Source organism: Apostichopus japonicus, chromosome 3 (genome assembly GCF_037975245.1).
Source record: "Apostichopus japonicus isolate 1M-3 chromosome 3, ASM3797524v1, whole genome shotgun sequence".
NCBI classification, from domain to species: domain Eukaryota; kingdom Metazoa; phylum Echinodermata; class Holothuroidea; order Aspidochirotida; family Stichopodidae; genus Apostichopus; species Apostichopus japonicus.
The window spans coordinates 3,422,799-3,536,820 of record NC_092563.1 but is presented as its reverse complement, the minus strand read 5'-3'; the positions used below and the strand labels follow the sequence as shown (position 1 = coordinate 3,536,820).

Sequence of the window (114,022 nt, the reverse complement as noted above, 5' to 3'; positions counted from 1 at the left end):
GTGGAGAATTTGATTTGCCGACGGATCTGGAAGTGGTGACTGAAATGGGGGAGGGGTCTAAGGGGAGGGGGTTTCCCCCTCCCCTTTGGAAATTTTTTAGTTTTGAAACGTCCTTAGATGCAATCTGGTGCATATTTTAAGTCAAATTTGATTTTGCGACGGATCTGGAAGTGGTGACTGAAATGGGGGAGGGGTCTAAGGGGAGGGGGTGTCCCCCTCCCCTTTGGAAAATTTTTAGTTTTGAAACATCCTCAGATGGAATCTGGTGCATATTTTAAGTCAAATTTGATTTGCCGACGGATCTGGAAGTGGTGACTGAAATGGGGGAGGGGTCTAAGGGGAGGGGGTTTCCCCCTCCCCTTTGGCAATTTTTTAGTTTTGAAACGTCCTTAGATGCAATCTGGTGCATATTTTAAGTCAAATTTGTTTTGCCGACGGATCTGGAAGTGGTGACTGAAATGGGGGAGGGGTCTAAGGGTAGGGGGTCTACCCCTCCCCTGTGGAAAATTTTTAGTTTTGAAACGTCCTTAGATGGAATCTGGTGCATATTTTAAGTCAAATTTGGCACGGTAGAAGCTCCCGTTCTCCTTTTCTCTATTCAGCTTTCCTTCTTTCTTCCCCTTCCGCTCTCTTCACCTTTTCTCCTTTTGCCGACAGACCCAAAATTTGCCGACAGAGACCAAATTATTGGGGGGGTGTGACACCCCCCACACCCCCCCGCTTGCTACGCCCCTGACCGAAGCCATTAGAGCAACTCTTTAGGATGACATCAGTTCCACTACTTCTACGGTCTCCAATAGTGCATTAAAAATCACCGAGCGCAGTGGGGGTATATTCATTACGCTTTTAGGCAAATATGTTAGCAATTTTATAAAACCCAAATGGATTAACACTAAGACACGTATCCTGAAGAACTCATGATCGTAAAGTAACATCTTTAAGATATTTTAGAGGTGAATATCTTTGATGGATATTGGAACATAATGTGCACCTGAGGTTTACAATTTCGTCAACTCCTCGTCAAAGCCATCTTTACCAATTACAAATTTTCAACCCCTAGTATTGTTTCTTGAGAGAACACACGCACGGAATTTTAACTTAAACGTAGTTCAGCTACTTTGATTAATGAGTCTCTGACAATTTCTCAAACAGTGAAAGTAACACCATTATGTATACAACACTGACTAAGTTTAAGGTTTTGTCTAAGCATGGAGCTATAAACAGCTCCATGGTCTAAGTTACTGTTTTTTTTTTATCTGGAGGCGATGGATGCCTCCTACCTGTCTTACAATGGGAGAATCCTTTGCGCCGGATCAATATTTTTTTCATATCCCAACATTCAATGCGGCTGTGAAGAGTTTAATAATTCAGTTGCTAGACTACCAAGCTCAAATGTTTTCGTTAAAATCTTTGATATGAATGGGATATTTCGTTGAATTGGAGCCAAAATAGACTTTGAATGGTAATGGTGTCTTTTGAACATTAATTTTATACAGTAATACTATAATATCCACGTATTTTGAGGTTGTATGAACGAACATTATTTTGCCACTTTCGCCCAAACATGGCGTCTGAATATAAGGCTAAGCTGTAGTAGACTTGTATGTGGCGTCACGACCAGCAGCGACTGCAATGCATTCAGTGTAGTACTGTATAGACAAAACAGTGTTATCGTATAATCATAAAAGGGGACTTCACCGCGGGATATTGAAACTTGTCTGGGACAATGATGACAACCTTAACTTGAGATGGTTGAATAACTGTACCAAATAATCTTATTTACTAAACGAAAAGTTATCAGTAGTAACTTTCAGCAGCTAACAGCCATAAGGCTAAGTAAAGGTTAACAAAGGCCAAAACTAGTTAGGGCCTAGGCCTAAGTTAGGCCAGCTTTGGTGCTTAAGTATCTTAAGTTAAGGCTTAAGCCTGATAACCGTAGGCGAAGGCACGTTTCCAACCAGTGATTACATCTGTACTTGTTTGGCCGCTTAGAAAATGAGGACGGTAAACGCCCCCATGGTACTCAACTCTAATCAGGTCAAAGTTACTGTTTGGCCTATGAATGTAAGTTAGGCTGTAGTCAGTATTAATAACAACGTTAAGACACTCAGGACCTTCGGTCGGCATTAAGTTCTACTACTTATTAGTTTCATGCAAACATGACATTTCGTCCAGCTGATATACTATTTCTGAACAATCCTCTTCATTAATTATTTAACTCTCAACAATAACAATTAGACCTACCAGGTAATATAGATATTTTTAAACTAATAATAAACCAAGAAATAATTGCAAAAACACAAACGGAGACAACTGAAACATTTCAATAATAGTTAATACACACGGAGGTAGTATTCATCATAATACAGTACCAACCATGATTGAAATATGTGTGAGAAAACAACTTGAAACCCAAACCTATGCCAACCTTTACCAATGTTAAACTTGATGACAGCCTTTTATCAAATGGTATAGTCCAAAATAAAACAGACCGGTTACGATTGGGACTTTCCGTGCAAAGGGTTGTGTTTGATTTTGTAATGGAGATTTGTATTTGTCATGTCGGTGGCAGCCAATTTTTGGGTTTAAAGTCAACTTTATGAACATGTTTTTTTTCATAAAAAGGTTCCTCACATGTTGCTCTTCACACAAAGATAATGTCTCTCCAAACCCAGTGGGGTTCAAAATGGTTTGGTTCCTTCTTTCTGGATGATGTGGAAAATTGAGTTTGCCACTAACGAGCCCAACAAAATGGAGGCAGAGTTATTTGTGTACTTCAGCCAGATTAGTCAAAGCACACTGAATAAATAGATGTTTGATGTAGTACTTGTAGTTAATGAAACTACAAAATAAAGCACATGCAGAAGTAGTCAATAACCATGGTTGTCTGGGGTCTGTTAATATCCTTAGTAACTTGAAGAGGCTCTCTTGCTGTACATGTAACATAGAGCCAAGCTACAAAGTATTTGAGAACTCAGAAATATATATATATATATATATGGAATATTTGTAAGTTGTAATGCACCTAGGAGAATCATCACAACCTTATTGTAAAGTGCACTTGGAACTCACAATTACAAAGTGCCTATTGGCTGTATGTGGCAGTTGCAGTCATTCATAATATCTCCTCTCCCCCTTTCTTTCTTTCTTTCAGAAATGAATGAAGCTGAATTATCTGCCAGCGATGATCCAAAGGAAAACAAGGAGGCATCACCGGAAACGGGAGATGCTGAAAATATTACAGATGAACAAGAAATACAATTTAGGTGTAAACTGTGCCACTACACAGGCAAGGATAAAGAAGAGATTGCCAGCCATTTCCTGAGTAAGCACATAGCAGTGGAAGTTAGGTCCATCGGCAGAGACGATTCCAACAGAGGCGCCGACGGCGGTTTCGTGGAGGTTACAGGTTCGAAGAAGCCCAACGCTAGGAAACGAGGGCGTCCTCGCAGGGAAGTGAAGTTAAAAGAGGAGGAAGAGGATGTCGATGATGAAGATGATGAATCTGGCAAAGCTTTTGTCCATAAACCAAGCCAGATCAGTATTTCAAGTCGTGGGCGTAGACGGAAGATCCCTTTCAAATTTGCCGTCGATGCCGATGACGATGGTTCCCATCCATATCTCAGCTCATTGAGGAGCAGCAGGCGAGGTAAAGGCCCCAGAAAGGGGAGGATGAACAAAAACTGGAGACTTCTGGGAGAAGATGAAACATTTTACAAGAGACATTCTTTGACGGTTACCCCAGCAGAGTTTGAATATCAACTGCTGAAGCTTGTGGAGGAATGGGAACAGACATGGTTTCAGCAAAAGTCCACTGAGGATGTGAGATGTAAGCACCCTGGCTGTAAGTGTCAGCTGGACGAAGAGGAGATGTCTCTGCACCTGCGATGTCACCAACCCTTCCTGGAGGGCTTCCAGTGCCCCTTGTGTGAATTTGTCTGTGTCCATTGGCGCAACATGAGACACCATTTCTATAAGGAACACCAGCAGAAAGGGAAAACGCTGAGCTGTAATTTACCTCTTTGTGACGCCGTTTTTGAAAGATTTGGCGAGCTAAAACGGCATGTCTCAACAACCCATCTTAAAGCAAGACTCGTGGAACAGCTGACAAAGCCATCAGCCGAAAGCGAAGAAACTTCTGTTTCCGAAGAGGCTGGAACCGTTAAGATTGAGCCAAATGTCGAACCAAATGTCGAAGTATCAGAAGACAAAGAACCAGAAGAGTCTTCAAATGGAACTCACAACCTAACAGAGAACACAGAACCTCCAAATGAAGATAGTGCATTGGAAACGGATGAGAAGGATGACGAAGCCACCGAAAAGGTTTCTGACTACGTAGAGATTGAAATGGACGGCGAATACCCAGAGGTCAAATGTGAGATTGAATCGACAAAAAAAAGAATCACCAAGAAGAGAAAATCTGCCACTGACAACGATGTCGCTTACGACATTTCTGGAGAGAAGAAGAAACGCCACTACGTCAAAAGTGGGGAGTTCTCTGGTAACATGGCAGATAGACAGAGGGCTCTGGTGGCATACGCTTGTGACCTCTGTGGAGCCAAATATAATGACTTAGATGACCTGGAGAAACACAGAGGCTCTCACGAGGAAATAGATGACGAAGACGGGTCCACTGTTATGAAGTGTACAGAATGTGATGGCAAGTTCATCACATCCGAACTGTTGGAAGAACACGTTAAGCAAAAGCACAAACGCCTCCTGAAGCTACACCGGTGTCACCTCTGTCAGTTTTCGTCCGAGAGGCGGTTTGACCTGAAGAAGCATCTCGTCATCCACACGGGCATCAAGAACTACATGTGTGACCAGTGTGGTAAATGTATGTCTACACCTTATAACCTCAAAATCCATTACTTGAGACTCCACGCAACTGAAGAAGAAAAGAACATTACCTGTTCAGAAGACGATTGTGATTTCAAATGCGCAGATAAAGCAGTCTTAAAGGTAAGGTTGTGTCTTTGATTTTTAAGAGTAATTCCTCTTTACTTTATGGTTCTACTTCTTATTTAGTATCTGTATTCCCCTTTCCAAGAACATTGTTTTTTTGTTTTTCTTCGAGTAGGGTCAGAGGTCATATTAGGTTAACAACACACCACAGTCTGAAAACTATGTGAACACACTACTGTATGGTAGGAAGATTCTCTTTACAAGTGCAAGAACCCATATGTTGAAAATGGAGATCAACAGAAGTTCTGGTTTCAAACTAAGATGGAATTCTAAAGTGTCTCTGCAAAGATCATCTTTCAATAATTTTCTGAACAAACGCTAGGTTAAATGGAGAATTTGTCATCTCTTGAACAAACTAGCAATTGCTAAGCTGTTGGCCCTCCATTTTTTTTATTTGTTCAAGGTAAGTTCATGTCATTCCCATACGAGTCATGCCATTGAAGTCAGTTTAGATATTGAATAATATTAGAATAAAAATAAAATAAAACTTTTAGCAAACTGCTAACAGTTTGCTAAACCCATTGCTGCTATTGATTATGTTAAATATGAAACCTGTGAAACTTATTTGCATACTTGTTGTTTGAATAATATTAGGACAGAAGTATTTCATTCAATAACATCACTGATATCTATCTTCTGATCCTAAAAAGAATTTTAAGAGAATCTTAAAGAAACTTACACAATATTTGAAACCCGTTATCGCTCTTTTTTTCTCTCTCTCTCTCCCACGCTCTCTTTATCTCTCTTTTACCTACAGGATCACCTTCGACAGAAGCATAACCTGATGATTGACAATAGAGATTCGGAGAAAGTTGAAAAGATCAAGCTGTTCTCCTGCAAACATTGCGACTACACCGGCAAAAAAGAATCCAGTCTCAGATACCACATGAGGATCCATCTCGAGAACAGACAACACAAGTGTAAACTCTGTCCCTACGCTAGCAAGACCAAGAATAATCTAATCCTCCATATGAGGACGCACGATGGCATGCAACCAGTCAAATGCTCCCAGTGTGATTTCAGAGGTAAGAAAAGGTGCTTAGGTGTGTGCATGCTTAAGGTTCAGCCTAGGTAGATATCAGCTGCAGTAATCAATGTGTTTATTCCGACCTAAATCTTTTACACTTATCTTTTGACTCAGTCAAAAATGTTTGGTTCCCAAAAAGATGATGTGATGTTAATAGATATATAGTTGCCTTTCCCAGCTGAACTAATATTCCTAGAAATGTGTCAGAAATTTTACAGCAGTGTTTTTCTGAATAAAATAAGTTTCTCAGTAATAGCTGCCTTGATGTTGAGCATTACTTGGCTTCTGTTTCCATCTCATAGGGAAGGGTCTCTCTGACAAAGTAAAGTTACACCTTGTTCAGCAACATTACCTAAGAGTTGGGAGTTGCATCACATTTTGCTGTATATAATCCACAGTTTTCACTTCTTAGTTTAAGTTTAGACTTGATCATATTGTAACAAAGAAGTGTGCCCAAAGAAGAGTGACTGTTGGTTACACAGCTGTGAGTGAAGGTTATAATGCAATTACCATTAGGTTATTGTAATGGGGTGAATGTAAGCTTTGGGGATGGTTGCCGACAGGAAGTTTTGATGCATTAACCTAAATCGTTTAAGACAACAGAATACATATAAAGATTTGGGAAGAGACAGATACTGATAGTGTGTTTGTAATTAAAGTCTGAAACAATTTGAAGGTATTTACAGTGTAACTAGCTTTTCTTCACTAAATTTGCCTTCTTCAGGTGCAACCAACAAGATCATATCTGAACACATCTTGAGCAAGCATGCTGGTATTCGGCCATACCGTTGCCTAGTTTGTAAATGGAGTACATCATATAGTGGCAACATGTGGAAACACATACACGATCATCGTAGTGAACTTGGAGATGCAATGCCGGCTGAGCCAGTAGAAGTAGTCACAGGGGAAGGTGTCGCCATACCTGTTCCTCTTAGACCCCCTAGTGGCAGGAAAAGGACAAAACTCTATCCTCCGCGACAGTATTCGAGAAGTCCCGCCGCTGATAATCTGAAGGCAATCAGCAAAGAATTCCAAGCGGCCCATACGGCCAGGGTGGATGCTCTTTCACAGTTGCTCCAAGTGAATGCCTCTGGTGCTAACCCGGAGGAGACGGTCACGATTGTTGAGGTACCGATCCCCATGGGTGAAGGTGAGAGCAGTGTGATCATGGGTGGTAGTGAGAGTGCCACCACTTCTGCCCTGAACAGTCTAGCTGCTGCAGTAGCAACAGCGAGAGAGGTAGCGCTACTCTCTCAGCAAGCCCAAGCTGTTATAAGTGGCCAACAGGGCACAGATAGCAGTAACCCTTACCCGGTCTCCCAGCTGTTCCAACAAATTGCAGGCCAAGCTTCTGGGTCACAGCAAACTCAGATTATTACCTCCGCTTTGGCCTCTTCCTCCAAAGGAAACGAAGTCATCATAGCTGTGACCTCTCCAGACAGCTTGCAGCAGGCTGTCCTGCAGTCCGGAATAACGTCAAGCTCCCAGCCCGGTAGCGTCGGTGTCACCGATCAGACGAAAGTGACTTACACGATCGCTCGACCTCAAGGAGGAGGCGAGGAGGAGGTTCAGTTCACGGTGCAACCCGACATCCACTTTGAAAACCAATCAGCTGTAGCAGATATCCCAGACCCAGAAGAAACCCATGTGGAGAGTGACCACGTGTACGTGAGTATCAACGAGTCGGACCTGCACGTCGCAGAGGACGACCGACAAGGACACACCCTTCAGATTGTTGAGAGCAGCGCTGTGAAAGATCACTTATCATGTGAACAGAATACCGAGGTTGAAGAACATAATATGTCGCAATTAGTGACTATGATTCCAGAAGGAGAGCTTGTGATGAGTATGGTTCCTACAGCCTCTCAGAGCAACCCGACCTACGTGTCTGACAGTCAGCAGCCGGTCGAGGCACATATCGTCGTCTCAGACCCAGAAAATCCTGGTCAGTACATCCAGCAGGAGATCCACTACGTACAAACAAATGAGAACGGTGAGGCCATCCTGGAGCAGAACGGTACCACTCAGGTGGTGCACATCGTCCAACAGGAGAATGGGGAACTGGCGTACCAGGACAGCGACGGCCAGGTCTACACCGCTGAGAACACCCAGGTGATGTTTCAACCCACAGAACAGTCAGAACAAGACTTCATCCCCAACGAAATACCAGAGGCCATCACCATCTCTGATACGGACGGTAGGTTAAGAATCCCGGATTCAGAGCAACTAGTTAGTTCCGAGGGACACCTAGCAGGAGTTACGGAAGGTGTCGACCAGCAAGAGGTGCAGATCGCCGTTGCGGCAGAGTTTATCGATCAAGACCATCAAGTGATAGGTGACATCGGCGAGGATCAACTGGGTGAGAGCAAAAATGAACAATCTCATGTAAACATAGAGGCCATGCCGGAAGACTTGACTACTACCCCCCGTACAGGGGAAAGTGACAGCAGTAAAGTGTTAAGCACAGCTTCTTTAGAAGAACGTCAAGACGATGAAGATCTAAAGACTTCTTCGATAGAGGAACCTGTAGAGAACGAAGACCTACCTCCCGATGAGGGATCCGATGTTCAGGCCCAGTCAGAGAAGTAGTAGTCGTATTGCGAGAAATTTTGCAGATTTCATTTTAAATTGTCATAAATTAATATTTTATTTTCAGAAATACCAGAGGATTTATTATTGTAAGGAAAAATTTCAAAATTGTTATATCAAATTGCAAAAGCAGCTAAAACATGGAAAATTGGATTTCCCCCCATTCTTTCAGCCAATAGGCATCAATAATCAATTAATCATTTTCCTTACTTTTTGCTTAGTGCACTATTGTCAAAGCCAGAAAACATGAGACTGTTTGTCAAGGGAAATTTCACTGAAAAATTATGAGAATTATTTTGTGCTCTTTCAGGTAAAATGGATATTGTTTAACATTTAGAATTATGACTTTTAAGTGGAGTCTGTCCTGGCAGTTTGGAAACTGAAAAAAAAAACTTTTATAGCGCACAAATCACAGGCAAAATTAAGGGACAAAAAGGTATCAGTTTTATATTACTGGCAAATTGCCCCTTGGGCAACTGTGAAAGCCAAGCCAGTGAAGCCACCCAATCCATTGAAAATGGGGTAAATAAATATTAAGATTTTATGAGAGATCTGTTTGTCTGGAAGACACATTCTTGGATGACTTTCAAGGCACGTAAAAATGGTAGAAAAGTTTAAACTGGAAACCTCAAATATATTGTAACACAAGGTTGACTGAAATTCTAACTTACTCAAAGAATGGGGATGTCAGTTTTAGCCTGTAACATTTTCATCATATTTGAAATATGTAATACCATTGATTCTGATGGCAGTACTTTCCCGAGGCCGACAAGATTTAGGTTTTACAAATGAACTTTAGCCCTGGAGCCCTCTAGATGAGTTTACATGTTGCTGTGCATGTGTGCAATACCTTGAGCAGTGTTAATAACTCCTTATATGGCATAGAAACACATTTTGCAAAGACGAGGGGATGGATTCTAAGCAATTGTCTACTGTTGGTTGTTTAACCAAACACAAGTGGAGCAGATATTGTAATACAATGCAGTTTGTTTTGGATGTGGCAAGGTGAAGGTATGAGAAGTGATATTTGAATTTTGAATAAAACGAGGAAAAAATGTGTTGTAATAACAGGAAAATTGTCTGTCATCTTTATCATATGAAGTTATTTGACCAGAAATCAAGTGATATGTCTATACCATTACCAGCCAAGGCCACATTTTGCTGTAGAAGATTTGAAAAACCAAAACAGAACACGGATGGTATTGTAAATGTTTGCATTTATTCAAAACTAGTATCCTTTCTTTCTTTACATCAGCTGGGGGGTGGGGTGGGGGGATTCATCAATTTTCAATACACTTTGTGACTTTCAGAGGAGCTGATGATGCAACTTCATGATGTTATGCCGACTTATCATTCTAATATTGCGTGCATAAGTAATAAGTTCAATTAGTCACCCATGTATCCAGATGTCACAATTCAGTGGAAAACCCTGACAAAATTAATGATCTATCCAAGTTAAAAGTGACCCAAAACTTTCCAGTTCTGGTCGTTAGGAACCTGTGTTCTCTTCAATTTGTAGCACATCCATCAACTTGACAAATTCTGTGAGCCAATAAGCCCAATCAAATAACACAATAAAAGTAACAACATGTGGATTTACAAAACCTGCTAATAGTTATGTAAATACTTTCAAGTTAAATACTTTCAGGTTAAAACTGAAGGCACTTTTTCTTTATCTTGATTGCATCTAAAACTGTCAGTATGAGCACATCTTCCAATGATACTGAAAACCTAAAATATATATTAACCATAGAAAATAAAGAAAAAAAAGTGCCATGAGCTCATATTTTGAGAAAACTTACATTCATGATATGTTTATTCAACAGTAATTTCTTACCACAAAACATATCCCAATGCTAGGATTTTACTTTTAAGTTCTTCAAAAATTATACTTCAAGGGCAAGGATATCCCCCATCCAGATTTCAGGTTGACATAAGATGAATATTTCATGACAAGACTAGCCTTCTTGGCAATTGGAACCTAACATAGGCTACAAATGTTTTATAGCCACAGGTCATCAATTAGCCATGCACATACAGTTGTGACTACATGCCAATCTGGCGGAAGAATTAATACCCAATGGTATGTCCTGCATATCCCAGATCATTAATGTGATATGTCTTTCTTCCCTGGATGGCAGCATTTAAGACTAATAAAAAGGAAAAGAGGAAAGACACCTCTGTTTACTTAAAACAGCAACAAATGTGCACACAATTTGAGAACTAAATTGAATCCAATGAGGTATATCTGGAATCACTCAAAATGCCCACATTTTTTTCTCTAAAATTCTTGACAGTTTCTCCAACAAATAACGTTCTCACTTTTAATATGACATTATGGCAAAAGTTAAGACTTCTAGTTTTCCTTAAAAGTTTTAGAACCGGTGAGGTATCTAAATTCATTCTGGTCTTATCATTCAAGATAGGTTATTAAAGTAAACCATATAATTCACAACAGTTTACATTCGTAATTATCTTCAATAACACACTTCTGTAGTAGTCGGGATGATACCACTAAACCTCTCTGTAAGTTATGCTGATGCACCATGAATCTTGGTGGGCAAATATTGTCCATTGTTGCCACAAGATCCCTCACTAGCTGATAGACACACCTCTTACTGTAATTCCTGTGTAAACAAAGTTTATTCACGCTACTTCCAAGGATGGCTTTTCTGGAGATGCCTTGCCTGCATCTTTTTGTTCGTTCCATCCTTCAAGTCCTTTCGGTAGAGAAGTGTCTTCTTCTACTCCGCCGGTTCCCTCCACAAATTCCTCGTAAGTTGACTTTTCCGCAAACGGTCTTTTCCCGAGGAGCTCGACCATGTCCTCTTTGTTTAGAACTTCCCTTTCGAGTAACCTCAAGGCAACCTACCAGAACCGAAGAAAACATTAAAAATGCGTAAAGTAAATCAACCATTCGATCCGATCGATAATTACAAAATCCACTGAGATGAGGAAAACAACATGGGCACTACTATTCTTGCAACAGCAACAAGGTAACCGAAATAATTTAAACGACTTTATATTTGCATCAAACGTAAGTTCACATTGTCCAATAAGAAAGGAAAGAGAAACAATGTAGATGTATGACGAAAACATTACGAATACAAGTTTTATAAACTATATCAGAGCTGACAACGCTGCTTCCTTCAAGTTCTCAAATGGATTATTAAGTGTGCAAGAAAAATGAAAATCTTTCATGACTGATGGAAGTTGACAGGTTGTTAATATACTTTCCATTTATGTTTCTCCTGGCTCCTTTCATGGCAAATCAGTTTAAAAACTTTTATTTTCCTGAATAGGAATTTGCGCTCTTGCCTACCAGAATTACGTGAATTGGCCTATGTGTCGCTCTACTCTTTAACATGCAGCTCAGATTTGGGACCCTTAAAAGGTCTCAGACCAAGATAAAATAGAAAAATTTCAAGGGAAGGCAGCACGTTTTGTAACTCGTGATTTCCGTAGGCAATCCAACGTCACTGAGATCTTAAAGACTTTGAAATGGGAACCCCTCATAGAAAGAAGGAAAAGGGCCAGACTCCATGTTTTTTTTATCAAATTATTAATGGCCTAGTTGCAGTCCCAAACGAGACTAATCCCTTCTTGAAACCAGGGAGACGTGGCCACAATACTCAAATTCCATGTAATCATCGTGCTTTTCAGTATAGTTTCTATCCTAGGACTATAAAAGACTGGAATACACAATCCTTGGCTGTTAAAGAGAGCCCTAGTCTTGAGGTGTTTAAAACTAGATTGCCCACGTATTGTTACTAGCACTGCTGCGCTGCATACCAACATCCTCGTTATGATACCTGTGAGAGATTTTTAACGAGTATTTAACAGAAACAAAAATTTTGTCCTTGATAACCCCAAAGCCATCGATCACAACTGACCTTTTCTACGTTTTCTTTATTTTGCTTCAAAAGCTGGAAGGTTCTGTCGAATGCTTCGCTGATCATGTTTCTTGCTTCTTCATCGATTAACCGTGCGGTCTCTTCGCTGTAAGGTTTCTCTAGGACCATGTCTCCTTGTTGAGGCATGTCGAATGATACATTACCTACTTTATCACTCATTCCATATTGCACAATCTGAAAGACGCGTTAGAAAAATTGGATCATTTTCAACCGAAAGATTTTTAAATTCATATATTGGGGCCAAAGTACAGAAAAGCATCCACACGCCATGAAAGGCAACTAGCTGTTTAATGTTAAAGGTCAATAAGGCATTCATCTTGGACTTTTTCTTGCATTCCAGTGACAATTACATATCAGTAACTTGCTACTAATGAAAGAGAGATTACCATGTTAGAACTTTTACTCAGTAAACCCTAATTTACCTTTCAGTGAAATTATCATTTTGTTCACCCTACCAATTATGCATGCAAACCACACCTTTTTATATTTCCTTATTTAAATGCAACCAATCAAATCACCTCTATCAAATGTTAAATGGTTGACGATAACAAACTTCTTTTTGAGGCATATTGTGCAATTAGCAAACTGTATAATCCAGTATTGTGACAATTAATTATTTCACCATAAAGATTGCACAGTGACTCGACTCGAGATTTCGACCCAACTTCAGACTGAAGTGACTTGTGACAACTCTGGTATAATTCAGAACAACGGAAATTGCCTCCAAAAATATGAATCCCTTAAAAAATTAAGGAAATTTCATTTTGAAGAATGACATTCATACCTGAGCATAGGCCATCTGTGTAACCTTCTTAAGGTCATCCTGGGCTCCTGTTGTTACCCTTCCAAAGAATATCTGTTCGGAAGCTCTGCCTCCTAGGGTCATACACATTCGGTCTAACAGCTGTTCTTTGGTGTAGAGGAACTGCTCTCTCGGCAAGTACTGCGCATAGCCAAGACCTTTACCCCTGGGGATGATAGATACCTGAGAAAGAATACAAATCGCTTTGTGAAAAATAAGGCAACAAAAGAAATATTGAAAAAGTGCTGCTATCTCTGGTGATCAATCAAGCTGTTGCCTCACCATGGACACGAAACGAATATGCAATGTGAACAATTTGAAAATGGAACAACATGAAAGCTCACAGGAATAACCGAAAAGCTAATAATTCAGACGTGAGAAATACTCTAATGAAGATTTTAAGAGACCTCTAAAATATTGTTAGAAAACTGATATATATTGTTAAGTATAATTTCAATCCTCCAACTAATCAACATAATGGCCATGTTCACTAAAATATCAATCAACTGTTAAGGCCCAAAAAGAGTGCTCACAAAGTGGTTGTTAGTTTATAGGAATGATCAAAATTTATACAAGACTTAATACTCATCTAGTTATAATTTCTTCCTTTCACTATATACAATATGCTACTATAAAACGACTATAAAACATCCTTTTGCTCACCTTAAGAAGGGGATCTGCAAATTCCAGAAACCAGCCAGCCACAGCATGTCCTGCTTCGTGGTAGGCCACGGTTTTCTTCTCTTCTGGTTGCAACACCTGAGTTTTCTTTTCAAGGCCTGTTAAAACAGAGCAAGCGAAATTTGCCACTGATCTTATACTGTCATGTAAGTGAGAAAACAAAAAGGGCAAAATCATAAGAATTCCACTCCTTTTGTCAGGTTAGTTGTAAGAAGTACATGCTCTTCACTTTATATGATGCATTACAATAACATTATGATGAAGTATTACAAAATGTAGAAAAGTGACATCTTATTTCTCCAGGGGGACAGAGTTAAAAGACAAGGAGAAAACAGAGCCGTGGGGAAGTGAGACAGGGTGGGGGGGGGGAATTTTTTACATCACTCTTCTAACAAATTCATTCACCCCCATGATCATTATGAAGGCAAGAGCTTATTGCAAAGGCCTCTTAATGCTGTCATATAAAAATTTGTTCCTAATTTTGGTTCTCAAAGGAAAATTTTTATTTTCTCTCCACCTCTCTCTCTCTCTCTAAATAAATGGTTGGTATAATACGTAACGTCTTTGATTATTACATGATCGAACAAACTACTGACCTGCTACTACCCTCTCAATGGCCTGCTCAAAGTGGGTCTGTTCGATGGAGTTGAGTCCGTACCTGGCAGCGATTAAGGCAGCCTCGTTGCACACGTTGGCCACATCGGCACCGGTAAAGCCTGGAGATAAGGCCGCTAGTTTCCTGGCCATGGCATCCTTATCCAAGGACGTCTTCAGACCGGCAAGATGGACTTTAAATATAGATGCTCTGATGGAATGAGAGTTTTAGAAATGAGACAAAACTGTGCTTACGTCGACCGGGACGTAAGTACTAATTTTTTTCCCAGAGAAGAAGAAAAGGAGCATTTTCAAGAATTCTCTACATGCCAGACTTAATTTTACCGAGGAATTACATACTATACCGAAGGTAGATGACACCCTCGTGAGCGTGAGGACCATTCTTTAAACAAGAGCATCAATGATGCAGTATCTCAATACTGGAAGTTTTAATTTTGATTCCTAATTTCAAATCTTTGCTCTGTCTCTACAATTATCAATATCAATCATGGTACAACAAATATATAACTTGCATTTTTGCTACTTTGCCACGAATAGTCTCTGCAGGTTACACTTTATCCTGCTAGTCTTGCCTTTAGCGCTTATTGCCTGTTAGTCGAAAGAACGACGTTGCAAGGTTTAGTAATGTCATAGAATATTTAAGAACTTGTTTTTCATGTGGTATCCTTCATCTTAGGTCAGTCTCTGTTGGACTTTTTGGTCATATAGTTTGATGTCAATGACAACAGCCAAATTAGAAGAGGCGAAGAACTCGACCATATTCTTGATGCCTGCCTTGAGAGCTAGGCCTATTGACCTACTGTATGTTAATGTAGACTGTAGTGGTGACTACCATCAAAACTGTGTCCACATCTAGATATCAAAACAACCCACGTTTTTCCATCTCAATTTTTCGGACATGCAGATTTCATGGATTTATGACTTGGAAAAAATAATGTAAAAGAAGATTACAAGTTTTTATATGCAAGTGATGGGTGGCCTCCTCTTCCCCTAATAGCCACCTCAGTTCCTCTCCATTTTGTTATTTTATTTTAATTCTTTGTACATTTGATGTCAAACATTACAGGTTCAAAAGAAAGCAAAACATACTTCTTATAACCTTATACATCTTAGACCTATATCCTTATAAATAAAACATAACCTTATACAATTTTTATTGTCTTATCAAAGTTGTGATGCTATGGCCGGCTCCTCTTTTATACGTACCCATCAAACAAACTTACCCTGGTCCTTCCTAGGAAAAGCTGTCTGAACACCAGTACAATGCTAATGTGGCTATCACTGAAAGCCTAATAGGCCTAGTGGCCTATATATATATATATATATATATATATATATTAGGTAAGTGATTGGAAGTAAAACAGCCAATGTTTGGTTTTTGCAGAGCTTTCGAGCAAAACTAGCTCTTCTTCAGTGCATGATCACCGAAAGTGACAAGGAGTAGCAGGAATTGAAACTGTTTTATAGAGGAGATGTCGGCAAGGTTGTAAGGGCAAAGCGACTTACTGATTTCTGCTGAATTGAGCAGAAGTTTTAGAAATTCGGATTATTTTAATCCGCGTCGGATTATTTTAATCCGATTCCGTCGTAATTGTAAAGGAATTGTTTTGGTTTATCTGGGACGGCAAATCGTTTCTGATGTTTAAACCGAATGGTGCCGTGGTCTTTAGGTTTAGTTCCCTGAAATTTTCTTTCGCTTTCCTAGATTTATCTGTCCAAGAATCGTTCTGGTCAATGGCAATAACACGCAAATTCTCAATTGAATGATTTTGGAGATTGAAGTGATTTGCAACAGGTTGGTAGATCTTTTTTGTTTTGATCGCCGATCTATGTTGTGTCATTCTCATTCTAAGAGTGTTTTTTGACTCTCCAATGTATTGTAAGTTACAAATATTGCAGTAGATGAGGTAAATGACATTTTTGGATAGGCAGTTAATTTTGTGCCGAATTTGGAACGTGCGTTTGGTTTGGTTGCTCTGAAAGGCCCCGGTCGAATCGACAAGTAAGCACGTTTTGCAATTTTGTGTACAGGGCGATGATCCTGTAGTTTCTGTTTTGCTTTCCCCTAATGGGGTGTGATCCCGAAAGGATGCCCGAACTAAGATATCCCGTAGGTTGCTGGGTCTTTTAAAAGCGATGACAGGTAATTCTGGGAATACTGATTTCAGGCGTTCGGTGCCTTGAAGTAGGTGAAAATTCTTCTGAATGATATTAGCCAGTGGTGGGAGACCAGGGTGGAATTCAGTAACCAATGGTACCCTTTTGGAACTGGTTTGACGAGTTTTGTACGTCAATGTTTCGGTACGGGGTTTGCTTTTAGCCTTTTTGATGGCATTTTCAATAGTACCCCGAAAATACTGTCTGTTTAGGAGGTGTTGTGACAGTTCTTTAGTGCGTGAATCAAAATCGACTTCAGATGAGCAAATGCGTCGAATGCGCAACGCTTGACTGTACGGAATATTTCTAGTACAGTGACGTGGATGGCAACTGCTTGGTAAGAGGTAGTTGTGCTTGTTCGTGGGTTTATTGAACAAAACCAAACATTGGCTGTTTTACTTCCAATCACTTACCTAATTTAATTATTGTATCTCACTCGAGATCCAGCCTTTCTCTAAATGCAGCATAGTTGTTTAACAGTTTTTCCGTTATTCCTATATATATATATATATATATATATATATATTTTTTTTTTTTTAATTGCACTAGGCCTACAGTAAATAGCCTTCAGAAATACAAGAATGTGTATACGTAATTATACAAAATACATGAAGGGCAATCAAACAAACTTATCATGGCCCTTGCTCTGAAAAGCTACCTGAACACCATTATAGTGTTCAACCGATTATGCATAACAGAAAATACCGATTACTGATTATTTTTTCATAATCGTACCGATTCCGATTATTTGAAAATGAGAAAATATCCCGTTTATACGAAATCGGCAATAAAGTTTGACAGAAACAATTATTGTTGTGATTTTCCCCAGTTTCCTTTTGCTTCGTTGTTATACAAGGCTCTAAGGTACCATTTTGTATGTACCAAATTACCTCTGGAGTTTCTCGGAAAGATTTTTTTTTTTTTAAATTTCCAAAATACGGAGATATGACATCCTACCTAGTCAGCACTGTGCTAAGCGAATGGCCTAACCACCTCGACGTAAATGTCACCTGTTAATGGCTTGAAATGGGCTACGAATAGTTACTCAAAATATCCATCTCAAAAAGTATCTCAGACAAACCATCCATCTGCAATCTTTACCAAAGTGTAAATTTTAATGACATATTGCCTTCATTCCGACAATATTTTGTACTTATTTTCAGTATTATACCGTTTATGAACAAATAGAAATGTTACGAACTTGAAGTTAAACATACCTATTCGTTACCTATATAACTCCATTCAGGTTCAATTAGAATGTGTAAGCTTAGGCCAATCAAACTGAAAAACAAATTGTACCATCGTAACTTGTTTAAAATTACTCTAAAATGTAATACCAGATTGATGTAAAGAAATAATAACAACTAGAAACTACTCCAATATAAAATATAACATTCCCTCTATAAGACATATCACTTACATTACCTTCCAAACAAATGCCGATTTCCAGCAAATTGAAAGTTGTAAACTAAGCTACGCATTTTTTTTTTTTTTTTTTTGCAAACCGATGGTTAGGCTACATTTCCCATTGACTTAGTGTGGTTGTTAGGCTAACATGTGGTCGAAGATTGCAGTTTCCGTGGATATTTTTAGTTTTTATTTGCGACACAACTAGAGCGAATAAACAGATGTCAAGTTTAGATTTCCATGCAGTTGATTTAGTGTGAAGTAAGGCTACTATGTGGTCGGAGATTTGTGAGGATTTTAGGTTATTTTCGCTGGTACTGCAGGCCGTAATTTACCACGGGAAGTTCCCGGTGATTGTGCGCGACCCTCTTGCACTGCTTCAAATTTTGATGCGGGGTGAGAAAACTGCAAGATTCGCGATGCAACTGCAATTCCTAGCTAAAGCAAACGCATGTCACAATTAATTTTACACAGACACCTGATATAAAGAGGGCGATTTTTTTATATTTCATTTTTCTTTTTCGCACTCGTAATTGTGCTTTAGGAGGGCTTTTTAGCACTTGCGAGGGCGAATCGCCCATTGCCTCCGCTTATTTCCTACCCTGTCCAGCACATTCCTGAATTCGCGAAATTGCTATTGCTGCTATGCTTACTGTGCCAAGAAATATGCAGCCAATAACCACGAAGGAAGCAAAATCGGCGACCCTGGCAGCCTAATTTGATGAAAGTATACACTGTGAAAGACGTATAGGGGGTGCCTTTTTTTAATATTTCGTAGTAAAAGAACAAACCTAATTCATCAGTTGATATTTTCAACTTCCATATGTTTTTGAATAATGATATTTTCACCTTCCATATGTTTTTGAATAATCGGTATGACATAACTGGTATTCCACGTAATTTTTACCGATACCGATTATGTACCGATTATGCAATATTCGTACCGATTCCGATTCCGATTAGGTTAATCGGTTGAACACTACACCAGTACTATCCTTAAATGGATGTTACGTAGAATTCAGCAGTACAGAATGTAATTAGCATGCAATACACTAACACCTCGCGTACCTAACTACAGAACAGAAAATTGTTCGCGAGGGTAGCCATTTTCGTATATCTAACATGTAGCTGTTATGAGTCATAGCCAATCTGCTACAAAACAGACTTGGGGGCGGGGCTTAATCATCAAAAACGGACCTTTTTACTAAAAGTAGGGGCGGCAGCTGAGTGTTGTTTTAAGAAAGAAAAATCATTTAAACATCAAATAAAGCAAATAAAAGCCATTAAATGTCATATATATGTAGTAAAATTCTTATTAATACCTACCTGTAAACAACAAATGGAAGTTTAAAATTTTAATAAAATATATAATACATAGGACCCTATCTTAGACGATACCACTGTTGAAAGACAGTTCTATTCTATTCTCTTTCATAAAACATAAGTTTTGGAGCGTGTGCAAAACAGCTGTGTCAAAGTGTGTTTTCAGTCCAAATTGGCCCGATTTGGACATAAATCGGTGAAAAAGTCACAGAATGAGATACAATTCTGGAATAAAAAATAGTAACTTTTGTTGGTCTATATGATATATTCTTGCTCTGGAAATTCCAGAGAAAAAGAACTTTGTTTGAAGACGCTGAAAAATTTTTAAGAGAAGAGAAAGTCCCACTTACTGTTACAATATCTCTATACATGTAATGTATTGAGATAAAAAGTGAGACTTCAATTCGGCTTTCAGCATTTTAAGTGACTCCCAGCATAACAGTGACCTTCAGCTGACCTTCCCGTACTAAATGTTTTCTGTCTTTTTTTTAAAGGCAAAAATAGCCTAACACAGAATAGATTGACTTGAAGGTTGCCACACTTAAAAACTCACAGGCTTATAGTGAGTCCTATCTTGTACTCAAACTCTACCACAGTTGCCTGTACTGGTACTCGTGGATTTGTACTCGTACTTGGGAAGTTTTGAGTAGTTGAATAGGAATAAGTGTCAAGATATCAAATTTATACTGCTTCTTAGAAGCAATGTACTCCTACTCATACCGTGATGGAATTCTAGTTAGGCACCGTGTAAAGGTAGGATGCCGAGGGGGCTGCAGCATTACTGCAGCCAGGGCTCTGCAATTTCACAAAATAGGTAATGTAGTTTCACTCAGTAGGCAGTGTTAGTCTGCTAAGATAATCCCTATTGTCTGATATCGATTTCATCCTAGCTCAGCAGGAATTTGCAGCTACTGCGGCTTTTCTCTTTGATATGGTGTCTTACACTTGTTATCATACCCATACCAATTCTATAAGTCTGCTTTCAACAAGGTGTATATAGGTATTTAGCCAGGAGCTACAACACTCTCATACTAGATGTATTCTAGATGTCTAGCTACTGAATCTCTCTGTTTTACTGTATAAGACTTCATACCTTCCTTTGATGCCAGGGGCTCCTAAGCAACACTCTCATACTAGATGTATTCTATATGTCTAGTTACTGTTTATCTCCCTTTCACTGTTTAAGACTACATACCTTCCCTTGATTTCTGGGGCTCCTAAGTAACACTCTCATACTAGATGTATTCAAGATGTCTAGTTACTGAATATCTCTCTTTCACTGTTTAAGACTACGTACCTCCCCTTGATGTCTGGGGCTCCTAAGTATATTTGTCTGTCGAACCTCCCAGGCCTCATCAGAGCAGGATCCAATATATCCGGTCTGTTAGTACCAGCTAAGACAATGACATTAGTAGTTGTATTAAACCCTGAAAGATAAAAGGAAAAAAATAAACAGAACAAAGAGTGAACAGGAGCAGAGAGATCGGAGGGTCAAACGGTTTTCTGCAAAGCTAAGAGAATCAGTTTTTTCTCCAGTTATGTTAGGTAGATTACAAAATGGTCAACAAAGTCAACATTTTTTTTACAACTGATAAACTGCTATATATTTGAGGATATATTCTGGACATGTCCTCATTACCTGGGACTACCGCTGAAGAAAGAGAACTTCAAGATTGACTACTTTGGGAATTTATTACCAATTTCTAGCACAGCATAAATTTTGAGACAAATACCTGGTATTTTTTTATCCATTTTTATCGCATCAATCTTTTTCATAGATATTAAATTTAAATAGTACTACGAAAATAAAAGAAGAGATCAAGACTCAAGGATAATCCTTACCATCCATTTCTACAAGAAGTTGATTCAATGTATTCTCTTGTTCACTTTGTCCTCCAAAGTTGCTTCTCCCTCTCTTCCTGCCGACAGCATCGATTTCATCCATAAACAGAATACAAGGGGCATTTTTCCTGGCCATCGCAAACATATCTCGTACCTGAGACAAGGAGAGTTGAAAGAAAATGTGAGAGTGATGACAAGCCTTGTGGTAAAAGAAGGAATATCTGTGCCAACATTTACCTGTCCAAATCTCAAATCACTTGTATTTATCCTATTTTGAAAAAATTGATAATGCATGGAATAAAAATGTAAACCTTATTTTTTTATATAGTTATAACTAATTATTATAATATCAAAAATTATATTATTATTATTTTAATATTATATGGTTAAACCAAATGTCTCTACGAGACTGTAATAACAAGCCTTAAAGTTAGTAACGAGGCAAAAGTTGTTACAGTTATGCTACCATCGCTTTGAATTGCTCAGAGAATAAGTACAAATGAGGGAAAAGGATTAAAGAAGACTCTTAAGCTCACCCTTGACGGTCCGACACCGACGAACATCTCCAAAAACTCTGAGCCGTTAACTGTAATGAAGGGGACGTTTGCTTCACCTGCTGTGGCCTTAGCGAGAAGTGTTTTACCCGTCCCTGGTGGACCAGAAAGAATGGCACCCTAAAACAGAGAACAACAATGGGAAAAATATATTAGTGAAACACCAAAAACCAGTTACGCCATTACTTGCCAATGATTATTGCAATAATATTAAAACAATAATTTAAACTGAATGTAAATGTTTTGTTGCATGTCATCATCCCATTAACTATCCACTGTGAGCATGAAAATATTCTTGTGGGCTGCAGTGAAATTTCTTCCCAATCCTTGGGCTGCAACATGTAAGGATGTACCTACTCTGGTGTAAAAAATTATGCTACATGGTAATTAATACGATCAGTAGGTCTTACATGTGCATTGTCCATTTGTTACCATGGTGACAAATATTATGTCATATGGGAAATCATAAAATTAGCAAGTTCTACATGTGCATTGTCTATCTGTTACCACAAACAAGCTAAACATACTTAATCATCCCAATCATGTAACATAAGTGGTTGCAGAATGTTTGTCCACAGGTAGCACTTCTCCTTCCTACTCATATAAGCCACCAATCTAAAGAAATGAACTGTAAGAGACAAAGACTTACGATTAGAATTGACAAAAATTACAGATCCATCAGCCTTACCTTTGGTATCCTTGCTCCTAAATTGTGGTATTGTTGTGGATTCTTCAGGAAATTGACAAATTCCATAATTTCAATTTTAGCCTCTTCGCAACCAGCAACGTCTCTAAAATAATGAAATGGTAATACCTTACAATATTATAGGCTATATTTTAGTGCTCTAGGATGGCACAGCAAGTAGTTTAAGTTGTTGGACGGATTCCCTGGGTATCACTTCCATAGGTCAATACAGTTTAGGGAGGAGAAGAAACCGTTCAAACCAGAAATGTTCATTCAAATGTTCAAAACCAACGATGAGACATCCACAAACTCAGACAAGACCAGCTCCAATATGAGGAATGGATTTCGAACATGATTGTGTAATCGTCACTGAACCAGACAAAAGTCTAATATAATAATAATGATGATAATGATAGAAAATTATCCTTGATTTGTGAGACTTTATTATTATTATTATTATTATTTTTGTTGTTGTATATGACAGCAACAGAAAGGACGCATGATTACTTGAATCTGATTCCAACGTCCTCCTTGATGATCTTGGCCGTGCTCTCGCCGAACCCAAAGATACCGCCCCTCCTCCCCCCTCTGCCTCCAGCTGCTGCGTTGGTACGGAAGAGGTAGAGGAAGAACCCGATCATCAGTGCAGTCGGAATCAAACTCATCAGAAACGACCTGGAAAGGGAAAGTGAAGGAGTTGAGAAATAGAGGCGAAAAGAAACGGGCGGTAAACCTGGACCGGCTGGTACCGTGTTACCAATTCAGTCTTACGTGCAGAGTTGTATACCAGAACTGGCTATCATCATGTCAACATTTCTATAATATATCAGGTAGAGTTGAGACAAGATAAAAAGTCTCTGTATTCTATTGTTGACTACAGTCATTTCCAGTGAGTGTAAACGACTTTTGAGTCAAGTCAACGACTTTCAAGAGTCACTATGTGTTTAACCTCTATCGGGAAAAACAATTGGGGACCAACTTATTTAAGTCACCACAGTGGTTTAGGATATTAGGGACTTAGATTCATGATTCCTTATCATACTCAATAAAGAGCGTTAGCTTAACGCCTACCTAGTATGGTACAACAAGAAGGCAACAGTCTTGAGGAGACAGGTTGGCTTGTTCTTGAAAAGTGTCAGTCATTTTGCCCTTTTTATTCCCACCGAAACACACAAACAATCCATTAATTTAAATAACATGCAACAACACAGACAAACATACCCATCACTTTCTGAGCCGTAAACCAACGGGAGAAAGTTTGGCGGTTCAATGCCAAGGTCAAGCTGAGCATTCTCCATATTTCTTTCAAAAGTGTCCACGCTTCCAATGTTGAACCAGACATACCTCTGAAAAGTTTAACAGTAGAAAAATAATCTGATCTCGTTGAAAACACATTTTCTTTCTTTTTTTTTAGGTCAAAATATTCATTCATCTCAAATCATTGAGGTTTTTTTGCAAGAAAAAGGAAAAGAAAAATGGAGCAGAAGAAGGATATACATTAATTTAAGGCAAGGATCATTTCAAAATCCCCGTAACCCAAACATATCGCTACCAATGTTAAACCAGACATACCTCTTAAAAGTTTAACAGTGGAAAATACATCTGATCTCGTTGTAAACACATTTTCTTTATTTTTTTTGGTCAAATATTCATTCATCTCAAATCATTGAGCTTTTTTTGCAAGAAAAAGAGAAACAAAACAAAAGAAGGATAAACATTAATTTAAGGCAAAGGTTCATTTCAAAATCCACATAACCCAAACATATCTCTAAATCTTTCTGCAACATTTAACACCAACTTCAATTGCAACTGTGTCAACCAGGTTCTAAACAATAATTCTTTACCAATTGATGTTCACATTAAAAATACTTATCTCAACATGCAAGAATATCAGAAACATAACTGCATGACACAGTTCCTAGTTATACTGCATATTTTACACAGAAAAACATTCGATACAATAGTAGTGAGATTATACTAAAATACTAAGTGACAAAAAATAACTTGAAATTGATCAATTACTTACATTTTCTCTTTATGACCAGTTAAGTATCCCAGTTTTCATTACAAACCTAGTGATATGTGGCAGGAATCATTTTTAAGGGTTTCCTTGGAGTATCACATATATACAATCCTAATCATTTTTACATGAGAAAGTAAAAAGCCATTTTGTGAAGGGACAGCCTTTATGATGGCATTGGTTGGCCGACAAGAGAATTTGTTGTACCTTCCATAAAAATACAATAATCATGCTGTTGTATTACCAACTTTTTTTTCGGAGGCAATATTAAATGATCGTCCTGGAGGTCGTCCATGGTACAGTGGGTAATCTTGTTTGAAAATACAGCACTTTGAAAATAGATGTGATATTTAAAGAACTCACCCCTTTCATGTGACCTGGTTTGAGCCAGACACGCACATACTTCTTGTTAACCACTTCTAACTTCTCAACCTGAAGTAGTCATTTTCCACAGCAAAGTAAGAACAAGAAACAAAAGAAATTTAATCTATATGAAATGAGTTGCTTCACTGACTTGGAAATGATAAACACAAAATTTGGAAATATAAACCCTGTACCATTCTAACACAAAGCAAAAACTGGTTGCCATTCCAGATGATTTGGCTCCCTCGTTATTGACCAGATTTATGAAAAATTGTGTCATATTTACCAAGGATTAAAGACATGCCTCAAGTCTTTAATAAATTAAATACAGCATTTATCAGTCTGCCTTTGAACGAAAGTTATATCTAACGACAACTCAAAGATGCAATAATTTACATATCTTTGCTTTGACAAAATCTAGGAAGATATATGAACTCCATCAATTGCAAACATAACATAGTTGTTTCATGACAGTATGTATTGCCTTTGTAACATTTGACTCAAAAGACCAATATAACACTAGCAGACTAACCATTTGAAGACCAATGGCAAAAATTTATAAAATTTGAAATGCCAGCTGAGATTCAGGTACTGAACTTTGCAAGTATCCAGCCCACAGATTTTGTTATATTTATTATAGTTAAACGGGAGACTACTGCCTCGGAAAATAAGAAGGAAAAAATAAATAAAAATAAAATAAAGATAAAGACAAACCTGTCCAGCTGCCAGATAATCCGTTGAAAACTCTTTCCAAGTAATCTCTGGAGCTGATCCACCCATCATCACCCATGAGAAGGCTGCCAAGCCACCAATGGTAATTGCGGCGCTTAACAGCAACTGGTTTCTATTGTTCTCATCAATTGGGGGTCGACCCCCTGTTCCACCCTTCCCTGCCGGTTGAAAGAGACTCCTCCACATATCCTCTGCTGACTTCTGACTGTTTTCAGGTTCCTGTCTACCTCTAGATCCAGGTTTAGTAGATTCTACAAAGACCAAATTTCAAAAATTTGATCGACCAGATTATGAAAGTTTCGTCATTTTTACCGAATAGTCATACTGTATTTACAAGAAAAAACCTGTTAATGTTGACAATAAGAAATACAAGAGAATACTTTAGTGTTCAAATTGTGTGCAGCTAGTTTTAAGGCTCTGCATGTCTCTTTTAAAACACTATGGCTCCTGTGTACAAAAACTACTATACATCTTCAAACTTTGGTAATTGAAATTTGACCAATTTGCATAGTCATTTTACAGTATGATACCGGATAATTTGATTCCCTGAATGGTGGGAAATTTTTTCTACTATAGTTGCTAAAATCTACTCAAAAACTGAGAAACCATGTTACGAAGAAGTTTTCTGAAGTTGACTTGCTTCTTATTCCCCCTCCCCCCACCCCCCACATAGGGTCTCACTGCTGCAACTTTATATATACTTGGCAGAAATCCTACAAGGTTGATGCCTTACCAGGTGGTTTTGGTGCTGGTTCTCCCTGTCCTTTGGGCTTAGAGGCACCTTTGGAACCACCAGGAAAGAACTTTTCAAAGCCTTTAGGTGGCTTGCTATAGACCTTTTGCCATGAATTAATGAAACCCTGCCATGACGAGAGAAACGTCTTTCTCTGTCCAGTATCCTTCAGAAAGTATGTGGTTGTCTGGAGAAAAGAAAAGAGCGTAAAGAACAAACAAATAATTAAATCAGTGATTGGAAAATGTATATTCATGGAAATAGGGTAGAAAATCTGTGAAGTTTGAAGAGTCATTTGTAAAAGGCCTCTACTGATTATGTTTCAAACATCAATGCACATCGTAACATACTAGTAATACTATTACTGTAGAAGGGAATAATTTTTGCAGTATCCCATTGCAAAAAGCAAAGCATGGAAGCAGAGAATTTACAAGAGACAAAGCTCAGAGCCTGCAAAATTCTATGCACAATTTTAAAGCTGCATTATCCAATGAGGGGTAGCCTAGGCCCTGGATGTACTTTATGGACAAGGCCCTTTGGCCCGAAAATTAGAGAAAACTGGATAGGCTAGGTCTAAGCCAATTTATTTTAAATTAAACAGTGAATAAGTGCTGCGGATGCAGTTACACTAAACATTTAAATTAATCTACCTAAGCTTGGCGGGTAACGCAAAAAGAAGACCAACCTGTTTGGAATAAGTTCTGCATGGGCACCGTGTTTGTGCTCTCATAATTTTCGCAATGTTAGCGTTCAGGCCGGTAATCCTAAACGCCATGTTTTAGTGGCTTATTCTACTCCCCGGTGGCGTTAAATATACAATTGGAGTAGCCTATAATTTAGGTTTGTATTTTCTGTTGAAGCGATCATCTGAATTTCATGGAGGGATGAATCCGACTTCTTGTGCTTGTTGTCTGTTTCTTTTCTTAGTTACACCTGATTCCGCAGTGCTTCAGAAGCCAGATGATATAACAGTTTGTACAAATGATGTAATTCGCGAAAAAGTTGGGGTTGAAGATAGCGTGCACTCGTTGTGTTTGAAGATAGTTTTCGAAAAGCTCACGTAGCATACCGTTATCCTTCGCAGTTCACTAAACTGAGGCCTGTCGTCATTTTTATGAACATAGAACGGTAACTTAGTTTCATAAGCCATAACTAAGTGCACCATGATATACTTTTCATGTGAATTTCAATGATCATGGTTGCCTTTATCTGTGAGCCATGAATAAAATCGGGGATTGCCCAGTCACCTTTCTTCAAAGAGGAAAGGGGACTGCATTATTATTGGCAAAGTAAATATCTTCGTGATAATACTCAATATTAATGATAATTGATTTACCTACAGAGGTTTAGTATTTTGCTTTTGAAGCAGGCTCTCACATCATTGAGTCCACTTGAGAAATTTCAACTCGCTACCATCTAAATAGTAAAACTTCAACCTCAACGGTGTGTTTAGAGGGTAGTGTGGAGAGGGTGGGGGAGACATGAGGAAAATGTGCTAAGATGCATTTGAATCCCTTCATTATTCAAACAAAGGCAAAAGCCAGTTCAATCCACTCCCTTCAAACTATCAAAGATTGGCCCATGTTATACCAATTCTCTTATTCAATTTGTTTATGTGTGTGTTGGGGGGGGGGGGGGAGGTGGGGTAGGTGGAAGTGGGATGGTAAGATTTATTTACCATCGTTGGTTGTTTACTTTCTTTTTCTTGTTTGGGAGTGGTCTACTTGTCAAGCCCACAAGGGTTCCTTACAGTTCACTTACTGTCATTGCTCATTCTAGTTCTCACTAAATATGTTTGTTATTGTATAATGTTAAAAAAAAATGAACTGAACCAAACAGAAACTTCACTCATCACTTCTACTTTGGTACAAACATCTGATGGCAATAACAAAAACATAAACAAGAAAGAAGAAACACATTTAAAAATTTTACGATATTATTGTTCCTTAAGTTTAATTTTGGTTAAAAGCTTAAGAGGTACTGCTCAAATAGAGCTTATGAAGAATACCATTTGGTATTATTATTTACTCATCAGAAGAAATCACATCACAAAGAAAAAAAAAACCCCAACCAAAAAAATAATGCCCAGATTAATTAACCCAGGAAGAGTTTAAAACTTACAAGTTAGAACTACACATCTATTGCAGTCATAAGAAACTTAACTAAAATGATTGGTTTTCACCAAAATAATAATTTCATAATTTTAAAATAATAATTTCATAATAATTTGAAGTAGACAAAAATCAGAACTAGACGTGTTTGCCGGAGAACTGAATAACGTTGAAAATAATAAAGTCAGCCTAGACTTTGCATTTACTTCTTCAGGTTTAAGGATTTGTAATTGTAAGTTTAATTGTAACCTCTTGGCATGACAAAATATGTTATGTCTCTTAGGAATGATCAGCAATGCATAATAATATTTGGAGTGGTACTAAATGTTGGATGCAAATAAAGAAAAGTAAAATGAAAAGCAAAAAGAGTAAAGGAGAGAAAAACAACAGATTTAATCCTCCTCCTGGTGGGGTGTTATACACCCCAGCCTCGTTTTAACAGACTCTCAAATTAATTCAACAGTCACTTATTTCACTTAAAATAAACCTACTTGTTGATAAAAAATAAAAAATAATTATTTATATTTGTATGTATTGCCAATTTAGTAAAGGATACATGTAAAAACTTTGTAAATGACAAAATGTGTCTTCTTGACTTTGGTTTTTGGCAATTGTGAAACTTTTCAGAATTATACAAAATATTCATTTTCATCTAAACACTGTAAAGCTATCTCTGAAACTTGGGCAAAATATGATTCACAAAACAAATAACAAAACCTTAAAAAATTTAGTAATAAAAAAGCACTACGCCTATCTCACCGTATAAAAATCTTATCCAGTGGCCAGCATTCCAGCCCTTTTGTGTGGGTTAAATTCAGCCAACCTCAATTAATAAAGCTAGCTTGGTTATAATTCTTTAACATTTTTTTTTTAACAAGCTTGATTTTATTCAGCATAGCTCAAACTTTTGCTGAGTTGTTTGTCCATGAAAAAAAAAAATCCAAGTTCGTACACTCCGTTCGAAGAAACCAATTTTTTTGTCTACAATTGCACGCAGTTTGGCACTAATAACAAATTTATAATTTACCAATATTTTAAAACAAATCATATCCTTCAATTTTAAGTAATTTAGAAATTAGTCAAAAGTACAAAACAGTTAAAAAATTCCCTGATCCATTGAAAGTTGATCTTTGAATAATATCATTCAATTTTACGGCATGAAACTTCCACCTGCATGCTTGGTAGCGTTCTTCCGGGCAGTTTTTTCCAGCTGAACAATTTCCTAATTCTATTAACTGTTCCCTCATATCACGCTTCAAAGCACTACTGAGAGAACCTGTCGGTAAAAGTGCTTTGATGTATGACATTACTGTACAGTACGTAAAAATATTGTCCCCACAATGAATATCTTACCCACAAATGTACAAATGATTAAATTGCTGTACACTGTTATATCAAACTATAGGTAGACCAGTTGTAACCTTACACACACAGCAGCATATCAGAACAACTACAGAATAATTTGAACATTTATGTTCTACCCCCCCAAACCCCCCCCCCTCTTAGTAATGCAAAAAGATCAAAGAGAGAATGCCCATAACAACACACATTTTATGATTTTCTGTCAACTTGGAATAACTGAGCACTATGATATTTGAAGAAGAGAAGAAAAGGTTGAAGGTATAATTGCTCATCAATGGTACAAAATAGTTCAACCCCATTCACAAAACAGTTAAAAAATTCCCTGATCCATTGAAAGTTGATCTTTGAATAATATCATTCAATTTTACGGCATGAAACTTCCACCTGCATGCTTGGTAGCGTTCTTCCGGGCAGTTTTTTTCCAGCTGAACAATTTCCTAATTCTATTAACTGTTCCCTCATATCACGCTTCAAAGCACTACTGAGAGAACCTGTCGGTAAAAGTGCTTTGATGTATGACATTATTGTACAGTACGTAAAAATATTGTCCCCACAATGAATATCTTACCCACAAATGTACAAATGATTAAATTGCTGTACACTGTTATATCAAACTATAGGTAGCCCAGTTGTACCCTTACACACACAGCAGCATATCAGAACAACTACAGAATAATTTGAACATTTATGTTCTACCCCCCCAAACCCCCCCCCCCTCTTAGTAATGCAAAAAGATCAAAGAGAGAATGCCCATAACAACACACATTTTATGATTTTCTGTCAACTAGGAATAACTGAGCACTATGATATTTGAAGACGAGAAGAAAAGGTTGAAGGTTGAATTGCTCATCAATGGTACAAAATAGTTCAACCCCTTTCACAACCCTCACTGCTGGAGTGGATCCTTTAGTGGGGGTGGGGAGGGGGCAGGGACAATTGGGTCATATCGAGATGATCTGCAATCCTCCAAATCTCCTTAATTTCTGGGAATGAACAACTTCTCCAGACCAACCAATGGAAACTCCAACATCAGAGAAAAGATGGCTGCACAGCCGTACGAGAGGAGAGCCCCTCCAGAGTAGATAAAAACCTGAAAGAAGGAAGCACATAGTTGGTTGTAGGATTAGAAAAATAGTACATTACAAAGTAAATATGGAAAACCTCAGATACTCATTTGTGCCTAACTCTATCCATATATTGAATTCACAAGTGAGAAGATAAGTTTCTTATTTGTAAGACTTGCAGTATATATGTTTGTATTACTGTATGTGTATCACAGTCTATTGATACTTATACTATCGCTTTTCTTTTCTTTTTTGGTTTACGACCTGTGTAAGGCGAATTTCGGATTGTGGACAATAAATAAATAAATTCAAATTCAAAATTCAAATTCAAACCTTTTTGCTTTTCTTTCTTAGAACACTTCAGAAATATTATTACTTTCACTTTTTAGGGAAAAATGATACAAAGATTATTAAAACAGTTTGTTTTCTTTTTTTCTCCCCTTGAATTTTGCAATTGAAGTTGATCATATGAAAGTGCTGAACTGAATGACACAGTTTTCTAGCCTAGTTTCTATTTAGGTTTCTTGTTAGCAGCCTGCAGTACAAACACACCTTGCAATGAAACTGTCTGCTGCTCAGTGTGGTTCTTCTTTTCAGAAATGTAAAGTATCACTATGTTCATTTTAAGGTCGAGTTGAATCATTATTAGTGATTTTCTTGATTTTGAGTTTGTTTATTTGATTTTCCACACATAATAAATATATAAATGTGGAGGGAAGTTCTTTAAAAAACCAATACAGGCTTAACAAAGTAAAGGGCTTCCAAAGAAAAAAAGTATATACATAAATGAAAATAAAATTAATGTCTTTATAAGGAATAATTTATAAGATACAATATAAACGATGTATCAATACTGAGAAATTACTTCTTAAATTTCTTTAGCGTATTTCTCAATGTTACTTTAGATGGTTTAGATTTTAAAGTAGCTGTAAGAAAATTCCATGTCCTTATAGCACGATTCTCTAAACTTAACATACCAAATGTTGTATTGCATAAGTTGTGGTGTGCTTGACCGGCACATCTAGTGCGGTGACTATGTATGGCACTGTTACTAGTGAAGAAGTCATGGAAGTAAGCCATTCCAAGCCTTGTAAGAGTATGTGGCTACATTCAGCCTAATAATATCGCTAAATTTTAATAAGTTGAGCAATTTGAAATGTGAGCTGGTGTGTTCACGATATTCAGAATGGGTTATATGACGAATGACTTTCTTTTGTAGGATTTCAAGAGGGTGAAGTCATGGACTTGTCATGGACATGAGTCAAGTCATGGACTTGAGTCAAGTCAAGTCTATATTTCTATAGAGATAAATGGACAGATCTATCAGACACTTCCTTTTTTCAAACTTTGGTGGTGACTCCAGTAATGACTTCTTGCAATGCTGCATGTTTATTGATGAACGAGTTACTAATGTAAGCGAAACTACTTTTGAACTTAACTTCCAAAACTTCAAACTTGTGTCATTGCAGATGACTGGCCGATTGGATCTCTATATTTAGTTTCGACGAGTGAGATGAAAGAAAAATTGCACTCACCATCTCTGTCATAGACGCGAACGTTGGTGTGGCTATTTGCATAGTGAATATCGTTAATACTATTGGATGTAACAGATAGGCAGTGTAGGTGAGTCTACCGAAAGGAGCCCATGCAGGGTGGCCGAGGAAAGAATTCACCCAACCTAGAGCAAACAAGAAGGAACATCATGAAACAGACAAACGATAACAATTAGTTGAAAATACTTTCAAGTGACTAATTTTCATCAGTAAATTAAATTAGTCATTTAGTTGGGTGACAACCGTTATGAAAGGGTTCTTGTGGCTTGTTGCCATAGTGAAACAAAATGGAGTCTGCTGGGGATGCGATTCATCTCCTAGCAAAAATTAGACTAAATTGAACCGGAGGGCCAACTGGCCTTTATTATTATAGTGATTCCCTGCCAAATTTTATATGGAATAGTACATGTGCTGAACCAAATGGTAACTATTAATGAGTTAGAAGCAAGGTGTTATTTGGACCTGCATATTAAACACATATATTTTACTTTAGGAGTTTGTGTATTTACAAGGTTGCAATCAGGTTTTGTTAACCTCAAAATGACTTTTTGATTCACAACAATTTTAATAGGGGTCTTGTCCTCACTGAATGGGATCTACATACCAGGTATGAAGTGCAAGCAAGTTATACTCTTTGAGTGTATCTTACAGAATTTGACCTCTGTTGACCTCTTGTAGTCATAAATGAAGCTCTTCAGACCAACTGTGAAGTTCATCCACGCTTTATACTTCTAAAGTTATCATTTTTGCAAGCTTTTCATATTTTGACCTGTTGACCTCTGTTGACCTCTGACCTTCGATAATTTCAACACAGTTCTGGTACTCCCCATGACATAGAATCTTTCACATTTGGCAAGTAATCACATAAACTTTGAAAGATCTATGTTCCCACTCTCCCTCCGAGCTCCCTTGAGAGAGGAGAGAGAAAAAATAAGGGGGATGGACACTCATAGCAACAAATTAAGAATTCATGAAATAACTTACCCCCATAACCATAATGACAGGCAAATACAACCCAAGCTAGAAAGATACCCCAGGCACAACGGACCAGTCCTTGGTAGAAACCGTTCCCTACCGCAGACCAGGGATGTCCATTAATGTTGGGATAAATTGAATAAATGCACGCGTAGCCTAGACCACAGGCACAGACCCAAGATATCAGAGCAACAATCTAAATGTACCGAACAAGGAAGAGAGAACAGGAGAGAGAAGAAAAATCCAAGTGTCATCATCTCATTGAATCAGTTGGATTATCAAGCTTTATTTTAATATCAAGTTACACAAAAACACCATTGTTATGTGAAACATTCTTCGAATAATTCTTTGAAATAGAAGGAATAATACGTGTAAAGGTCGGAAGTCAAACTGCATTGATAAGTTCGTAGACAAAATTTCCTGTACTTCGCTCATGCTTTAAAGTTTATTGTATTAATTCCAGAAAATGGGTAAAATAGTTCTCGAAAGTGCCTCATGATACACAATTGATCTTCCCTTATTTTCGCTGTATTGATTGTAGCTGTTTATTCATTAGGCTTCTTAGATTAATATTGAATTTAAAAAGTGGTTAGAATTTTACTTTTTTACACGGCAAACTACATTGTCGATCAGTGTGGCTACATATATGTATAACACTGTAGGAGACATGCAAATATACAGTTTCCACCATACTATCACTGGTAAGAAAAGATCTTACTGATTCACAGTGTAACAGAGAATCCAAAACTAGACCACACGAAAATCGGTGCCATGCAGTGGCTTTCCTAGAATATTTGGCGGGGCGTATCCTTCTGTTGTCACCACAGGTGATGCTGTCCTGGGGGGGGAGGGGTCTAAGGGGAAACTTTTTTGTATGTAAGGTGGCTTAGATGTCAAATGGTGCTATATTTGGCAAAGCTTTGAACTGATTATATGATTAGGAATTGTCATTCTTTGGTAAATGTTTCTTAATATTTCCTATTGTTTCTTCATTTTTAGTAGACAATTCAGATTGGCATAAACCACCAGAATGACTTACAAAAATAGGAACAATTTTTCCATCTTCCACTATAACAGGCTGCAACAAAGTACACCACTGGTGCCCTGCTTTATGTAGCAAAGAAACAGATTTTGCCCCCCTTAATAAATGGTCCGACTTGTCCTATCTTTCTGTACATTTTTAGGGAACAAATATTTGTCCTTAAGAGTATATTACTGCATATCTCACCCAGTGAATCTTGACTGATTTCTTGGGGTACTTGTAGAATACATAACCAACGATCATTCCAACCAGGTAGGGGGCGATACGGCAGTAAGGCTTGTAGTAGATGACTTCTATAAAGTTGGCATGGTCATCTGTAGGTCTGCAAATGAAATAAATGTTTTCAATAGAAACATTAAATATGAAACTCAAAATCGAAATTGATCATCCAATATGAAAATGACGTTCCCCTTTTCTTCCCTATCTCTAACAAAGATATCACACTATCAAGAAAAGGTTGGCCTATATTTCAACTCACAGAGAAATTAGGAAGCAGTTAAATTAAATGTGATGTATTGTGAGGCACAGTCTGACAAAGCCAAGATATGCATTCATGTTGTCACCACAAAATGGCAAAACCACTGTCATTTGGAGAGACAATTTCGTTGAATGTAAACGAGAATGAGTTTTGATTAATGAGAAGAGAAGAAAACAATCAAAAAGGTCTTGGCAGGTGTTACTATGACAATGGTGTATTCTCAAAATACAGGCTTTTGCAGGTATTTACATATCCATATTTCAATCGTTCTAATTGAGAGACTGGTCCCTTGCGACGAATTAAGACTTGTTTTTCTAAAATAAAAATGGAGGAATTTTTGCCTTCGGATTGGAATGGGGAAGCATTCTTACTGATCAGTGTCACTATGCAAAAATGAATGTCACTTATGTATGTGTTCATACGCAAATGGGTAAGTCAGTTACACAAGTGTCCTTATGAGAGTGAAGAACTCACTACAGAGATGTCACTATGACAACAGAGATGTTACTTATGGCAATGTTGCTATGACAGTTGAAAAGTCACTCAAGCAGGACAGTTGCGGGACGTTAACAATGAGGAAGCCAATTACGCAGGTGTCGCTAAGGCAATGAGGAATTCACTTACGGTGTAAACAAAGCGCTGGATCCGGGAGGAAAGTTGTGGATACCACCCAGAATACCCGTGATGAGAATACTTATCGCACAAAGCACTGTGATGAGGGACAGTCCAATCCATGGGATGCTGGTATAAAATAAAATCAATGAATCAATTAAAAACAGATAAAAAAGATTAAACTGATTAATTTTAGAAAGAAAATTTCATGGACAAGGCATACATGTTAAAGTTACAAAGTTCACTTAAAATTAGATACACAGGCTGCTTAATCCATTTTATCAACTGTATTTGATAAGGTATCACTGGATAAGGTCATGTACTTTGCCCTGTATGGACAACTATTCAAGTTTCATAATGAATAACAGCAATCTCTTAAAAATGGAGGGGGCAAAAAATCCTAGGAATAGTAATTTATAAAATTATTGACATTAAAGTATTGTTAACAATTAAAGTAACATATGTCTTTGCTTGAATAGTGGGACACTGCATTTACAGTTTCAACAAACACACGGACTGAATGACTTTATATCTAACCTTACTAAAGTACTTATATCGCAAAGAAGCTACATTAATGGTAGTGTTAGATTTGTTGCAACTATGTTAGCTCACATTACACAGCTTTCCCATCAAGCTAATGGGGTGGGGTGGGGGGGGGTTAATATGCATCCATCAATCATAGTTCTGTGTTGAAATAGATTAAATCATTCTTTCGAAAATGATCACACGTATAGTGATGTGAATTACATGTGCCCTCTTTTTAGTGATAATGTCAAATGTCACAAAGAGCTCAACAAAATTGGTACAATTTGGTTTGCTAGCAGTACAATACATTTACAATATACAATCCAAATTTGTCGGGACATACTGTAACCCTAGTAACCAGGGAAATTTGAAGGTTGGTCACAGAAGTTAAACATTACACAGTTTGTCATGAGACAGTTACAAAAGATGTAGACTCACGTATACCTGTTTTTTACTTTTTCTACAACAGAAAGCAAAAGAACTTACAAGTGCAGAGGAACCACATGTTCCTCAGAAGTTAAACATTACACAGTTTGTCATGAGACAGTTACAAAAGATGTAGACTCACGTATACCTGTTTTTTACTTTTTCTACAACAGAAAGCAAAAGAACTTACAAGTACAGAGGAACCACATGTTCCTCAGAAGTTTAACATTACACAGTTTTTCATGAGACAGTTACAAACGATGAAGACTCAAGCACTGTTAACCTACTGTTTGTTACTTTTTCTACAACACAAAGTGAAAGAACTTACAAGTACAGAGGAACCAAGATGATAGGACTGATGATAAAAAACTGCATGTCATTGGCCAGATACCAGACCCAACCTATACACTGGTGAAGGTAGAACGCAAATTGGTGCAGTTAAGTATAAAGTGATTATGAAACAACGTGCACCATTTTCAGATACCAGACCTACCTTATCGTCTAGAAGAGAACAATATCTGATAATGAGCTCACCTTGATGATAGAAAAATAATATGGAATTTGCATATATACTACTGTCGAATTTTAGACCAAACCTATATAAAATATTGGGAGAGAGTAGATGGAGTTTCAGTGTACCCAGACGATACAATGTGCATATCAATAATCAGATACCAAACCAAACCGATACATTTAATGGGGAAATAGTTAGTCTTTGGGTTCCTCTGATGATGATAAAAAAAAATACACATCATTAGCCATATACAAAACCTAACCTATATGATTGAAGGTAAAAAGATTGTGTCAGGATATTGGTGATGAAAATATAAATCATTTCCCACATTTCAAACCTAACCTTATGTCACTTCATGAAAATAAATTTAAAAAAAATCCACACACACAATCTATTATTGCTTGCTCAGTTCACCCTACTTTTATTATTACCCACGCATGTTAGTGTTCTGTCATTATACAACAATCACCAGGTGATTATCACACCTACTAATATGCACAGTCATGGGCAACATACAGAATGTTCAAACTTACCATTCAATCAACCAATCAATCAATCAATCAATAACAATTATAGACCACCAACATACACATGTTCTATGACATCATAGACTAACAACATAAATGAATCCTAATGCACTGAAATACAAATAAAACCCAGTTACTGCTGTTGTGCCTTCTGAATGCTTAACAAAACTGACAGGAAATTCTTGAATGTTTCATATTATCTGTTCTTATTTTATTTGATTTATTTTGTTCAAATCTCTTCCCTGTCGCTTTCTGTGATTGCTGGTTATTTAAAGGGGATGTGGGGTCCCTGATATGCAAGGTACTACTGCATCTGACAAGTGCCCTCTAGAAAAGAAACAGTTCTACAGAGACTGCCACCAACTAAAGGGCTGAACAGCTCAGTTGGTAGAGAAAAAATGACTTATAATCCTGACATCACTATGGCTTCAAGTCCTGTTCTAAAACTTTGGAGCTATTTTCAAAAACCTTGATATAGTCATGCCCCCCCCAGTCTGTTCCAAATAAGGTGTCGGTTTATTTGGTGCAAATTGACAAACAACATAACGACAGCTTGGAATCCCACAATAACAAGAACGATAATAGGTTCTCACCATCTCTGCACTCTGGGGATAAAAGTTGTTAATGTACAGCAGATTTGCCCACCAGTACTTTGGACAGTTTGGCCGGGCGGCAAAAACTTGGGCGTAGGGTCCGTCGCCAAAGTAAGGAACGATGTAGACATAGAAGAGCATAGTCACAGCTAATGCTGGAGTGAGTCTAAAGGAGAAAATGAACATTTGTTAACCGTTTCTTCAGCTCTTGTCTATAGATCTGAAAGCTGTATTCTCCACTGAAACTGGATCAAGGCATCTTGATCCACAAATAACTGACTACACCCAACACTGTAATTTAAATACGAGGTACTACATGTGGTTGCAAACATTGAGTTTCTAGTGCTTATGACAAAGTGATGAAACATGTTCTGGAATTTGTCTCTTACTACTGCTATCACAAAGTGAGAGGGTCTGTTATCTTGTAGGGTTTACCTCATCTTATCCCTCCCCCTTTGCAGAATATCTTTAGACTTTTAAGGTAGGGGTACATGGCATTTCCCGCCAAGCTTGTGTGGCTAATATGCATCTATCAATCACATCTGTGTGTTCAAAAAGGATAATATCATGCTTCCGAAATGGTCACGTATAATGATGCATACAACATAAAGCACTTTTTTTTATTTCGTAAAGACACTGATATTTTGGAACATGAGAAAGACATTACAAAACCTGGACAATTGAGTTTGCGGGCGGGAGATTAATTTTTTCGTTGTAATAAACGGGACAATTCTATTTGATGAGGACGTATGGTAGCCCTATACTAACATGTGAGTTTAATTCTTGATGCAGTTCATCCATAGGTAGGCTCTTCAAATTTTTTTCGTTCCAGTGTTGCCTCCCCAGTGACTGATAGCTGGTTACATACCAAATTTTACAAACTCCATTCCAACTGAACTCCCAGAGGATACTAACATGAACTTAATGCACAATGCCTAACACTTTCCAGTGCTATTAAACTGGTGGGTAGGCCTTGGCAATTTTTACTCTTTCAACATGCTGCAAGAAAAAAAAAGTCACGGTTGTTAAAACTCTGATAAACACAGGCATTGCATACTCACCTCCAGTATCGATGGAAATAGAACCAATGCCACGGGATTCGTCCTTGTTTTTTCTTCATTTGCTTTAGCGTCAGGTAAGTCACTAGTAGGCCACTACAGCCAAAGCGACAAAATAAATAAATAAAAAAAAAATAAATAAATAAAGACGGTCAAACTACAGATAGCTTTGCTGAGCCCAAGTTAGCTAGGGCTCGAGACCTTGATGAAAGTTTCATCTCTTTGCCATTCATTAGCATACATTGTGAGTGTTAACCATTGTAGCAGCTAGTAGAGTTAGTTTTCACTGAATAAGTTTTACAAAGATGTCAGGTAAATGTCTGTACAACTGCAGATACTGTCTGCTGAACAATGAAAGAACAGGTAACAAAATATCTATCTAAATATGTAAATATATATATACATATATACATATATATATATATATATATATATATATATATATATATATATATATATATATATATATATATATATATATATATGTATATGTATATATATATATATATATATATATATATATATATATATATATATATATGTATATATATATATATACAAAATCATTCAATTGAAAATTTGCGTGTTATTGCCATTGACCAAAATTGCCACTGAACTAAACCTAAAGACCACGGCATATATATATATATATGTTTCAGCAATGAAAAGCAGTGTTAGTAGCAATAATTACCTTAAGAAAAAGAAGGAATCCACCGAGAAGAATGCATTTGATACTGCCAGGAATCCGTATCTTGAGAGCCAGGATATAGCTGTCAAGGGATTCACTATTATGCAAAATAAAGACATCAAATATGGTCAACTCTTTTCTAACAGGGTTTATCATATAAAGGGATGTTCTTGTGGCGTGAAGTTTGTTGTTTAACAAAATTACGGCATGGAAATGCTTTGCATCTTTTGGTATAAGAACCAACTCCTGATAGTATTTTGTTTCAAATTTGAGGGATACCTTATGAATTAATCTCCCCAATTACAGCATACATTACATAAATGTAATCACGGCAAATGGAACTGAAAAAATGTCTTTGTTCTTAATTCTTTTGCAACGTACAAATAATATTCTTCAAAAACTGAAATGAAATGAAGAGAGCAATGACAACTGAGCAAACCGTTCCAATGTGTCACATTTCAAGGACCAATCAACTACAATATCAACAATGAAACGTTTGATAAGCTATCTGCCATGATGAAATCACAGACCATGTACTAGCTATTATCCACTTTCTGTGGGAAAGGACAAATTTCTCTAGGGAAAATAGTCAAACTTCAAGTAAACCACATCTAGAGTTAGTGAAGCTATTATTGAGTTGGGACTTTCATCTAACAGTAACATAGTTTCTTCTCTTCCTTTGAAGCATCATAAGGAATGAAATAACTTTCTTAAATCCATAATTTGCAAAAACTGAATAAACCAATCCATTAGAGTCCATAGAGGAATTGAGTCCGACGATCACCATTCTGAGTTAATTCCAAGGATTGGTTTAAGATTATGAATTCCAATGCAATGCATCCTCCAATTCCACAACAATTGCCACTTGCTAAAAAAAAATGTAAGTACTTAAAATATCTACTGGCTTATTATCAACGCCCTACTGTACTTGCATTCTCCTTGACTTATAGCACGCGCCAGTTACTGTATATTGATTTTAATGTGTATGTTCTCACTGTCCACTGGCAGGACAATGCAACTGCCCAATTTTCGCTCGACTGGCAAACAGAGAAATCCATGTACATTCAGCCAGTATAAAATAGCCTGAATTTCAAGGCCTGGCCATATCAATCAAGCTGTCAAAACTGATTTCAAATAATCAGGATACTACATTTAATAGTATGTTAATCGAAACTTGATGTCTATGTTGAACGTTAATGCAACCAAAAAAAAAAACGAAGGGCTGGACAAGGAAGATTGTTGGAATCAAATGGAATTGTTAATTTACTCCCTATCAGAGGTGATCTCCGAGTGAAGAAAACTATAGAGACATTTGAATTTGACAATAACAAGTAAATCATTTAAAATGGAAAGTATCCTGATCAGAAAATCTCTGCGTTCGATACTACTGCTGAAAGTGGTCATCAAAAATTTGGTACTGTTTTAATAGTTCAATGAATCTCCTTCATTTATGACTTACTCAATGAAGTCGGCAGGATGAAAACAAAGACATGACCCAGAATGACCCAGAGCATACTGATAACCCGGACGCCATGGATACACGGTATGCTGTCATTGGTCACAGTCCCTGACAACAGCTTTGGTAGATTATGAGGCAGTGCAAAGCTGAAGATAATTTTGTGGAAAGTCGTCAAACCCGTCCCTGGAGAGAAGGCAAAATGGACGAAGCAGTAAGATAAGAAGGAGAGGGGTTAATGTTGCATGTAGTACAAATTTTAATATAGTGAAGTGAAGCAGAGAGCTTTGAGAAGAAACTAATTAAGTTGTATAGATAAACAGGGAGGGGCAGGGGCGGCGATTTGTTTCAAATATTGGGGGGACATGTCCCCCCAATGTCCCCCATGATCGCCGCCCATGGGGAGGGGTGATAGAAAGGGTATGTTTAAATATTGATGACATGACAGTTACCTTTGATCAGCTCAGGAACAATATTTTTATTAATGTGTCAATAATTTGCATACATATTTTTCACACTGAACTAAGAGGGGGGTGTGGGGGGGAGGACCTTTTGCTAACAATCAATATTGCTACCATAGTACAATAAAATGAAGTTTGAACACTGTAAAGTGGTACTTTTAAAGAAAAGTCGCCAAGGAAAGAACCTGGGCACGATAAAGCAAACAACCGAATGACTTATCTGCTCTCAACCCCAGTCCCCTTGCATCAAGACTGTGTGATCATCGTCAGGTGTGTATCAAGTTTCCCCGATAGAAGGGGAACATAATGCTACACATGATCTTCGCCAAAAGGCTGAGAAGCGATCACTGCAAAGTGGGTTTCTTTAGGTGTTTACTGAAATTTCCATATAGCATTTCAATTGAGGTCTCTTTTTTGACTAAGATTAATTTTGTTTGAATCCCAACTTAATCAAATCTTTGCAATTCCAGAAACAAAACAAAACAAATAGAAATAAGCATCATTAATACATTGATGGTATTTCTCTTCACAATTTCTCTGACTTACTTTCTTTAAACTTTCTTTACATAAGAATCCCAGAAGTTCAATTTCAGTTTATTATCTCAAGCTAATGTAAGGAATGGGATGCTTCAAAATAATTAGATTCAAATTTATGCATATCCCATTTGCATAACGCCCAGAAAAGTGTTTGTTTGTTTTATGTTTTCAATGCCAAATTACAATTAGTCATAAATCAAGTCAAAAAGCAGAATTCAAAAATATGATTTATATTTCAAATATTTTCTTTCATGAATAATTATTCTAAGGTTTTCACGTCATGCACAAATCATAGAACTTAGTGACTTACCTAAGTCTCTCCTTGATGGTAATTGTCCCAATTCTTGACCAAAAACAGAGACAGAGGAATGTACTATAAATCAGTTGGATGGTGTTTATTTCTAAACTGACTTCAACTTAAATTGATTTTTAGTAAGTATTTCTATGAAAGTACAAAAAAATTTAACAAATTCCTTTGGCAGACCTTTTCGATCCCTATAATGTCCCCATAACTTGTGCCTAAATAAGACTTCAAATGAAAATGTCCCTGTAAACAAACGTTTACAGTTTCAGTTCATTAACTGTTAGGTACTAAAAACATTTGTATACAGGTGAAAGGTATTGGAAGCTCACAAACATATACGTATATATACTTAATGAAATTACAAGGATTAAATAGAAACCAATGCTACTTTTTGTATTAGGAAACTGTTCATTCATTCATCAATTCGTTCAATCACTGAAGCAACCCACGTGACAGAAAGCTACGCACGTTTGTATATATTTTGTAATACTAATTAGAATGATCTATATTGAAGTTCCCACCTTGTGATGGACCGGATGTGATACTTCCTACGGCATCTGGCAACACTTGCTCGGGTGAATTAGTTTCATTTTGGTGCAATATACCCTGTTCATCAAGTGGGGCATACTGTACACTCTTACAGGCTTGAGAGTGATACCAGGCATGGTAAAGAGATGATAAAACCACTAAGAGAAACAGCAAACTAAAAAAGGTCCTGAAAATAAAACCAGATCAAATTTAAAGGGTGACAAAATGCCAAATTTCAGTCTTGATATGTTTAAGTCGAAAAAAGAAGAGGAACAATTTGAGTGGTTAGAATGTTTCATTTATAGCTATTTTTTAAGACAGCCAGCTTTAGAAAAAACTGAATCTCTGGAATGCTCTCAAGCTTACGGCTAAATTGATGATGATGATGATGATGTAAATTTTGATATTACAAACAAAATGTGTTCTTTTTATCATATAATCAATAGAACATCCTTGAAAAATTTGTAATTCATTTTAAGAATCTTATGTTATTTGAGGCCATAAAGGCCTGACATTTCCTGTCTGTGTGTTAGACTAAGTAGTCCAGCCACTTTCAGTGATGACTCTCATATATTTTGAAGGGTTATTTCTCATAACTAAACAGTTGTATAAATTACAACCTGGAATGATACCACTGTATGTAATGGTCTACGACATCTCAAAATAGTTCAAACTTGGCCATCTCCTTTCACTTTTGATAATGCTCTACTACATGTCATTAGGCTGCTACGATTGCCAAGTAACAGCAAATAAATGCTCTGAAATGTTAGTCCTCTCCTGTCCAGAGCCCCTCTTGCCCTTAAGAGAAAAGTTGACCAATTTGCCAGTGATCCTGAATTGAATTCTATAAATGTTTGGTAGGATATGTCACCTATCTGTTATGGACCTCTGCAGAAACAACAATTCTAAGAGGGAGGCCAATTATCTCCTTCGGACACCGGCTAATAATCAAAACTGAACCGGTTAACCATTGCCATGTTGAGGGGGGGGGGGTGTCTCTGGTGGCGAATTGATAAGTAATCATTTAACAGCTGGGGATACTATGGATTTTTTTCTCTAATTACTTCAGATTTCCCCCATCCTTTTGACCCCCCCTGCCCGCCCCACCCCCCAACCTGCAGACAAACCATGCCTACTATGTTTATATGCTATACAATAAATCAGTTTACACAGCAATATTATGTACTACTCACACTGTCAATGCAAACTTCCAATCGAAAGGGCGATGGGGGTACTTGGTACACGATGGAAGACTCACTGGTTCTACAGACACAATTTTTGTGTGAAAATCTGGAAGATTGGGGAAAATCAAACCAAATCGACCAGAACAGCATTGTTAAATATATATGAATATAAGTTTTAAGGTGATGATAAGAATTTCAAAAGATGAAGTCATTCATTTTATAATATTTTATATTTCTTTATTAAACTAAATCCTAATGAAACTAAGAATTATGTTACTAATTTGGTAACAAGTCAATTCGAAGACTGGTACAGTAGGGGTCCATGACCGTGTTAACAATTAAGCCTGAAAGCCACTACAGCGAACTCATTTATCCAGTATCGTATCCTAAAAGGCTATGCAGAGTGGTCAAATTGCTATGCGAGTCCAAAGACATATAGCAGTTTTCTTTTTTACACAGGACACCGTAGTATCTTATTAGACACGAAATTCAGGGATTTCGAAACTGCTACACAAAATTTGTGCACTGATTTTATATTCCCTGTACTCCACTTCCCTTTGTAGTATTGCTAAAAACCTTGATGTATTATTGACCACCAACCTCTCTTTCCATCAACAGGTTAATAACACCACCATTGCCACCTGTTTCAGGAAAGTGAATATATTTCAAAAGGTAAGTACTTTCTTTTCCTCTTGATCTTGTGAAACCTCTCATAATATCACTTGTTATCAACAGAATTGGTATGTTTAACTCTCTGTACGATGGTATTAATGCTAGACTCATTACCAATATGGTGGCATACTCCAATTAAGAGTCTATATCAATCTGCCCGAGTCTTCTTCTTCTTCAGGAAAAGTGCCAAAAATGCAGTGCAGGAGACCCTCATTTTTCGATATGTTATCAATCAGGATCTGGTTTGTTGTGGCTTGTTATGTTGAAGAACATGACTAGAGTACATGTGGTGCAAAAATTGGGTCAATTGAGGCAATTTTAGACCCCCTTCAGGCCTCCCAGTAGCAGCGTTCGAAAAAATGGTTACTACTTAGTAAAGATGTTTTGTTTAACAAGTGACAAACAAAATCTGCATGGTCATGATAGGGAAAGTATATGAAAGGCCAACTCGTCAGCTGTCCGGTGATGCGTATCTTTTAGCTAGTGAGAACTTCTAATCTAAACATAGAGACCACATTACATTTGTGATCTAGTGTGTAAGTCAATGGGACAAAAAATGCATGGTCATGATAGGGAAAGTTCATTAAAGGCCAACTCGTCAACTGTCCGGTGATGCGTATCATTTAGCTAGTGAGAACTTCTAATCTAGACATAGAGACCACATTACATTTGTGATCTAGTGTGTAAGTCAATGGGACAAAAAATGCATGGTCATGATGGGGAAAGTTCATGAAAGGCCAACTCTTCAGCTGTCCGGTGATGCGTATCATTTAGCTAGTGAGAACTTCTACCTAGACATAGAGACCACATTACATTTGTGATCTAGTGTGTAAGTCAATGGGACGTTCAATGGGCGTATGCTACGATATACAGTCTAGTGCTGTCAGAGTCATGAATGGCTGTGGAACAAGGCATGATGTCTCTACTGGTTTGAAAGAGTTACAGCGGCTCCCTGAGGCCAGGCTGCATAAGATGTAATCATTTTGTGTTGTACAGTTCACATTTTGGGCACCACAGTTTTGTGTTTGCACCGCAGTTTTTGACAGAAGGCTCTGCAATCACACCATGATGCTGTAGGGTATTTTGCAGCTTTTCTGGACTACTAAACAAGGAACTTAATACAAAAACCCTGTATTTTATACAGATATTTTTGTCATTTGAATTGTTTATCTAGGGATGAAATTTTCCAGATGTAGGAAAATGAAAGAATTCTCCTGCTTAGCTATAAACAAGATATTTTGCCTTCTGTCCCCCAAATCCCCCCCCCCCCCTCAGGAAAAAAAAACAGCTATCAGAATTAAACTGTGAATAAGCTTACCGATAAATTTTTCAAATCCCAAAAGGATATCATACTCATTGCATTCTACTGGTGCACATATACCAAAGGCTGAGTTTGCCTATATGGAACAAAACAAAGTGACAGATCATGAGTATTGCATGAGAAACATATATTGTAAAATTAATAATGCTTTTAAATTGATATTCCAAATGTGTGTAAGTATGGCTGATGTAAAGGATTTTTCAATTCTGCTAGTACTGTAGGCTAGTAGATTGTAATAACAGCTGGGTTCAGTTCAAGTAACGTTCGCTGTCCCAACGGCGTAACAAGTTACAGTAAAAGAACTAATTTTTCTTCTACTACTACATATATGTTACTTGAGATTTTATGTAAACTAAGTGTTTAATGGGCCTCGCGGATGGCAAATGACCCTCTGGGATATTTATGTTTGTATATGTCCACATGTTTAGGTTATAACCAGACTGGCAAGGGTATTGTAAGCTTTGGAGCCTATCGGGTTAAATTACACTTAGGCTGTATGTGTTAGTGACTGTAGAGGTGTTCGCTAATAGCGTCCTCGGATAGTCCTCACTGAAGCATTTGTTTTAAATGGCCGCGCCCATGTGTCGCTAAACATTATTGTTGCACGTGTGCAATCATAAGGCGTTGTAGGCGTTGGTACTGTGTTGGTACATGTAGGCGTTGGTACTGACTTGTATCCCACTGGATCTTAGCGGATTGTTTCAGTAATGTATAGGATGAGTTGAAATGAACCAAACATTTATTCAATTTGAGCTGCCATTTAATTTAGGGGAAAATCCCAATATGTTTGGTAATACAGTTGGAAGCAAAGATAAGGGTTATATGAAAGTGAGACCCTCCCCCCCCCCCAGTGGTGTTCTATTTGATACCTATGTCAAGGGGTAAACTGCACATGTGTTGTTTGTATTTTCCAGTTATCATTTTGTCTGAGGAGCACCTAGATATGTCTAAGATTAATTGTTACTGTTCTGCGGCCAGGTTAAGTTTAGCTCACTCAGCCAACTTAAAAGAACATTCTCATGTTAAAATATCCTACTCGATCCATTGGCAAGGTACTTCATGTAAAGATGCTTAAGTAACTAGTGTTAAAGGAGTCTTCCAATTTCTTTCTAATAAATTTAAGGATTGTTACCTATGATGAATGGTGAGGCTATACTGTTTCTTATTTCTTAAGAAACTATTCAAGTGGTTTTCTTGTTTTCTTCACATTTAGAACTGGCTAGAGGGGAGCGTTAATACACTGCTTGCCAAGTAAACCAATCCTTGACTCAGTCATTTGTGTCACTCTATCTCCCCCCCTCCTATGGGCATCACCACACCGACAACCTGGCCACTCCTGGGTTTACATTTAGATCACAAGTTTCAATGCCTTTACCACTTGACCAAAATGCTCTAGCATGAATGAATAGATATAACAAATGAATAACAAGACCAAGATACTCACTGCGGTTGTCTTTATGGTAATGTTAAGAAACACCAAACAGTAATGAAAATCCTCCAAGCTGCCACATTCATCAAATTGACCAAGCATGTTGATGTTACCAACTAGAAATCCTGCTCCTGGTTTCCCAATAGCATCTACAGCTACAACAAAGTATTCAATAATGCATAATCAAGGAGAGAAATGTCTGTACAGATAAGTGGTTTACTTAAAAATGAAAATGATACTATTGCTTGAATTTTGACTGTGCATACCTTTATAGTGATCACTGAACCAGTTGTATAGCAGTTTGCATGATGAAGATATGAAAAATGAATTTACCAAAATTATACATATATTTGTGAATGAATCTGATAACAACAGAGTGAGTTATGTTATCATGGCAATTGAACTTTTTTGAAACTTCAAAAAAAAAAAATTGTTTTCTTTTCATTTAAATCACTTATCTTAGATGAGTAAAATAATATACATACAGTACACAGAATAAAAAGTTGTATATCTTGATGAAATTGTAAACACAGATAAGCAAATTCATCACATTTCATCAAGAAAGATCATAATAATATTTAGTACAGTATAGGTTTTTTAAGAACATCTGTTACAATGAGAGCATATATACCACCTTCTGTAGTTAACTTCCTTGAGTAATAAGATGGTTTATCTAGAAATAGGATAATTAAATCAACCACACCTAAATTAGTTATAGGAAAAATTTATTGAGAAGAGGTTTTCAACTAACAGTGTGGAATACATTTCTCTCTCTTTCCAAAAAGTGTTCACTGCCAGCTGCCATTAACATCTTCTGCAGCCATGCAATTGTACGGACATGAAATAATTTAGTTGCTTTGAGTGTCATCATGAAAAACCTCCAGAAATCTGATAATGCTTGGTAAACACTGTTTATTACATAGATAAAAAGGAGACAAGGATATGTCTTCTATAATCAAGCCAAATATCAGACTTCTTTTGCAAATAATGTGGCATTTATATTGAAGTACTATGAGATCTCTTCAAGTTTGTGGGGTGTCCTATGAGCACTAGGTTTACTCATTACGATCTCAGAGCTAGGTCTCAAAATGACCTAGCTTTGACTTCCAACACGATTTTAGGCTTGCTGTATTCAATATTTGGGACTTTAATTCACATATCAAGTATGACATCTTCAAAAGTTAATCTTGGGCTATCTTGTGTGCAAGCCAGGTATTATGTAACCAATTTATGCTTGCTGAGGCCCTCACCCATACATACATAACTTAACATGTGCTGGCCAATGACGCAATCATGACAACACAATTATATACACCATAGTATCGCCCTTCTTTATGATAAGAATATACTAGATACCGTATGTCTTTTTGAATAATTTTTTACCAAAAGATTTCATGAAACATAGTTTCTTTCAATATTCATGAAAACAATGTCTTACCCATAACTGTATCACTGTTATTGAACATGTTCTCTATTCCCCTTACACATGCTGCTGACATTTCATACTCTTGATCACCAAAAGATGGTAATGGCTGGACACTAAGCATCCCTTTTACAATGTCTGGAGTAAATGAGTCAGCCAATAGGAAGAAAGACGACACAACTTGAAAGGTGAGTAGAAGTTGATACAAAGCCATGATTCCAAGAATATCTGAAAGTGTAACAGAGAAGAAAGATATTTAGGTGTTGGTCGAGAGGTTGTTCAATGAAAATTGCATTAAAAAGATTGGTTACAAATTACAATTGACATTACAAACGTCAACTGCAGTGTCAAGCAGTGCAGCTGTATTAACTATGTACGCTAACATACAGCATAAGCAAATTAACGTATTCTACTTACTAATATATTACTAGCACACCACCATGCTACTCGGTTTTCCATAAGTATATATACCCTAACGTTAGGCACACACTTTTTTGCGTTTGGTTTACATCGATCTATTCTAATGATCTAAGTTTATCTCAGTCTAACTTACTCTATCTATGCTTTACAATATTTGAATGATCCGCATTGGTAAGAGCGCACGTTATTCTTAAAAGGGTATCAAATAATATAAATATACCAACCTTCGAAGCCAATTTGGTTAAAGAATCTGGGGAACCTAAAGTACAGTAGCAGAATTTGCCCACGCAAGGGAAGTCACCAGTGGATCAATCATATCTTGGATAAAAATGTACACACATACTGTACAGTCTTGGTTAAAATAGACGTTACTGCTGTATATACCGTGGCCCAGAAGTGACATTAGAACTTAACTAACTACGTAGAAGTTTCCGTCTTTTTACGTTAAATTTGGAGATGAAAAGGCAGGCTCAAATGATCATGAAAATATACGCCGACCTTTTGAGGTACAAAATGAATCTTTCGGACCGGATACCCTTTTATTGATGTATATATATAAACCAAGTTCTTGTCTGTCCAGAGTTAAACAAAATGCAGCTGGGAGATTTCAGCGACTGCTTCTCTTTGATTCAAATAGTTGTCAAGTTAAATTTATGACTAACATCCTTCTAGACCGCCGTACATATTCCATTGTGTGCTATTACGCAATACGTCATGTGCCGATTTCACCCGTGGTTGCTTCCAACGAACTGATATCCACGTTCTTGACGATGACACGAAACCACAGAGTGTTGCATTTTTGTGTACGAAACATCAGTAACGCATGCTTGCAATTGTTTGATAAAGCAGAAACTACATTACATGCGTTTATGTGGTGTGTCGGGGGCGACGGAAGTCACGTTCACAACAAAAAAAGTTCTGTGGTTAACACACACAGCAGTCATCAGCAATTATAATAAAGCGGCATATCGAGGCAAGTTGATGAACAATTAAATCTATTTCAAACTTCAAAGGGTGCGTAACACTTAAGTATATCTCTTCGTTTTTCATTGGGATCAGCTCATCAAGTTACTTGCAACGTTAGTAACTAATACTAATAATACCACAAACTAAGCCCAGACTATAGTATTAGTAGTACTAGTACTAGAGTCACTTTTGTGAGCTCTGATTTTCAAGGATCTTACTTAGGTTAATTATGTTTGACCAGTGAGCTGTTATTAGAATAATAGCAGTTCCGTGGTTAGGCCTAGTTTGTAACAGTCGGAACCAAAGGCGTCATTTATGTTTGGCTTATCAGCTACACTATGATCGCTAAGATTTGTTCCTAATTTCATGAACCAAACTATGTTGCGAAGCAATGCTAGATGGTTATCTGATTGGTTCAATCATTATTCCGCAAGATATATACTGTTATAAGGTACCTCAAATTCTTTATGTATGCCTATGGCTTATAAGTCCTGTGTAGTTTATTTAGTTAAATTAAATCAGGCAAACTCAGGCCATAGGAACGAAATGTTTAGCCTACGTTAGTACCTACCATCTGAATTCCCCATAGCTTCTGCCAAAAATTGCATTGTTAATGAAGAATATATTATTTACACGAAGAAGATTTTCCATGACCCAATTGTCAAATCATCAAATGAGGAATATGCCTTTAAGTGTACCATTCTGTTTTATCTGCTCTAGAAAAAGCCTGCTCATTAGCCACCATATTTACCCTTCCTTTTTTTGGGGGGGGGGGTGGGAGGGAGGGGTGTGGGACATACCAGTCAAGACATGGAATACACCCAATATCACCTCAACCATAGGGTAATAGATTAGAGGACAGATAAATGGACAGAAGAGTTGTTGGAAAGTAATACACCATGAAATGCTGGTTGGAGTTTGAACAGGGGAAAAAACAACGTTATTTCATTTTCTAGTATATTTTGGGCAATTCTGATAACCATTAAATGTTTATCTTCCATCGTTCCTGTATAGATCGTCTAAGTTGTGCAACATGTCATCTTTTGGTCCAATGTTTGGTCTCTTGGTGATGTCCCTCTGCTTCTCATTTTCCTCCTCAATGACACATGAAATGATGCGAGGGATGTTGTACAGTGAGACAGAGATTCATCTGCCCATAGATAAGTCTGAACAAATTTCAGCAGAGTGTAACAGTACGCTCCAAAATCTGACGGATAAGACAGCAATCTTGAAAGATGGTAAGCACTGACAATGAATAAACAGCAACAATGAAAAATTGGTAAAAGATTTTTGTTATGAATATGGAATGAGTTGACTAAACATGTAGTTCAGCTAGTATTCCACTTTGTGGGATGAATTAATTTACAAGTGTTTATGTACATTTTCAGTCTCTATTTAACGATCTGTCTAAAGTGAAAGAAAGCTCATTTTAAACCATTGAAATGATTCACAAAAAACTCCATGTAAATCTGCACTTAAATTAGTTTAACGGTTTAAGCCTCTTGCGAATGAGATTCGCCGACCCCACTTTGAGGTGATACACAAAACCATCCTGGAAATAGTCATTTGGGTTGGCGTGACTGTATGCACTTGTAATGCCAAGTTTTAATCATATATGCTTACTTTTCACCTCTGAAGGTGCTTATCCTGTGTATTTCCGCAAATAATCATATCAATGTCTTTTCAAACTAACAGCTCTTGATGCTGCTGGGAAACCAGGGGCCGGATTATCGGCGGGAAATATTAACATGCTTGGTCACTTCGATGAGTGCGATAACATCGATGACTTCAAATACTGTATGATAATACTTAATGTCAACCACTCTAATGTAGGAGGGTTGCAGGTAAGTAGAGTTCTTTTCATTATATACTTTATTTCTAACCTTTAGATCTATTGTGAGTGCGCTGCAGTATTTCTTTGCTATATTTTCACAAGTTTTGGCCTTTCAGCTGATGAAAGTATCCAGTAAACTGGATCTAGTAAACGTTGAAGCCACTGGGTCTAGTATTACATGCTGAAGCATTGCCACAAACATTTATGACAGATTCTACATTTTATTGAAACATGCTGGCTATAAGTTAAAGAAAACAAATCCATCATTCACTAGGTTTATAAAGTACCTTTTAAAAGTGGAAATAAAATATGATTTATAAAGAAAAAGAAAGAATTGGAAACAATTACTGATGATACTCAAAATACCAACCAGTCACTTTTCTTAATTTTTCGTGAATTTTTAGGGAACATAATCAACGGCAGTCAATGTTTCTTCTGATAGAGTGATCACTGATTTTACCATACTCTGTGAATAGCTGTAAAATGTGTGAATTTGCCAATTAATTTCTTACTGACCTTGCTCTGCTTTGTATAGTTGCCTGTGACGTATGGTCTCTGTGTGCCAGAGGAATGCTCAGAGGGGGACGTTGTCAGTGGAATAGAGATATTCTTTGGTTTGTTCATTATTTAGTATATTTTTAAAATATTTTAATTTGTCAGGTTGCATCACAAAATGCTATGCGAAATGGGCAAATTTGCTATACAAGTGTAAAAAATGTAAAAGCAGATTTTGTTCACAGGTAACATAGTCTTTTGTATTGGAATATCCAGAGCCTTCGAAAGTGCTATAAAATGTTTGAGCATTAAATTATTCCCTGAATATCGTTTTCAGTTAACCTTTGGCCTCAGTTGTTATTAAAAGCACTCTTCTGCTGTCATTTTGACAAATTTTCCTTGGATCTTGGTCTAAGCATATATGGAATGTTACTTTTCATAAACAGTACTTTGAAGGAAAAAAATTTAAGTGGGAAAAGTATAAAACAGCAAAGAAGTATAAAATTAAGTATTTTTAAGAAAGTATCGAACATGTAACATGTTGAAAAAATAGAAACATTGCATCAGAATTCATCATATGGTGAAAACCAAATGAAATGACTTTGCTTATTGACTTCAAAGGTGAGAACACGGAAACCTGTTGTGCTGATCTGCAAAATAAAAGTATTTTCTCTAATTTCTCTTCTTTTTTTTTTCAGAGGGTTTAGAAAACATGTTCCACATCCCATTAGCTAATATACAGAGTGTTATCTGCACGAGCCACCCTCACCATCGCTTTGACTGGAAGTTTAAATTAACATTGTAAGTTTTCCTTCAAATGCTGTATTCTCTGTAGTTCCCCTCTCCCCCTTCCCCTTCCCCCTTCCCAGTTAATCCCCCTCCCCCTTCCCAGTTAATCCCCCTCCCCCTTCCCAGTTACTCCCCCTTCCCAGTTAATCCCCCTCCCCCTTCCCAGTTAATCCCCCTTCCTTCAATTCTGCTCACTCTGATACTCATACCCTGCATGTTTACTGTACCTTTTGTTTAATACAAAGAGGCAAGAAAAATCAAAAGTTTTTTAAGTAAAACACTGAGAAAAAGAAAATTAGGAGTAAGTAAACCTTTTAACATCTCAAATACATCTTTCTAGCTGTTTCTCTTTTCATAGGGTGGGAGGATGGGTGGGGGGAGGCAGCAATGGCGTGCAGTGTGTAACAGACTAACAGGAACACCAAAATTGTCATAACTTTGAAATTATTACATGAGTAGAGTGACCTACAGTATGCATGATTTCAAATCAGTAAGGAGAAGAATTTTCTGTTTCATGCTTATCTATTTGACATTCTCCCATATTCATAATGATTATTGATAATATCTTTTGTTAAATTTTGTAGCTTCCTGTGTCTTAGACAAGCTATTAATTTGATCATTTATGAATATGCATTAGATTGTTCCCATGACTTCAAGATATACTGGAAACCTCATTAAACCAGGCACATTGATAGTAATAGCCTATTGATTTTTATCTGGTTTTATTTTCAGAACCTTTTTTAGTTTGCTGTTTCTCTTAGTGGTTTTATCATCTCTTTACCATGCCTGGTATCACTCTCCAGCCTGTAAGAGTGTACAGTATGCTCCACTTGATGAACAAGGTATATTACACCAACATGAAAATAATTCACCGGAGCAAGTGTTGCCAGATGCCTCAGCAAGCATCACAGCTGAAGTTCTGCCCGGTACAGATATCAGAACAGGTAAGTATTGTACTTCCTATAGAATTCACATAAGTTTAAGTTTGATGTGTAACATTTCACTGCATATTTGATGCATACAATGTACATTCAGAGGCCGTCATAAGTTTTTAACATTTTTCAAAAGATCTGTGAAAGAGGATTGGAATTGAATCCTTGACCTCAAGATAATAAGTTTTGCCTTCTACAACACTGAGTTATCCAATCCTTAGTTCAATGCGATCATTATGAAGTAATCATTTCTTTGCTGAGGTGTTTCAGTCAGAAGGAATCACGACCCAGTTTCACTCATCTGGAAAGCTGTAGGGAAGGGATTTTGAGATAAATTCAGTCTTTTCATCCATAGGTTTCAGTAAATCATGAACGTAAAAAATGGCTGGAAGATAATTTAGGAATTTTCAAAGGGCAAAGAAATTATTGCCTAGACTAGACAAAAAATTAACAGGAATCAGTTTTTTTGTTATGTACAGTCTACTTTCCCATCTCATTAGCATGTACAGCCCTCTTCTTTCCCATTAATAATTTTAATCAGTTTTCATTGGTTACCACAGATTTGATCCAACTTTGGGAAGGGGGAGGGAATCTTGTAGTTAACTCCACCCTCCATGGATGTGCAGGTTTTTTGGCCAGCTCACTGCAACAAGAAAAAAGACTAGAAATTACCATTTGACCAAGACTAATTTAATTTGAATTTAATGATAAAATGTGTGTTGAAATTGTTTTCCAGATGAAGAAGAATCAAATACAGTACGATTCCAGAGAAGGAAGGAAGGTAAAATCGCTTTTTCATTTCAAATTTTCCTTTTTTGACTTTGTCATAGTCACTTTTTGTGCAGCTTCTCGAGTTGATTTTCATACAATTCTTTTATAAACTTCTTCACGAATATCCCGTAACCATTGTAGTTCATTTGTGCAAATTATGGAGTGTCATCTCAAGTAATGAAATTGAAAATTATGAAGTTGTTGAAATTTCTCTTTGAATTTGATTAATATTTAATGAGGAAAATAAAAGAAAAAAGGTTCTGGCTGACAAAATGTTAAAAAATCAAACAATATTTACTTACTAAATATCCTTTATTTGGTGCAAAAGAAAGGCTTGGAGAGTGTCTTTATGTGATAAACCGCAATCTTATTTGATTAATGCGGCTACAATTTATCTTCCTCCATCTAGGGCCGTACCTGAAGATTTTCAACCAAATTGTGTTCAGTTTTGCTCTGCCTCAAAATCTGCCCAAGCTGCTGTCAGTGAAAGTCTCCAAAGAGAGCATATCGTGTCTCCATGGTATCCGGGTCATCAGTATGCTCTGGGTCATTCTAGGTCACGTTTTCTCCATTTGTTCCACCACAGCAATAAGTAAGTGACATAAGACAAGCCATGTATCCATGGTATCCGGGTCATCAGTATGCTCTGGGTCATTCTAGGTCACATTTTCTCCATTTGTTCCACCACAGCAATAAGTAAGTGACATAAGACAAGTCATGTCTCCACGGTATCCGGGTCATCAGTATGCTCTGGGTCATTCTAGGTCACGTTTTCTCCATTAGTTCCACCACAGCAATAAGTAAGTGACATAAGACAAGTCATGTCTCCACGGTATCCGGGTCATCAGTATGCTCTGGGTCATTCTAGGTCACGTTTTCTCCATTGGTGCCACCGCAGCAATAAGTAAGTGATATAAGACAAGCCATGTATCCATGGTATCCGGGTCATCAGTATGCTTTGGGCCATTCTAGGTCACGTTTTCTCCATTGGTGCCACCGCAGCAATAAGTAAGTGATATAAGACAAGCCATATATCTATGATATCCGGGTCATTATAGTGTATTCTGGGTTATTCTATGCTTACAATTAATGATAGTGTGCTAGCCATATGACACACAAACAGCCATGTTGCTTAGATCTTCAGTTTTCTCTGTGTCATTCTACAAAGTGCATTCTGTTGGTGCTACCATAGCTATAGGAATTAGCATTAATAATAGCCAATGGCAGAAGAAGATAGGCCTTTGTCTGCATGTTATTTGAGTCTTTAGTATGCTGTCGGTCTTTGAAGGAATCACCGCGGTTACCGTTTAGTTAGTGAAGTAGTCAAGGATGGACGAACAGCTGTGTTTCCATGGAATTTGGGTCCTCAGTATGCTTTGGATAATTCCACTCTCTTGGTGGTAGTACTATAGTTACAAGCTAGTCAGTATTTAAACCAACCAATGACGGAAGAATATCCATGTCGCCATGGTAGCTGGCGGCTGTTCTAAGCCTTGCATACTTTGTTTATTCATACTGACATAATCGTTACAGTAACTAACCAATGAGAAAATAACATTTTGACCAATATATTCTTACCATCAGTATAATGTGAGCCACACTGGGATCATGTATAAATTTACCCATAATGCCACACATCATGGTAATTATGTAGTACCTATTAGTCTTGTTCATTTGTAAGTAAACTAAAATCACAAAGTACATGTCATGGCTCCTAGACTTTCATAAACTCATTAACCCAAACCGTATGATAGTGGTCGTAAAATAGAATTTCTTGTGTGATTTTCATCATTTGCATTTATGTACATTCCTCCTACAGTGAACCCATTGACTGGTTTAGTGTGGCTGTCGAGGTACGGCTTCCTTACAGTATCCAATGCATTCTTCTCTGTGGATTCTTTCTTTGTCATGAGGTAATCCTTAATTCATATTTTTTATTTCCCTTAGGCAATTCCATTCAGCAGATTATAAAGTGGTTAACTTGTGTTGTGATGAAAGTTTACGATAAACTAATCACAGAAATCTTTTCCACGTGATGTTATGGAACAATAGCTATTGTGTGCACTCATCATTGAGTCGTTCAGTGTGTGGGCGTCAGTCAGTCCTAAGGGCTATCACATGTTTTGAAACACAATTGATGCATGTTCAATAATTTTTGGACAAACAAAATTTGATAAACATTCACATTGCAATAACTTGCCTGATTATTCAGTGTCACAAGATCCAGATTATAAATCTCCGTTTCTCTGCTTCCACTTCGATTGGTTGGGTTAAGATACCCACTTCTTGTTCATATGTTTATTCTACAGTGGCCTGTTGGTGACATACATCACATTAAAACAACTCAAGAAAAGGCAAGGGAAAATACCATGGCATTGGTTTTATTTCCATCGATATTGGAGGTTAGTTATACACTTAAATTATTGCAACACCTATCCCTGGGTGGTTACCATTAGGCTTTAGCCATGTTGTTGTTATTTGTTTGTTTTGATTTGTAAACACCCGTGCCTTTTGCTCTCGTATCTTGCTCATACCTTTTTCTGTTATGAGTTGTTATTACACACACATGTCCAAACTGGTATTTCAAAATGATGGTAAGTGAAATAAACAACAATCTTGCCTTTACCCTGTGAAGTAGTTAACATAAACTTGTCTGAGTCATCAAAATATAGAAACTTGTATTTAACCAGGGGAAAAAAAAGGATAATGTGGACGATACATTCCTCTGAGTGTTTAGAGGAGATTTAATTGGTAAGGAAAAAGGTATTGTAATCACTAGTGTGGAAGCAGGGACACTGAGAGGGGGGGTTAAATGGGGAGTGCAGGGGGGGGGTGATGGGGGCAGGACTCATCAGAAATCATAAAATAAAAAAATCTAACATACATGAAAAAATGGGATTTGTTTTTGGTTGTTATTGTAATAGATTATCTCCTGCCCTGGCTGCAACAATGCTATTCTACATTTACATCACTCCTTACTTTGGCCATGGACCCTACGCTGAGGCTTTATCGGTCAGATCTAGTTGTCCGAAGTACTGGTGGACTAATCTGCTCTATATCAACAACTTTTACCCCATAAGTGGCAATACTATGGTGAGAAATGTTTTTGTTTCTTTGTATTGCAATGAGGTGAAGAAGAAAGAAATATACATATAAGTATCTCTTTTGAGATCCGGCTTTAAGAATCACAAATGATTTCGAGTTGGTTAGCATCATGTTTGATCTCTAGAGTAAGGCAAATATGTCACCAAAACAGAACTAGAATTGTTTGATACAGGTGACAAACGCCTACAGTGGAATTACCACCTTCCTCACCGGTTTCAAACCCTCTGGAAATACAATCAGCGTCCATAGCCTAGTGGTTAGGGTGTCCGCATATAAAGCGTGAGGCCCAGGTTCGAACCCCGGTGGAGGCTGGAAGTTTTTTCACTTGATATTTCAACTCATTACGATATAAATTTATATACATATATATAGATTATAATATATATATATATATATATATATTCTCAGCAATGAATGTTTCACTGTCTGTTCATTCTCTTGAACTACTCCGTCTATCGTTTATTTCCACTCCTAGTGTATACCTTGGGTCTGGTATCTGGCTAATGATATGCAGTTCTTCATCATCAGTCCACTTATTCTCATACCTTTGTACTAGTGAGTTCATCTTTTACATTTTTAATTTTTGACTGCCAAACTTAAGATATCACATTATAGGTCAAGCTTAATCTTTCCCTGTTTCCACTCCAGTAAATAAATGTATAAACCTTTTCATTTGTGTAACATTTTGCCCATTCAGTATGATAACATTTTTGCTTTATGATACAGAATAAATTATTTACTTATTCTTATTTCCTCTGACCTCATTGATGTTTTCAGTGTTATGAATGGAATGTTCACACTTTCTATAAATTCATGTGGATATCCTATACCCTAGATTTCAATCCTAAATTCCAGTTTATATTTCTTGACAGCATTCCATGGGTTGGCCTGTGCCTCATAGGAACACTCTGTCTTGCAAGTATATCTATCACAGGAGTCCTTGTCGGCATTTATGACTTTCCAGCCGCTAGTATGAACTTCCAGTGAGTCTTCTCCTAGATTTATAAATGTAAATTAAAAAAGAAATATGAAATATAAAATAAATTTTAAAAAATGATAAAAAGTTGAAAAGGACATTCCTAGACCTTATGAATAATAATAATATAACAAGAATCAACAGTTATGTTTACGACGCTTAAGCGACCACAAACGTGGGAGAAACCCACAGGGGCTTATGGATTACAACTGACACGTCGGGTGGCTTCCAATTCAACATTTTAACTCAAATTTGGAATCTTTACAATTTAAAAAGTCATTTCAGATGGGAAAACCATAGATTGCTCTCGAATTAAAAACCCACTTTACTATAACCCGGCTGGTTATCGAACCCCGAACCTCCCGAATGCTAAGCCTCATTGCTTTAAATGCCGCCGCCTTTATCCACTCGGCCACAGCACCATGAATAATCTGATTAAGAGGATACGTAAGTTAAGGAGGAAGATGCAACCAGTAGTAGGTATCAAAATATTTCAGAATGTTCTGTGAACTCTAACAGTTTTCCTCTGAAGTGTGAAGGGGAGTCGGGTTAGGAGCAGGGGCACCTGGGAATTAAAGAGTGAGCCAATGGAGGAGAAAGTAGTGATCTATTGACAAATCTTAATGATCCTGTTTAGTTAGACTTGGAATTTTTCAGAGAGTAAGGTTTAAATGAAAAGCAGAAACTTTTGGAAGCCCTACCAGTTTTTCTTCATAGCCTATTTAGTAGCCTGACCACCACAGGGCAAGAGCTCCAAATCTCTGGGGCAAAATGTCTTGACTTCTTGACAATGGACCTTTCTTAAATTTGTCCACAGGACCGATCCCCAAAGTCACGCAAGTTTCTCTGATGTCATCTACAACAAGCCTTATTGCCGAATCACTCCGTATTTAGCTGGAATGGTCCTTGGTTACATCTTGTACAAGTACCCCAAGAAATCTATTAAGATTCATTGGGTGAGGACTAGATCAATTATACAAGAATATGTCATTTCAATCGTTACTACAAAACTTTGAGGTAAAGGTTTTCAATTGAAAACTACTGTAATAGTTTATGAGATAATGTTCAAAATTTTCCCCTATCTGCTGATTTAAGGATTTTGTGATGTGTTTTATTTCTGTCTGTTGCTATACCATCTGTAATGTGTTTTATTTCTGTCTGTTGCTATAACATCTGTAATGTATTTTATTTCTGTCTGTTGCTCTAACATCTGTTATGTATTTTATTTCTGTCTGTTGCTCTTACATCTGTAATGTGTTTTATTTCAGTCTGTTGCTATAACATCTGTAATGTATTTTATTTCAGTATGTTTCTATAACATCTGTTATGTGTTTTATTTCAGTTGTTGCTATGACATCTGCAATGTATTTTATTTCAGTATGTTTCTAAAACATCTGTTATGTGTTTTATTTCAGTTGTTGCTATGACATCTGTAATGTGTTTTATTTCAGCTGTTGCTATAACATCTGTAATGTGTTTTATTTCTGTCTGTTGCTCTAACATCTGTAATGTATTTTATTTCAGTATGTTTCTATAACATTTGTGATGTGTTTTATATCAGTCTGTTGCTATAAAATCTGTAATGTATTTTATTTCTGTCTGTTGCTCTAACATCTGTTATGTATTTTATTTCTGTCTGTTGCTCTTACATCTGTAATGTGTTTTATTTCAGTCTGTTGCTATAACATCTGTGATGTGTTTATACTTCAGTATGTTTCTATAACATTTGTGATGTGTTTTATATCAGTCTGTTGCTATAAAATCTGTAATGTGTTTTATTTCTGTCTGTTGCTCTTACATCTGTTGTGTGTTTTATTTCAGTCTGTTGCTATAACATCTGTAATGTGTTTATACCTCAGTATGTTGCTATAACATCTGTAATGTGTTTTATTTCAGTCTGTTGCTCTAACATCTGTCATGTGTTTTATTTCTGTCTGTTGCTCTTACATCTGTAATGTGTTTTATTTCAGTCTGTTGCTATAACATCTGTTATGTGTTTTATTTCTGTCTGTTGCTCTAACATTTTCAATTTGTTTAATTTCAGACTGTTGCTCTAACAGCTTGGATAGTTGCCTGTGGAATTGGTTATGCATGCATCTATGCCGTCTACCCTAACTACAATGGCCATCCCTGGTCTCGAGCTGGAAACATCTTGTATGAAGCTTTCTGTCGGTTTGCATGGGGTGTCTCTCTCACATGGGTCATTTTTGCTTGTCACTATGGCTACGGAGGTGGGTAGTATTTCTAGCCATCACATGTAAACCTTTGATTTGCTATTTTCAATAGCTTTCTTGTGACCTCAATAAAATTCACTATCAAATTAATTCTTAGTTTGTGATCAGAATTCACCCAAAGTTTGGCAGTTGATGAAGTTACATCTTATCAATTACATGACTGGCTGTTTCCTCTCTCCAAAAAACGTCTTTGGTTACCATAGCAACTTCAAAATGAAAGGGTTTATTCTTTTCCATGCCAGATTAGTGAGAATTTAAAATCAAGCTGGACAGCTGAGAATTTGTTTTACAAGTTTTTCATATTAAAGGCATTGAAGACTCGCCCCAAACCCCGCGCTCTGAAAAGCTAACTTTCCGTTGCTTGCAAGTGACGTTTTCTGCTTGTCGCTACAAAATGCAGACAGTAATGAAACGTGATACCTTGTAATCTTTAGCTGGACCTGAGATGTCCATAGCTGTATCGTTTGTTCACTGTGTTGTGGGTATTGACCCCAGCTGTATGTACTGACTGTACACTAGTGTCTAATTACTGAAGGTAGCAAGCTGTGTGAGTATTTTCTGGGATCGATGGTGGTGTCTAAAACTTATGTTACACCTCATTCGAAACTAGGTCAGATTACAGGCATTAGACGGTTCTTTTTGCGCGAGACTTCACACCCTTTAACAGAACAGGCCAGTGGTGCAGACCTAATTAATAAAATTCCCATTCAAGCTTGATATTATGATACATCACATTTCTTTCTTCTGTTTATATCAGGTTGGGTTAATTCCTTCCTTGGCCATCCTCTTTGGGCACCGTTAGGAAGGCTCACGTACACTGCATATCTTCTACATCCCATTATGATTCTTCTCTTCATCTCCCACGAAGGCACTGTGATGTATCTATCTATCGCCCTCACGGTAAGCCAATAGCAAGCAGCATTCATATTTGTAATACTTCTCCTCCCTAACTGTAAAATGTATTTTCCAAGGAATTCTTTGATAGGAAATAAAGTACCTCCTTTACATAAAAAAACAAAACCCAAAATAACAATACCAAACATGAAAATATTCCCATCTAACTTTCTTGCATCACACAAATACAAAGTTTTTAAATCGGTTTTATCGGATCAGATGATTATCATCACAGATATTAAATACCAGTCATATCTGACTATAAATCAGTCAAAATGGGGAATGGAAATTTATTATGTATTTAATTAATTAATTTATTTCAATGCAAAAAATGAGATTTTGATGTATTGTTCTTCTCCCATTTCTTTCTCATTTGTTTCTTCTCAGTCCTTTTACTTTGCTGGAATCACTCTCATTTCTTACGGCTGTGCGGCCATCTTGTCTCTCATGTTAGAATTTCCTCTGGTTGGTTTGGAGAAAATATTCCTCCCAAGAAATTAGATGTGCCGGCTGGAATGTCCGGTAGATGTAAGAAACCATTTTCTCACAGCCGCCATTTAGGTTGTAAATTTCTTGTTTGGCTCGGGGTGGGGAAGGGTGGGGGAGGGGAGTGGAAACCATGGTTTACTGAAAGAGTTTACAATTTTTACAATTTCTGTATAGTTGTCTTTGACAATATAATCGGAGCGACTGTATTAAGTGCCATTTAAAAATTCTGCCCTGTACAGCGTTAATTGATATAAACTCTGAAAGTATTTTAAATGTAGTTATATTTCAGATTAAACTGCAATTGTTTAACATTGAAAACTGAAATCATTCATGCCAATCGTTACTGCCAACATTTGAAGAAGAAAAAATGTGTCACTTAGGGATAAAAATATGTAGGTAAAATGAGCCCAAACGATATATATATTTTATTATTTTAACATTTCAACAAACTTACTGATGTAACATTCCATGTCATTATATGGGTAATTCAGAGTGTTTGAAATCGTAACAAAAACTCTTGCCAAGTTTTTCGAGTCAGACTTTACTTTTATGACAAAAATTCAACTTTGACCTGTAATCATTATCTTCAAAATGCTCGCCTGCACCAACATATTCTACTGAAATAGTTTTTTTTTTTTACAAGAAGCTTGCAAAGATGATATCATTTGAAATATAAACAATAGAGTTCGTACATTTAAGTTCTATATTCATATCACTCTCTCAACCATAGTCAAGCCCCCTTTCTTCCCCCCCCCCCCCCCACCCACCCTCAAAATAGGGAATTATTCATTAATTAAAGACTTCGGCCTTATAAATAATGAAATGACTAAATAACAAAAGTGCAAAGAAGAGGTGGTAATCATCTTACTTGTAAAATGTACATTAGTTTTTGTTTTTTACTATAGTATTCTTAGATGGAAGTGTTCATCTGGATATCAAAACTTGATGATCTCATTAAAATGTTGCCTAATCCTGCTCTTCACCCCCCCCCCACAAACCATCCCCTCCCACACCATACCCATAATTCTGCATTCAGAAATATCTTGGATATTAGGTAGCAGTAACATTAACCTAAATACATATTTGAGGAAATTTGGTTGATTGATGATTGTCTTATTCAAGACCAATAATGTTCCTATTTTTAAATGGATCTGTAGAATATCTTTCAGCAAAGTTTTGTTGGAATTCAGATCACCAACCAGAAATAATCTGCCTCACCCCCCAACCCCAACCCCCCCCCCCCGCCCCCTCCACCCTCTTAGTCACTTCCTCCAAATGTAACATTGTTTTAAACGTTGTGCAATGTTCAAACTAGATTGCTTGATCTTTTTGGCACAGCATTCTGGTATGGTATACTTATACTTCAGGTAGTTGTAAATAAATAAAAAAATAAAAGAGGTTGTCTTCTACATTTGAAATTTGAAATACATCATTGCCATATCATGTCATCTCAGATGTTTTTGTTACTTAACATGTTTTGTATTGTCTTTGCAATATTGTAGTATTTTTCATATTTTCTGGTATATCCTATCATGCCAATGTATCAGCATTTGTTTTAATAATCAGCTCAATATTACATATTTACAATTTATTTGAAATAATTTTACATTTTTGTTAGACATCTTAGTAAAATTTGGGATATAAATTTTAAAAAGAGTTATGTAAAACTATGTAAGGTATGATTGAGATATAATCTCATACTTCTTGTTTACTTATTCATTAAAGATTATTTAAAGTTTTACTAATTGGTTATTAATCAACAGGGAAATCTGATCCACAGTGCTCAATGTATTCCATACAGTGAACTTATACCAAAATTATTTATAAAGATCTTAAAGAAAACATTACCATAAAATATTAAAAGTAATTTTCCATATGAAATATTTAACAATAACTGAAATTGATCTTTGGCTGCCGGACTATTTATCAAAGGTTGTCAGTCTTTTGTAAGCATGCTATGACAACCTGTTCCAGTTGTACTTCACAAAGATACCTGTCATATATATACAAGCAAAAGATGGTGGTAGGTAGCAGAATCTTCACCAGAGGGTAACTGTAATCAAAGTAGAGACCAAGGGCACACTTTATCAGGGAGAAACTTACTCATAAAATCTTTAACGAGTAATACATATGTATTGTAGATGTATCATTTTGTAGAGCTATCATTTAAAGCGCATTTTATATGAAGTTATATTGTCATCGTCAATAATGTTTTATATCAACAGACAGAAATAACATATTTTAAGAGGTTTTTTACAATAAAAACGACTCCACTTTTTTAGTTTCTATTTTTATTAAGAAATGAGTATCAAATATGATCTTGAAACGAATTAGACGATATAATGACATAACACGGCATTAACATATTTACAAACGGCGCTCCATGGAGATCAAGCAGTTCGATTTTCAATCCGGATTTTATATGGTGACTCACGGAGGATATTTCCATGGAATCCTGGGGAGTATTAAGAAGCCTTCTGATGGGTCTTGCAAAATATCTACTTCTGCATCTTCCCGACTATTTCTCCTGGTAGAAACTAAAAGGCAGCTTCAAAACCGAGATTTTTCCTATTAACCAACGATGATAATCAGACTTGTTCTTGTGCCTTTCTGTGTTTGCGATGTATTCCCATTTTATTATTACTCTAAGCTTAAATGGTATGCTCTATGATGACATTCGGACTACATGCATGGAAACTACTATATGTTCGGAAAATGCTTGAACGACTGTTTGAAGAGGCTGACGAACGCATATTTCGTTTTCATGAATACAATGAATACACGAGGGCTATGTGACTGTTTTATAAGAAATTCTCTAAACAACTGAATCAAACTCCTTTTGGTGTATATATATATATTTATATATATATATACATACATACACCCACACACATAGTACACACATACATACATATATATATATATTAATATATATAGATATATATATATTAATATATATTCATATATATATATATATATATATATATATATATATATGCATACTTGAGAGTGGTATTTGAATAGACTTCTCAGTTTGACTATAACAATATTTTATCATTTAATTAATGAAAGAAAGAATAACAACCAATCTTGTTTGAATATTGTGAAAGCTGTACTGCATAAACCAGGAACTATGAAATACAGTTTTCGAAAGTCAACAACTTTATTAAACCTTCCGTGTTTTGCTGAATAACAAAAATAAAATTCATCAGAACAAGTGAAAGTTAAACAATAAGTAAAAAAAGTTCAGTCTTTTTTTAAAACATTCAGCAGTGAACATTGGTGGATTTAGGTGTACCTGGTGACGAGTTAAGATATTGGGAGCCACCGATAGGACGTATTCCTGGCAGAACACCACCCGAATGAAAGGTAAAATACTTCCCTCAAACACACCCATGATATAGAACGTCTTCTTGGTAGGCCTAGAACACCAACTTGGTATAAGCCTCCAAACATGGCAGAAATGTCTCTAGCAGACCACCTCCATGACAGAAAAGTCTCCCTAATAGAGCACCAAATTGATAGAGAACCTCCAGGTAGACCGTATCTCTAGCAAACACGTCTTGTAGAACACCTCCTTGGTGGAGCACCTCCATGATGGAACACCTCCTTGGTGGAGCACCTCCATTATAGAACACCTCCCTGGTGGAACCCAGCGTATATATAGAAGCGCAAAATACTCAAATTTATAGATAAATAGGCCTCGCACACACCGACAGAAATAGCGGGATTTTTCGGTGGCTGAAGTTCATTGTTAAGCAAAATTGCTGGTTATTATGTACATAATATATTCTTACAGACAAGTTGCATATTGATGACATTAATTAATGCAGAGAGCATCAGTGTCGATTAAATAAACCACGAAAGACTGTATATGTAACGAAAGTAAAGCTTTCGAAGACATCCATATATCCACATACATCCACATTGATGACATCACACTGTTGATATGGCATATTATAATAATAGGCCTACAAACAATATAGTGTTACGGTGTCTGCCATACGCAAACAGGATCAAATATGAACAGATAATAAACGAAGGAAGTCCAGAGAAGTGTTACCTTCCCTTTCTACGCTCCCCAAAAAACAAACCAGAAGACTACGTCCTCCCACTCATTCGTATGATCATATGAGTTCCACTACGGTGTTACTATGATGATTTACGCCAATTATGGCAACTGCGTACGAAAGATGCCCTCCCATAAAACCCATCCAAATGTATACAATGTGCAAATTGCATTGTGTCTGTACACAGTGTATAGGTGCAGAGTACTGTTTGATACAGTAAACACAGTAGGTAATAACAAACCAATATTAATTACATACCAAAATAAAAATTGGACCAGTGGCTGTTTAAGGCATAGCGTGGGGTTTATTCTGCATTGTACAGGTGCAGAGTACTGTGTGATACAGTACACATAGTAGATGAAATTGAACCAACATTACATCCTACATACAAAATTGGACCAGTGGCTGTTTAAGGCCTAGCCTGGGCTATATTCTGGTGGGCCTCTAACATGGGGTGATGGCAAAATCTCAATTAACCAATGTATACAGGACAGAATTTGGAGAATGTAGTAGGTGGGTGGCTACCTTTATTTTCACTAATTTCTTATCCCAGGGAGAGAAATTGTTTTGCTGCTCATGAATAATTCATTGATGTAACTTACAAAAAATGCAACATCCATTACTCATTAGGCTAATCCTGTAATGCATCATTATGTTTGGGGAGTACAGCTGCTGCCAGAATTAGTTTACTTGTGAGACTGATTTCATACGCTATTACCCTTCAATTTAAGTCTTTAGTAGTATTTTTACTACGATTTGAATCTACACGGTAGGCCTAGGCAGTTTCTGTTACTCTCGGCATCCCATACTTTTTGCTGATCACTTTCCGCACACAAATATCAGGTGCAGAAATAACTTTTATTTTTCACCTGTAAACATGTACATTGTATGTTCGTCTGCAATTTTAGGAAACCAAATCCGAGATGATGAAAATAATCTGGGAAAGTATTAGAGAAAGTCCCTTCCCAACTTTAAATGTCCCATGCCTTCTTCAGTGCAGTGGCGGCGGAACCGGGGGGGGGGGGGCTTGGGGGGCTCAGCCCCCCCAATAAAAAAGTTGAGGGGGCAAATGCATGATAAGCCCCCCCCCAATATTTACCAAAGGCTCCGAAACGTACATCTGCCCATTTTTCAATGCATACTTGTCGATCTGTCCGATGCACACGTATACTCTATAGGTGTAATAATTTTAGTAATTGCTGGGGGACCGTCCCTTGGCTATAGACCACATTGTCACCCCAACCGCGTCTTCACGCCCCGTGAAAAGTGGAAGCAGTGAGTGTGAGTACCGGTAAGCGTAACACAACTTCGTCTTAGGCCAATGACTTGCCTCATTTCAGCCAGTTCTCCAACATCCCCTTACTTAGTGGCGGATCGAGCGTCCATATATACAGTCAGGGGCGGATGCCCCCCCCCCGACGGACTCAAATGGACTGCTGGCGCCCTTTTCAGCTTTTCACTACTTTTTACTTACTCGCGATTTTTGACTATCTTATTGCGCATGTGTTTTTTATTTGTTTATCTGCAAATTAGCAAGGCCCCGGAAAGGGTCATTTCCTGCAATCTCGGGAGTATCTTTACTCAAAAATTTTCTGTACGCTCCGCGCCAACCTGTGGTGGCGCTCCGCTTAGATAGTGTCGAAAGCGCCCCTACAGACCATTCTTGCCTTCCCCCCCCCGACCAATACCCCTAGCTCCGCCACTGCCCTTACTACACTCAAAAACGTCTTTGCGAGTACACTACGAGTAATAGCTACTCTCTTAAAACACCATCGAATATACAAATTACAATGTTTTTACAGACTTTACGTGCAATCTGAGAAATTGCAGGCTTGAGACCCATATTTTAGGGCCAGGTATTCGCAGCATAAAACACTCGGGAAGTGCCGTTTCTGGCCATCTGGGGGTTTGAAAAAACCCAAAATTTTATTGTACGCTCTGCGCCAACCGATGGTGGCGCTCCGCTTAGATAGTCTCCACACATTAGCCCCCCCAATAATTTTTCCGTTCCGCCGTGCCTGCTTCAGTGCCACCTCAATTTTATTAGGCCTAACATAACAGGAGGTCTCTGTTGAAAGAGACCTAGGTATCTACATTGACTCATCTCTGCAACCTTCTAAACATTGTCTTGAAGCTGCTAAAAGAGGTAATAGGGTTTTAGGCATGATCAAGAGGAACTTCAGTTTTCTGAAAGAGGACATCGTAGTAAGGCTTTATATAGCAGTTGGTTAGGCCTCATCTGAAATATGCTGTGCATATTTTGTTAAGGATAAGGAAGTACTTGAAAAGGTCCAGAGGAGAGCTACTAGAATGATTAGTTCCTTAAAGAGTGTTCCTTATTATAGGCGGTTACAATTGTTGAATCTCACCACACTGGAGCTTAGGAGGTTACGTGGGGAATTGATTCAGGTTTTCAAGATAGTGTATCGTTTTGACAATTTATCCTTTACCGACTTTTTCATGTTTGCTAATAGTAGTTGTACCAGAGGTCAATGTCTTAAACTCCAAAAGTCACAAAGTAGGATTAATATTCGGCATAACTTTTTTTCTAATAGGGTTGTGAATGAGTGGAACCGTTTGCCTGCGAAAGTTGTACTTGCAAGTAATTTCAATGGGTTTAAGAATGCTTTGGACAAGCACTTTTTGCATTGTAATCGGGTCTGAGTCTTCAGTATTTTTCTCTCTCCTATAGGGTCCTTGATGGGGACTTGAGTGTCCCTCCTGATCCCTTTTTTCTACTAAACTAAACTATATTGTTAGGCATAGTCTACATCAGGTTTACCACTGCCGTAATCAAGATTCAAATCATGCAATTAAAAAAAAGGTTATACACATATATATTTGTAGGCTACCTAACGTTAGGCTATTTTGCTAGGTGTACACGATGCACCCCAAACCAATCTTAGCTAGGTTTTGCGTAACTGCCACTGAGCTTATTACTTTTAATTTTTAGAGTTAGAACTTACTGTTCATAGCCTAGGCAGTAACACTAACAGGTACAAGTAACATGCTGAGTAGGCCTATGACCAAGAATTAGTTACCAGGGTACGTGCCTAGCATAAATTGTGACAGTGGTCCATTTATATTCATTCATAACCCAATGTTTTCAAATGGGGTGACAAACAAAATTTTTATAAGGAGATTCTGGTCAGAGCAATTGTCTCAGTTCCGCCCAAAACATTTTAGGAGACGAACTGGTGCCATGTAGCTTAGCCTATGTCACATTGCAATGAAAGGTTAACGTTATGTCTTACTACGTAACGCTACGACTAGGCTACTTTCGTGAATCTCGCACGGTATTGAGAACAACTTGTGCCTTAAATTCCAGACCCCGATAGGCCAAGATATTGTGATTTAAGCCAAACTGCTTTCGTCCCGCTGAGCCACTTCTTTTCTTAACCTACGCCTAACATTCAAGCAAAATACTTCAAGAATGTATAAGAGATATTAGTGAGAGTTTACATCAAGTAGTTTTACCGAATATCGAAGGTATAGTATGTATAGTATCGTTGATGCAGTACTATTGCTGTCTGTTGATGGTTCGTATATGACATACGACATTACGTACACAACAAAGTCAACTCGGCAATGAATTATACGTGATGCATACGCACAGAAGCGTTTTCTGTGGCCATGGCTCCGTGCCAAACTTTTTGGTTTGATGTCATCATTTTTCTACAACTCGTAGTCTTAGCCAAAAAATGATGTAAACTGCAGTCATTTTCTTTACATTTAGATCCAATTACGACAAATAATTATAATCTGGAGTATAATATATACGTAAAACTGAAGTTTATATGTTATTAAACTTCATTTTTTGACACTGCTCTTAGGATTCAGTAAATTCGACATTGTGACATAATGTACAGATAAACGAAACGGCGTGGAATTCTGTCCCCCTCCAGAGCTGAGACCCACATCTAAGCTCGAGAATACTCTCTCGCAAAAATCATACGACTATTAAATGCAAAATAATAAGAGAATCAGAGGTTTTGCTATTGGTACTATAGCAGCACTATATCAGCACGTCATTCTTATCACTGACGCTACAAGTCGTATTACAAATCTTTTTGAACTATCATGGATAAATTTATTATCAATTTTTCTATCGTAACATTGTTGGCGTTATTCACTGGTCAACTGGTTTGCGGTAAGTATAACACGCTTTACCGCGGTGTTGTATATATATATATATATATATATATATATATATATATATATATATATATATATATATATATATATATATATTTGTATATATATATATATATATATATATATATATGACGGCGACTTAGATATGTCTTAACGACCAATTTCAAAAAATTAGCATTCAAATTTTTACATTCAAAACCTCTCTGAAACCTACAAAGGCATGGCACAGACTCTAAACCCACTGCAGTGGTAGTCCAATATGACTGCTTTGTTAATCATAAAAAATCATATCATACCTTCTTAATAGTATGTTACCCCCCGGGTTAGGGGAATTCCGGGGTGGTTCGCTTTAGGGCTGCAGAAAGGAGACAGAGAACATATGATGCAGACAGCTCAATTGGCAGAATAGCAAGCAAATTTTATTATTAGATTAACTGGCAGTAATTTAGCTTATCTCCGGTGTAAAACACACTTAATACTACAACATTGATTCTGGAATATTGATCTAGGGAAATCCCCTAATTATGAAACAAAATTGGTTGTGCCCTTTAAGTAATATGAATACCATAACCACGCTGTGACTTAATACACGGTAGGTCTGGGCCTACGTTAGACAGTGAACGAACAGCGAGCCTAGCTTAACAGTTCAAATTTACTAACGATCTCTATGTGGTTAACATTTATGAAATACACTAATTACCCTACTTGAATTACTAAGCCTAATTGATTGTTTACATTACCACAGATCACAAGTCATGCAACATACGAACCTTAAATGACGGATTTAACGACAAATAAGTGCTACTCTCTGACCTAACATACAATATTATATGTATTATTCTGTGACATCGTTGCACGAGTGGTAACATATTTTAATCTGGTAATATCCCATCATTTCCCTTAAATCGTGAACCAGGACCTAATCAAATCAAAGCTAGAGGTGTTTTTATACATCTGGTTGAAGTTTTGGTGTTTAACATTTAATAAATCATGTAAACTTACCTGCAGAAAGGAGACAGAGAACATATGATGCAGACAGCTCAATTGGCAGAATAGCAAGCGCCAGTGAACGTACGTTCCTACATAGGCACGCATATAGTACACATTTAGTGTGCGTTTAAGTGCTTGTAAATGATATGGAACGCCAATTTGATGATTTTTGTAGGGGTACCTATTTTTCCGCGCAACACACTCCCCTCCTTGAAAGAAGTTGTCCCCAACTTGTGAAGCCTATGATGTTTTTCTGCCAATTCAGCAGTTGCTCACATGGCCTCTTCTCCTTTACTGCAGAAACTATAGTGAAAAAAAATGATTAATTGAAAATAAATAAAGCAACATATATACAAACTGCCACAACATATAACGTGACGCAATCATCTGAATTGTCAGTTTGAAATCTTAAAACAATGGTTCTTTCAGTTTCCCAATCTCTATTGGTTCTAAGCTCAGTATCAAAATAATGATAAAACATGTCTCTTGCCTGTGGCATATTTACCTCAATCTCTAATAGTCAGACAAATACTAACAGCTAATACAACTTACAGGACTATATCCTTTTACTCTAGGTAGTAGCTACCTCCCCATGTGCATAGCTTTTCCCATTTTGGGTTTTGCACCTACAATGGATTTGCTAAATCCAATTGTAGCCTTAATGAGGCTCAGCATATCAAGTTGCTAGACAAACTTTACAATAATTGTGTTCACAATAAGGTAAATAAAACATACATGTACATCTAAAAATCCAAAATTGAACCAATCATATCGTCTCCTTCTAAACTGACGAATCCTCACTACTTTAGAGTTTAAAGCTCTACCTCAGGCTGACTATACATTGGGTAACCCTGTATCATTTGATATCTATAAACAGGATATGTAGAATACTGGGGCCTAAATATTGAGCTAGCTCCCATGTTAAAACCTGGATTCAATGCTACCTCACTTGGCCACCCTACATAATTACAGTTTAACCTTGTGTATGCCGGTGAACCTAGTCTATCATATGTGAATTGGAGAGGTGGTTGTCGAACCCTATGAGTTACTTCCCTCTGTGTACCCAGGACATCAGGTTGGTTTGGCTGACTCTCTTGGTCTGGATTATCCACGACTGCACCCTCTGACATCTGATCGTACATCTGGTCACCTGTCTCTGGTTCTCCTTCATCAGGTTCAGTCTGGTCGGCATAGTGGTCATCTCCCAGCATTTGAAGGCACTCATCAGGTACTTCTAGCCTGGCAACTCTTCCCTTAAGGTCTCTCCAGTTGCTCTTTGGTCATTGTCGGTACTTACATCAGGTGGTCTTACCCTGAATTGTAAGAATTCATCGTCGTCATCACTTTCGTCACTGTTCTGATCAACAACAGTCTTGCTTGGTAGTCTGTGATTTCTTGTTCGTCTTGTTTGTTTGTTACGAGGACCTTCTTTTTCAATGGGAAGCAAGTCACATGACTTCAATAAATTTCTATGTAGAGTCTTTTCTCCACCTCGGCCGTTTTCTTCTTTCACCACATAAACTGGTAAGTCTCCTAGTTGTTTTCTTACAACATAGATTTGGTCCGCCCAGTAGGAACGTAGTTTGGCTGGGCCCTCTCTGGGCTTCAGGTTTCTCACCAAAACTCTGTCTCCAGGAAACAAGACTGTGGCATTGGCCTTCTTGTCATACGCCTTCTTCCCCTTAGCAGCAGCTTTGATTGCATGTTTGTTAGCAATTTCAAATGCTTCTTTCATTCTCATTTTCCACTCCTCTACATACGTCTTATGGTTATTTGACTTTCCTTGTGCCTCATTGGCAGTTTCAAAAATCAGATCAATGGGGAGACGGGGTGATCTCCCAAACATCAAGTAAAATGGTGAGTAGTTTGTGCTGCTGTTACGGGTACAGTTGTAGGCATAAACACATTTGTTTAGGTGGTCCTTCAATTTTGACTTTTGTGTTTCTGTCAGTGTTCTCAGCATTCCTAAAATTGTGCGGTTAAATCTCTCCACTTGACCATTGCCTTGTGGATGGTATGGTGTAGTCCGGGAGTGGTTTATACCGCAATAGATCTGCAATCGGGTAAAAAGCTGGTTCTCAAACTCTCTCCCTTGGTCATGGTGGATTCTACGAGGTATTCCAAACTTCAAGATGTAATCATTGAACAACTTATCTGCGGCAGTCCTTCCAGATTTGTTAGTGGTTGGATATGCTTGAGTGAATCTGGTAAAATGATCAACAATAACCAGAATGTACTCATACCCGCCGGTACATCTTTCCAGATGGAGGTAATCTATGGAGATCAGCTCAAATGGTTGAGTAGTCTGGATGCTCTTGAGTGGGGCTCTTATTATTCTTTGTGGTTTCTTGCTTTTTATGCAAGTACACTGGTTGTTGACATAGCCTTCGATGTCCTTGAACATTCCGACCCAGTAGAACCTGTCATTGGCAAGGTCATACACCTTCTCTGCACCCACATGTCCCATTTCCACATGCAACTCCTTGTAAACCAAATGGCGGTATTTCAGAGGTAGCACCTGCTGGTCTTTTCCCTTGATCACCCTTTTTAGGATCCCATGTTGATCAATTTTCAGTTTATCCCACTGCAGTAGGAGTTTGGACACATTCTTTGACTCAGCACGCCTGATCTTTGTTGAAGGTCGGTGGCCACGTTGTTTGTAGAAAAGCACTGTCGATATGAATTCATCATCTGCCTGTGCTTCTTTCAGCTCACTTTTTGATATCCTTCTGCCTCTCTTATCTTCAGGGAACTTTAGTAGTTCAGACACTTCAATACTGGAGCAGACTGTTTCTATCAAAGTTGTCTCCCCTTGGCTCACAGCTTCCACGGTATCTTTTACACAGGTCATGACAGTTGGTGACAGTTCTTCAGTGCAGTAATCCATCATTGTCTTTGGATCATATGGTAATGACAAACGGGATAAGCTGTCAGCATCGATATTTATTCTCCCTGGTCTATATCGAATGGTGAAATTAAAATCTGCCAGCTCCAACACCCAACGTTGTCCTGTAGCGTTCAGTTTGGCATTTGCTAGTACATAGGTGAGAGGGTTGTTATCTGTATAGACGGTGAAATGCTTCGCATAAAACAGATAGTCCCTGAATCTTTCTGTTATGCCCACTTTAGGGCAAGGAATTCTAGTTTCCCTGAATGCATGTAGTAATTCTTTTCGGCTGGTGGAAGACTCCGTGATGCGTATGAAATAACTCGGAGCTTTCCGTCTTGCTCTTGGTACAGGATAGCACCGAGGCCTTCATTCGATGCATCAGTGTGGACAACAAACTCTTTATCAAAGTTTGGGTAACTCATCACTGGAGGGTTGGTCAGAGGCTCCAACAGTTCCTCTAAGGCCTGGTGATGTTGTTCTGTCCATACCACTGGATATCTGGATGGTAACTGCCCTTTTAGGTTGCTCTTGCCTTTTGTTGAGCCATTACGCCCTCCCTTGATTTGTTTACCATTCAGCGTCTTTTCAGGCGGTGGTACTGTCAATAGATCATAGAGAGGTCTAGCTTTCTTAGAGAAATCTCTGATGAACTGGCGGTACTACCCTACCAGGCCAAGCATATGCCTTACCTCTCCTACAGACTTTGGTCTCATTTCTTTGAGATGAAGGACTGCTTTGGTATCCTCTGGGCCTGCTCGATAACCCTGGGCTGATACAATTTTTCCCAAGTATTTCACTTCGGACTGGAACAGTTCGCATTTTGATGCTCTCAGTTTCACACCTTTGGCCTTCAATCTCTGTAAGACTGCTTGGAGCCGTCTCAGATGTTCCTCATATGTATCACTGAAGACCAGTATATCATCTAGGTAGGTGTAACAGATTTCACCATTCATGTCTTCCAAACACACTTCCATATGTCTCTGAAAAGCTGCTGGGGCATTCATCAGACCAAAGGGTATCCTTACCCACTCATAAAGCCCCCATGGAGTGATGAAAGCAGTGGCCTGTCGACTCTCTTCGCTGATAAAACCCTGATGATAGGCCTTACCTTTTCAAGAGTCGAGAACCAGTGATTACCTCCAAGGCCACTCAGGACATCATTAATCTTGGGAATGGGTTGCCTGTCAGGTATAGTCTTTGCATTGAGAGCCCTATAATCTATACAAAGGCGGAGTGTTCCATCTTTCTTTCTGACACAGACTGCCGGTGATGAATAGGGTGATTTAGATCTCTGTACCCATCCTCTTGCCATCAAGTAAGACAGATAATCCTTCACTTCTCTGTATAAGGGTCTGGGAATAGAATTATAGTTCTTCTGAACAGGCTGTTGGTCTTTCAGTCTAATCTCCATCTCTAAATCCAAGCAACCCATGTCATTTTTACCTTGGGAAAACACTGCTGATTCCTCCCTCAACATCAGCACTGCCTTTTGGCGTTGTTCCTCACTCAGGTGACTCAAGTCCACTGGAGGGTCCCACGTCATACTGTTGTCACCGCTTCTACTCTGTTTGGTTTGGACTTGGACATTGTTAACTGTAGCACCCCTCATGTAGGTTTCCAATGGTACAACTGACATAAGCAGCTCAACCCTTCCTAGGCAGACTTTACCTCCAAGGAATATATCAGATTCGGAGGGGTTTGACACTGGAACTATACATCTCGAGAAGTACCCCTTTGTGAGATTGACAACACCCTCCTCGATCTGCAATTGGGGCTGCCAATGCTGTAATGGATCTGGGACAAACAATGCGCTTATTCCTTGTTCAAGCCATCCTGCGTGAACCACACACATAACATTCACAGTGGATTTCTTTGGAATTTTGGTTCCTTTCTTTCCAGTCTTTACAGCTCCCAAAGCCCCATCGTTTAGATCCGCATTCTTGATCAGGTTCACCAGGGCCTTGGCCTTTTGGTTAGTTAGGACCCCATTCGATGCCATGCAAAGGGTGTAGTTACTTGGTTACCATTTCTGAAATCACCATCTTGCAGGTAATATGAAATAACATTGAACCCAATCAATGGCTCTGAAACAGTGTCCTCACATACAAGTGCGGGCACTTCTACTCCATCATTATCTCCTGGAAAGGTGAAATACAGTTGGACCCATCCATTAAAGGGTATCTCTACATCATTTGCTCCTCTCAAGTCCAGTTTTTCTCCACCCTGGAGTAGCTCCTCTAGAGGTCTGATCCTTAGGTGAGGTAGGTTCTCCCTAAGCCAACCGTCTGGTACAAGGGACACTTGAGAGCCTGTGTCCCACAATACTGTTGTCTTTGCATCGTTCAGGGTGCACGTCAGCATGCACTTTTCACCGACTAACTTAATCACTCTGCTTCTCATCTTGGGGTTCAATGTACCCCCAATTACACTGCAAGCCATTACCCTGTGGGACTCACCAGAATCGGTCCCCCTCTGTCCCACTAGAGGGACCCTGGCCAGTTTCCCTGAACCAATGATCGACACCCTCTGGCAAAGTGGTTGATGCCACCACATTTGAAACAGTGTCTGCATCTGTCCCCAATGCCCTCAGATCGGCAGGCCTCACATCCTCTGGGTCGTCGTACAAATTCACCAGATCTAGGCTTTCTGTCCCTGATGTCTCTCTCAGCTAGGACTGCTTTTAAAGCTTTGACTTCAGACCTCAGCTCTACAACTTCATCATACAGCTTTCCTTTCTGAGGCTGTATCTTGTTTTTCAGCTCGGTCTTTGGTGCCTCCAGTGTTGTGTCAGCATTCCCTGTTGACTGTACACTATGTACTCTTGTCTTCAGTTTACCCTGTCTTTCCTGCTCTTGTTTGGCTACCTTGCTCACCTTCTCCAAGATTTCCTCATCTGTCACCTTATCACTCTGTGTGATTTGTTGAACCTCCCATTTAAGGTGATCGTTGTTTATTCCAGTGGTGACAGCATGAAAAAATAGAGCATAAACTTGTTTAGCCTCGTAGGTCACTGTTGCTCCATCTTCTTGCGATGCAAAGAGGATTTTTGTTTGAGATCGAGAGCCCTCAGCACAAAATCCTGTGGGGATTCCTTTGCACCTTGAGAAAGCTTCGTGAGTTGGACATACATTTCTGTGGCATCTCGTTCCTGGTAATGAGCATGAAGGATCTTTCTAAGTTGGGGTAGTCTGATATCTCTTTTGCCTTCCAGATAGCTTCTTAAGGGGAGCCCTGGGGTAACTGCATTTATTACCGCAGTAATAACTTCTAGGTCTCCATACCCCCTGTCCTTGGCACGCTCAATCTGGCGGATAAGGCTGCTGTTTGACAGTGACTCTTTCTCACCTTTTTCTGTGATTTTTCCATAAACCTTCAATTCCTTTACAGAACCCAGTGGTTTACTCTGGATAGAAGAATCAGCTGGACTCTGTTGGTTTGCAAGTCTTTCTTCTAATTCTCTGATCTTGGTTTGGTAGGTTAGTTCCAGAGTTGTCAACCTTTCTTCCAACTGTGCTGCCTCCATCTTGTCTTGTTCTCTCTACAGCCCTATCCGGGTGGTGCCTCCAAGTTTGTTACCCCCCGGGTTAGGGGAATTCCGGGGTGGTTCGCTTTAGGGCTGCAGAAAGGAGACAGAGAACATATGATGCAGACAGCTCAATTGGCAGAATAGCAAGCAAATTTTATTATTAGATTAACTGGCAGTAATTTAGCTTATCTCCGGTGTAAAACACACTTAATACTACAACATTGATTTTGGAATATTGATCTAGGGAAATCCCCTAATTATGAAACAAAATTGGTTGCGCCCTTTAAGTAATATGAATACCATAACCACGCTGTGACTTAATACACGGTAGGTCTGGGCCTACGTTAGACAGTGAACGAACAGCGAGCCTAGCTTAACAGTTCAAATTTACTAACGATCTCTATGTGGTTAACATTTATGAAATACACTAATTACCCTACTTGAATTACTAAGCCTAATTGATTGTTTACATTACCACAGATCACAAGTCATGCAACATACGAACTTTAAATGACGGATTTAACGACAAATAAGTGCTACTCTCTGATCTAACATACAATATTATACGTATTATTCTGTGACATCGTTGCACGAGTGGTAACATATTTTAATCTGGTAATATCCCATCATTTCCCTTAAATCGTGAACCAGGACCTAATCAAATCAAAGCTAGAGGTGTTTTTATACATCTGGTTGAAGTTTTGGTGTTTAACATTTAATAAATCATGTAAACTTACCTGCAGAAAGGAGACAGAGAACATATGATGCAGACAGCTCAATTGGCAGAATAGCAAGCGCCAGTGAACGTACGTTCCTACATAGGCACGCATATAGTACACATTTAGTGTGCGTTTAAGTGCTTGTAAATGATATGGAACGCCAATTTGATGATTTTTGTAGGGGTACCTATTTTTCCGCGCAACAAGTATAACAGTTGACCACCCCATAATGTGACCATTTATTGTTAGTATATAAGGGTAGGAAAAAACGATTTTTAAGAGACTCAATGGAAATCATATTAAAAAATCAAGTTTCCTTAAAGAAAAACATGCCAAGTTGATGTCTTACTGTAGTTTGGACTCTATTTACTAAGAACCAAAAACGGCGAAAAGGGGCGATCTCAATTTAAATAATATTTGGAAATTTCGAGTTATGAAGATCATGAAAATACTCCTCTCATATACCCCATTAAACAAGATTGAAAGAGAACAATTTTTACAGAAGATATTTTCACTGAAAAGGAAACTATATGTGACGTCCTCGTCATTGTTCTAAGGACTGGTCAGTTTGCAAGCCAAAGATATGTTCAACTATCTCAACACCAGATATTGAGCTCATCCACGATTCCAAGACTAATATTGCAAATGTGAACAGTCTCCAAGGAAAATCTTTGCATCTGGAGCAGACGATATGCAAATTTTACGCAACTTTGTGTTTTATAGCACTACAGGCAACTGTAGCTCCAAGCCATAATAATAAAGAATGGCATAATGAAGCCCTGCAACATAGATTACCGAATGAAGCGGTGAAAATGAACAATTACTGTATGTTTTGTTGGGACAGACAGTTCTCTGCAAACGGAGGAGGACTATCACTTATATTTCCAAGGAATGGTCAGTTTGCAAGCCAAAGATATTTTACATCAGCTCTACATCGGATATGAACTTCGGTTATTGTTACAAAAGCACTGCCACGTTTCATTCCAAGTGAAGTTTTAAATATTACTATCATTAATGTATACATATACGACAATCAGCAAATTTTGCTACATGCAGGGAAAGGGACAATTTGTGTTTCGTTATCAAATTGAGGTGAATCAACTAAAAACACATTTTCTTTTTCTCCTACTTAATTAAAGGACAAGCATGTGGTTCTACTTTAACATCTGTGTCCGGAATTATCAACTCGCCAGGATACCCTATCCGTTATCCAGACTCTCTTACATGTTCCTGGCAGATAGAAGCTTCCATTCATGAAGTAATTGAACTCACAATTGGAACTTTTAATCTTGCCGTGTCTGAAGATTGCGCATCGGACTCTCTAACAGTTAAGTTTATACGTTGTTATAATTTAGTACTTTTTTATTATTATTATTTAGGTTTACAGTCTTGTTCAGGGCCAAGGCCCTCTCACACGACTTTACAACCCTGGTCATTGGTAACTTGACACACCTACACACCAAAGTGTGCACAATTCAATCCGAATCGCTCCTGGGGCACCACAGTGCACCACAACCACGTGTTCCCCGGGGGGACTTCCCATAGGGTGCAGCCACAAACCGGCGCACGCAACTATATTTACAAGTTACCTTCGCAAGTCCCCATTTATACACCTGGGTGAAGAGAGGCAATGGAGATAAAGCGCCTTGCCCAAGGCCACAACGCAATGATCTTGCCAGGGCTCGAACCTGTAATCCTTGCACAAGTCCACTGCCTTAACCACTTGACCACAACACCCCTAGTACTAAATGCACAAACATACATAAAATCCTAAATACAAACAAACATCATGTTTTGTACCCGTTAGAGAGAAAGATATAGCGAGGAACCCGAAATGGGATAAATATTCTTAGAGCAGAATAACCCGTGGTGTACATTTTGTCAGTCCGGAAGTATATAGGGGGCCTATATCAGGTGCGTATCCAGGGGGGGGCGTTGGGGGCGCGCGCCCCCCGGGTAAAGAAAAGAGGAGAGAAAAAAAGAGAAGAAAAAAGGGAAAAGGAGGGGGAAAAAAAAGAAAAGGAGGAAAGGAAGGAAGGGAAAAGAAAAAGAAAAAAAGAGGGAAAAAGGAGAAAGTAGAAGATAGCCAAGACCTCGGGAAGAGAAAGATGAACAGTCATAGTTAAAGCGCTGATCCCTATTATATACACAGGTAGCCAGTGACAGATCAAGGATTACGGAAGGGGTGTGCGCCTCACCCCACCCCTTACATCGACAACTCCATTTTTGACGTTTCCATTTTTGCTCTCTCACTAATGTATCTATATAAATACTATATGGTCTATCATAACGCATGTGTGTATGGACGCCTTAAACAATTGTAGAATTGTGCTATATGGAACCAACTGTGGCTGGTCTTGAACTCGACCGAGTCGTCGGGGAACATTTCGGGAAGGGGGCGACCGCCCCCCCCCCCGAGCAAATTTTCTTTATGACATCGGTAGTAATTTCAAAATAGACAATGCTTAGATGCAACTTACAAGGCCTGGGAAGTGTCATTTCCAGCGATCTGGGAGGCATTTTCGGCCAAAATTTTTCTTGTACGCTTCGCGCCAACTCATGGTACGTTTCGCGCCAACTATGGTGGCGCTTCGCTTAGATAGTTTGCCTACAGGCAATTACTCGCTACACGCCTGTTCGAATTTGTAATGCAAAAAGAGCAGATATAACATCATGTCAGTGAGCATTGAAATGCATTTTCCACGATGAACAGCCTCAAAAACTGTCTATGTGTGTAGTCAAAGGCGTAGGAGCCCAATTGGATTTGGGGGCTGTAATGACTTGCCCGAAAAAAGCCAACATTTTTCGCGCGCGTCCAACATATTATCGATGCCAATATCATATAAGCAAACATCGGTCATTATATTGCATGGCATCGTGTACCTTACGGTCCGTGAAAGTTGCACAATATACCGCCAAATGCTAATGTAAACAACGAAATATCTTATGTAGATGGAGAAAAAGCATACAAATCCATTTATGTCAAAACTCTCTTTTACAGTAGTATTGTCGGCCAAGCTTAGAACATTATTTTAATTACCACGGAGATAGTTTTTAAGCTATTCATTGCTATTTATTTTTCTTTCAGTAGGTGTCCGAAAAAAATTTGAAAAAATTTGGTTGGGGGGGGGGTCCTACGGGACCTACGCCTATGTGTGTAGTGTTCGGTTTCGATATACCTGATATCGGATGAAATATCTGCTATTTTCCTGTTCCTTCAACCAAGTTTTATAATAGCCATTATAAGAGGTTTTAATATTTCTACACCAAGAAATTAACTGTGTCGGAATTTTCCAAAATTGCCTGACCAACATTATTCATCATACTTTCCTCTACTCGTGCAATTTTGACCTGTCTGTTAGGGGTTCAAGGAGGTTTTTCTATATTGGTTATCCATAGATTGAATTTTGTGCAACATTATGGGTATGTTTTCAAGTGATTTTATTCACGAGAAATGTCAATTTTCAAATTCTCAACAAATAATGGGCTTAAAACCTTCAAAAATGGGGCTTTCGGATATTGTGGGCCGTGACGTAGAATCACCTACAAAAGCAATGATCCATAGGACATGCAATGAGGTCGAACATGATGTGTGACTGGTGACAATCTTCAAAAAGGTTATGGATGGAAAAAAAACTTTTGAGAAATACTTGGTTCTCAGGCAAAAGTGTACATCTGGTTGGTCATTCTCAAGCCCGAGAAGTGCCATTTCCGGTGATCTGGGGGGTATCAAAACCAAAAATTTGCTTGTACGCTCCGCGCCAACCGATGGTGGCGCTCCGCTTAGATAGTAATTCGCGCCCCCCGGGTTAGAAAATCCTGGATACGCGCCTGTATATTAACACAGTTCGAGCTTTGTAGGTAATTCACAGAATGTTCTCTACCTGTATACAAGCAGCATATAGTAGCCTAATAGCAGTATAGTCTCGTAGTCCAAAACGACAGCCTTACAATACTGAGTATATAGCGCGCGCAAACATGTTTTACAATGATCGCTGTCATATGCGAACAACATTGCCGAACTCTGATGTCGTCTCTTTTTTATTTCTGTAGAATATTGCAAATTCATATTTGATACACTCCTATCGCTGGCAATATTTTTACATTTATCCAAAAGCCTTTTTTCAAACTGCGACTGTTTTTTATTACTTTGGTAAAGTCAACGTCGTATATATGGCATTAGCTAACTTAGTTATTCGACTTGAGTATAGGCCTATATATGTAAATTGCGTTTCATACTCCTATAATTGTTGTTATGACGACCCTTCGACTGATTTAAATGTATTGTGTGCGCTTAATGCATTTTCATGTACGTGACAAACCGATGGGACGTCCTAATTCAATGTAGCACAAAGTTCACGCGCTCTACATTGATTGCACCACGTGTTTAATTTTTGCATTACTAATAGCCTATCAAATTTTAGGTTTATGACGGCCTCGAGGGTGTCTCGACGATACTTTTGTCTCCATCTTGTGGTTCTGCGATTCCGTGGCCAGCTCACCCAACTACCATTCTCTCAACCGGAAGAACAATGACACTAGTGTTCATCACTAACAATGCCGTTAGCTCCTCTGGATTTAGTGCCACATACAGGCAAGGTAAGTGGATGTGTCGCAAGGTGAAATTCACCCTGTGTACCATTTAGAATTATTATCACGAAAACCCGCATGTTATGAATATTGTCACTGTCAGAGCCACCTGGTACCTTTTTAGGTATAAGCTGTCTATTTAAGCTGTGTACGGAAAGCCATTTATTTAAAACGTTAGACAAAAGATAAGTTTTCCAGAGAGTATCTGCATCTTATAGGTTAACGTTAACGTAAGTATCCCAATAAAAAATCAGCATGTTATATTTCCACATCAACATATCATATATATAACAGCATCATGTTACAATTGTTAGAATACTATAAATAGTCACTTTATTAACGTTGTTTTAGACTAAGTTCGAATCCTATATAATCACTTTTTTAACGTTGTTTTAGATTAAGTTCGAATCTTATATAGTCACTTTATTAACAGTGTTTCAGATTTAAGTTAGAATCCTATAAATAGTCACTTTACTAACGTTGTTTTAGACTAAGTTCGAATCCCATATAGTCACTTTATTAACGTTGTTTTAGATTAAGTTCGAATCCTATATATTCACTTTATTAACGTTGTTTCAGATTAAGTTAGAATCCTATATAGTCACTTTATTAACGTTTTTTTCAGATTAAGTTAGAATCCTACATAGTCACTTTCTTAACGTTGTTTCAGATTATGTTAGAATCCTATATATAGTCACTTTATTAACGTTGTTTTAGATTTTGTTCGAATCCTATATAGTCACTTTATTAACGTTGTTTCAGATTAATTTCGAATCATATATATAGTCACTTTATTAACGTTGTTTCAGATTAAGTTAGAATCCTATATAGTCACTTTATTAACGTTGTTTCAGATTAAGTTAGAATCCTTATATAGTCACTTTATTGTTTCAGATTTTGTTCGAATCCTATATAGTCACTTTATTAACGTTGTTTTAGATTAAGTCCGAATCCTATAGTCACTTTATTAACTTTTTTTCAGACTAAGTTAGAATCTTATATAGTCACTTTATTAACGTTGCTTTAGTGTAAGTTAGAATCCTATATAGTCACTTTATTAACAGTGTTCTAGATTAAGTTACAATCATATATAGTCACTTTACTAACGTTGTTTCAGATTAAAGTTCGAATCCTATATAGTCACTTTATTAACGTTGTTTCAGATTAAGTTAGAATCCTAATAGTCATTTTACTAACGTTGTTTTAGATTAAGTTACAATCATATATAGTCACTTTATTAACGATGTTTCAGATTAAGTTCGAATCCTATAGTCACTTTATTAACTTTTTTTCAGATTATGTTAGAATCCTATATATAGTCACTTTATTAACGTTGTTTCAGATTTTGTTCGAATCCTATATAGTCACTTTATTGACGTTGTTTTAGATTAAGTCCGAATCCTATATAGTCACTTTATTAACTTTTTTTCAGACTAAGTTAGAATCCTATATAGTCACTTTATTAACAGTGTTTTAGATTAAGTTACAATCATATATAGTCACTTTATTAACGTTGTTTCAGATTAAAGTGCGAATCCTATATAGTCACTTTATTAACGTTGTTTCAGATTAAGTTAGAATCCTAATAGTCATTTTATACTAACGTTGTTTTAGATTAAGTTACATAGTCACTTTATTAACGATGTTTCAGATTAAGTTCGAATCCTATATAGTTACTTTATTAACATTGTTTCAGATTAAGTTAGAATCCTATATAGTCATTTTACTAACGTTGTTTTAGATTAAGTTACAATCATATAGTCACTTTATTAATGGTGTTCCTTTTGACCTCGTCATATTTATAAACTAAAAAAGCCTCGTAAGTTTTATTTTCTCTTCACAGTTGCACCACGAGAAGATAACTTCTTTGCTGTCGACACCGAAAACGGGATCATTTATAAGCAGAACAGATTTGGAGTTAACTCTGAAGAAATACTATTTTCTGGAGTAGCAAGACTTGTTGCTGTAGATTATGACCCAATAGATCAGAAATTTTATGTTACAGATGTAGGAGTCAACATGATCATCAGGGCCAACCTGGATGGTTCAGGACAGGAGACGATTGCTTCAGTTGAGGTCGCAGGTTTGTCACTGATTTAACCAGACATTGGGCATTTGGCACACTTGACCAACGGTGTGAACCCCACCAACAACCCACCCCTTCCCATATTCTCACCCATCGAAAACCACTCATGCAAAACTTGGTCAAAGATAATCATAAGCCATGACATGGAAAATGATCGTCAAAGAACGACAAAGTGCAGGTTAGTTGACTGGAAGCTGGTCACTTCGCCGAACAACCATTTCGCCCAACTGCCATATCGCCCAACCTTACCATTTCGCCCAACCAGCCTGGTCATTTCGTAATGACCAGGCTGGTTGGGCGAAATAAGAAAGAAGTTGACTGACGTCACTATATTCCTGTGTGTGGTAAAATCGAAATGAATGTACTTTTCGATAAAGTAAGCGTTAATATCCTTTAATATCATGTTAACGGTCTCAAACATTATTTATCACTATTGATATTCTCGTATTTTATACAGTGCCGGATGGATTGGCCGTTGACCCTGTGTCAAGGGTCGTCTATTGGACCGATGTAGACTCGGGTCCGAGGGGGCCAATTATCAATGTTGCACGACTCGACGGATCTTCCAGAAAAATCATTGTAAACACAAGTATTGAATCCCCGCGAGACATTGTTGTACAGCCGTATCAAGGGTAACCGCAGTTAGTTTAGTTATCATTTAGACAACTAGATTATGCTGCCATATTACACTACATTTGTAACAACTAAACATCGAGAACCGTGAGAAAGTTTTGTTTTGAAGTCATAGTGTTGTGATATATATATATACACACACACACACACATATATATATATATATATATATACACACACACACACACACATATATATATATATATATATATATATATATATAAATATATATATATATATATATATAGGGTAAGGGTGTCCGCGTACAAAGCGGGAGGCCCGGGTTCGAATCCCGGTGGAGACGAAGTTTTTTCACTGCTCTGGATTTTCCTTCTCATTACGTTTTCATTTATATATATTCATTTGCCTTTGTCGTTTACATCCGTTGCATTAACATAAAGTCTGTTCAAAGTATCTCTTTCGAGATCCGGCTTTAGGAATCACAAATGATTTTCGAGTTGGTTAGCATCATGTTTGATCTCTAGAGTAAGGCAAAATATGTCACCAAAAACAGAACTATAGTATTGTTCGATACAGGTGGCAAACGCCTACAGTGAAATTACGACCTGCCTTACCGGTTTCGAACCTGTGGACATACAATCAGCGTCCATAGCCCATAGTCCACAGAGCGGGAGGCCCGGGTTCGAATCCCGGTGGAGGCTGGAAGTTTTTTCACTGTTCTTGATTTACCAACTCATTACGATTTTCATTTACATATATATATATATATGTATATATATATATATATATATAAATATATATATATATAAATATATATATATATATATATATATATATATATATATAATATCAATTAAATATCAATTAAATACAAGGGCTAATATACATCCAAGGACGACAATAGTGATAAGCATGAGTGATTTTTAAACTAGGAATGATTAGAACAACCAGCAAATTTTCTTTTAGTGAATATTTTTAACTTAGGGATGAATAGAACAACCAGCAATAAAAAGTAAATAGGGATTAGAATAGCTCCAACCCGTAGCACGCTACATTTCTATTTAGGTCATATATATGTATATATACATATATATATATATATATATATATATATATATATATATATATATATATATATATATATATATATATATATATATATATATATATATATATTGAGAACTTAAGTGTTTGAAGTTGTCCTCTTTCACTACTCAGTCATGTCTATTGGTCAGACTGGGGTTCTGTTGCAAAGATTGAGAGGATGAACGGCGACGGAACGAATAGAACAGAGGTGGTCAACTCCGGACTTGGTTGGCCAAATGGAATTGCTATTGACATGGCCGGTGAGTGCAATGGTAGGATGAAATATTGGAAAAGTAAAATATCCCAATTATTGAAGAAAAAAAGCTTTCTTGGCGTTCTGATTGAGTATCAGTAAATGTAAGGTGTCTTATCAAAAGCTAATTAGGGCTCAACGCTGAATCCCCAAGAAACAGTGGTAATGGTTGCAAGTACCGACCCCATCGATCCCTGCCTCTCACATAGGTTACAGAAAGTACCTCTACATGAGATCCACAATTGCATATACACTGAGCCATTACAGAAACATAAATTGCTGTAAATCACACGCAAGTAACTATCGTAGCATATTGGGTACTTAATTAAATTTAAAATGGTACACAGAAAATTAATAACAATTACCGAATCTTCAGTCAAGGTCACGTTCCGATATTATTTCATGAGATATAACTCTTTAAACAAATTGGTGGTTCAACACTCAAAGTGGTTGGACTACCGAGACTATAGTAAGCAGTCCGTAAAGTCAACTCGTTTACAACTTAAAAGTTGATAGAAGATAAGACTTTCGTAACAGTTTGACAAATCATTCCATTCACCAGGGACAACTGATGAAGTTGGAATTTGGGTGCCATGTTAACGTTGTTCATATGAAGAACATTCAAAATATTTTGTGAGAACTTATATTAGAGCTGATCAAATGGATGGACATGGACAATTTGGTCTGGGCTGAAGAGGTGACGTCTACACTATTACAATTTGGGATGAAGATAGATAACAAAAAGGCAATCCACGGAGTTGCAGATCTCACCCAGAATTTGGTTACATTACTACAATATTAAGTCATTTCTCTGAAGACACATCGTCTACACACCGAATTGGAAGTATATGAGACTTCTGGTTTGGAGTGTGCGAAACAACTTTTGTATTTCCGTGATCTCCTGAGCCTTGACATTGTTTACATGAAATTAATATACTCTCTTAACATTGCAAGTCATTTCCTCCCCCTCACCCCCCCCCCCCCTCACCACCATGAATATGACAGTTTCCTTTGACCGCCATTGACCACCTAACCATTGTACAAAGATATTATTCTCTGAAAATATAAAAAGTTCAATGTTGGTGTCTAACATGAATTAGCGATCATTACTGTCACGAAATGCTGTTCGGATTGGTTTGTATTTATTTAATTGGTACATGGAAGCTCTAACAATGAAACGTTGATAATGGGATCATATGCTCATCGCACGATGAAAGCTTTCCTTCATCGATATTCCTAGGGTGTAGCGGTATAGCCTATAAGGGTCCTCGTGCTCCAATGGAAGCCTATGTTAGGCTACTTGGAAGTATTACCATGGCGGTGTGTTAGGCCTACAAGTTTAATGTATAGGCATAGTATAGGCAGCCTGATGCTTCTTACTATGTTAACCTATGAAGCGGATGAACATTTCTCTAATCGTGGTATGAGACCTACAGTTGTGGTTTCTAATTTCATCGAATGTTATCATTCACAGGAGGTAAACTTTACTGGGCAGACGCCCAACTAAACAAGATTGAGAGAAGTAATTTAGACGGATCAGCACGAGAATTACTGAAAGCATTTGATGATGATGTTCATCCGTTTGGACTAATATTTGTGGACAAAGCTCTTTTCTGGACTGATTGGGTAACTGCGGGTATTGACGTCACTGACAGTAATTTACAAAACGATCCATCAACCTTGTTGGTAGCTGGTATTCCAACTCGTTTTCACGGTCTTGCTTTCCATTCTACTGCTCAACCTGCCATAGGTAAAGATCATAAAAATTGCATCCATTATTTAAAGCTACATATTCACACTGAAGTTCGTATACTATGCCAACTTGAAGAATCCATTGAAAGGTGCTTAAAACTGTGTTCACATGAAATTGAACCTTTTAGACCGTGTGGTAATTTGATATGTGAACGAACACAGTGGCGACATCAAAAAGTCAGTGTATTGGATAAAGAGTGGGAACTTCCATCCATCTCCCCCAGATCTCCCTACCAAAAGATATTTAAAAAAAAAATGAATGCATAAACCCAAGGAATAAGATGGAAGAAAATGGTGAAAATTATGTTTACACAAGGAGAACTGTCTTAATTATTGATGACGTACCCGCCCTACCCCCACCCGCCCAGTTTCCAATGAAATATGTTTCAAATGTATACAAGTGTCAAGTTGAGACGATTGGAAAATCGGGTGTTGCGATCTTAAAAAAGGCAAAATTTAAAATGAACACACGGCACTTGTGGTGCCGATGGGGGGGGGCAGTGGCGGAGCTAGGGATATTGGTCAGAGGGGCGAGAAGGCCTGTAGGGGCGCTTTCGACACTTTCTAAGCGGAGCGCCACCACAGGTTGGCGCGGAGCGTTTTTAGTAAAGATACTCCCTAGATAGCAGGAAATGACCCTTTCCGGGCCTTGCTAATTTGCAGATAAACAAAGAATAAATAGGTGTCATCGCCATTTTGTCAGAAAATTACACCAACAAAATGTGACAAAGGTCAATAGGTTGATGAGAGCGCAATTAAAAAGTCAATAATCGCGAAAAAGTAAAAGTAGTAAACTTGCTGAAAAGGGCGCCAGCAGTCCATTTGAGTCCGTCAGGGGGGCATTCGCCCCCCTGACTGTATGGACGCTCCGCCACTGTATTGTACTCTCGTAGCAATATTTTAGCATGAAAATAAGTGTCACTAGGAGAAATTACTTTTAAGGATTCATGGTGGCAGCTCTCCCCCCCCCCCCCCTCCATCGCCTCCCCGCCGCTGTTTTCAAGTTCAGTTATACCTTTCTGAAAATACCAATGCAGGATACTGAGAAATATATTTCGAAGAAAACTGACTCTCAAAGTTGCAATGACCATAAGTGTACCGACAGCTACATGAAACACTGAATTTAATATTTCTATACAATTTTGCATTTTTTTCAGTTGTTAATGATTGTTCACTTCAAGGATCAAATGGTGGATGTGAAGAACTTTGTCTTCCAACTCCGTCGGGACCGACATGTGTTGCTGGTGAGCCTTATGTGTATTACACTGATGACAGGAACATAACACAGAAAATGTATAGATATTTCAAAAACGTATTTTCAGACACGCTTGTGTGCTTTTTCAGCGCAAGAGGTGAATTAGTGAAAATAGCAAAAACAGTATACTACAGTCAACTTACAAACAATACTGTGAACTTAAAAAATCAATACACATTGGATTAACAGTACAAAATAAAGGGGAAGTCACTTGTTGTTGTCACTTGTAGTTTAAGCGTCCATTTGCTCTCAAAACAGAGGGCTAATCAGAGCCCCAGAAGAATACATTTGAGGTATGGATAAGTTATAATCGGGTTGGCAACAGGGTCAATTATTAGATTTGTATTTAATATATTACAAATATATATATATATATAGCCTATATATATATGTAACCTATATATATATATAGCCTATATATATATATATATATATAGCCTATATATATATATATATATATATATATATATATATATTGTTATATATAGTTATATAGTTATGTGGAACGAAGTGTATGGCAAGGAAAATATATTTACACAATCTTCTTTATATTTTTGGTTTCGCAGCGTCTCCAACATTTAATACCTGTCCAGACGACATATTTATTGTAACAAAGGAAGCTACTCCTATCAGTTGGATACCACCGACAGTCGATACTCCATCCAATACCCAAGTTACTATTTCAGCATCACACCCACAAAGTACTTTATTCATTTCACCAAGTAATGGCACAATTCAAGTTACGTATACAGCCATTGACGAATTGGGAAATTATGCAAAAAATTGTGTCTTTAGTATCACCGCCCTGTGTAAGTTTACTTGTGTGTATAAGCTTTTAAACTTTTGTTTAAACATTATATATAATATATATATATATATATATATGTGTGTGTGTGTGTGTGGAATGCTATTGAGTTCCAGAACAGTGAAAGAACGTCCAGCCTCCACCGGGATTCGAACCCGGGCCTCCCGCTTTATATGCGGACACCCTAACCACTATAGGCCATGGACGCTGATTGTATATCCAGAGGTTCGAAACCAGTAAAGAAGGTCGTCATTCCACTGAAGGCATTTGCCACCTGTATGTAATAATGCTAGTTCTGATTTTATTACAAGTTAAAGCAAAATATGGGCCTAGTTAAATATGCTGTACTTTGTGGTTACATAAAATGTGTATTGGAAATACTACTTTACAGATTCGGACGAAGTTGCGCCAGAGGTTTACGGTTGTCCTGATGACGTCACAAGAGAGGTGTCACCAGAGATTGGCTTCACATTTGTCATTTGGGAAGAGCCTACAGCAATAGACAGGGTTGGTGAGGTAACTCTCACCTACCAGTCACATGACGTCGGTGATGCATTTTCGGTCGGTGAGACTTTAGTTACCTACAAGTGGGAGGACAATTCAGGAAATACAGCCGACTGCGAATTCTATGTCACGGTTATAGCAGGTAGGTCGGTGGAGTAGTGTGCGGAAAGGTGAAGGGGGGGGGGGCTTGGATTGTGCTTAATTAAAATGGAGATGAAGGTCGACCTTTGGTGCATGTACTGTTAAAAAAAAATGTTACATTTTTACGGTAGAATACCGGCAGCCATGACGCCTGCGCTAAGACTTTAGTTAACAGCAGGTCTTTAAAAAACGGTGCGACGTTTCTGAACGGGCACATTAAAGCCGTGAGTTCACATCGTTATTTTCGGATATATAAAACTCCTCTTATGCAAAGGTTTCTCCTTTTATCGGGATGAGTTTTTTCCTACTTTTATACATACTTTCATTAATCGGTAATTCCACATATGCCTTCGCACGCTGAAGGATTCTGCTGGTTTTTGGATCTGTGACTACTTTGGTTGAAGGAGATTTACTGCTTTAAGAAAAGGAATGGTCCGCGTCAAATCGGCCCGTGAAAGATTTCAATAGGCTACTACCGTTACATATCCATTTGAAAAATTCTGCCCGTAGTAACCGCCATTCTTAAACTAACTTCGTATTAAGCTTTTTTCGTGGTAAAAAAAAAAAAGATGCATTTTCTTCAAGGTATATATATTTAGCCTACATATTGTGTAGTTCATTAGGTATGATTATTTTCTTACTTTCCATAGAACCAAACGAACGAGGCGGCTTACCGACAGCCTTAGTGGGTGGAATCAGTGTTGTTTTCTTATGTCTGTTCCTCACCGTCATCGTCCTCGTGATTTGTAAATTTGTGAACTGCGAGTGCAAAACAAACAGACGAAACCGCCCGGTTCTATACCACATCCCCCAGCTCCGAAAACGCCAAAGGTTCGTTCCATGACCACCCACTCATATGGACCATCTCCAAAACCCCCGCCACCGACAAACACGACCTCCTTCACCAACTCCGCTTACCATGAAGTCGAAGATGTTAACGTCTACTCTCGTGCTTTCCCCGTAACTATGTATACATCTGATCGTCCGCCATCTCTTCCCGCGAGGCCCGCGTTCCTTCCTCTCGAAAAGTGTTAGGCCTAAACGTTGTGAACTCCGGTCCAAATCCAGGCGCGTAGCCAGGAATTTGCCAAGGGAGGGGCGAAACTGTAGATTCGGCATTGCAAACTATCTAAGCGTAGCGCCACCATGTTGGCACGAAGCGTACAAGAAAATGTTGGCTGAAAATGCCTCCCAGATTGCTGGAAATGGCACTTCCCAGGCCTTGTAAGTTGCATCTTAGCATTTTCACAAGAATTTGACTGAAAATGCCTCCCAGATTGCTGGAAATGGCACTTCCCAGGCCTTGTAAGCTGCATCTTAGCATTTTCTCTTTTGAAAATACTATCATAAAAACATTTTTTAAAAATTGCTCAAGGGGGGGGGGGGGCGGCTGCCCCCTTCGCCCCCCCCCCCTTGGCTACGCGCCTGTCCAAATCCGGTCCAAATCGGTGAACAACGACTACGTGCGTTGTAGGACTTCGGCACAAATATTATATGCAACAAGACTTCTACATAAAGAAACGTATTGTCAACTGCAATAAGGCGACTCTCCAAAACGCTAAAGTAAATCAGGAAATGTCAATATTCATAAGGTTTTCTTTTTCTTTTGATTTCAGTCCATAGCCTATACTCATTAACTAGCATTTTAGCAGCGAATGGAATTTTCTAAATATTGTCTTAATATTATGGCTATAGTAGCCATATTTTGTGTTGTGTGGTATAGCTTCTATAATGAAACGTGTTAGTATATGTAATACTAGGTGTTTTGTGTTTATTTGTTTTGCGAAATTCCTTGATATCGGTATAATTGAGAATTTTCCAATAGCACAATTATATGAACGTTGAAGTCGACTTAAATGGGAGAGCGCAATCTTATAGTATGTCATCAACGCGTAGCATTTCTAAATAGGGTTAATCTCATGAAAGGTTCAACAATGAAGCCGAAAATGACGCTTGCATGTCAAAGGTCATGCTACAAACACGCCTCTTGAGTCAAGTTAGATCAGGGAAACACTAATATGAAATGGATATGATGCTCGATGACTATCGGAGAAATTAAATACCTTTTCAAACAAATAGTATTTTACCATAATTTCTTTTATAATTCTTTATAGTGCATGTATTGCGTTACTATGTATTGCACTACATTGCGTTATAGTGTATTATATTGCATTGCGTTATAGTGCATTATGTTATAAGATATTGTATAGCAATAGTATTATACTGTATAACATGTCATTGTAATGATTGCAGCGAATTTCATTTCAATGTATTGTACTGTATTGAGTTGTACTGCTGCCTATTTTGTATTGCATTGCATAACATTTAATATGATTGCATCGTATTTTTGAGTCTAATTTATTTTCATTACATTATTGCAACGTATACCCGTATTGTTTTGAAGCTTGTACATTGGTCCCAACGCTATCATTCTCCTGACCGTTCTGACCCCATTTAGGTCTATGGTTTGCATACCCCCACCCCTAGCCCCCCCCCCCCCACAAACACACATACAACCGCACCCGGCACAAGTAATTCTCTAGATCCGAAAAAGTGCGCTTACGGTATCGCTGAGCCGAGGTTTTCCAATTCATCCGCAATACGATTACAAGTATGTTGAGATCCTTCACAAAGTACGAAAAGTTTATACAACGAAATTCGTACCGGAATGCGGTACGAAGTCTTCTTATAAAATAAATCGATAGCGGTCGGATAGGAACGTTTTCCCAACTCGAAAGTCGAAGTGCATGGTGTAAAGTCCGAACTAACGATACTACAAGGGTAATTGAAGGCGCTATATACGGCTCTGACGCAGGCCGTATACGGCTCTGCTCTGACGGAAACAGCGTCAACTAACACCACTACACACTGATATATGGGCTAAACATGAAACTGATAGGCCTACGTAAAACACTATAGATATAATAAATATATTTATGAACCGTGGTTTCACATTAGTCTGGACTGCTACACTGTTCACGCAAGTTAAATTAAAATCTTATGAGCTCCCTACTTTTATTGGTATTCTGACGAAACTCGTTAAAACCAAAAGAAACGCACGCGTCATCTCATCCACGATCGTGCATAGCGGTAAAAATCAACCTTGTGTTCTTATTGAACGCCATTCTTACAATACGTAACAAGATCTTGAAGTTGTACACTATATACTGACTAATGAAATCAGAAGAAATGATTTGAACATTTCGCTAAAACTAACTGAAATATAGAGCATACTATCCAACCGTTCATGTTATCGTAGGCCTACTTTTATTTAGGAAGTGGAAATCTCAGGGGGCAGCTGCGCCCTGCCCCCCCCCCCGTAGGCTACGGGACTGTATTAAGAAGTTGAGCCATAATAAGCTTGAAACAGTCTTCAACAACATGATCGATTATACGTGCACAGGTTTCAAGTGAGGGAAATTGGAGGGGTGGGGGGGGGTAGTGTTAAATTTCACTCGGCTGATTTAGGTAGGGCGGAATAATTTCAAAGAAGGGTGTGGGCGTGGGTTCCACGCAGTGTCTGTACCCCCCCCCCCAACCACCCTCGGATAAACAAAATGGAAAGCTTAGATGTAAAATGTCGCGTTTTGAGGCATATATAGTATAGAATATGATTTAGTTGTTTAATTAGGTCTTAACGCAAGGTTGTGCTTATAATACTTTTGAACTTTTGTCTCAGATCCGGGAAAGGGAATGAACCGCACATCGGCGCCCGGATCCCTGCTACAGGCGTCCTGAGCCCGGAGGTGTTTTCTTATTCTTCGCGACTGAAAGCAAAACTCCCCGACTGATCGTTCGTGGTGATGTAAGTTCATTATCCCGAGCTTAGACCTAACGGATACACAGTAGTTCATAATCCACACATGCATGCACAAGTTGGTGTACAAATTGCTGGGGGCAAGGGCGTAGGAACCGGGGGCTGGGGGAGCCACCCCCACCCCCAGTGAAAAACATGGGGGCGGAAGTATCAATCCGCCCCCCCCCCCGCTTCGCAAGTCAGAAAACCCCTTTTTCATTTCCAAATGAGAAAAAAAATCTCATTTGGAGCATCAAATTGCATCTAAGGCCAGGTGAAAATGCTAAATTTTTTACAAAATGGAGTGGGTGTTGAAGTGTGCTATATTGCACCAAATTGCATCTGAGGCCACCTGGAAATGCCAAAAAAAATCCCCCCTCCCCTTAGACCACTCCCCCAGGCCGGCCATCAGTCTTCAGCCCCAACTCAAAAGTACTTTCCTACGCCACTGTGGGGGGGGGGACTTCCAGACCCCACCACATGTTAGTCGGCTAGTCTACGACCCAAGTGCCACCCCCTCTTTAATAAAATCCTTAGATCCGTCACTGCATACAGACTGTTTATCTGCGGTTAATGGATGTGCACTGAATCTGTTCAATATAACTAGCTGGTATATGGTATGCATAGAGTTTAAATGCAGCAGCCAAGGAGGCCTAAGCACCTCCTTGCATGACAGCGAACTTTTATTTCGCGGAACACTGAGATGTTTGTTCTTCGTCGGTCAAGAGGTATGAAAACAAACAGCGAACCTTGTCAATTTACTACTGTTTTACTTTCACGTTGGGTATGATCATTTGGTTTATAATCGTCGAACGTTACAGTTTGACATGCGCATACAGCTTTTATTCGCTGTGCACCGTGTATGGTAAATGAAAAGCAGAACAGTGAGCAATTGATTTCCTGTTTTAAAGGTTGAAATACCTCAGTTTTCAACAATCCAGTATTACCAACAGCGGACACGGATCACTGGGTTTTATGGTTGTTGTATAGGCCTAGTGTGTGGATTGAAAATTGAGAACATATATAGTAGTAGGTCAACAGTTAATCACATGGTAACCTTCCGTAACGAGAATTCTTCGATATCTGTAAAATCTCTCTCTTGCACGCAAGGTTCCGAGAATCAACACAAAAGACGATTCCTCAAGATTCCGCATACAAGCAACGAGGAAATTGCTCAGGTGACAGAAGTTGAGAGTCTGTATCACGGTAGTCACTTTGTTGTATTCTTGTATATAAGTAAAATGGCGTATATCTATTGGGGTCACTTTGCATGAAATGCTTCATGTGTTATGTAAACTAGATGATTCTATACGTATAGGCCCATATGTAGCAAAAGTCTCATCATAGGCTTACATATAGCAATAGTGTTAAAAGGCTTTACAGGGGCTAATTAGCTGTAGCCTCATATACGGATGTGGCTTGCATGAAATATTAACTGCCAATTAAACTGGTTCCCTGATCTAATCGACCGGGTACCGGGACCATGAAACAAACGGCGTATTTGGTGACTCGGACGAAATTAATGGGCCTCTTTCTCGACCTAAGAATTATCTTACCAAAGGCAGTATCGTATGTAGATTTGTTTGTGTTGTATATATTAACTTGAATACTTGCAAATTTCCGACGTGAGCAACAACTAATTCAGTTCGTATAACAGAAAGGAAATCAAATCATATTCAAGGGGTATCATTATAGTGATATAAAATAATACTGCCTATATTGCTAAAAAGAAGATCAAAGCTCCTGGTGCAAAGCGGATTTCTGGTGATCATATATCATGCCAATTAACCGCCTATGACCTACATCGGAGAGATATAACTTCCCTCAAGGTTTATTTACACCAGGAAAGTTAGTCGACTTTTAGCATCAGCATATTACACTTAGCCAAAGTAGGCGATAGGCTGTATAGGCTATGTGTGTATTGTGTACATAGAAAAGGTCTTACCGAATGAAGCTAAGTGTACCACGGGCACTGTCATTGAAGTCACGTCGCTTCTTTACATTGGGTTTATTGTTTCCAAGTAACGAGCTTTGGGGTCATGTTTTGGTATGTTTCCAAACCACAACCGGAAAATGCCATGGTTTGTGGCATTACAACTGAACGATTTAAGCCATATAAAGTTTGCGCATATTGCTTGCAAGTAAATGTTTGCTCATAGCGATTTTTATAATAACACTTAAGATCACTAAAACGACTGGGTATATGAATATTTGAATAACAAAGCTATTTACATAAGTTAATTCAAATAAGTCAGCTGACATGTACTCAATTATTTCGCATTTTATTCTCACACGTCCTTGACCAGTATACAGATTCACAAATAGGCTATTTTACCTGTGTAGTCAAATGGAACATGCGCTGGGATTCGTTTATACAATCGTGGTTGCAGTTTGCTTTATCTGTGTGTAGATTGCCATTCATGGGTCTATTACACAACCATATTGTTTATACCCTCATGTTTTGTCTTCGTAGATTGTGTTGTTATCTGGGTATATGGTCCGATATGATCATATGACGCGGTATCGGTGTATTCGTTAAAAATGTAATGTAGCCATACATACACACACATGTCATATATATATATATATATATATATATATATATATATATATATATATATATATATATATATATATATTTATATTTATATATGACGTCATTAATCAAGACCTATACTAGTGGTTGATCATGAAGATGAAGGGGGCTGCATAGCCTACATATATTCACTAACTATATTGCAATTAATGCGGACCTGCCTGCCTTATAGGCTATGTAGTCACAGCATGATGAAGTTACTAACGAAGGAAGACTTGTCCTTTAATTTAATTTTTATTTTAAAGTTACACGTACAAATATTTTTACGTACAAATGGAACAGCGGCCTTAGAATGTTGTAATATTTTAATTTCAACAACATTGAAAACACCTAAATAGGCCTTTATTGTTTATTCATATCATTAGGTATTTCTATAGCCAGTAGTGGGACACTTTTACTCCCAAAGCTATAGTTCCAGTCCTCCTCTCACACCATGCACGAAAGCACTCCTATATACTGTCAGTATGAACAGTTCCTATAACCTTCATCTGGTACAATCTGCTGGTACACTGTTAGTATACAGTTTATCATAACATGTTCTGATCTGCTAGTTGATTTGACCATCATATAAACATGGAGCTATCCCAGGTTTATAGCTCCATGATTTGACAGATCTCTCAATATGTTGATTGTATTCCTGCTGCGACACGCACGACAGACTAGGGTGTATGCACTTTCCGCTCTCTGACGTTGAAGGTGTACTCGACGCCTAAAGGGTCAGTGTATAACCCCTACGTATATACTTGGCCTTGTAGGAAATGACCTCAATAATAATTGTATAAAAAGACAGTTTTCAGTGACTTTAGGCAGGATATGAAAACGTGTAGACGCTCCCGCTTGCAAGTTCCTCAACGCTGGTATATAAGATCTACCCTATTGCGATTTTTTCATTGAATACACTGCCACAAACCTTACCGTATTCTGGATTGATCGACGAATATCTCTCTCCACATGATGTCCACATAGGCCTATACACTCAAAGAGAAGCACGAGTTGAAACAAAAATTGTTATAGATTGAGAGTTGTCTTTCATAACCATAGTCCGCTACTCAAGGGAGTCAAATAACATAACTACTATATAAGTGGGATAGGTCTCAACTATAACTGTTGATATATTTTTCAACAAAAAATATACTTTTTCAAGAAGGGAAAACCTGTTGTCACATTGATGAATATAAATAAACCAAAACGGTTTTGCTATTCAATCTTCTTTGACAGCGAGAGATAGATAGAGAGGAATTATGTTACAATTAAACCAGCTAATTTAATGCTAATTAAAGGCTAACATGCATATGTTTTACTTTAGTTCATTAGCCAAGTCTTCGTCACTATCATATGACTACAATCCAGCTGTGAGAATACAAGATACAGGGGCAGGAAGGAAAACCAGTTTAGAAACATTTTCACAAAAATTCGTCACCGAAGTGGGGTGTATTTATAAGAAACATCGGTTAAAAGTAAGGAATGCCTCAGTCGTAAACAAAGCGTGCTAACCTTTCCTCTATCTACCATGTTTTGATGAACAAACTTCTGTTTAAATTTCCAATGGCAAAAACGTCAGGAAAGGGGTCCCATGACCACCATTCACAGTGTCCACTCCTGAAAAGGAATGAGTTTGAGAGTAAATTAGTTCAGTGACATGCATGGTGTAGCTAGGAACAACCTATGCCCGGTGATATAGAAATGGGCTCCCAAAGGTGAGTGTATTACTAAACCATGCAAGCTCAACCATGGTTTTGGCTTTGGCGAGAATGTTTTCATATTTGGTACCACTGTACGCCGAGATACAACTTTAGACTATACTGAACATTATTGAAGACATAAGAATAAATTATCCTTATCTTCGGTAGATTGGTTGTTATATTTTCGGTCCTCCACACTGGGCCTGCCCGCGGGCCTCGGCAGGCCTCGGGAGATTGCACCGGCCTAGGAATGCGTCACTGTTTAAAGTTCGACGAAATTACTTTTTGTGTTCCAAGCGTTGGCCTATAACTCATTTACGTATACTTTATACGATAAGGTTCGGCATATCTTACTAACAAAATTAACATTATTAATATCTTCGTTTCATGACAAAGGTCGCTAGAAGCTAGAATTTCCGGACCTTAACATCTTTCACTTCGACCTCAACATGAAGATTGAGGGTGCTGTTGCGTTAGTGACAGGAGGTGCCATGGGCATTGGTAAGGAAGTCGTGGAAACCCTCCTACAGAAAGGTGTCAAGGTAAGGGCCCTCAACAGCATTTGGGAAGTAATTATTATGTCTATAAGTAATCAAAAATAAGCAGAGGCGACGAGAGGCAGGTCGTGCGTTATATCACCGGGCCCTCTTATTAGCGCACGTCATTTCTTCGTTAAGTATATGATGAAAGTGAGAATATACACTTTATCCAATATTTTTTTCCGGGCACCCTAATTCTTTCCTTGAATAACGTGAGGTGCCTTTCCAATAATTATGGGTATTATACAGTAGTATACTCCATATATAATTGTCCCATTGACTTACACACTAAATCGTCAAAGTAATGTAGAAGTATTCACTATAGCTTAACCCTACCACTGACTGGATATAGCTGACACGGTAGGCAAGTTTTCGTATCATAACTATGTACATTTTAAGCTATGAGAGACTTTAGAGTACGAAGTTTCCGTCAATCCCCCACCCCCACCACCCCCCCCCCCCAAACAAAGCCCTGACTGGTCCTGTTTGATAATATATCGAATAAGATGTTCTCCTGTTACTGGCACTAATCGTTACATTGTCAACCTTCGTGTATGTCTCACAATTTTGACGTAATATTATTCTTTCATTCTCATCATCGAGTTATGCAACATTCTGGATTTTAATGAAGAGGTTGGTGCCGCAGTTGCAGGGGAGTTCCAAAAGAGCTACGGCGCTGATAAAGTGAACTTCATAAAATGTGACGTATCCTCTAGAGAACAACTTCAAGGTATAATATATATTATGACCGCCCCCCCCCCCACAAAAAAAAGACAATCCGACCGATATGAATTATTGACATGGGTTTGAATGACAGTGTAGCCTATTGGTTTGTTATAAATGCGTCATATCAGCCTATATCTTGCAAATGTTCTGTTTTATGAATCAACATTTTGCCAATAACAAAATTACCCTTCAAGTTGAAAGAGCGCAAACAATAACTCTTCAAACTTATTTTCAGAGATATAGCCTACCCATCGTTCTTACCTCACTGCCCGTCCACCCTAAAGTCTAATAAATCCAGGATGTGAGATTCTTTTATAAGGTCAAAAGTATTGCTTCATTGAATTCTGGCGAGAACGCTGCCTGACGGTTGGAGTGTTGGAATGCTAAGCCAATTCATTGCAAAAAACGTTAATACGAATATATATGTATTTGAAAATCGCAATTAGTTGGAAAATCAAGAACAGTGAAAAACTTCCAGCCTCCACCGGGATTCGAACCCGGGCCTCCCGCTCTGTACGCGGACACCCTAACCACTAGGCTATGGACGTTGATTGTATGTCCAGAGGTTCGAAACCGGTAAGGAAGGTCGTAATTCCACTTTAGGCGTTTGTAACCTGTATCGAACAATACTAGTTCTGTTTTTGGTGACATATTTTGCCTTACTCTAGAGATCAAACAATATTCTAACCACCTCGAAATAATTTGCGATTCCTAAAGCTGGATCTCGAAAGAGATACATTGAACAGACTTTCTATGGAATGGAGGTAAACGACAAAGGCAAATGAATATATATAATTGAAAATCGTAATGAGTTGGAAAATCAAGAACAGTCTCTCTCTCCACCTCTCTCTGTCCCTCTGAATTTTATGCGAAACTGTTTTATCATTATCCATTCTTTTTCTTCAATTCTTTGTCGTTTTCATCACCAAGACGCCTTCAAGAAGACTCAAGCATCTCATGGACGTCTTGATATAGTCTGTAATAATGCTGGCGTTCAAACTGAAGATGAGGGAAACTTTGAAAAAAGCATCCAAATAAACTTGGTAAGGTTCTTTTTCGGGAACACTTAGATGGCTGACGAGGGTGTACCATTATAATGAAATGAGTATAATGGTTATGTGTATAGTTTCCTGTAAAGTATAACATTCTCATCAATACGGACTTCCCCCAAGAGATCATACGCGTATTATGTTACCTCATTGAATGCACTAAGATGATATAAGAGCTTCGTCGTGGAAGTATGAGGGTAATACTTTCATGGTTTAGTCGCCATCGATATCTACAATGTACAGAGAGTAGAGATAGAGGTAACCTATGACACTGATAATGTAATTTGTGAATAATATGCTGAAACTTAATATCACTTGGAGATGCAGACGACAGTGGATTGGTCCATTATGGTGCTAGGGGTGTCCGTCTAACGGATTGAAAGAAAAAACACGTAGAGTATAGGTTTGAACGTTACAATGTCCAAAAATAATATTACACAACTGAAAATCTATTCGTCTGCGCAGAATTCACTCATTCCTATTCTCCCCAATTACATTTATTTATACTTAAGTTCACTCGCTTCAAAATGTGGTCACTCACATTCAACATAGTTTCTGTCTTAAAACTGTCTTCACCTGACTTTCAAAACGTCTGAAACGTTTTCCCTGTCGTCTCCAGGTTAATGTGAGACCTGATCTCACAGACGTTTGTGAAAAAAACAACAAATGTTAGCTCACTTGCAACGCATATGCTAATACTCTTTCCAAATAGGTCACTCACGTTCACTCAAATTTAAAAATATGTTCACTGACTTTTCAACGCATTTTCACTCATCGTTTCAGAGAATTGGTCCCAATATTTGGTCAGAATTGGTCCATATATGTCTTTCCCTTAACAGCAGACTTTGACACAGACTTACAATATATCTTTCTTACACAGCAAATGTTTACTCTCATTCAACCTATGTCCACTCAAATACGACATATGTCCACTCAAATACAGTGGCGTAGGAAGGTACTTTTGAGTGGGGGGGGGGGGGCTGAAGACTGATGGCCGGCCTGGGGGAGGGGTCTAAGGGGAGGGCGTGTCCCCTCCCCTTTGGAATTTTTGCATTTCCAGGTAGCCTCAGATGCAATTTGGTGCAATATAGCACACTTCAACACCTACTCCATTTTGTAAACTTAATTTTGTATTTTCACCAGGCCTTAGATGCAATTTGGTGCTCCAAATGAGATTTTTTTTCTCATTTCTAAATGAAAAAGGGGTTTTCTGACTTGCGAAGCGGGGGGGCGGAATGATACTTCCGCCCCTCCACATTTTTCACTGGGGGGGCTGGCGCCCCCAGCCCCCCGGTTCCTACGCCCTTGCTCAAATACACTACAAACATATATGGCGTATTTGTTTTGTTATTGGCAATGTTTAGATTGGTTCGATGTACGGTACGTTGTTAGCCAAAGATATCATGATGAAAGAGAACAATCCACCCGGTGGTGTCATCGTCAACACCGCTTCTATGGCAGGTGAGTAGAAGTACATGATAACGTCACATGTAACAATGCCAAACTGTATATACGTTATATGTATCGTGATATTATACTGTTGGCGATAGACCGGTTCCAGCCAGTATAGTGTAATCGTTAACACCGCTTGCTATAGCAGTGGGTGGGAGAGGGAAGTAAAAGGAATTTACCTTTGAATAATTAATTCATAATTGTTAAAATATATTCGATGAGCATTCTGAACTAAACCCTCTTGAGGATATAACAATAAAAGTGCAATTTAAACGATAGTTCATTCTTCATAATAATGTCCAGTTTCTTATTTAGCCTAAGCATGTAAACAAGCACGTCATATATGAGTCTCAAGTTGTCTGGTTTACCAGCGCAGTAATTCTTTCTTTCTAACTTTGTTTGGTTTAATTGTTTCTGTGTACGATGCATTTCATAGGTATACTACCAGCCTTCTATTCTCCATTTTATGCTGCGTCTAAGCACGGAGTCGTTGGTTTTACCCGTTCGTTGGTGAGTATTACCGCTGGGAAATTGCAGGCTGGTGTTTTTACGATGTTGTTTGTACTGTGTGTACGATGTTGTGTGTACGATGTACGGTGTGTACGATGTACGGTGATGTGTACAATGCAGGCCGGTGTGTAAGAATTATGCAGAAAAGGTACCGTACGTATGAATCCACCGAATACCAGAATATTGGGATGAGTGAGTGAGTGAATTAAATGGGTTATAAATAGAAGAAAGGATAAACCAAAGGCCTGCAAGATGTAAATCATATGAAGTCAAATGGGAAGAAAAGTATTACTTTTGACAGCATTCTAAATAATTTTTTTTTTTTAATACAAAAAGAAAAGTCGAAAAGTGGGAAATTATTCCCAATCCACTTCCTTGTAATAAATCCAGCCATTGTAACAAGCACTTAAGTGAGTCAGTATACTCGTATACTATAGTTGTAACATTGCTGCCTGTACGCATTGGTCTACCCGAAATCAATATATACATTCTACGTTGGATTGAGTACTATTATGCTCACGCTTATATAGAGCCTTTACTCATGCCGATGTACTTGTACTAAAACACATGGTTAAAAGGATCATTGGGATGCCAACAGTCTTTTATAGGCGTAACAATATACAGGGGACGCGGAAACCGGGATGCACAGGGGCCCCTTTCCAATCCTTCCCATTTTTGTGCAAAATTTGAAATTGCCCCTTAAGTTCATTATTTAGAACCGCTGTCCCTTTGCTGTTATATGAGAAAAGTACTTCATTTGTCAGAAAAGGGCTAATTTCTTATTGAAAGAAATATCCATTTGTTAAGAAATTTAAGTGACGTTTTGCTGAAACAAGAACCCCAAACAGAAAACTGTCAAATACTGGAATTGATGTTGCAGATAGAACAAAGGGTATTGTCTTTGTCGTGCTGAGGTGATATTGTGGTTTGCACCCTCAAATCAAATGAAAGTCACATGTCCCCTGCACTTTACCTCGAGCTGTGAGTCAAACCAGATTGAAATCTCTTTCGCAGCCTCTTGGTATATATATACCACGTGTCACTTGGTAACAACATCACACGATGTTATGTATAGTCTTTAGTTGAAGCGCTATATATCATCTTATATTAATCGTGTTCAGATATTTAGAAAATCAAATGAAACGCCTATAGTAACCGTCAATTGATATTGTGTTTTCCGTTTGTTTCATCATTTAGGCACAACATCCATTTATAAAGAAGGCGAACGTCAGGCTTAACCTTATCTGTCCCTCGTTCGTGGAGACGGCCATGGTTACGAGGGCTAGAGAGGGAGCACCGATCTTACAAGCGGTCGTGAGCAAAGCAAATATAGTTCCGTAAGTCACGTTCAAACATGTTTTTTTTTAGTGGCGCTATTCTATTTTAAAAGAAGACGGTGTATGTATACACTCTTTAATTCCGTAGATTGAAATTTCACTCAATGAAAGGGAATGGTCACTCTTAAGAGAAGTGAGTTTTCAATCTTATCATAACAGTAGCTGCGTTTTCAATTACGATAGTAAAAGTTGTGAATGGTTTCCACTCCGTTGGGAGCTATAGTTTTGAAGGAATTCACTCCGAGGAGAAACCTCAAAATCACTCTTCGAAAATAGTGAACATTATGTGGACATGCTCTCAAAGAATGAAGTCGCACTGGCTTTGGAGTTAAGTCTGTATACATGTTTTTTTTCATATAAGTTTAATGAACAGTGGAAAGTGATCCCTTGTTATACACGGTATTTTCAAGGTACATATATGAGCAAAGATATATTCAATGATTGGGGGCGTGATCCCTTGTTATACACGGTATTTCAAGGTATACATTCAAGGATTGGGGGTGTGATCCCTTGTTATACACGGTATTTCAAGGTATACATGTGAGCAAAGATATATTCAAGAATTGGGGGCGTGATCCCTTGTTATACACGGTATTTCAAGGTACATGTGAGCTTAGATATATTCAAGAATTGTGGGCGTGATCCCTTGTTAAACACGGTATTTCAAGGTACATGTGAGCTTAAATATATTCAAGAATTGTGGGCGTGATCCCTTGTTATACACGGTATTTCAAGTTACATATGAGCAAAGATATATTCAATGATTGTGGGCGTGATCGTGCACGGTATTTCAAGGTACATATGGGCTTAGACATATTCAAGAATTGGGGGCGTGATCCCTTGTTAAACACGGTATTTCAAGGTACATATGAGCAAAGATATATTCAATGATTGGGGGCGTGATTCCTTGTTAAACACGGTCTTTCAAGGTATACATGTGAGCAAAGGTATATTCAAGGATTGGGGTGTGATCCCTTGTTATACGCGGTATTTCAAGGTACATATATGAGCAAAGATATATTCAAGGATTGGGGGCGTGATCCTTTGTTTTATACGGTATTCAACGTACATGTGGCTTCTGAATGCCTAGCCCCTCCAGCTCCGAAATGGCTAAATAGAGATCATCCACAAACTAAATACTGGATGGCGCAGTTGAGTGGAGCGCTCGGTCTTGTAACCCAGAGGTGCCTGGTTCGAATTCCGTTCTAGCCGTATAATAGTCTTCCCTCTTTACCATAGATTTTATATTTTGTTATATTATTTAATATGAAATGCTCCTTATTATTTCTTTAATTGGATCAACTGCAATCTTATTTTAAATAATATAGTTGGAAGGTTTGGAGGAAACAAACATGATTGACTAAACGACGATTCCTGTATATAGTCGCTGATCGTAGGCTAGAATTTTTTGAAGGTTTTTGGTATCACTATAGCTCTTTGAAGCTTGTTCGCGAGTGACCAATCGTTAGACTCTCTAGCATATTTAGAGGTCATATTTACTACGGAATATCTACCTCTAAAGATTTAATTTTCACGCTCAAATCGTTGTTGCTTCATCAGTTTGATCTTTTCCCACCTTCTTTCCCTTGTGTGTTTCTGCTTTCTATTCTAGTATGTCTGATGTTATGAAGGCTTTCCTAATGGCTATTGAAGATGATTCATTGACCGGACAGGCGATCAGAGTAACTCCTGGTGGGGGAGTTGATTTGCAGGATTTTAGTTCCCAACTAGAAGATATTGCCAAACTGAATATCGTCAAGACTTGAAGCACATCCAATGATGAATTTATCAACAACTTCTAGCATGTCACGTATATATAGGAATTTATTTAGAAAAAGGATAAATGGATAGTAGGGAGTTTTGTTACAGTACAAATTAACTGAACATATAATTTCCCATTCCTCCATAATAGGTACCATGGCAAGTGGAAAATTTTTAACTTAGCTTAGATTAGTTTAGTTTGGGAAAAAGGGATGAGGAGGGACAAAAGTATCCATTTGGGACATGATTTATATATATATATATATATATATATATATATATATATATATATATATATATATATATATATATATAGGCTATATATATAGGCTATATATATAGGCTATATATATAGGCTATATATATAGGCTATATATATATATATATGGCTTTGACTCAGGAAACCCTTAAACATGTTTTAGTATCAAATATTTAACTTTGGGGAACTTCAAAATGAATCTACAAGTTAATCTATATACTAAGTTAGTCAATGTTATATAGATTATGGATTAGAAATCGTCCCTCACTTCTTATTGTAGTCTCTGCCAGATATTAAATATATTATATTGAAAATTGATTTGACAGGTCTCTTGTGTCCGTTTTAAAATTCTTTCGTCGACTTCGTCACTTCAGGCTTCCAAAACGAATATATCAGAATTCACTCAATTGAGTTTCTTGTTCTAAAGGAAATGAATCTGACGTAATGTATAGTAAGGGTGTACATGTTTACAAGGGTTTGACCTCTGGTGACCCCAAATGACCTTTGATGTCTACCAAAAACAATAGGCTCCTTAAACTCAATGTGGTACTTCTACACACTAAATAAGAGGTCGACCAAGCTTCCAGTATTGAGATATCGTGTTTACGAGGTTTTCACAATTTGACCCCTGGTGACGCCAAATGACCTCAACCAAAAATAATAGGCTTCTGGTACTCAATGTGGTACTTCTACACACCAAATATGAAATTGGTGTGACCTTCCTTTCTTGAGATATCGTGTTTACAAGCTGGGCGTCACAAACGCACTCACACACATGAACACATACGCCATCATGAATGCAAAAGGATACGATTATCATCGAAACCAAAAACAGGACTAGGAAAATATAAAAACTGCAGCTGAGCGATTTCGCAAAGACACAATATCGGTTCCATAGTGGATTGCATAAGTGGGATGGGGGAGGGGGGCATGAGCCAGAATTATTTGTTTAATACAAAGAGCACATTTACAAAGAATGAAAAACAACTCAAGAACCAGTGTTAAGCATACAACGCTGCGGTCTTTTAAAATCTACACTAACAAATGAAAATGGTCTAGAGTCTGCAGAAACAATTAGAACAGAAATACGAAATTACGGACGATTAAGTACAAATGTCAAAACAATAGTCATACGATACCATACAATACAATGAAATACTATGCGATACAATGTAATAAATTGCAATGACATAGTAAGAATACAATAGGCTGATGTACAATACAATACACTGTATAATGTAATGGCGTGTAATGCAATGTAATACAATGCGAACTCATACACGTAGGCCTACAATAGAATACGTTACAATGAAATGCACTGTAATCCCGGTAACACTACAAAATAAAGTACAATACCAGTTTCAGTCAGTTTCACCTTTGATTATAGTTGCACTGTTAAAATATTTTCAATTTCCGTGGGTTCAGAAATTGTGTAAAGAAAAATCATGAAAAGCCGACACCAGTATACTAACGCGTTTGAATATATACAAAGTTACTTCAAAACCAAAACCATTATAACGTGTTAAGTTGTTAACTTTAATTCCAAAAACTTGTATACAATGCGTTTAATGAAAATGTTAAATGAATTATTCATGTTGTTCTTCAAATTAGAACTCTTCCAAAGAAATGGATTTATTTAAGATATAAAAGCAAAAAGAGGAAAGCCTTTAAAAGTGTTCTACAATTTTTTGGCGCTACCGATTAGAGTCATCTAAACTACAGTTGCAATTTGTTTCTCGACTCATTTATAAGCATGTAGTATAGTCTCACTTGTTCGCCGAGATGGAGATCGGAACGATCACTCTATAACCAGCAACTCCCGGTGCTCTAAACAGGTATGTATACTAATGGAAAGAATATCCAACAAGAGCGAATCTCTTTGAAGTGAGATAAGCTTGATTGATAAGGTATTAGTTAAACCGTTACATATGTATCCATCTCATTTATAATCACGGACGTCAATTGTGGGGGTGGGTCGGGGGGGGGGGCAGGGGGACGCGACCCGCACGTTCTGAAGGATGGGGATACAATATCAAATGCCCCAGGTTTAGTGACTGACTCGTGTAGGCGCTAGGCCTATCATGGCCATAAAGACTCTTGTATCTCATAAAGGGAGCTCAAACATTGTGCTATGAGATTAGTTAATATTAATGTTTTATTCATTTTGGAAGATTCAAGTAAGGAGAGATGAAATGAATGTCTTCATAAACTCAGCATGACTGTTTAAATGTACTTATGACATCATTATAATGTACACAGATGCTGTTGACATCTATATGTGCAAAGTGTATGAATGTGTCGGGGATTTTTGTTGAAAGTTTCAAGTTTATTTATCATGATAAAGGCCCTAAGATACACCCGGATGTTAATTATATAATTATTTCTTAATAGAAGTCTATAATTACTTGTCAGATGTAACTATTGTTAACATATATCTATGGCTGACATATCAATTCAAGGGCCAAAAAGAAGTACTGAAGATTTCTAGATGTGAGTCCAACCTTGGGCCCCCACCGGGGTTTCGCCTGTAGACCCAATTAGGTTCCCAGCTAAGGGCGGGCCCTAAACCCCACTGATAAAAGCTCTTCGCCAAGTCTCTGGCAGACTCATTCAGTTTTAGCCATGTTCACTTATTTATGCCCCCCCCCACCCCAACTTTGCAATTGGAATTGACGCCCCTGCTTATAATACACATCCCTTCTGAAGCACGGTTCTATAGTTTTAAGACACATTTGGATTCTTCCTTGTAAGATGATCCCGCGCTGGAAGAGATGGGGGACGAACAGATGTGCGGTTAGTCAGCGGAAGATCACGAGTGTAGTGGTTGGTATCCTCGATTTCGAGGTAAGCGGAGTTGGTGATTGCGGTTGCGTATGTCGGTGGCGGGGATTGTGGGCTGGGTTCATACGCGGAGTTGAGGGCTGAGGTTGCGTATTTCGGTGGCTGGGATCGTTGGTTGTTTCCATATTGATCGGACACGGACCAAACCTTTGATGCCTCCGGAGCCGTTGGAGGTCGTCGACCAAATACTGAATTTGAGCGATTTCGACTGTTAGGTTTGCAATGGCAGGTCACACACTTACAAATGACGAGAATAACGATGCCGAAGATGAGACATATCAAAGCACCAATGCCAGCACCCACTAAGGCTGTCGGTATACCGGCTTCTTCCTGTGGTTCTATAGAATGGGAATATAAATATTACTGACGAAATATACATCACATAGGCTATATATATATATATATTATATATATATATATACCTCAATATATATATACCTCAATATATATATATATATAGGTGTAAAATATATATGTATTTATATATATATATATATATATATATATATATATATATATATATATATATATATATGTGATGTATATATATATATATATATATATATATATATATATATATGCTAGTTGTGTAAATATGTTTCAAAAGATCTCGTCTTCAATCATGACAAGAAGAATCCCAAAGGTGAGCTCGAATATGTCACACTATATAGTAAGGAATGTGCAGGTATAGTTTGCACAGAAGTGTCCGTCAGAGATTTCTCAATGGATTTCTCAGTGACTTCAGAGACTGCAACTTGTCAAGTTTTAGAAAGGACCGATATGGCAACACCCGCATCAGCTATTTTAGGGCGTAGCCTTAGCGGGAGGTTCCCATTTACTTTACTTACCGACTGTAACCGTGACATAAAATCTACATTCAGCATAATTTCCAGCAGTGTCCTCCCAAGTGTAAATAACAGTCGTAGTACCAACTAGAAAGGCATCCCTGCTGGAATGAGACTGATAGGTCATAGTGACCTCCCCAATATCATCTTCAGCTCTGGGCTCATCCCAGTTCACGTTTGTCGAGACAACTCCTGCTGGTACTTCTACAAAGATGTCATTAGGACAGCCCTCTACATCTGGTGGAACACGGTCAGCAACTGGAAATGTATACAACGAAAAAATAATACATGTGGGTATTATCATGTGCAACTTGACAAGGAAAGATGTTTGCCTTGTTTATTTTCATTATTTTGTCCTTTTCTAACATCTTATGTTCCCTGTAATACAAAAAACATAAGTAGTAAATTGTCATTTCCTTGACTGGCAAATAATTTGTTGTCATGTGATCTAAACCATGCAACAATTGAGCTAGCTAAAGTCTTGCTGGAAATATCGTTCCTTAAAAAGGTTTAATCTAGTACAGGCTGGTAGATTTCACCTAGATAATATGTTGTATATATATATATATATATATATATATATATATATATATATATATATATATATATATATATATATATATATATATATTGATATATATATTGATATATATATATATTGAAATATATATATATATATATTGATATTATATATATATATATATAATTGAAATATTAATGAGTTGCAAAATCAAGAACAGTGTAAAAACTTCCAGCCTCCACCGGGATATATAAAGCTGCCTACCTGTAACCGTGACAAGAAATTCGCAGTCGGCTGTATTTCCTGAATTGTCCTCCCAAGTGTAGGTAACTAAAGTCTCACCAACCGCAAATACGTCACCAACGTCATGTGACTGGTAGGTGAGAGTTACGTCACCAACCCTGTCTATTGCTGTAGGCTCTTCCCAAATGACAAATGTAAAGCCAATCTCTGGTGACACCTCTCTTGTGATGTCACCAGGACAACCGTAAACCTCTGGCGCAATTTCGTCATCATCTGAAATTTGAAGGCACCTGTGATGTTCACAACTTAACACGAAGTTGTTTATTAATATGCTGTGTTAGTAAACATGCTTTTCTCATTGCGTCTCTATTGCGTATACATTTTACGTAAGACAGACAGTCAGCTATAGCGTTAATATATCTCTATCCGGTTTAGCAGCTTTAGAAGTTTTGAAACTGCTTCTTTGGCAGATTAATAATAATAATAATAATAATAATAATAATGTGGATTTATAACGCGCACAAACTCCACCAGCAGGTGCTAGAGGCACAATGCAATATCTTAAAAACTAAAACTTAATGATACAAAATCAAAACTTTACGACTTAATCTTACAACCTTAAATACCACAGCAAATAACATGAAGTAAACAACGACACAGGCGATGCAATAAATGAACTGGCAAATTATGGAAATGCTTGTGACATTAAATAAATCTTCAGAGCTTTTTTGAACCAGGCGCGTAGCCAGGAATTTGCCAAGGGACGGGCGAAACTGTAGGCAAACTATCAGAGCCGTAGATACGGCATTGCAAACTATCTAAGCGTAGCGCCGCCATAATTGGCGCGAAGCGAACAAGAAAATTTTGGCTGAAAATGCCTCCCAGATCGCTGGAAATGGCACTTCCCAGGCCTTGTAAGTTGCATCTTAGCATTTTTTCTTTTGAAATTACTAGCGATATCATAAAAACAGTTAACAATTTTTTTTTAAATGCTCAAGGGGGGGGGGGGCGGCTGCCCCCTTCGCCCCCCTTGGCTACGCGCCTGTTTTGAACTGATGTACTGAAGAACAAGATTTATCCTATGATGGAAATGAGTTCCAGAGATATGGGGCTGCGACAGAAACAGCTTTATCCCACATGTACGTTTGGATCTCGGTTCACAGAGAAGAGACATATTGCTGGAACGGAGTGCATGAGAAGGTTTATATGGGGTAAGAAGAGCATCTATATATTCTGGTGCCAGATCATGTAGGACCTCTTGCGAGGTCGAGCAGGGGTTAAACTCCTGTTTTG

The 114,022-nt window shown here is 37.9% G+C and overlaps 6 protein-coding genes across 21 annotated transcripts; 4 read left to right on the top strand and 2 right to left on the bottom strand.

Moving 5' to 3' along the window:
• The first annotated feature begins 1,308 nt into the window (after positions 1–1,308).
• On the top strand, positions 1,309–9,657 carry LOC139960290 (uncharacterized). 5 transcript variants are annotated; one of them, XM_071958557.1, is made up of 4 exons: positions 1,309–1,462; positions 3,155–4,962; positions 5,723–5,990; positions 6,717–9,657. In XM_071958557.1, the coding sequence occupies exons 2-4, from the start codon at positions 3,157–3,159 to the stop codon at positions 8,579–8,581; spliced, it is 3,939 nt and encodes a 1,312-aa protein (XP_071814658.1). In that variant the 5' UTR covers positions 1,309–1,462; positions 3,155–3,156; the 3' UTR covers positions 8,582–9,657. The 5 variants fall into 5 exon arrangements, with proteins under 5 accessions (XP_071814658.1, XP_071814666.1, XP_071814685.1 ...); XM_071958565.1 differs by lacking the exon at positions 1,309–1,462 and adding an exon at positions 1,610–1,762; XM_071958584.1 differs by lacking the exon at positions 1,309–1,462 and adding an exon at positions 1,630–1,751.
• A 124-nt stretch (positions 9,658–9,781) lies between these two features.
• LOC139960330 (mitochondrial inner membrane m-AAA protease component AFG3L2-like) lies at positions 9,782–27,399 on the bottom strand. The gene is made up of 15 exons (XM_071958632.1): positions 27,095–27,399; positions 26,410–26,596; positions 25,659–25,927; positions 24,945–25,013; positions 23,783–23,907; positions 23,069–23,236; positions 22,565–22,667; positions 21,859–21,996; positions 21,323–21,476; positions 20,778–20,907; positions 14,575–14,783; positions 13,961–14,076; positions 13,280–13,480; positions 12,475–12,669; positions 9,782–11,449 (listed from the first exon to the last, which is right to left on the bottom strand). The coding sequence occupies exons 1-15, from the start codon at positions 27,182–27,184 to the stop codon at positions 11,228–11,230; spliced, it is 2,376 nt and encodes a 791-aa protein (XP_071814733.1). The 5' UTR covers positions 27,185–27,399; the 3' UTR covers positions 9,782–11,227.
• A 928-nt stretch (positions 27,400–28,327) lies between these two features.
• LOC139960357 (nose resistant to fluoxetine protein 6-like) lies at positions 28,328–50,047 on the bottom strand. Of its 3 annotated transcripts, none has more exons than XM_071958673.1 (17): positions 49,897–50,047; positions 49,268–49,480; positions 47,845–47,984; positions 46,398–46,476; positions 44,417–44,513; positions 43,217–43,410; positions 42,702–42,734; positions 41,397–41,579; positions 39,941–40,034; positions 39,253–39,345; positions 38,192–38,357; positions 36,886–36,965; positions 35,619–35,735; positions 34,703–34,838; positions 33,484–33,670; positions 32,482–32,624; positions 28,328–30,972 (listed from the first exon to the last, which is right to left on the bottom strand). In XM_071958673.1, exons 2-17 carry the CDS (start codon positions 49,464–49,466, stop codon positions 30,859–30,861), a joined length of 2,055 nt encoding a protein of 684 aa, XP_071814774.1. In that variant the 5' UTR covers positions 49,467–49,480; positions 49,897–50,047; the 3' UTR covers positions 28,328–30,858. The 3 variants fall into 3 exon arrangements, with proteins under 3 accessions (XP_071814774.1, XP_071814782.1, XP_071814789.1); XM_071958681.1 differs by lacking the exon at positions 49,897–50,047 and adding an exon at positions 49,806–49,825; XM_071958688.1 differs by lacking the exon at positions 42,702–42,734 and having other exon boundaries at positions 49,897–50,046.
• Positions 50,048–50,193: 146 nt separating this feature from the next.
• Positions 50,194–66,139, top strand: LOC139960338 (nose resistant to fluoxetine protein 6-like). Of its 4 annotated transcripts, XM_071958650.1 has the most exons (18): positions 50,194–50,686; positions 51,653–51,876; positions 52,334–52,482; positions 53,008–53,086; positions 53,666–53,768; positions 54,489–54,700; positions 55,425–55,469; positions 55,869–56,015; positions 56,224–56,259; positions 57,279–57,372; positions 57,769–57,861; positions 58,384–58,552; positions 59,040–59,119; positions 59,437–59,547; positions 60,358–60,496; positions 61,585–61,771; positions 62,532–62,674; positions 63,056–66,139. In XM_071958650.1, the coding sequence occupies exons 2-18, from the start codon at positions 51,672–51,674 to the stop codon at positions 63,167–63,169; spliced, it is 2,106 nt and encodes a 701-aa protein (XP_071814751.1). In that variant the 5' UTR covers positions 50,194–50,686; positions 51,653–51,671; the 3' UTR covers positions 63,170–66,139. The 4 variants fall into 4 exon arrangements, with proteins under 4 accessions (XP_071814751.1, XP_071814763.1, XP_071814746.1 ...); XM_071958662.1 differs by lacking the exon at positions 56,224–56,259 and having other exon boundaries at positions 50,194–50,645; positions 55,869–56,051; XM_071958645.1 differs by lacking the exon at positions 56,224–56,259 and having other exon boundaries at positions 55,869–56,051.
• A 2,298-nt stretch (positions 66,140–68,437) lies between these two features.
• LOC139960377 (uncharacterized) lies at positions 68,438–93,904 on the top strand. Of its 4 annotated transcripts, none has more exons than XM_071958711.1 (11): positions 68,438–71,377; positions 80,647–80,834; positions 83,932–84,106; positions 85,941–86,180; positions 86,641–86,815; positions 87,996–88,123; positions 89,591–89,866; positions 91,026–91,107; positions 91,685–91,932; positions 92,320–92,574; positions 93,224–93,904. In XM_071958711.1, the coding sequence occupies exons 1-11, from the start codon at positions 71,308–71,310 to the stop codon at positions 93,415–93,417; spliced, it is 2,031 nt and encodes a 676-aa protein (XP_071814812.1). In that variant the 5' UTR covers positions 68,438–71,307; the 3' UTR covers positions 93,418–93,904. The 4 variants fall into 4 exon arrangements, with proteins under 4 accessions (XP_071814812.1, XP_071814821.1, XP_071814802.1 ...); XM_071958720.1 differs by having other exon boundaries at positions 91,026–91,112; positions 91,690–91,932; positions 92,320–92,571; positions 93,224–93,903; XM_071958701.1 differs by having other exon boundaries at positions 91,026–91,112; positions 91,690–91,932; positions 93,224–93,903.
• Positions 93,905–96,951: 3,047 nt separating this feature from the next.
• On the top strand, positions 96,952–110,681 carry LOC139960413 (15-hydroxyprostaglandin dehydrogenase [NAD(+)]-like). Of its 4 annotated transcripts, none has more exons than XM_071958776.1 (9): positions 96,952–97,097; positions 97,480–97,547; positions 101,044–101,189; positions 101,790–101,916; positions 102,843–102,955; positions 104,326–104,422; positions 104,850–104,923; positions 106,121–106,260; positions 107,873–110,681. In XM_071958776.1, the coding sequence occupies exons 3-9, from the start codon at positions 101,097–101,099 to the stop codon at positions 108,024–108,026; spliced, it is 798 nt and encodes a 265-aa protein (XP_071814877.1). In that variant the 5' UTR covers positions 96,952–97,097; positions 97,480–97,547; positions 101,044–101,096; the 3' UTR covers positions 108,027–110,681. The 4 variants fall into 4 exon arrangements, with proteins under 4 accessions (XP_071814877.1, XP_071814868.1, XP_071814873.1 ...); XM_071958767.1 differs by having other exon boundaries at positions 96,953–97,097; positions 97,480–97,575; XM_071958772.1 differs by lacking the exon at positions 96,952–97,097 and having other exon boundaries at positions 97,104–97,547.
• Positions 110,682–114,022: the final 3,341 nt, after the last annotated feature.

Bases quoted from the DNA above. Each gene is read 5' to 3' on its own strand.
- LOC139960330 (XM_071958632.1), bottom strand. From the start codon at position 27,184: ATGGCGTTTAGGATTACCGGCCTGAACGCTAACATTGCGAAAATTATG. The intron at 14,077-14,574 runs GTCAGTAGTTTG...CTGTTTTAACAG, and splicing joins CATTGAGAGGGTAGTAGCAG to GCCTTGAAAAGAAAACTCAG. The intron at 13,481-13,960 runs GTGAGCAAAAGG...ATTCTTTCTCAG, and splicing joins TTGCAGATCCCCTTCTTAAG to GTATCTATCATCCCCAGGGG.
- LOC139960413 (XM_071958776.1), top strand. From the start codon at position 101,097: ATGAAGATTGAGGGTGCTGTTGCGTTAGTGACAGGAGGTGCCATGGGC. The intron at 101,917-102,842 runs GTATAATATATA...TTCATCACCAAG, and splicing joins CTCTAGAGAACAACTTCAAG to ACGCCTTCAAGAAGACTCAA. The intron at 102,956-104,325 runs GTAAGGTTCTTT...GGCAATGTTTAG, and splicing joins AAAGCATCCAAATAAACTTG to ATTGGTTCGATGTACGGTAC.
- LOC139960290 (XM_071958557.1), top strand. From the start codon at position 3,157: ATGAATGAAGCTGAATTATCTGCCAGCGATGATCCAAAGGAAAACAAG. The intron at 4,963-5,722 runs GTAAGGTTGTGT...TTTTACCTACAG, and splicing joins CAGATAAAGCAGTCTTAAAG to GATCACCTTCGACAGAAGCA. The intron at 5,991-6,716 runs GTAAGAAAAGGT...TGCCTTCTTCAG, and splicing joins CTCCCAGTGTGATTTCAGAG to GTGCAACCAACAAGATCATA.
- LOC139960357 (XM_071958673.1), bottom strand. From the start codon at position 49,466: ATGGCTTTGTATCAACTTCTACTCACCTTTCAAGTTGTGTCGTCTTTC. The intron at 38,358-39,252 runs GTGAGTATGCAA...TTTCTCCTTTAG, and splicing joins TATTTCCATCGATACTGGAG to ACTCACTCCAGCATTAGCTG. The intron at 32,625-33,483 runs GTAAGTTATTTC...TGTTTGCTCTAG, and splicing joins CTGTCATTATGGTTATGGGG to GTTGGGTGAATTCTTTCCTC.
- LOC139960338 (XM_071958662.1), top strand. From the start codon at position 51,672: ATGTCATCTTTTGGTCCAATGTTTGGTCTCTTGGTGATGTCCCTCTGC. The intron at 57,862-58,383 runs GTTAGTTATACA...TTATTGTAATAG, and splicing joins TATTTCCATCGATATTGGAG to ATTATCTCCTGCCCTGGCTG. The intron at 61,772-62,531 runs GTGGGTAGTATT...TGTTTATATCAG, and splicing joins TTGTCACTATGGCTACGGAG to GTTGGGTTAATTCCTTCCTT.
- LOC139960377 (XM_071958711.1), top strand. From the start codon at position 71,308: ATGGATAAATTTATTATCAATTTTTCTATCGTAACATTGTTGGCGTTA. The intron at 86,816-87,995 runs GTAACCGCAGTT...TTCACTACTCAG, and splicing joins GTTGTACAGCCGTATCAAGG to TCATGTCTATTGGTCAGACT. The intron at 91,933-92,319 runs GTAAGTTTACTT...ACTACTTTACAG, and splicing joins CTTTAGTATCACCGCCCTGT to ATTCGGACGAAGTTGCGCCA.